Source organism: Mus caroli, unplaced genomic scaffold, assembly GCF_978045245.1.
Source record: "Mus caroli unplaced genomic scaffold, Mus_caroli_1 scaffold_15, whole genome shotgun sequence".
Taxonomy (NCBI): domain Eukaryota; kingdom Metazoa; phylum Chordata; class Mammalia; order Rodentia; family Muridae; genus Mus; species Mus caroli.
The window spans coordinates 47,440,532-47,564,974 of NW_028227270.1; the positions used below are offsets into that span (position 1 = coordinate 47,440,532).

General features: G+C 44.9%; 3 protein-coding genes, 1 long non-coding RNA gene and 1 pseudogene across 8 annotated transcripts; 3 read left to right on the forward strand and 2 right to left on the reverse strand.

Moving 5' to 3' along the window:
* Positions 1-10,400: 10,400 nt before the first annotated feature.
* LOC110308199 (palmitoyltransferase ZDHHC11) lies at positions 10,401-39,386 on the reverse strand. Of its 3 annotated transcripts, none has more exons than XM_021180590.3 (10): positions 39,356-39,386; positions 37,713-37,934; positions 29,615-29,793; positions 28,748-28,849; positions 26,203-26,327; positions 24,198-24,353; positions 20,762-20,874; positions 18,138-18,178; positions 11,217-11,308; positions 10,401-10,709 (listed from the first exon to the last, which is right to left on the reverse strand). In XM_021180590.3, the coding sequence occupies exons 1-10, from the start codon at positions 39,362-39,364 to the stop codon at positions 10,705-10,707; spliced, it is 1,044 nt and encodes a 347-aa protein (XP_021036249.1). In that variant the 5' UTR covers positions 39,365-39,386; the 3' UTR covers positions 10,401-10,704. The 3 variants fall into 3 exon arrangements, with proteins under 3 accessions (XP_021036249.1, XP_021036248.1, XP_021036250.1); XM_021180589.1 differs by lacking the exon at positions 39,356-39,386 and adding an exon at positions 39,276-39,326; XM_021180591.1 differs by lacking the exons at positions 10,401-10,709; positions 39,356-39,386 and adding an exon at positions 39,276-39,326 and having other exon boundaries at positions 11,251-11,308; positions 20,707-20,874.
* On the forward strand, positions 14,120-14,298 carry LOC110308200 (small ribosomal subunit protein uS14 pseudogene; annotated as a pseudogene).
* Positions 39,387-39,523: 137 nt separating the features above from the next.
* LOC110308201 (uncharacterized) lies at positions 39,524-42,815 on the forward strand. Its single transcript, XR_002379534.3, has 3 exons — positions 39,524-39,592; positions 39,787-39,927; positions 42,698-42,815. It is a non-coding gene; the product is annotated as an uncharacterized LOC110308201 (long non-coding RNA).
* Positions 42,482-66,492, reverse strand: Brd9 (bromodomain containing 9). 3 transcript variants are annotated; one of them, XM_021180588.3, is made up of 16 exons: positions 66,351-66,492; positions 65,649-65,863; positions 65,295-65,427; positions 63,810-63,870; positions 63,311-63,455; positions 61,949-62,059; positions 61,197-61,309; positions 59,105-59,237; positions 57,702-57,777; positions 56,113-56,208; positions 53,663-53,795; positions 52,219-52,330; positions 49,249-49,287; positions 48,305-48,407; positions 45,935-46,102; positions 42,482-43,059 (listed from the first exon to the last, which is right to left on the reverse strand). In XM_021180588.3, exons 1-16 carry the CDS (start codon positions 66,400-66,402, stop codon positions 42,959-42,961), a joined length of 1,791 nt encoding a protein of 596 aa, XP_021036247.1. In that variant the 5' UTR covers positions 66,403-66,492; the 3' UTR covers positions 42,482-42,958. The 3 variants fall into 3 exon arrangements, with proteins under 3 accessions (XP_021036247.1, XP_021036246.1, XP_021036245.1); XM_021180587.3 differs by having other exon boundaries at positions 61,197-61,312; positions 66,351-66,483; XM_021180586.3 differs by having other exon boundaries at positions 61,197-61,372; positions 66,351-66,483.
* Positions 66,493-66,577: 85 nt separating this feature from the next.
* Trip13 (thyroid hormone receptor interactor 13) lies at positions 66,578-89,209 on the forward strand. The gene is made up of 13 exons (XM_021180283.2): positions 66,578-66,806; positions 68,140-68,305; positions 71,440-71,569; positions 74,219-74,274; positions 74,689-74,779; positions 76,470-76,542; positions 80,460-80,523; positions 81,473-81,559; positions 81,808-81,914; positions 83,348-83,501; positions 86,147-86,259; positions 87,148-87,217; positions 88,377-89,209. Exons 1-13 carry the CDS (start codon positions 66,715-66,717, stop codon positions 88,470-88,472), a joined length of 1,299 nt encoding a protein of 432 aa, XP_021035942.1. The 5' UTR covers positions 66,578-66,714; the 3' UTR covers positions 88,473-89,209.
* Positions 89,210-124,443: the final 35,234 nt, after the last annotated feature.

Consider the following 124,443-nt stretch of genomic DNA (forward strand, 5'->3'; position numbering starts at 1 on the left):
TCCCAGGCGCAAATAGAAGTATGCTTTTATGCTTTTATGTGTGTGCTAGTAATTTTATAGCACAAGATTTACTATATAACCTGGACACTCCCTTTTACAAATCTTAGCTCTTAAGCCTTTGTCCATGTTCAGGGATGAAGCTGCAGAGTACAGGTGCCACCCTTTCTCCTGTCTTTAGCCACCCAGCCACATGCAGCTCATCTCTTTCTGGAGAACCTTCTATTTGTAAGTCCTGAGATCACCCTTCTGGAAGCCAGAGGCTGGCCTCTTCCTGGAGGTTTGAGTTGAAAGTGAGCCAGCCACCCCTCAGTCCCTGAGCTTCTGTGTGCTCTGAGGGTCACTTGCCATGAGCCAGGGCAGCAGCTGGGCTATAGGCAATAGCCACACATTCATCCCTCTGTTACTCCATGTCGTCCCTCCACCCTTCCTCCTCCCCCAGCTCTCTGGAGGCAGACAGGTGGATCTCTGTGAGATCTGGCTCCCTTAGACTAGCTTTTGTCTCCTCCCTCTATCCTTTGTGCCATACATTTGTATGGATGATCTTTAAATGCGCTTTAAGCCTGTGGATGAGTCTCTTTGCCTGGAGCCCCTTCTCCAGAGTTAGGAAATACTGAGGAATTACTGAAAGATTGAGAGCATATTCAGATGTTCCCAGTGACTCATTAAGAGGCATCATCATACTGTCAGTCATTTAAAAACTGACTGGCAGCTGTTTTGAAAACAAATGTTTAAGAGCACTCTAACTTTAGCAGGCTAATGAAGAGGCCAGACATTTTTTTTAAAGCAGGGCTGTGTTATTGGACATGAGGGTTACAACCTGTGCCCCAAGTCATATCTAGCTACCAGTCCTCAACAAACCAATAAAAAGGAGCCAAATTAAAAATAGAAGGCAGAAAATGATTTATTCAATGCGGCCTCATTGGGAAGAGAGACAAAAAGATCTAGCAAATCCCTCAAGTATATCTTCCAGGTCCTGAGGTAAGATCAAGGTTTAAACAGAGAGCTATTTGAAATGAAATCTCTTTCCAGGAAGCAAATTTTCTCCCTGGCTGGTACCCTTTCCTTCTAGAATGAGATTACTGAGGCAATTCCTATTTGGGAAGAGTCTGATGTTTAATAGTCTGATAGTCAGGTCAAGAGAGGCAAATGTCTCTTTAGAGTCTCTTCTTTTCTGCCAGGCTGGTTATAGCTTTAGCATTGAAAATTACATGGTGCCTTATTAACATGACTATTTCCTGGCTCTGCCCTCTGTGTCCTTTATGAAGCCAACATATACACACAACACACACACATATGTGAAGTGTATATGTGTGCATATGTAGACACACACAGATATGCACATGTGCTACTTACACACACACACACACACACACACATATACACACACACACAAAGTCCAAGTTTCTTTGCTGGCCACACAAGAGGATGACAAAAGTGTCCTAGCTTCTTTGGTAGCCAGCATCAGATATTATAAACAAAGGTCAGCCCACAGTGCAGAGCCACCTCTCAGAAGTACAGAGTCAGCAATACAGAGAAGATGCAGCAGCTTGCAGTTGTCTCATAAACATTCCATGCAGGGTTGGAGAGATGACTCAGCACTTAAGAGCACTGATCGCTCTTCCAAAAGTCCTGAGTTCAATTCCCAGTAACCACATGGTAGTTTACAACCATCTGTAATGGGATCCAATGCCCTCTTCTGGTGTGTCTGAAGACAGCTACAGTGTACTCATATACATTAAATAAATAATAAATAATTTAAAAAAAAACATTCCATGTGAGTTCAAGCTATTTCTTCCCAAGTTATCCTCTGCCCCACTGAGACAATTTTTTTTCAGTGTTATTTCTGTCCTCTGAAGGCGTCAGTTTTGCTATTGTGAGCTCAGTGTCTTCCAGTCTTTTCATATTTCCCCACTTTGACTTCTGCTTATTAGCTTCTCAGCTTCTCTCCTCTCAGCTTCTCTTTTCTGAATGTGTTCATTTCCGCCGCCTGGAGACCTTATGCTGCGTATCTCACACACTGCTCAAAGGTCTGAGGAGGGATGGTTGGTTACAGGTCTTTTCTTTCTCTAGGCTTGGATGATAAATAGATTACCCCAATTCAAACTTCCCCAGAGCATGTGCAAAACCCAACACTGTGGTCTCTCTCTCTGAAATACGCCTCGGGTTGGCTCACATGTTCAGGTTACGTAGTTGGAAAGAGATGCCCATCTGCCAAAGGAGTCTGTAGCACCCAAGTCCAAAGTGAAAAAGGTTGTGATGCCTTTCCTGCCCGTCAGCTGGTTTCTGAAATGTCGTAAGAGGGTTCTGAGATGGAGTGGCAGGGTCAGGAACTACTAGCTCTGCCACAGTAACAGAATAGGAGAGGGCTGAAACCTCACTTCGTAGTCCAATCATACCTCACAGTTCTTAACTGGAAACAAATGGCAAGGAGATTAAGATTGTGTTCTTATTTTAGGTGGCCAGATTGTGCTGGCTAGTTGTATGTCAACATAAGCTAGAGTCACTGGAGATGAGGAAGCCTCACTAAAGAAAATGCATCTATATGATCCAGTGTGTAGGCAAGCCTGTTAGGGTATTTTCTTTAATAGTGACTGATGGGGGAAGCCCCTGGGCTAGTGGTAATCCTGGGTTCTATAGGAAAGCAGACTGAACAAGTCATCAGGAACAAGAGAGTAAGCACTACTCCACCATGGCCTCTACATAACCTGCTGTCTCCAAATTCCTACCCTGTTTTGAGTTCCTGTCCTGACTTGTTCCTAACGACTTGTAAAACGGCTAAAGATTTTCTACATCTGACAAATTCATCCTTCAAGAATGAAGGAGAAACTAAAACATTTTCTCATAAACAAAAATTGAATAAATTTCTCACCAGAAAAATCTAGCCTGAAAAAAAAAAGTGCTAAGGGAATTATTATACAAATTATACAACTGCTAAGGGAATGCTATACAATTATTCAGACATGCTATACAAAGCTGAGGGATAAAGAAAACAGATTAAATAAATGTACAATAGTCCAAATATTATGCTTACATTTTAATTCCTCTCTCTTCTATATAATTTAAAGGATAAATACTAAAATAATAATAAATAGTTGTTATTGGGCCCATAATGAATAAATATAATCCATGACAATCACAAAATTGTAAAAACCGTGAAGTCTTTTCTTAACAGTAACTTTATGGATGCATATGACATCCTATTGGTCTTTTGATGAATTCTACTCCCTTTGTTCATCCTCAAACAACCAAAACCAAATAAAACACAGTGTCCAAAGAAATACATTATATATTCTTGATAAAAGGCCCAATTTGTATACCTATAGACATTGTTCTAAAATATGTGGAGCAAAAACAGAACTGAAGAGAGAAATAGAAATAGAGAATTCTGCAATACTTATGGAAGACTTCAAAATACCATTTTCAGTAATCAATGGAGCAATCAGACATATATCAAGATGAAAAAGAAAAACTTAAATAACACGACAAACTAGTTACACCCAACATGCCTATACCAAACAGTGATACACAGACCATAGCAAAATCACACCATCACACACACACAAAAAAAAACAACCTCTTAGTACATTTAAAACATTTTACATCACACTACTTATACTTTTTAGTTATAGTGGAGTGAAACTAGAAATCATTAGTAAAGATACATATCGCACATAAAGCATTCCTGACGGCCAAAGGCATTGGATACCCTTGAGCCAGATTTTATAGTTATGAGCAGCATATGCTTTTAACCACTGAGCTATCTCTCCAGACTCCAAACAGAAAATTTTAAATGTAGAGATGATGCCACTTCAATATGAATTTGAATTCAAAGGGAGAAACAGACAGTTCTACCATATGAGACGTTGAATGTGCATTTCTAACACACTTGCTCACAGTCCTTTGCAGAAATGTCCAGAAACAGTAGCAAATACTACATCATGCTGATGACACAGGGTCCAGGAGGTAAAAAGGAACAGATGAACATACCAAACACGTTTTTAAAGAGGAAACACAAGAGGAGAAGCTGAACAGGAGGACACTGCCATAGGATTACAAGTAGAGGTGGATCCTTAGCCAGTGTCGATCATCTTTGCCACAGAAAGCAAGAGACAGTCCAGACCTAGGGGTATAGTGACAGTAGGGCCAGGGATGAAGGATGATGGATGGCCTAAGATGTGCAGTTGAGCACAGGTTTGGGAGTAGAGGCCCATTGTCTCTGTGCAGAACATTCAGCAGGACCTGTGCATCTAACAGACAGCCTCTTCCAGCCCATAGGAAACAAGGAGACTCCGCTGTTAGGACACAAGAGAAAGGGAACTGCCACAGAGAAAAGAGACTAGAACAGTAATACTGGAGATAAGGGACCCTCCAGGAAGAGACTCTTGCTTATCAAAATTTAGGAGGCTCAGAATATGGGAGGACTAGAGAAGGAAGAGACAAGCAGAGAAGTGGTATTGATCAAGGAGGGTGGAAACAGAACTGCACATGTGCATATGTGCACTCTGATGGACCAGAAGAGGGGAAGACTAACCACTGAAAGGAACAGTACAAGATGGAAATTGGGTACAGAGGGAATCAGATGCCTACTTCACAGACTATACTCAAATGGACCTTAGGGAAAGGACTTATACAAATAGTGTTAAGTATTTGTCTAAAAAAAAAATCACCATTATTCTTTCAGGTATTCGAGTAGAAAGACATATTAGACCAAAAATTTGTTATCTATAAGGTAAGTTTAAGTATTGGCATTTGTGGCTTTGGCTCATTAGATGGTGTTAAATGAAGAGCAGCTAAGTTCCATACCTAGAAACTCCACCTGTAGTTTACCTAACTGACAAAGGGTGTGTCTCAGGTAATCCAGAATCATTAAGGAAATCCAGGGGTGGGGGTGCTCTCCTATAGCCTCCGCATTTGGGTGTGAGTGTGAGGACATCGAGGCAGCATAAGAAACTGTCTCAGAGAGAGGACTAGCCCAAAAGCTGTTGCCTGTACGTGGCTTATGTTCTTCTAGCTAGGCTGCCTTGTCTGGCCTCAGTGGGAGAGGATGCACCTAGTCTCACAGAGACTTGATGTGCCAGGGTGGGGGGATGCCCAAGAGGGCCCCCACTGACTCAGAAGAGACGGGGAGGGGGAAGGATTTTAAGAGAGGGTGACCAGGAGGGAGCAATGAGGAGGTTGCAAAGTGAATAAGTAAAATAACAACAACAACAATACTAAATAAAAAATAAAAGAAACTGTCTCAAACAAATGTGCTCAGCCTCATTAGTGATGAAGGAAATGCTAGAGTTACCTATCCACAATGCTGGTAGGACTGAAGTGTCCTAATCATCAGATCATTCTTCATGTTACCATCAGAGTGTGGCCTGTAGGGAAACTTTAGAAAACAGCCTCATTTGCAGAGCTGAACATTCAGAAGCCCAGCAGTGACTGCCAAGGATGAACCCAGGAGAAGCCTCCATACAACTGGCATGGCAGCATATTTTGATATCAATAATACAGAGGCCATATCAGTGTCCATCAAGAAAAAGGACCACAGGACATCAAGTACAGGAAGATCTGGCAATTTAGTATTAAGTAGAAAGAACAATTTTCAAAAGATTCATAACATTAGGTAACAATGAATTACATTTAAGTCTCTTTTGGGAGAGAATATGTTAAGGTATAAGAAGAAGAGAAAAAGGAACACAAGAGAAAAGAGTGGACAAGTCTCAGAAGGCAAGCCACAGAAGTTGATGCCATGCTGGACCCTGCTCTAGCTCTATGCAGCAGGCAGTACACTTTCTACTCTCAAAGATAAGCAATGTGTTAGTCAAGGTTCTCTAGAGGAACAGGACCTATAGAATGGAGTGTATATGTGGCATTTATTAGAATGGCTTATATACTGTGTGTGTGTGTGTGTGTGTGTGTGTGTGTGTGTGTGTGTATACATACATATACATATACATATACATATACATATACATATACATATACATATACATATACATATATATACATATATATATATATATAAACTTGCCAGTGAGAGTAAGAGCAAGTAGGCAAAAAGGATAAGCTTTCTTCTTCCATGTTGTTGTGTAGGCAGATTAAAGGGGTCTCTTCCCACCTAAATAGATCTGAACTAAAAGTGGGTCTTCCCACTTCAAATGATTTACTTAAGAAAACAATCCCTCACAAGTATATCCAGCCACTTGGGTTTTAGTTAATTTCAGATGTAGTCAAGTTGACCACCAAGAGTAGCCATCACAAGTGGCTAAAACATGAAGGATAGAGGCTGGAGAGATGGCTCAGTGGTTAAGAGTACCCTTTACTCTTCCAGAGGTCCTAAGTTCAATTCCCAGCAACCACATGGTGGCTCACATCATCTATGATTGGTATCTGATGCTCTCTTTTGGCATGGAGGTGTATATTCAGATAGAGCACTCATATACACAAAATAAATAGACCTATTTTTAAAATGTAGGCTACTTAAAAGCAATTTGGTCACAGAGTCTGTCTCTAACCAAGAACTGCAACTCCCATTCTGTGGCCTAAAATCTAAACAAGAGAGGAGCGGCAGTTGCATTCGCAATCCCTTTTGTTCTCTCACACAACCCATTTCTCAAATTGACTGTTACATCCTCTTATTTCCTGATGAAGAAATGGAGCCTAGAGAAGTTTCAGAAACTTGATGTTGTAGACAATAACTTCCCCAGTCATCCCTGGAGTGAGGTCTTTGTGACATCCAAGTCCATGAGTATTTCCTGTGCTCTCCAGCACAGGAGCTCCAGAACGGGGCCATCTGAAGAGGTGAACAGAGGTAGCTGGGGACCTTAAGCAACAGGACTAGATACAAACCTGGAGCCCTGACCAACCTCTCGGTGACTATGGCCTCCAGGTTTGGGAACACAGCTAGACTTGCTGGTATCATGATGGGTTTTTCTAGGTAGGTGTTTCTGTAAATCTGTCCTGTAGTTTCCCCAGAGGATGCCTCTCAGCTACCCAACTGTGAGCATCGTGTTCCCACAATCTCTGTTCTTTCCCCACAGTATGGTCCTACCCGTCATCCCTGTCCTTGGATGATGCCTCACATGCTGATGACATCCATAGGCTCATAAAAAATTGTGTCCTTAATACCTGCTCATGAATGAATTCCAACACAGTAGCGCTAGTAAGCTGCAAATACCCTCTATGTACCTTCCCGAAGAGCACTGTGGAACCATCTTAACAGATGAGGGTGAATACAATCCATGGCACAGCTTTTCTTCTGTATATACCCACTACAATACAAATTGAAGACATGTAAATTAAAAAGTAAAATTATCCTCTACCCCAGTCAACATGATTCAGAATTATATAAAAACATGAATAAAAATAGTAAAGTGCTGGACAATGGTGGTTTACACCCGTTAACCCCAGCACAAGGGAAGCAGATAATAATGCAAGGTTATAGATCAACTAGTATACAGAACACTATTTATATTTGGATATATGAAGTCAAAAAAAACTAAAATTATTCAACTCATAATACCATTTAAAACAATGAATCTAAGAAAACTGGCACAAAATTTGTACAGAATCTAAAAATCATTGTTTAAAAAATGACACATCAATCTATAGTTCATGGATTAGTACACAAAATACTGCTAAAATGGTAGACCTCCCACAATCCCTATTGAATGTCCTTTAGGCTTTTTAAAGGTAAAACTGAGACAGTGACCCTAAAGTGCATTATGGGAATTTATAGTAACCAAAATGACTCTGAGTGCAAATTAAGAGCACAAGAATTCTAGCTTCTCAATTGCTACCAATATATGATATTTTTCAGGGCTTTATTATTTTTTTTAAAATATGTAATCATCCTAATGTATGTGATAAGGTATCTCATTATAGTTTTTAAATAACTGTTATTTTGTTCTTTGGCTATGTCGTAGCTGTACACTCTGATGGTTGTCACTCCTGCTGATCTAATCTCCCTGCTCTCTAGATAATAGCCCAGGCTAACCTTGAAATCAAGGATCCCCAGGCCTCATAACTGTTTTTTAGAACCTTAAGACAATTCTGTATTTCTGCAATAAATTTTAATCTATCGTGGCATGTAATGCTATATTTATGGTCCCAGGCTCATGATAGTACTAAGTTATCCATTTTTCATCAGCATTGATGTTTCTGTTCATATAAAGCACAAACACGTTAGAGGTGGAAAAAGCATCGATGCTTCCATTTGTGTGAAACACAAATGAGTTAAAAAGTTAAGTTCCTTCTGTATTAAGTCATAGTGACCTTCCTCTACTAATAACTCCCAGGGCCATCCTGAGACACCGGCACTTCAGTACCACTGAATATGAAAAACTGGGGTGGGATGAAGTAAGAAATGTTTGTGGAGGGTGACCTGGAAGTGATGGGGTCACTGTGTCTATAACACCCTGACAAAGCTCAGGCATGTGATACTGGCCACAACACAGGGAGGATGTGCAGTGCAGGGAAGGGGGTACAGTAAGACATACATGACCCTCTCCATTCATGGCATGCCTCACCTGTTCACTCAGGTGAGGGTCTCCATGCTCACCACACACATAGGTTCTTCCTGGGTGGGTCCAGTGAAATCTGCTGTGGTGGGTTTTCCTCATTCACCACATTCTCCATGGTTTGTCTTCATGGCATTCACCAAACCCAGCTTTCCATTGGTATTTTCATGAAAACTACTGACCTCGGGGGCTTTTTGTGACATTACAGAGTCTTTGTGTCAGATGAAAATAGAATGAGCTGGAGTATTTTCATTTCTTTTCCACTTCCTGAAAAGGTTGTATAAAATATTACTTAAATTTTTGTTTTTGACTCAGGAGTCAAATCATTAAGCCAGAATTTTCACTGGGTGAAAAATTCAAATCAACAACTTGGTTTCCTATTATAGACAAGATTGTCTATGTTTTATTGTACCTGCTAGGATAATTTGTGTTCATTGCCTTGTAAAGCACCTTTTGTCACAAAGATATGGTTAACTTGGAAGGGTTTAGAACTAGATAGAGATTTATGAGGCTGGATCCATTAATATCACTGTGCCCACTTTAGTATATTGCTGTCTGTATTTGACACTCGTGTTTCTAAATGCAGGAAAATTTGTCCCACAGCAGGTGAAATAAAAGGTGTGAGCTCTTGGACCTTTTTCCAAGTGTATAGGGTGTGGTTAGTTTGAATAGGACTGGCCCCCATAAACTCATGTGTTTGAATGCTTGGCCCATAGGGAGTGGCACTATTAGAAGGTGTAGTCTTGCTGGAATAGGTATGGCCTTATTGAAGGAAGTATGTCACTGTGGGGGTAGGTTTTGAGGTCACATATATTCTTAAGCTATACCCAGAATGGCTCACAGTCTCCTTCTACTGCCTGCAGATCAAGATGTAGAACTCTCAGCTCTTTCTCCAGCACTATGTCTGCCAGCATGCTGCCACATTTCCCACCATGACAATAATTGACTAAACCTCTGAACTGTAAGCCAGATGCTTTTAATGGCTGATCTAGGGTAGGTCAGCCAGGCCACAACATACATCAACAAAGGTCCAGAAAAGAGTCACAAGACTTTGCTCCAGCCTCAGGGTCACTCCAAGAAGCTGTGGAGCCCTCTGGAAATTAAGAGGCATTCTCTCTGAAGCCATTACAGACTGAAGCAAAGTGAATTCTTTCCCACAAAATGAAGCCTCAGTAACCTTCAAAAATTTCAAAGTTCATACCTCTGCAGCCACCACCACTAGGAACCCACTAGCAGCTGCCCCCAGAGGTGGAACACAAGCAAAAATGGATCTGACCCAGTCAACTCTCTTGGCCTGTTCCACAAGGAATGAACTGAGATTCTGCCACACACACACACACACACACACACACACTCACACATGCATACACGAACACACACACACATACACGCACACACACCATCACCACCACTACTGCATAACTATGTACATCAAATACCACATATATCACACACCACAAAGACACATCAAGCAACACACAGATACATTTACCATGTACATCACACACCACACAGATGCATCATATAACACATAGACACACAGCACATAGCACACATCACATATAACACTCTACACAGATACATCACAGACATATCACATACAACAAAGATGCACCACATACCACACAGACATACACAGCACATACATCACACAGCAGGCATCTACTTAGCATACTCCAGACACACCACACAGATATATCACAGACATCTCACACACCACACAGACACACAACATTCCACATCCTACACAGATACAGCAGATACTATAGGTACCACAGACAACATATCAACACAAAATTATTATGCATACATTACACACTATATACCACATTACACACAACATAATACATGAACTTTTGCCATGTTTATTTTTACCAAGTCATACATCAACATTTTATTATGAAAATTTTCAAACATCTAGAAAAGTTGAAAGTGAAAATGCATATTTACTTAACACCTATACTCTATCACTGCTAACATTCTTCTATATAGATGATTCTTCAATGACAACGGCTTTGCATTCTGAGGAGCTCATCATAAATTGAAAATATCTTAAGTCCAAAATACACATAATACACATATTCTACTGAAGATCATGGCTCAGCAGCATCATGCACCACAGAGTAGAAGGGTCTCCTCATGATCTTGGGCTGATACCTTGGTGCTTCCATCATGAAAGAAGGGCTCATCCTTGCCACTAGCCTAGGAAGAGATCAAAATTCCAAATTAGAAGTACAGTTTCTAGTATTAATTTTGTACCACAGCAAAACCAATGTCTTCTAAGTTGTGCCATTATGTCAGGGAACATGACTGGCCACTTAGCCATCTGTTTTCAACACTCAACTGTAAATCTTAGTTCTGGATATCTGTTACAATCGTAAGCTTCAGTGTGCGACACTAACGTGTCTAAATGCTGCTTCCATTTTAGTAGTTTCATTTCTGTACTTTGTTTTCCACTCCCCACTTCTTCTTGTCCCCCAGACACCTCATAGTTAAGAATTTCTGTCCCTCTGTTTCTCACTTTTGTAGGGACAAAGGTTTAAATTTTTAAAATTGCAAATTTTATCTGAGTACTATTCCATAACTGTAAAACAGTATCAGACAGGCAGGAGTTCAATGCATCACTCTTTCCTCAGGATGGGGGAACTGTGGATCTACAGGTGACTTAAGGCCTATGTCCTAGAGGACCCGTCAGCACTCTCTATTCACCTTCACTGTGGCAGGTCTTTGGAGGTGAAGCCACAAAACACACACTTGACTTCGGCGAAAGAGTAGACATCAGGAACTTCTGGGACCCCACCCTAAAGAGGAAAGACAGACACGTCAGCTTAAGAAAGACCCCATCATTGAAGTCAAAGAATCTCAGATCCCAGCATCTTGGAGCAATAGCCATGTGTACTACACAATGGGGAACCATGATTGGATTCTAGTGTGATGGACCTTGACTTCTAGCCAGTGGTAAACACAGAAAGGTGCATCCTCACACTGCTTGGGCTCTGTGTCAGACCCTATTTTGCCAAGTCTAATCCCCTGTGTTTGCAAATGGATAAAAGGTCACACCACATGTACCCAGCATTTCTGACTTATGGGAGTTTCTTGTGGCAGATCCAGGAGGCTAATGTAGGAGGCTGGCCAGGAGTATGCAGGGAGTGCTAATGTTAATCACATTGAGCTAGAAGGCAGAAGAACTCAGAGACTCAACACCTGAGAACAACAGTGCTAGCTATGCTGCCTACAGCATGGAGGGTGGAATCAGAAATCTCAGGAAAAGTGATTGCTTCCTGAAAGCACTTGGCCAGATTCTTCCTCACCCCCTCTGGGTAACATTGACCGATAAGAGGCAATGCAGCCTGTGGGACACTGGAGAGCCTAGCTATGTGTGGAGACAATGAGTTTGTGCTAATGTCTTCTGCAGCACCAGAAAACCAATTCAAGCCACCTGGCAGGCAACAGCTGACCGGAACCCCCTCAAATCAGACAAGAACATTCCTCCTATGTGAAATCCCAGCCTTTGTTCCTGTTTGCTTCCTATTTCTATCCATCTATTTCATGGAATCTTTTACAACAGATACAGGCGTCACAGGAAATAGTCCCACTACGTGGTCTAACAACCACTAGAAAAAGAGCTCTGTGAGGTTGGGGCCTAGAATTCTCTGCTAAGCAATAACTGTGATTGACACTATAGACCATGTGCTCTTGCTTGTACTTGTGACTGGTCCAGTATCACATAGGACTAAGACAATAACCATGTTCTCTGAAACTTGGGCTGTGATATGCCAAAACAGACCAGTGTCTGTTGTTTATTATCTACATCCACACTGTTAGGTTGTCATAGAAACAGTTTCTGTATCTGAAAGTACAGACACTCAAGAAACCCCAGAGTGTGTCAAGTCCTTGGGTGAATGTATGTGTTGACAGGAGCCAGTCGTGATAAGGACCCCAAAGCCTCAGACCTAGCAAAGCCTTCTCACTAGGATGGGGTTCAGAGGGATGTCAGAGTGGTCCTCAGGGGACCTAGTACAAATGCTGAGAGTGTATGCAGAATATGTCCACTATAGCTCTCTCCCTCCTGGATAATTATGGCATGAAGAATGCCACCCCACACACCTCATGGAGGCTTCTCTCACTGATATTAACTAAATCCGTACCCTCGATCCAGATGTATATCATAAACCCTGCCTCTTTACTATCTGTAAGCAGTAACCCTGTCTCCTTAACTAGCTGTATGCAATAACGCCGCCTTTTTGCTCAATTCTATGTAATAAACATGCTGAGCCTCTAGGGTGCAGTTTCTCCAGAAGAGCTCCCAGACCACCTGATGCCAGCTCTCTGTGTACCTGCCTGTTTGTCTGTTATTCATTACTTCACCACGCCCACCAGATCCAAGTCCCTGGAGCCCTGCTGGGTGTGGTATGAAAAAGCAGGTTATACTGAACGTTGCATTTTGAGAATTGTGACTATGCCCTGTGATCTGTCAAACGCACACATGCTGAACTTTCCAATGCAAGGCTAACTCATCATCAGACTGGGAAAGAATATATACTATAAAGTAAAAATAATATTTCAGAAATGAGGCATGTGTATACTCCAAAGATGAGGTCATATACCAACAGAACATGGTTCTTTTTCTTCTAACCATGTTGACAAAAATGTGGCGTTTAAGAAGTAGGCCCCAAGAGTGACAGGTATGATTTAAACAGAGAGTTAAATATCTGATGAGAGAGAACTAAAAAGAAAGACTGTTTAAACTTTTTTCTATAATGTGCATCCACTTGGTAGTCAGAAACAAAGGAAAAAAAAAAACACTTTGGAAGTCTGCTTAAAGGATTAGGTAATATTTCAAACCAACATTCATAATGATTTGAATACACAATAGTAGTGCCAATCAAGTTTCTAAGAAACCAATTTAGAACAAAAAAATTAGTTATTTAAAAGAAAATGATTCTTTCCTGGAATAAGCTATCCTCATTGACCAATGAATGGAAAAACCTAAAGCAACTGTCAGTATATGTATGAATGAAGTGTGAACCTTCAACTATGATTTTAGTCCCAGGAGTACCACTGACCCGTCACTGCGGGGAGAAATGGGCTGATGGGAGAAATTTTCTGCAAGGTATAAACTTCCTGGGCGCAAAGGATGGGAAGGGGCCACAGGGCCAGCCTATTCTTCACCTGTAGAGACAGGCTACCAGGGCCTTCACTATTCCAAACACTAGCTTCTATCAAGAAAAGAGTGTATTTAATGCAACTCCAGACCAAAATTTGTGTTTTTCAGCAAAGCAAAGTGATTTTTAAAGCGTATATGGGAGAAATAAATGGTGAAAGAATTGCCAAAAGTACAGCGAAGTCTTAGGAGGGAAGTGTGCTGCTGGAGATTAAAACAGGGAGATGAGGTCTTATACTACACAGGCACAGAGGTGCTGAAGAACTCGTGAATAGCAGAAGCACATAAGCTGAGATGCCGGCCAGTGTGTGAGGGAACTAGAGAACTGGAAAATGTGTATTTGTAATGAGGTGGCAACTAATAGTTACATTGTTGGGAGGGGATAATCTTATCTTGTATATATCATCAAATTAAAAAACTAAAGTCCTTTCTCCTCGTCGGGCGTCTGAAGGCAAGATGGGTCACCAGCAGCTCTACTGGAGTCACCCACAGAAGTTTGGCCAGGGTTCCCGCTCTTGCCACATCTGCTCTAACCACCACAGTCTGATCCGCAAATACGGGCTGAACATGTGCCGCCAGTGCTTCCGACAGTACGCGAAGGACACAGGCTTCATTAAGTTGGACTAAGCGATCTTGAATGGATTTGACTGACTACCAAGTGGAACCGATCATGCTAGTCTTTGTGCACAAAGAATAAAACTGTGAAGAACTTTAAAAAAAAAAAAACTAAAATAACTTAAAAACAAAAATGTAAAACAACAAATAAAACTAGCAAAGTGTTTTGTGATATCAGCAAAAAAACATTAGCAAAGTGTCCTGAAAGGTGCTTATACAACCTTAGGTGAGGATAACTTTTATTTTTAAAGTGAAGCAGAAAGAATTTTGTAACTTCCAAACTTTATGGACTCCACAGTATGAGAAGACACCATAAACACATTTTGAAAATGATCTACTGCTTCCTTTGTAGGAAAAGAACCATTCATATTGGAAAGCTACTTTTAACAACAACAACAACAACAACAAAACATCCAACTGGCCAAAACACTTTAAAATGTTTGTTCTTGAGAAAATGTTTGTTCTTGAGTCAGGCTCCGTGACATGGGTTTGTACCCCCACTTTTAGTTGACAAAAGCAGGGATCCCTTGAATTTAGAAGCTTGAGGCCTGCCTGAGAGATACAGTGAGAGATTGGCTTTCACACATGAAAGTTTCTCACTATTCTCATTGCTACTAAAATCAAATGGGCCAAAATACTATACATTTCATCTGAATAAAACTAAAAGTAATACCGTTAGTACTTATTAAGTTTAACATAAATTTGTTTGTATTCAAAATTAATAATGTTTGGCCCTAAACCATGTCTAGTGTAGGAACAAGTGTAGCCAAAGGGCGCACTCAACTGACACTCAGCCAGACAGGTGACAAGAGCTGCCCACGTGACTAGATGGCAGCAATGAAGCTTTTCTGAGTTAGTCCTATCTAGGTAGGGGCGTTCTGGGCAATTTAGTTAGTCCCGGCTATGGTCTGATTCTGGAAGTACTATCAAGGCTGATAAAGACCTGCAAAGATGGACTGGCTCTTCGTCTTTGGACAAAAAGAGTGGAGTTGAAAAGAATGTGAATTGTTAAGGCTTTGTGGGAAGATTGGAGAGATGCAGAATGGACATCTTCCAAGCTACCATTACCTCTGCCTAACAGGCAGTGCTTCATGAAAGTGTTAGCAAAGTTGCTCCCAGACACAGCCTGAACACACACTGGGAGCAATGTCTCACACAACCCGGTGCCATGGTCCCAGTTTAGGAGGATATGGAGCTTTGCCCGGAACGACTGTATCCTTATGTAGTATACTGAGGGGGCATCTGTGATATGTTCTGAAAACAGTAAGGAGGATGCTTCAGACTTGTGGGGGAGTGAACTTTTTATATGGTTTTTAAAAAAGATTTGTTTTAAGTGTATGAATGTTCTACTTACGTGTATGTATGTGTACCATGTCTGTGTCTGATGCCTATGGAGGTCAGAAGGCAGTATCAGATCTCCTGGAACTAGAGTTACAGATGGCTGTGAACTACCATGTAGATGTTGAGAGCCCAGGTCCTCTTCAAGGGCTCTTAAGCATTAGGTCATCTCTCCAGCCTTGTATATTATGGGATGGATTTATGTTGTTATTTTGTTTTTTTGAGACAGGGCCTCATTCTGTAATCCAGGCAAGTCTTGAACTCACCATGTAGCTAAGGATGACCTTGGATACATAGTGGCTTTAAAGCCAGCCAGGGCTAGATGCTGTGCTCAAATGTTACCTTGGCATGTTATTAAGAGGGGACATGAATATTTTTATTTAATGGGGGGCTCTTGTGAAAAGTTGAAGCAATGAGGAGATACCAGAGTTTTAATGTTTAAGAATCAGGTAAGCATTAAATCTTCCTATCCACCATAGGTGAGTATTGTCTAATAATCCATGACAATTATATTGGCAAGAGGCAGCCTAGTGATGCTCTCTGGCTCATGACATAGAGACTGGGACATTGGCAAGATCCATCACCAGTCTGTGCCTTGTGGGGCTCCCGAGAGACTTAATTCTCAGAGAATCATGGAGAATAGATCTTTCCTCCACCAGACAGGAGTGAAGAGTCTTTCTTCTATTTCCTGTCTTGTCCTTAACTCTGGGCTATCACCTCATGGAGAGGCCATAACTTTCCCCTCAGAAGAATAGCCTCCTGAGCTTATGACAGAGCTCCACCTCCACCCCAAGGCTTGGCCATCAGAGAGGCAACTAGAGAAGTCTCAGCCCGGTGTGGTGGCGCACGCCTTTAATACCAGCACTCGGGAGGCAGAGGCAGGCAGATTTCTGAGTTCAAGGTCAGCCTGGTCTACAAAGTTAGTTCCAGGACAGCCAGGAGGGCTATACAGAGAAACCCTGTCTCAAATGAATAAATAAATAAATAAATAAATAAATAAATAAATAAATAAATAAATATCTCAATGCTGATCTAGGACAGCCCTGTATAGGGCACTGACTTGAGGACAGACCTCGCTGACCTAGAACAGAGTAACTATTTCTAGCCTTCTCAGCAGACCCCTGTATCACCTGCTCTCTTGACTGGGGGACGACGACTGAGGGCTGGATAGGGGAATGCATATGTGTGTCTGTCTAAGGAGGCTCAAGTGAATGTCTAATTTTTTTTCTTTAATTTGTATTAACTGGCCCTAGAGGAGACAGAACTGAGAGGGTCAAATGTACAAATCTGAAAAAGACTTTGTGTGTTAACTGCTTAAAATACACATCTCTGCATGTGATGCCAAGAGAAAGCACAGCAGAAAGCCAAGGTGGGATGTTCCATTACTCTGTGTAACCATGTCTCTGCTACGGATTTTCTTGGCTATATAAAAAATGAGGATAGAGTACACTATAAAACAGGAGTCTACCCTCTGTGTTGAGGCCAGCTTCTGTCTTACAGTTCTGGTGGCGTGTACCTTGCTCTTAGGCAGAGATGTCTCTTGTGAGCATTCTTACTCAATACCTCCTTGACTCAAGAATGAATTCGGTGACAAAATCTGGCTCTTAGGATCTTATAATCTAAGCCAGGCACTGTTAGAGGGTGATAGATAGGTACATGGCTTCCCACATGCTATACATGGATGCAGAAAAATAAGCAGACAGAACTAGGGAAACAGATTAGTGGGTAAAGCGCTTGCCCTGCAAACATGAGAGTATGAATGTCATCCCTAACACACATGTGAAAAGCCAGATGTAGTAACACATGCCTGTAATTCCAGGACTGGGAAAGTAGAGATGGAAGGATCCCTGGAGTTCCCTGGTCTGCAAATCTAGCCAGGTCAACAAGCACCTGGGGGGTGGGGGCTGTGAGGAGAGAGAGAGAGAGAGAGAGAGAGAGAGAGAGAGAGAGAGAGAGAGAGAGAAGGAAAGAAAGAAATAGAGATAATGGATCTCAAAAAGTAAAATGTATCTAATGAAAGAAAGAGAGAAGGAAAGCAAGAGAGAGAGACAGAGAGAGAGAGAGAAAGAGAGAAAGGAAGGAAGGAAGAAAGAAAGAAAGAAAGAAAGAAAGAAAGAAAGAAAGAAAGAAAGAAAGAAAGAAAGAAAGAAAGAAAGAAAGAAAGGCTACTACGAAAAAAAAAAAGTAAAATGGAAAGCAATCAAGGAAGACATCAATCAATCTCCGGCCTCCGTACACATGTGCATACAAATATGCATGAACACACATGCACACAAAGCAGTCTTATTTTATGCTTACCAATGATAGTACAGCTGTGAAGGAAACTTTTCAGTTTGTACAGCCACATAACCTGCTATAAATGTCAGTAAGCTGAGGGAAACAGCTGTGTTTTATGCTATGCCATTCTGTCATTCGAAACATCACACCACAAATGAACTATTTTCTAAAGCCCTTTGGGCTAAGAGCCAATAACCATTTTTCAGATAAAATACCACCAGGAGGCTGCCACTCACCTGGGTGGGGACTTAGGCCAGGCCCAGTTGTGACTCTTTTCCTGTGGAGCAAAAGAAAGTGCACAGCTGAGAGAGGAAAGTACTTATGGCTATGGTGGACTTCCTGCCTGCCCTTCACAACTAGAGCCCACCTTCAGTTTTGAGAGACAGCTCCTGGGAAGGACATTATTCGGGGCACAGTGTCCTTCCTTAGAGAGCACGCTTCCTCAGAAACATCTTTATGTACACATGTGTTTTCCTTTCTCCATGGCTGGGTGGGAGAGGGCCTGACAGCTGGCTGGGTAATACTTTTTATACAGATTTCTAAGGTCTGCCTACTGCTCTCACACTGGTGAATTTATATTTCCATTTCACCTTCTGCTCCTTGGGGGAAGCCTTCTGGTCCCTCTGCTTTGTCACTAACATGGTTCTGTCAGACATTTTGATGGAGGTTAGCTGGTGAGTGTGTGGGTATCTTATCATGGTCTTATCAAATGTCTACCATCCTCCACAGGCTTCCTTGACATCCATATTCTCCTTAGTGAAGGATCTGATCAGATTCAGGTCCATTTCATTAGAAAGCCATTAGTATTTTTGGTACAAGTGTGTGGTTTAGAAACACCTTGACAATGGCTTGTATTTCATTTTCTTAATGAGAGCTTTTGGAAATAAAACTTTATGTTTCATAAATTCCATTGTCTCATCCAGACATTTATCTCACTGTTATATTGGTGGAAATTACTGATTTTTTAGTCACAAGATTTTTTTTCTCTCTAAAAATGTTATAATTTAGCTCTCAAACTTAGACCTGTGGTTGACTTTAGATGTTTTGCCAGCGTGAAGAACTCAAAATGATTTTCAGCCTTGGCTATATTCATCTCAGGGCCAGCCAGGGAAGCCATCTTCCCAGTTTACACTGACATCTTTGTTTAACACAAGCTGAACAGAAATGAAAGGTGTAATTCTGGGCCTTTATTCCATTTATCTGGTATAAGGCTTTTGCAAAGATGTTAAGCTACCAGTTTACACAATTTTTAAGAATTATGTTGCCTATAAACAAACGGTTTCCTGTTGTTCACTGTATGCCTTAAGCTATCATTGCACTGGCTTTAGTATGATGTCAAAGGTGGTGAGAGTGGGTGTCCTCATCTGTTCCCAGCTCAGAGTGGAAGGTCACTCTTTTGTCATGAAAGTGTCAGAACAAAGAAATCTTCAGTTTCCATCTTATTCTTGGGTTGTGGTTATTTTCTTTTTAATCAGAAGTGGGGTTTGAATATAGTCCACATTCAATTTTTGTATGGGTTGGCATGATCCAAAGGTTCTTGGCCTTTATTCTGTTAGTATTTTATTACACAATTGACTTACAGTGTTAAATAACTGCGTTTCTAGAACAAACATCACTTATTCACGGTGTACAACCCTATGTGTGCTTTACTAGTATGTGTTGGTTAGATGGTGTTTCATGTGTTTTGCTTGTTTCCTGGATATCTTTAGCTCAGTATAGTCTTCTCTTGTGCTGACACTGTCTGGCTTTAGTGTCAAGTTAATCCTGGTGTTACTCAGTGGCTTCCTCCATCCTCTGAAACCTGAGTTTGTGTGAGACGGCTTTCTTCCTTCTCCTCCCCTTTTTCTTGTTTTCTTTATTTGAGAATTCCATACAATATACTTTAATTATAATCTTTTCTCTCCCTTTCAGACTCCACATAATGTTCTTTATGTCCCTTAGAAACAAAATAAAAACAAAATCAGAAGGACACACACACATGCACATACACATGCACAAAAAAACAAGCAAACAAAACATGAAGTATAATTTGTATTAGTTAACTACTCCTAAGGATGAGGCCTGCCCAGGAGTGTGGGTGGCACAGAGATACTGTGCCACACACCACACAGACATACCACATAAAGACATAATACACTTCACACACTATATTGTCACACCACACACACCAAATATTATACACCAAACACTACACACCACATAGAAACATCACACAAACACACCAACGCCTCATCTGCCATACACATGTACACACACACACACACACACACACACATACATCACAGACCACACAGACACACCACACATGCACAGACCTAGCACACAAACTCACCATACACCCACTTCCTACACAGGCATACCCCATACCATATACATCACACACCACACAAACACCACTCATAGATACATACCACACAGATGCATCACATACCATATACAACCTATAGACAAAACACATACCACATAATGCACCATATGCCACATAAACACTACACATCACACAGAAACATCACACATCACAAAGATATATAACATATCATATATCACATATTATACATATAACATATATGCATTATTGCCATACATAGACACACATATTATATACATTGACACAGCTATACTACACTTACATCATGCATCATCTACATTACATACCACATAGAAACACCATACATGAAAACACTGCACATATGCATGTATACATTATATACTATGTATACAGACCACACTACACCACACACTCCCAATGAGTCTCAGGACAGAATCAACAGTGATATCAGTGCAAATCTGGAAGGTCTAGGGTACCTCCGCACATTGGCCTCAGCCCCTCCATGAGCATGGCACGAAGGGACAAGCACACCTGGGGAAGGTCCCCCTTCTTCTGTAGAGGTAGCTCTTTCTTCTCTGCTGGATGTGGATTCTTCTGGAATCGAGTCTTCATCAGGTAGTCAAATGTGCTCATATTCTTACTAACTTAAAAGGAGAGGGCAGGAAAGGACAGGGTCACTCAGCAGCCACGCAAAATATCACACAGAATCTCATGTACAGTATGCAGTCCACCTTGCCAGGGAATGACTGACTTGCTTTGCATGTCCCAAGAACAGGAAGAAGACCATGTATGTCAGGCCAGACAAGCAATGTTCTGCATATTTTATGTGAGACAGAACCTGACTGTTCCCTTTTGCCCAAGACAAAGCATCTAATTTAGCATAGAGATGTGGTGTCCCAGAGAAGTTGGACTGTGGGACCTCTCATGAGTCCCCTGCTTTCTGCATCATGACTACTCCAGAACCTCCTGGGATGGCTCTAAGGGGGCAGGCTCAGGAAAGACTACTTTGTCCAAGGATTATGGAAGCCTATCATCTACTTAGGGGCAACAGAAGTCCTGCTGGTAGAAATAATGGACCCCTGAGCTGACCCTGAAGTCTACTCATCCTATACCTGCTTCCCCTGACCTGTGTAGTCACTTCACCCGAGGTGCTCTTACTCAGCTCAGGGATACCAACAAATATGAAGCATAGCGAGCAACCTTGGCACAGGCTGGGACCTTGGCAACCACACCCATCAGAAGCAATTTGGGTTACTTCAAGAAGATTGGGGTTCTTGGGGGGGGTTGTTTTGTTTTGTTTTTTGTTTTTAAGAAGATAGTTGTAAGTGCCTATCTCAGCTCCACATTTCCAGGGAGGGGGTCTAATTTTTCAAAACCAACTTATACGGGGACAGATGGTTTGCAAGTATCCTGAGGCACTACAGGGTCACCCAATTGCCCTATCTGTAGCTCAAGTAGCAGATGGGGTGAGCCACCTCATCCCCCAAAGGTCCTACAGAATTTGGCTTTATGCTATTAAGAGTGATGAATCTCCCTAGACCCACCCAGCTGTGATTCAGTCTTGTTAGCTCCCAGCACCTATGTCAGAGTAAGCCTGCAGGCCCCCCTTCCTTCATTCTTATTAAAAGATTACTTCTTCCCAGGGAAGGAAGCCAGCTGATGTCCAAGGATGAGTAATGTCCCCGTATGTCCTTTAGGTACCAACAGCTAGCTCTGGCGATGTATAGATTCTGCTCTTTCGCCACTGGATTCAACACATTGTTCCTCACCCAGCATGACCACACTCTCTCTCATCCCTCCACTGAAGGTCCTTCAGCTTCCCACACTTACAGGGCATTGGGCCCTCAAATCTCCAGTCCATTTGGTGCCTGATAGAGGGCCATCCACATGGGTGCTTGTACCTTGAGAGATCCAGTCCTTGAGTGTAGGCTAGATCTACAGACTAAAGCTTTCAGTGAGCCTTATCCATGGCCAGGGTATTCTGCTGTCCTGCTCCTTCCATGAGGCCAGTCACTGTTGTGAGAAACTTTGCAGTCCATCAGGAAGGATCAGAGCAAAGTGGCAGATCAGTGACTCATCTGCCATTCATCTTTCAGAGAGTTTAGAAGAAGAATCTTATAGTGGTGAGTGCCCTGAAGAGGACTCGGCTGAGCTGTGTTTACCTTGGCCCCACAGTGATGAGTGAGAGCTATAGTTTGGGGCAGGATTACTAATATATAACAATAACCAGCGTGTCCTGGAAATACTTGGTGTCTAAACTCAACATGTTCAGCCTGACTCCGGTTCTTCCCTCTCAGAGGAACACTTTCTACTCTCCTCATACTGAACAACCCTATCCTTAGTATCACACCAGTTCCAGCTGTCACTGGTCATAATTTGTCCTGTTCTCACTTGTCCCTATGAACCTATCACGAGTGGTGGCAGCAGCTGACTTCTTCTCCAGGGTATGGAGATGTGGTATCACCCGCAGTACACTTGAACATGTCTCAGTAAACTGCTGTCTACACAATGTGCCTCAATGCCATTGACCCCTCTCTACCAGAATGGGGATGACTCCAAACTTCTTCCACAGATGCACAATTGCCCCTCCCTTACCTTGGGCTGACCTATGGTAGGCACAAAGTCCTTGCTATAAAGTGGAAAGGGAAAGTGGCTAACACTGAATTTGTGTTCCTGGGTCAGTGTGGACCTATAATCCTCAAGACCTATGGGTGCAGGTTCTGTAGGGAGAATTGACATGACACCAGGTACTGGACCTAACTCTGAAAGAGAGGGAGGGACATCTAGATAAAGAAGAAAATGTGTTCTACATAAGGTCAGGTGCTAGGAAAGATGGCATTTCTAATAAATCTGAAAGCATTTAGACATGAGAAATAATGGGCTTTAAAAAATTCCTATCTATAAAAGTAGTGGAGAACTTTAAAAGAAACCCAGATACATCATTCTGAGTGTTTAAGTCACAGGGAATATGAGATATTCTCCTAGCCTTGTTATTTAAAAAAAAAATAGCATATGGTGTTCTGTTGAAGCATATAGGCTCAGCTAAAGTAAGTTTGAAGCTTGGTTCTCTCCCACTCTACAAGTACATCCAAACATATATACACAAACACATTCCTATATACAACCTAAAAATATAACTTCAAATTAAAGCAACAAGATTTAATCCACGGGTCTTCACTATACTTGGAAAAGGAGGGAGAGAGAGAAGGAGGAGAGAGAAGAAGAAAGGAGGAGAGGGACTGGGAGGAAGATGAGGAATATAAGTCTCAAGTCATCAACAATGCTGAAGTCAAAAGTGTGTGTTAAGCTCTTTAGGTTTATCGTCATGCTTCTGGCAAGGACCATTGGTCATAAATGGGATCTTTCCATGGGAGAAGGCTAACACTCTGCTAGGCACTGTTATCATAGCCTCGGGCAAGGTCTGTACCACCATTAAGGTTTGGATAAGTGAAGCTGGAGGAAACCTGAACTGCAGGAGTAGCCAGGCCTACCATTGCAAGAGACCAAAGAAGTTTCCCTGCAGCAAAAACCTTATGTACAGAAGAGGTGGCTCTAACTCAACACTTTCTTAGGGAGATGGTCATAATACCATAAAAGTTGTCTGACACATATTTGTGGGTATAGAGTCTCCTCTTTGGCTCTATTTGGATGAGGGAAACCAGTCCTTTGAGCTTAAGTTTCATTGTTATAATTTCTGCTTGTTGCTTTCCTAAATCTTCCTGCTCCTAGTGTCCTATTCTTACATAATAGTCATATTTCCTTACCTCTGTGTATTTTAGTGTCTCCTGTGCTTTCTGTGGACCTCTGAACATGAGTTCAGTTCCTTGCTGGACTTGCTGGACTTCTTTTGGTATCTCTTTCCTATAGTCTGTCCTTTTTCTATGAACTCATCTCTGACAAGGCTTCCCAAGGCACTGTCTCTCTCAAGACAGGTGAACTAAAGTGGCAAGACTAGAGTAGTACATACTCAGGTATAAGTGGAAGATGAGCAGGTGTCCAAGCATCACAAAGCTGGCAATAGCTAGCAGCAGTGCCATCACCGCGATGGAAAGGACTATGGGGGTCTTCACAGGCACAGGCCACAGTGAGAGGAACAGCAGCCATGTGTTCTCAGAGGTGATCTCTACGAAGACAGAGAGACATGTCCATCCATCATCTATCCAAACTGCAGCACCTGTGGTCAGGTAAGCAGAGGGATAGCACTTGCTAGGGTGAGTGAGGACAGCCAGCCAAGGGATGGGTTTTGCCCTGCTCTATGGGCCCACTGGCTGTGGCTAGCACTATGATTCCCACTTTATTAATTCAGGACGATATAAAGATGTTCCTGAATACTGGGATGCAGAGCCAGCCCCTCTCCTCATCCACCCCATTCACCTCACAGACATCGATGAAGACCAAGCCCTCTCTGTGCATTTCTTGAACACTGTTCACTATGGCCCTCAAGATCAAGACTGTGGATAAGGGATTTCCAAGGCTGTATGACAGAACAGTGGAGGACCTGACCCAAGCCCAAGCATGTTGACCCATATCACATTCTAGAATGGTGCTAAGCTCTTTCTAGATTGAACTCGTATGTGTGCAATCTGAAAACAGAATACTATATGCTGCCTTGTGGGCTGGGCCACCAGATACCAACTCACAGATGTCCCTTACTCAGTGATGGCAAGGTGAACTCAAGCCCACAAGATCCTGAGCTCAGGCCATAGACTCTGTAGGGTCCTGGAATGACAAGCCAGGAAGTGATCTCCACTCATACTCAAAGAATCAAAAGTCTACTCCTAGAAGTGATGTGCTCTATCTCTGCACTACATCTGATGTCATGGTCAGTGGCCATGGTTCTCTATTCCCTTCTTTTTTCTTTCCTTTCCCTTTCTCTAATTGTGCAACATGGCAATTGTTTAGGGAAATGTAATAACATTATTAACGAAGGGGCCATTTTTGTGTTTTCCAGAACATGCTAAGGAGTACCAAGAAATTCTAAGTAGTTACAGGGGATACCGAAGCTGAGGTCCTTCCACATGGATCTCACAAATCTCTTTCTTAAAAGAACTTTCTGTCATGTTGGCTCTAGGGATGCCCCCAAGACAAGTGGCACACAGGTCCTAACCTCTCCTGTAGCAGGACTTGGGTAGATGCCAATGGTGCTTGGAGCAGAGGTGGGCTGGCACCCCCTGTCCCATAGGATAACCAGCAAAGGAACATCCCACTTGTGTCACCTGTGTCAGTATCTTAGGGATATTGTAACAAGTGATCATAAGCTGGTAGCACTTAGGCTATACAGTAACCCTCTCATTTCTGTAAGCCACAAGCCTGAAATCAGAGGACGGCCCTTCTATCCTCTTCCTGCCCTGAGGACTCCTGGGCTTGTGGCCATATTGCCCAGCCTATGAGTCCTACCTCCATAGGTCCTTTGCAAGTCTGTATTTTCTCTTGTTTCTCCTGAAGACATTGGCATTGGATTTGGGAACATGAGGGGCCTAGGATGAGCTTCTTAGCTCAAAATTTCTAGCCATATCCACAGAGACACTTTTTTCAAATAGTGTGCCATCTCATGTCTAGGTCAGGACTTGGAAACATTTTGGAGGCCATGTTCAACCCAATCCCTTTCTTTTCTTGCTTGTTTCAGAAATTTATGTCATGGGCTTGGACTTCTGGACCTATGTAATCATAGAATCACTGAGCTTCCCCCCTCAGAATCTGTGGCTAGACATATACACTCTCTTCTGTTCCTGTCTACAAGTAGTTGTCTCCTACAAGATAGGCACCTGCTTTCTCCACCCAGCACTGCTAAATAGTCCACTGTCTAGGTGTTCAAGACTGACTGAAGGGTCAGGGTATACCTCACTCTAATCCCTGCTTTCAGGTCAACTGGAGAGTGAGGGAATATAGATGGGTTGAGGTGAGGCCTGGAAGCCTACATCCTCGGCACATGGGAACCAGGCAGTAGCAGTCCCTGAGCATCAGAAGGGTACCTTTATAGAGAGGATCCGTGCGAAGCTCATCTGGGTTGACAAAGTACTGGATGCAGATATAACACAAGATAATCATCACACCAAGAATTCCAACTGCAGCTGAGGCCACAGAGCAGAAAAAGAACCTGCATGAGAGTATGCTGCTCAGAGATGAGCAAGTGGGAGGTTAGGACAGACTAAGACCTAGCTGAGTACATGAGATCAACACACAGGCCTGGTGTGGTAATATGGAAGCACAGAACCCAAAGTCTTTTGGTGTCTTCTCCACTCTCACTCCTTGTGTTCTTTCTACCACGTCTTTCACATACTCTAGGTAGATTCTGGCTCATGATTGTATTGCTCCATGTTTCCCATAGCCTTATACCTGAGTCCGCATGTCCTTCCATCCTGTAGTCTAGACAAGAATGCCATTTCCATCCAATAGGAAAAGTTAAGCCCCAAGATGGCAGACTAACATCTAGGTAGACAGAACAGCTTCCAGCAAGCGTGCTCTAATCATGGACACATGGAAATCACAGCCTTTCTTGTTTTCTTGTCTTTGATTTTGTTCTTGTTCTTGTTGACTCTGTTCTTCCTCTCCTCTTCCTTTTCTTCTTCTACTTCTTTTTCTTCTTTTTCTTCTGTTTCTTCTTGTTATACTTCTTATTCTCCTTGTTCTTCCTCTTCTTGTTCTCTTTCTCTACCTCCTCATTGCTATTCTTCCTCTTCTCTCTCTTTTTGTTCTCTCTTCTTGTTCTCCTTTTTCCTTGTTCTTCTTCCTCCTCTTCTTTCCTCCTCTTCCCTCCTCTCCTCTACCTTCTTCATTCACTGCCTTCCCATGCACTGTGTGAGCTTCTCCAGACTTTCTTGTACACATTCTGCAATATCCATATGGCTTCCTGTTTATTAGGACTGTGAGATGGACTTCTATTTAATTCTTGGACCAAATTATATCAAAATGCCATTGAAGGGTAAGAGAGGTGGCCCAGTGGTTAAGAGCACTGACTGCTCTTCCAGAGGACCAGAGTTCAATTCCCAGTATATACATGGTGGTTCACAACTATCTGTAACTCCATTTCCAGGGAGATACAATGCCTTCTTCTGACCTCTGAGAGTAAGAGGTGCCCAGACATACATGCAGACAAAACATCCTCATACATGAACCAAAAATAAAAATATTTAAAGCCAGGCAGTAGTGGTGCATGCCTTTAATATCAGCCCTAGGGAGGCAGAGACAGGCGGATTTCTGAGTTCGAGTCCAGCCTAGTCTACAGAGTGAGTTCCAGGACAGCCAGGGCTACACAGAGAAACCCTGTCTCAAAAAAAAAAAAAAAACCATAAATAAATAAGTAAATAAATAAATAAATAAATAAATGTTTTTTTTAAATGCCATTGACTCCACTCAAGCTTTCTTGGGCTTTGGAGAATGAGGGGACAGAAAGTGACGATAGTAAGAATCAGTGCTAACTAGTGAGAATGGGTGGCATCTATATCACCCTCTGCTCTTCCCTTGACCCCAATTTTGGCACACAAAGGCCATGTCTCAATGCCACAGCAAGTGTGCTTTCTTCTGCCTTCTCCCTACTCATGGGCAGACCACACCTCACGCAGAAACTGCTTTGGTTAGCAAAAAAAAAAAAAAAAAAAAAAAAAATCTCATGGTTCTCTGTGACCAGGCAGTAGGAGGCTCTCAAAGGAACAGTGGGAAAGAATCTCCTGGCTCATCCAGTCACTGTCAGAACCATGGTGATCATTTGGAGGCCACACTGAGATGCTTAGTAACAGTAGTTGTTTCCTGGATGGACATCAGAGTCCAGTGTGTTGTCAGGGCAGGGGAAAGAATGGCTTGGTGTAAGGGGCTACAATATCCTGTTCATCTTCAGGACTCACAGCGCTGATGGACAGCCTAGGCCAGTGGGTTCTCAACTTGTGAGTCAAAACTCCTTTGGCAAACCTCTATCTCCAAAAATATTTACATTAATATTCATAACAGTAGCAAAATTACAGTTATGAAGTAACAACTAAAATAATTTTATGTTGGGGGTTAACCACAGCATGAAGAACTGTATTAAAGGGTCACAGCATTAGGAAGGTTGAGTACCACTCCTCTATGCCCAGTAGCTCTCTGGATTCTGCATTCATGAGCAGGGTGATGCCTTAAGATGGACTAGCACAGGACTTTCCTCCTGTGCTCAAGGGTCTAGCCACTGTTCCTCCATTGGTGGCCATGACACTGAGAAGGTAGATAGTTTTGAAGTAAGCTTAGGAGGCTAGGCCAGGCTTTGCCCTACTGTTCATGATGAGCCCTCTATTTATGGACTTTGTGAGTGTGAACTTGACCCACATGTTTAGGAACAGCCCCACCAAACACATATCAAACCCAGCAGCATAAGCAGTATGCTCTGCCATCGCTGTAAACAGAGACATGGCCCAAAGGTCATCCTTTCCCTGTGCTGTTCCCCAGAGTCTATGGCCCGCTCCACTCCATCACATGTCACCTATTCCTATGAATCCCAGGCCACAGATCCCTCCCTAGGTCACAGCCTTGACCCTGAGAGTGCCTCACCAGTAGTTTCTCCTGCCCACGCAGTTGTTCAGCCATTTGCAGTGGTGGTCAAAGCCAGAGACACATTTGTTGCAGGCACTGCAATGTTTGGCTTTTTTGCTCCTGGAAGAGAAATTGGGAGAAACAGCTTGTTAGCCCCAAATGCACCATGAGAACCATGTGTCTACCATGAAATGGTGGGAGGGACCTCCATCTGAAGACAGTGGGGAACTGGAAGTCTGTAGAAAAGACAAGGCCATCTTGGGCAGAGAGATGAGCCTGTGCCCATGGGCATTATTCCAGGACTTCCCTGTAAGTAGGCTTGTTTGCTAGATGGGATCCTGAAAGTTCTATCTAGGAGTTGAAGGCTGGTAGTTCACCCAGTGCCTACAGTGCCTTCCTGTAGGCAAGTCAGTGTGCTATCCTGCTCAGGTTCTGGGGACTTTGGACCTCATCAGGCATCAGTTGAAATTGCCTTCCATCCTCCCCAACTGGAAACGTGAGATTTATCAGAAAAACCACAAGGAAGTAGCATGCTTGCACCCCCACCCACCCACCTACCACCACTACCACCACCACCACCACCACCACCACCACCACCATCACCACAAAGGGCCTGTGTGTAAAAGATGACCTGAGAAAGACAACACTGGGCCTCAGACTGCAGCTCTTCACACCAAGGGAGAGAGGTATTGAGAACTGGGAGGCAGGACTGTCAGCCTATAGGGTAGGGCAGTATAGTGCAGCCTGCTAGGAGGCTGTGAGCACATGACTGAGCCCTCCATGGAGTGCCACAGAAAGCTAGTGCCCAGCAACACCAGGCCCATCTGGGTAACTGTGGGGCCACGGGTCAGCAGGACTCTATACCCAAACTCCGACTCCACTCACGCGGTAACCTCACACAGGTGGCAATACTGGTTCTGAATCACATGTGTGTGTTTGGACCTGTCGAAGGCCGGCACAGGCTCCGAGTAGTCCTTTTTGAGTCGGACATTGGTGTCAGCTGGATCGATGGTAATTGCGATCAAGTGCACGATGAGGTGGAACATGAACACCCCACCCATCACCTGGGCTGTCAAGGAACACACAGCCCTGAACCTGGCTGACATGATGAAAAGTGTCTCCCAGTAGAACAGACAGTGTCAGAGACTAAGGAAAGACCCTGGGACTCCTAGTCATTGATGTCTGCAGCATCCGAGAGCATATCCCATAGAGACACTTACTTTGGAGACCCAGACAAGCCAGCTAACTACTGGCCACACTGTGCATAAGCCCTGAAAATGTCTTATGTGGCCAAGGACAAAGAAAAGCCTTCAAGAAAGAGTAGTTTATACCTTGGAATGATAGCTTCAGAGGCTCAAAGTGGTTCACCTGGTGGTGGGTGTTTTCCATATGGGAAAGGCCTAGGATATAAGTAGGACTAGGCCAGACCAGGCCAGACCATGCAATATATGTGGGTTCCATTGGCAGTAGAGTTACTGTTGGCCACAACACAGGATATGTTCACCTGAAACATGGTTAGGCAGCAGTTGGCGGGTACTCTCCAACCTCAGTTTGAGTTAGAGCTTCAGGGACCATGTGATTCTCAGGAACCTTTGGGTTTTGCCCATCTAAGCCTATGTGACCAGAAGAAGAAGGTCTTTGTCCCCTCCATTCCTCCTCCTGTCCCTGGGATAATATACAAAAGGAGGTACTAAGTACAGAGGCTCCCCATCTCTTCCCCTGATTTCTGGGCCAGGTGGACCAGCATTTACAACATCTCTAAAGGAAGCCAACAAAGTCCCATGCCCAACAGCCTAAGCTTGTGCCAGCAGGCAGGCTACCTTGTGTCCAGGCAAGAGAAATGCCATAGGCATATACAAGAGCCTCTGCAGGGATTTTAACAGGACATGGATAGTTAACTCAACAAGAAGTCCCTTTTCCCAGCCCTTCTAAGAGCTCAAGGTTGCTGGCCTGGCTTGTAGTGCTGATTTCCAAAGCCATCCTGCATACTAGGGTTGGATTTTGTGGATGACATGTGTTGGGGGGAAGCCTAATGAAGGTCCCAAAAGAATCAGTGATGTAGGATAAGCCTGCAAGAGGCCCGTATGCTGACCCAAACCCTGGTGCGGGACCTGTCTTGCTCTCTTCATCTTCCAGCATGAACTGGGCAGTATGCAGGATTCTGGACATGGACACAGGACCGAGAAGCAGGTTCAGAGCACAGAGAAATGACTGTGAGGAAGACAAAAAGCTGTATTCTAGGAGGACCAGAATAGGAGCTGGTGCAGGACTGGATATGTGTGTGGCTGCGGAGGCTTTTAGTGCCTGATCTATTGTAGACCAGATTGCAACTATGGTATAGGTCAGTGGGGCTGGGCATAGGGTAACTCACAGCTGTTGATGCTACCATGACAAGAGTATGGTCCAGCATCTGTTCCCACTCCTTGAAGCTAATTTGAGGGCTAATATGCTTCCCTCGTGGCGATGGGTAATAAGGAGCATGTTCAGAACCTGGGACATTGGTGGGTGAGGGTCCAGGACATAGGAAGTCTTATAGTGCCTGGGCTCTGTCTCTTTCCCTGTGACACTAGAACAGACCAGTTCTAATAGAAACCAGTAGGCAGATAGAAAGCCCAAGAGGCAGGGCAAGTGAGGAGCAAGTGACGTAAGGCTGATGTGCACAGGCCCTCTGTGACTACCCTCATATCTTCTCCAAACCACCAGCATCCATTCTCATATTGTTGGGAATTCCTGGAACACAGGCCAATTATAGGGAGGTTATGGCTGTAAAGTAGTTCTCAGGGTACAATTAAGCCAGGTTCCCTTGTACCTGAACCTACCAAACAGACAGACCCTAAAGGACAACCAGTCCCCAGCCGTCACATGGAGTACCAGGAGGCCACCCTAAAAGCATTTTTCTGTCACACACACACACACAAAAAAAACCCTCTGGTCACAGAGGGGACTCAGATCTCAGCCACAACCTTCAATCTGTCCCTCTACAGCATGGAGCTTGCCTACAAGAAACAAAGTTACAGCACATCTTTTATCACATTCTCCTGTGCAAAGCTTGTGCAGGAACTCTTTGCCAGCAAACTTTTTACCACTCAGTGATATTCCTGTCACCCATAGGAATCATGCTGGTGACCTTATTATACTATATTTTGTCTCAGATGACCTGGCTGGCCACTCCCTACCACACACCAAGGTGACATTCCCAAGGGGGAACCCAGAAGAGAAACTTCTTCAGGATCTACCCCTGTCTTCTCTAGAGCCTTGTCTCGGTGGATGGCTAAATGTGAAAGAAGCAGGGTGAGGCGTCCTCCATGGAGGCCTCCCTCCAACTCCCTCTGGAAGTTTCCATGTGGGAGCCTATGAGAACCACAGCTGGCTGGAACATTCCCTAGCAACAATCTGTGTTTAGTAAACAAACAAAGGAAGGGCGCCAGCTCAGGACACCACCCTTCTCAGCCTCCTCGAACTAGTGACCTCTCCCTTGTCCTGTTTCCGCAGGAAGAGGGGAGGCCCAGGAGGAGTCGACATTCTGGTACTGTCTTGATTCGTGATTCCTCCAGGGCAAATTCTGTGGCTGAGCTATAACAGCAGCCTAAGACACGCTGTTTGATGCCTCCTCCACCCCCCACCCTTAGTTCACATTGCCTTGGCACAGCCCAGGACTCAAAAAAAAAGATTTCTAGGCTAAAGGTTTGATATTGCACTGTGGGTCCTGTTGACTAAACTGTGTTTATTATCTAGCCCTTTGTCTACAGGGAAGGAGTCCCACTGGTGACAGGACCCTCACAAGCCACCAGCCTGGTGTGCCCTTTCTTATCTGAACCACAAGAAGGATCTCCAGGCTTTTCTCTGGCCTCAGTGTTTCCTAGGACTCTCTCTCTTCTAACCCAGCCCCTCACTTCCCAGCCCCTCATGGTGCCTAGCAGGTGCCAAATGATGCTAGTGCCCTCTAGTGGCTACAAACTAGTACTAGTTTGAGCATAATGCCAATGCAACCAGGCTCCTGTCAGGATAGTAAAAGAATTTCAGAGCTGAAAAGCCAAGAAAGCTGTAGGAGCTCCAGTGTCTCTGGACAAAAGCTTAGACTGAGCTCCCAAGTTGGTATAACAGGGCTCGGGGAAGAACTGGAGCTGAGGCATTTAGCTGTATGGCAGGAATGGCCCACTGCAGCAAACACAAAACCACCTGAAAGGATCCAGGGCCAAACAGGGCCAAGTTAGGAATAAAAAGAAGAAAGCAGTGATTATCAGGCAGTATGTGTCTCCTTAACATATCCACATCCTGACACCATCGTTGGCAGACCTCATTTGCAACAGAGTCATCACAAACCAGGTAAATGAGGCCACTGGGAACAATCCCATCTAGACCTTTAAAAAAAAAAAAGGGCAACTGTAGACCAACAGCTCAAAGAGCTTTCTGTGGAAGTCTGACAGCCTGGATCCTGGATCTCTAGAGAAAGAGAACCGAATCCTGAAAGTTGTTTTCTACAGGGATAGGGTAGAGGGCTGTGTTGCCTGATTGTGTTGCCTGCCTGTGGATCCTGTTCTGGGCTGCCTTGCCTGGCTTCAGAGGGATAGGATGTACTGGGTCCTGCAGTGACTTGATGTGCCAGAATGGGTTGGTACCTGGGGTGGGAGTTTCTCCTTCTTGGAGGAGAAGGGGAGGGTTGTGGGAAGGGGCTGTGTGAGGGGGGGCTGGGAGGAGAGGGGCAGCTGCAATTGGGATGTAAAGTGAGTAAATAAATTAATGGGAAAAAGATAAGAAAGTTGACACACACACACAATATTTTTATGGGAAACATAGCAGACTGAATTCCCACGGCAGAAGATGGGCCAACACCAGAAGACTGCATTCCCAGGCCACGGTAGTACTGGATAACAGAGTGCTACCCAGTGTCGTTCAAGAGAATGTGGAAAGATGAAAGGCAGGGAGGAAAGCTCCTCTTTACAGGGCATAGATGGACAAATTCAGGAAGGATGGCCGATCTAGAGATTTAGCTCTGACTGTAACTAGGCTCCCACAGGTACTACACCCTAATGGCAGCGGGTTGCGTTAACAGCTGTATCATACTCTTGCTGAAACCTGGTCAACCTGACGGGCCACGGGCTACCTAACATCTCAGAAATGCTACAGCCAAGCTCAGACTGGCAATCGCCATGCTCCAGTAAGGAGACAGAGTTTCTATCCCTACATTCAAGACTCGGAGCTGACTAGATTCTGGGTTTTTAAAACTTGTATAAGAGGTGTTTGGGAGACATTAGAAATTGCTGAACTATTGCCTGCTTTTTACCCATGCTATGGCATTTAGTGAGGGTGCCATGCCTGGTGTCACATAGAAAGAAGCAGGGCATTGAGCTATGGGCTGATGACTTCAGTATAATCTCTTATCCCTCAACATGGTTGTAGGCCCAGGAGGCCAATAGCCTACATTAAAGAGCACACAGGAACTTATGGCATTGCTTTTCAACTCTGTAGACCTAGGGGCCTTGAGGGCTCTTCATTAGAGGAGACTATCCCAGACAGATGTTATTGGAGGACAGAGGGCCTGGGCGTCAGGACACAATGGAGGCTCAGTAGGCCAACAAAAAGGTCTGGAAATTCTGGAGGACAAAGGAGGGTACAGCAGAGTTTGTGGGCTCCATACTGGGTATAGTGAGATGGGCCACCACTCAGAGTTGGAACTTGTCACCCTGATGAGAAGAGAAGGTTGGTGGAGTGCTGTGTATTTTCAATAACATGACTCAGGTAGCTACACCTTTCTGTATCCCTCCATTGTGGACATTGGAACTTCCACATGCTTTATTCTCTCATGGTTTGAATGCCCACTCTGTTTTGGTGACTGTATAGAACCTGGGCTTTGTCAAAGACTCCTTTTGGAAGAGGATACTGCTGGCTATTTGGATCCTGGCCATGGGGGAGCCAGGGGTCTGAAGCTATTCACTGAACCTGTAGTTGATGCCTGCAGGACATCCTCAGCCTGTCTCCCCCGGACAAGACCTGATATTGCAAGATCAATTGAGTAAAAGTGTGTCCAGGGTTCACATGTCTGGAACATATGTGCCCGGGATGTGTGCATATTCAGAGTGCATGTGCCAGGGTTATGGGGGCAGGGGTTCTTGGTCACAAATGTGCTTGAAATGTACATATGCCCAGAGCCTGTGTATCTGGGATATGTGTATATATGCCTGGAATGTGTATGTGCCCAGGATGCATGTACAGGGTGGAGGAAGTCTTCCCCGGATGTGTGTGTGCCTGTGATGCGCATACTGAGATGTACATGTGCTCAGGGTGAATGTACCTGGGATGTAAGTATCACAGATACATGCATGCCCACAATGTGTGTCCCAGGATATGTATTTCCAGGGTTGCACGTTGCCAGGTTGTCTGTGGGCTCACAGTGTACCTTCCAGAGGCATCTTTGGTTTATCTCTAAAAATAAGTCTTCTATGTAGCAAGACTGCATGAGCAACTGGTGTTAACCTGCTCTGGGATACAGGCAATGAGGGGCCTTCTTAGTTATGATTTCTATTGCTGTGATGAAAACATCACGACCAAAGCCACTTGGGGCAGAAAGGGTTTATTTCATTGTACATTTCCAGGCAACAGTCCATCACTGAGGGAAGTCAGGGCGGGAACTCCAGCAGGACAGGAACCTGGAGGCAGGAACTGAAGCAGAAGCCATGGAGGAACATTGCTTGCTGTCTTACTTATTATGGCTTGTTCAGTTTGCTATCTTATGCCATCCAGGACAACATGGCCCAGGGAAGGCACAGTCCACAGTGGGCTGGTCTCTCCCGCATCAATTATCAATAAAGAAAATTACCTACAGACTTGCCTATGGGCCATTTTCTCAATTAATCTTCCCTCTTCCAAAATGACTCTAGCTTGTGTCAAGTTTACAAAACTACCCAGCACAGTCCCCAAACTTTCAGGAAAAATATAGTAGCATAACCCTGAGTATATGTTGAGGAAGCCAATGACCTGCATTTCCACTTAAAGGTGAGAATCCCAAAGTTAGTTGAAAGAAGGAATAATAAAGATAAAAGCTGGAAAATTAAAGATAAAAAGAGGCCAACAGTCGAGAAAAGTAGTAAACTGTAAAGGTGTGTCTCTATAAGAAAGCCAAGGTGGTGATGCACACATGCAATTCCAGCATTGTAGAGGCTGAGGCAGGAGGACTGGAGGTTCACAGTAAGTTTCAGGTAAAAAGAAAGAGGGTGGGTGAGGAAGGAAGGAAGGGAGGAAGGAAGGGAGGGAGGGAGGGAAGGGAAGGGAGGGAGGGAGGGAGGGAGGGAGGGAGGGAGGGAGGGAGGGAGGGAGGGAGGGAGGGAGGGAGGGAGGGAGGGAGGCAGCCAATGAAGACATGTTACTATATGTCCTGAGTGTAATACACACCTAATTCTAACACTTGAGAGGCTGAGCCTGGAGGACCACAAGTTGATAGCCATATTGGGCTATACAGAAAATCCTGTCCAAAAAAATTTTATCCTTCAGAGAGAAAATGAAAAGCATAGGACATATTGTGACTAATTTTATTCTAAGAAATTTGACATTTTCTTAGACATTCTAAGAAATTTCATGAGAAACATACCTTACTAAAATGAACATAAGATGAAGCAGAAACCTGAATAACTTTTTGCTACATTGAATTCATTCTCAAAAGTCTCCCCACAAAGAAGACTCTGGCACTATGTAGAAAAGAACCAGACACAGCCGAACTGGGAGACATTCTGCTCCAGGTTCTTCAACCAAAGACCTAGAGGTGCCACACTGTGGGAAGCTTCAGGTACCAAGCACAGGTTATGCTACGATAAGTGCCCTGGGTTCAATCCCCAGTACCCCCTGTAAAATAATAAAGAGAACTGTGGTACTGGCAATAGGGATACTAGGAAATGAGTAATGGAGTTTGCTGTGTGCATTTCCAGGAAGATAATAGTATAGTGGTTATGAGTGTATGAGCCAGGTCCCAATATAAACCACAGCACTTATGTGTGATAGTTTCTGACATCTGATGTTTTGTTTTGTTTAAAGATGCTACCCTGAACATACATGTAATAAATGAAAGACTTGCCATTTCTAACTGCTGTCATGGGTGACTGTGAGATACTACTGTATCCAGTCTCAGCAAAGCTGACCCCCAAGATGGGACAGTATCTGTCCTGGCTCTTGTAACAGTCACTCGGTCCTGTGTCCTGAAAGGTCTCCTTCCACTACTCACATATGCCTAGTTCTGCTAACTCCTAGGACTTGCGGAATGCCATCTAAAGCAATGTCCTCTATAGAGAGCCTATACCCAGAGTATGTAATGCCACTCAGGCCTCAACTATGGCTTGTGGATGCAATTTCCTGAGCATAGGTCCACTTTGCACCAGTGTGACACTGGTTCTAAGTGGATTGATCCCTAAGGGTCTGGTCTCCCTGATCAAATGCCCACCCTGATATACACCATGCCATAAAGTAGTGAGTATGGATATAGATCTTCCCACTGCCCTGGGGAACCATCTCTAAAGGCCTGTCCAGGAGCAGGGCTCCTGTATATTTCCATGCTTTAGGAATGGGCTCTATAGGGCCAACCAAGCACACTGGCAGGCTGTGAGTCAGTGACAGCCATAATATGCCTCTGAAGTTCTTTCTTATTGATTTGGCTACTGTGTGAGTCAACAGAGAAGGGCCTTTCTGTACACTGTAAGAAAGATGTGACTGCAGTCTATACCTGCTTCCCTTTCCTTGGGTCACCACTTCCAGGGACCCTACTTGTCACTTTATATCTAGCAGACTCTAACATTCAATAGCAAGAACACCTTCTATCAGGAAATATGGGGTCATAGGGCTGACTTCAGGGCCACAGGAACTAGTAGTCTAGGCAGAGACAGAGCCCACTGCATAGGCATGATAGGACTCAGGGCAATTCTCTTGAAGACTTTCAGAAACCCTCCCCCTTCCAAAAGACATGTAGCCCAGGGGCCCACCCTTCTAGTACAAAGGATACAATATTGGCAGCATATTTCCAGCTATATGGCAGAAAGGGGATGAAGATCCCAAAGGTGACAATGGACATGGTCAGGTAGGTGATCCAGGATATTGCCTGAAAGGAGTGGAGGGGTGGTGACCAGCCATTCACCCTAGACAGAGGGCGTGGTAGGAACTTCTTCACATTGTTTTCCTGGGCTTCTGGGAGGACCCAGTTCTTGTTGATGCCACAGATGTTCATCTGAGAGACATAAAGGGCACAAAGCTGTCTATTCCTGGGCATAGAAAGAGTGTCTTGCAATACCACTTGTCATTGTCAGGGGGTTTCCAGAACCTGGACCAGAGCTGATATCTATATGACTAGGGTTTGCAGGAGATCCCTAGCATGACAGGTAGGTTTGTAGCTCCCAAAATAGTGGGCACAAGGCTGAGTATGTCTAACCCACACCGCTGTGAGCCCATATTTTCATGAATAGACCCATCGGTTAGGCCAGATATGTAAGAGTACCACTTCTCTCCTTGACCCAATTCTGTCCCAAATGTTCAAGTGACAAATATTAGAAAAGACATAAAGAGAACAACACTGAGGTCTTCTTATATAAGAACCCAAATGCACCCACTTTCATAGAACCCTACTTCCCAGTACACTTCCTTCTAGAAAGGCACTGCTGTCGAGGGAGAGCACTAGAGAGGGGGCTCAGGACAAGGAGAGCAACAGTACACTGATTTCACAGGGAAAGGGACCTGGCAGTGAGCCAATAAGATGAGCCCCCATCTTCCTACCAGTCCCAAAGTTTAGCTTTGATAGTTGCTGTGTGGGAATATACATATCACACAAAGCTACACACCACACATAGAACACACAGCTCCACAACACACAGAGAGCACCACTCCCTACACCATACGTGCACACCACACAAGTCTTAGGTCCCCGGCAATCCTCCTTTTTGCTACCTGGCATGCTCAAACTATCTCCTCTTCCTGGCTCTGTCCATATTCTGCCTGTGATACCTGTCAACACCCCCTGGCTTGCCTCCCTCAAAGTTACACCCCACTGTCTGAACTGGAGTTTCTTCATTCATTCATCTCGTAATATGATAATTGACCCTCTCAAAACTTGAGGACTAAGGATGTGTGGGAATCTGGTAAGCTATGAGCTGTGATCTTAGATTCGAGTCAATGGTGCTGGGAGCGTCTAGCATCTGTGACTATTTGACTCAGGTCTCTTGCTTCTATCCTCTTCACTGTAGACTTCAGTGTGGAACCCTGCCGTGACTACTAACACAGCTACATAGCTAACACTCCCAGAACTTCTTATATGTTACCCGCAGCCATGGATTCTGTCTTTATATGTGGCCTTAGGTACCTCCCGTAATTCTCTTTGAACTGTCCAACCCAGCTGTTATCTATTCATCATGTTCATGATTTCCCATCAGTGCCCTTATTTCTCAGGAGCTTTCTCAGTCTTGAATCTCTCATTGTATGTCCCCATGGAGAGATTCATCAGACAGAAATCTTGCCAGCTCTAAGAAACCAAACAGGTTACATGATAGCAGGGGTCTCCAATGGGCTGAATTCCCACCTGTGAGGCTCTCATTCAGGGAGTGATGAGTTGAAACATGACCGCCTTTGGCTAATGTCTACGCTGCTCTGCATTCTTACCTCTTTCATCAGGTTGAACAGCACTCCTTGCTCAGTGCTGACATGTTAAACAGTGGTAGGGCGTTCCCATGAACAAAGCAGATATGGAACACCATGAAAAGGAAAGTTCCACAGCTCATAAAGCCACAAGCCCTGCAACCAAGGAGACGACCTACTGCAGGCTGTGGGACATAATAGAGGTGTACGGCTAGTGGTTAGCATAGATTGGCTGGAAATGGAGCTAGCTGGTTCCCACAGGTGGGGACTCTGAAAGGCAGAGCCCAGCTTCACTACCCACTGAAGAGACTGAATTGGCTTTACATGAGTTTTAAGTAGAAAACTATTGCAATCTATTAAATGAAGCACATAGGCTTGTGTGTGGACCTCTCTGATGTGCACTACCAACTTCAACTTCTTTATACTTGATCTCCAAGATTTCTTTTTTCCTGTAGAAGCGGAGATGCACATGCTTCATAGAGAAACACCAAACCCCAAGCCTGACAAGCTACCCTGAAGACTGCTCCTCTCTGGTGGCCACGGTCTGGATGGCCCAATAACACTTCCTGAACTATCTGGACTATAGATGCTGAGTGGTAAGTTGATGAAGCCTCATTCTCCCCTGAAAATTTCCAAATACAATACTACTGAAGTTTTTTCCCTCAATGTCTCAAATATTAGCTTAAGTTTAGTTCCTATTTGTGGGCTTCCAAGATGTGAATGCTCCCAGAGTGGGCTAGCTGCTGATGCACCCCTGGGACTGAGATAGGGCAGACAGAATATATCTCTTTCCATTCACAGTCCCTAGGGTGGCTGCATCACCACTAGAAAGCCACCTGCAAGGCAGGATGTTGTGATAGCTGCTCTGTTGCCAGGTGCTCACAAAGTCCAGGGTCTACAGTCTAGCCTGAATCTGCTGTCCAGAGTGTACAGGGAGCATGTGATTGAGAGAGTGAAACATACTGAAGACACTGGGTAGAGGAGTAAGAGCAGCGTAGAGTATGACTGGAGGGAAGGGCAGCCTAAATCTTGGGATTCAGAATCTCTGCTCCAGTCAGTCTCAGGCGAGGGATGTGGGTGGGAAGTGAGTCCTGTTCTCCTAGGTCCTACATGTGTTGGTGGACTCTTGATGGGTGACAGCAAGCCTCCTAGGATGCATCTCCCCTTGCGTCATTACTGTGTGGTTCTCAGTATTCCCTCCAGGTATTCGTGACATCGCTGTAGGGCTGGACATGAGTAGTCTTGGTAAAACTTCCTCATTCTTAATGAAAACTGCTGGCTCCTGCTGAACCCCGAAGTCTTGTCAGTATTCACTAAGGTCTGCAGGGGATGGATCATGTTAGATCAAACCGTAGTGCCAGTGTTGCTTGACTCTTCTTTCCTTCCGAAGATCTGGAAACAGTCACCCTGCCTGACTGCACATCTTCACCTGTACATCCCATCTAAATAGCCCACGTGCACACCTCATCTGCATACCTCTCACCTGCACATACTTCACATTCACACACCCTCTTCTGCACATGCACAGCGGTACCTGCCTTCACCTGTGTGATCCTCACCTGCACACACACACACACACACACACACACACACACATGCCTATACAAACCTTCACCTGTACAGATACCTCTCATTTGACCTGTGAGATATATATATATATATATATATATATATATATATATATATATATTCCAGTCTGAAAGAGATGCAAAGTGGGTTCAGACCATGTTACATCTTGACCTCACCTCTTCCTTTCCTGAGATGTTGGTAGTTTCCCTAGAGTGGGAAGTGGGTACTGGACAAGCCCATGGGTGACATCCAGACAGTGAGGTTGAAGATTCAAGACTGTACCTTACCCAATCAGCTGTTGTGTTTCTGGTTTGGCCAGGAAATGTCTGGCCTCCAGGGCCTTCCCAGTACCCAGTATTGAACAGTGGCCAAGGCTGCAGTGTCTGGTGAGGGGAAGTCACCTAAGTGAGGCTGGCCTCCAAGATATAACAGTGAAAGGCAAATATGAAATCCTACTAAGGTGAATACCCAGAATTGGCAAATCCAGAGGATTAACTGGTGACCTCCGTGAGCATGGAGTTTCTTTACAGGGTGATGTTCTGAAATGTAATGGGTGTAGTGGCTGCAGAATAACAGAAATGTTATCAAATGAATTATATAACTTAAATGGCAAATGGTTTAGGTTTATGCAGTTAATTTCACCAAATTAAAGATCCAAGGTTTTTCAACAGTGAAGGCACTGGATAAAGCTTTTCTTCCTTTTCTCTGAAATGGTAGCTGGATGACCAACTGTCAAAACCAGCCTGTGTGCCTCAGGCTGAAGGCCAAGAAGCAACAGCACCTCCCAAGGCTCATGTATAGTCCTCTTACTATGGGGATCACACGACATGGACCCCCAGAGCACGGCCCAAATGCCCTTTGCTGGCCCAGGCTCCCATTCTTGCTCATCACACCAAGGCCACCTCGGCTATGTGTAGAAGACCTAGGGCAGTGTACCAATGAGTAACAGGCTTAGGCCCTGAAGAAAAGCTGCGTTCCTAGGAGACTGCCACTCAGGCATGCCATATAATTTGCCTAGGCTCGAGAGCCTCCTGGAGGCTGGTGCAGCACAGTGCATCTCCATGATGCTGCAGACCCAGAATCAGCCTTTCCAGTCTCCCTTCCAGTTAGGGCACTGGCTCAGAGCTAAATTAGCCTGAGATGGGAGGTGCTGGTTTCAAGGTCAACACACAGTAGTCCCACAAAACAGGGAGTCTTTCCTGAGTGCTGCTCCTGGCTCAGACCAGACTTAGCTGCAATCGCTTACTAATGCTTTATCCAGTTGTGAGGTGTTCTACCCTTTGCCAACAGACCAGTTGCTTCCTGCCCTGCTTGCCTATGCTAAGCATGCCACCTACTATACCCCTCTAGCCACAGCCCTTCTCCCCTCAAAGCTGAGCTTCCACCTGCAGCCGACCTGTGAAGGTGGGGCCTTCTTTGCTTTTTTATTCCTGATAAGGAGCAAGATGCCCAGCTGGCCTATAGGATACAACAGGTATTCCCACCATCAGGCAGACGGGGTGATCAGAGTTACCACCTCAGGCACCTCTTTATTAGGACCTGTGTTCATGTATTTTGTAAATACAAACAGGTACTCAGCAAAACATTGAAACATTTTATGACGTCATTTATACTTCATTCTAAAAGGTGGGGTGGTTCATTATTTGTCAGGGAGACAACTCCATCCTCTGGCTCAGTGACCAAATAGAAAACAGAAGGTACCCTCTGAAGGCCTATTGTGCAGGCTCCCCTTTGAGAACTGCAGGAAGGCTGTGCAAAGCTCCTGTAGAATGACTGTGTGCACATCATCATCAACAGGCTTGGCTGCTGGTGCTCAGGAGACACAGAGTTGAGCCATCTGATTGCAATCCGTTGACATTCTATTGCCACTACTCAGCTTATTGGACACCATTCGGTGCTACTGGGCCTCTGCTGCAGACATGACGGTACAGACAAGCCAGCATCTTCCTCAGGCTGCTACTTGCCAGAGAGGATGAGACAAAAGTTTCTGTCTTGTGACAAAAACTGTATCAAATAAAATGTAGAAAAATAAAATAAAACATCTGGGAACACCACAAGTTAGTTCTTGGCAGGAGCTGCAGGTTCTGGAGACTGAAGGAATTCATAAGGGTCGTGGGTGACATCCGGCTGCTCCCCAACACTAAGGCGAGAAGGACTTCCTGTAAGTTTGAAAGAAGATGGCATTTAAGCATACCAAACATAACTGCAAAGCTCATGAAACCAACATCTGTACTGCTATCTAATAAGACCAATGTCCTCCCCGGCACCAGACAGAGGTACATTCACACCCCAATCTGAATCAGGGATGTCTACAATCTCCTTGGGCTCTACTTTGCATGATACACAAGGTGATCATAAAAACTCTAGTTTTTCTTCTGGCAGCTGCAACCAGGCTAGGGGAAGTAGTTCCTGAGGGCAGTGGAGGAGAGGGCCAGCAGCTCCTAAAGGCCTGGCTCATTCTAGGTAGTAGGCAGACTTGGTTATCTTGAGCTAAGGTTCCCTCAAATATCAGGGACTGGAAGACCACAGAGAAAAGACAGACATTACTGAAGAAGCTAGGATGAAAGAGGCAGTGTTTGACTCAGTCAACAGACTAAGTAAATAGTAAGGTGCTCACAGGAATGTCAAGAGGTTGGTTGAGCAGAGATCTTAAGACTGATGAGGGGCTGTAATGGATTTGCCGAGTCCCATGATGAGACAGGACCCATATGGGAAGAGGAGGCTCTGCTAGATGTAAATGACTTATGTCAGCATGTAAATTTTAAAGTGCAAAAGCAATCAAGAGGTGATAGAAAAGGAAAAGCAAACAGAAGAGTCTGTCCAGGTCACTCAAAGACAAATAGGGTAAGATTTGTGATTTGTGACAAGCCAGAGTTCACAAGGAAAAAAAACTAACAAAGTCAAATGCTATGTTAGTGAGCTGCTGGAAAGCTTTAAAGCTAAGCAACAGTTTACAGAAGATGTAAGTGATGTCACTTCAAAGGAAAAAGTTAAGCTTGTTGTAGAGATGAGTAATTATCTACAGATATCTTCTCACCACCACCACCACCACCACCTCCACCTCCACCTCCACCACCACCACCACCACCACCACCACCACCTCCACCACCACCACCTCCACCACCACCACCACCACCACCACCACCTCCACCACCACCTCCACCACCTCCACCACCACCACCTCCACCACCACCTCCACCACCTCCACCACCACCACCACCTCCACCACCACCTCCACCACCACTACCACCACCTCCACCACCACCTCCACCACCACCACCACCACCTCCACCACCACCTCCACCACCACCACCACCACCTCCACCACCACCACCTCCACCACCACCTCCACCACCACCACCACCACCACCACCTCCACCACCACCTCCACCACCACCACCACCACCACCACCTCCACCACCACCTCCACCACCTCCACCACCACCACCTCCACCACCACCTCCACCACCACCACCACCACCACCACCACCACCTCCACCACCACCACCACCACCACCTCCACCACCACCTCCACCACCACCACCACCACCTCCACCACCACCACTACCTCCACCACCACCTCCACCACCACCACACAGTTTGCTGTATACACTTTGCCATCCACAGTTCTGCTTGGCTGCTTGATTATGGACCCTGTCAGTACCATGCACAGTAAGAGTGTATGTAGTGTAAATGAGAATGGTACCTATAGGCTCATATATCGGATATTTGCTCCTCAGTCAGCGGAACTTTTTGCAAAGGACTAGGAAGTGTGGCCCTGTTGGAGGAGGTATGTCACTAGGGGTTGAGGTTTTAAAAGCCCACGCCAGGCCCAGTTTCTGTCTTCCAGCCTGCTGCCTGTGGGTGACGTTCTTAGCTACTGATCCAGTGTCATGACTGTCTACACCACCAGACTCCCCACAATGATGAGTGTAAACTAACCCTCTGAAACTGCAAGACCCCAATTAAATGCTTTTTTGAGACAGGGTCTCTGATGTAGTTCTGGCTATCCTGGAATTCACTATGTAGACCATGATAGCCTTGAACACACAGAGATCCACTTGCCTCTGCATCCTGAGTGCTGGATTTAAAAGGGTATACTACCACGCCTGGTACTTTAAATGCTTCATTTTATAAGTTGCCTTGGTCGTGGTATCTCCTCACATCAATACAACAGTAACTAAGACCCCATGCAAGGTGGCCCCAGTGATAGAATAGTGGGCTTTCATGTCCAACAACCCACTTTCCCATTGAATTAACACAGGAAGAAATTTACATACAGTACTGTAATCCAGGGTGAAAGCAGGGGCTTGGGAGGCCACAGGCCTCAGTAGGGAAGGAACTACTACTGTTCTGCTAAAGGCATATGAGATGCCTATCAATCTGCCTTTGAGATATTTGTGTTTATGCCCACAGAGCACCACTGCCAGCCTCAGTTCTTAAGCATAAAGGACTGTTGATGTGTCACGGTGGTCCCATGCTCAGTCATAGATAGAGGAAAATAATCATATCACTTACTCCAAGGCTTAAGGAACATCATGGAAAGAGACAGAGGAACGACTTAACTATGCTCCTATAAATGACTCCCATAAACTCACTGAGTCACTAAGCTATACTCGGGTAGAACTGCTGTCAGTGCTGTGTCTGATCCATTCAGCAAACTCAAGTGTTTTTTTAAGGAGCTACAGAGCCAGCATCTGAGACCCTACACGTGGCTGGGATGTCAGTCAGAGTGTCAGTGGTGTGGCTCATCTCTTCTTAAACATGGAAACCCCTTGCCAGGGATTGTTAATGTTCTCATGATAGAAAGTGAACACTTCATTGGTTGATATAGCCAAGTAATAAAATATGGAATAGCAAAAAGCATGTGTCAACAAATCTATAGCCCAAACAAATGTTCTGGCCCCCAGGGATGCACAAGGGTATAGAAACCTCCCAGAATAAACCTCTGTGCCAAGGCCACCACCTTGGCCCTGTGGGCCTGATCCTCCACCCAGTGCAGATCCCCACTACTAACCTGTATGAGGCCCTTACCTGGAGGATGCTGCTCCCTCTCAGAGGCAGTGGACAGAGAGCTAAGGTTGGAGGATGGCCGAGAGCCTCCTCGCTCTGCTTGTGCTTCGTGTAAGTCCTGCAGGAGCCTGGCTGTCTCATCCAAGTTCAAGTGGCTGTCTTCATGGTCCAGCTCCTTCTTCACTTTCCCTATGTGACAAAAAGGATGGAACGCAGGCAAACGTAGTCAGCACTGACTAGACACACAGCACAACTGAAAGGTCCCTGCTGGTGGAGTTCACAGCATAGGGAACATAATTCAATGACAAGTCAGGGCTGACAGTAGGGAAGGAACCAGACCCAGTGTCTTTCATTCAAGCAGAATGCTACACTGAGTCTCATCACCCAATGCAACCAACACTACGGACAACTTTGTCAACAAAGTATGTGTCTGATGCTGGCCTACTGCAGAGAACACAGACAGAATATGCAAATAAGTTCACTGAGCTGGGTCTCCATGCAGCTCCCAACCTAGGAGCTAGGCCCCAGTGTTGACTTGTCTCAGCAAAGCACTACCCTGAACTGTGAAAAGGACACAGCTTAGCCAGAGGAGCCAAGAGCTCACCTCTGCCCTGTATTAACAGTGGCTTCAGGAACATTAGGGAAGAGGAGGTGGAAAGAGTGTAAGAGCCAGAGGATCACAGAGTTTGCTGGGAGATTGTGTCTCCTAATAATTCTAAACTTCTAAAAAGTTGTAAAAAGAAAAATTTTACAAGTGCAAAGACAAAGGTAGTCTGCCTGCAGGAAAATGCACTGAGCAGCCTGGGCCACTGTTACTAGGAAGGCTAGTATTCAGGTTTGCATTGCAGGAAGGCAGGGAACCCCACCACTAACTGATACTGTGTATATGCTGCAGAGTATGAACAGTATCTACTCCTGTGAGGCCTGGAACCAACATAGGCCAAACCTGGAAGGGTATACATAGTGGCCCCTAAACAGCCCCAACCCAATCAAAACCCAGATGCTAAGGACCCATCAAGTATGTTGTCACAACTCATTAAAAGACTGAAGCATGTCCCTTGTAACTCATGGGGCTTGTATCTGGTTCCCTCTGGACTTTCCCATTGTGCCTTCTCTCTCCAGAGACTGTTCTGGTTTTTGTCATAAAAGACCCTATCCAGGTCATGGCATCTGAGGTGTCTTGAGGACTAAAACAGAGCTAATGAAAGACAATGAATAAGAGGACAGATCTGAACCCAATCCCTTTAATTATATTAAACACAAAGGACCTAAAAAATACTCCAACCAATGGCAGTGTGAGGCCAGACAGACTTTGCTGTTACCTTTATAATGTTTGCAAAAAAAAAAAAAAAAAAAAAAAAAAAATGCCTACTTTCTCAGCCTGACACTGCTGACTCTATAAGGTGTGCCTCCTCTCCATGCAATAACTTCAAATGTCCATGGGCACTGCTCCAGGGGAGGACCATAAGGCAAATAAGATATATATATATACATATATATATATATATATATATACACACACACACACACACACAAAAGAAGAAAGGAAGGGATACAACACAAGACATTGTCAAGGCTCCTAGCTGTCATCAATTTTATGTGACAGAAGACACTGTACACCTCATGGAAGGAAGACAGCATTTCCTCCCAGAGACAGGGCTCAGCTTCAGGACACGGGCATGCTGACACATGGCTGACACACCATGTATAAGATCAGCACCCAAGCATCTCAACTACCAAACAGGAAAGGCACAGGGGCCCACAGTCAGGGCTATTCGGAGCTGCTGTTCAGAGTGACATGCACCAAGACCTGTCTGAGATCAGTGAGTGACAGAAGTCACTTCATCCAAGTGTGATAGTCTGACCAAGGGAATCTTTGAAGAAAACACACATACATTTTTATTTCCTGGTCTCTTACAAACCAGTGCTTTTGTTGGTTTTGTTTAGTTTGGGGTTTTAATTGGTTTTGGTATTTTTAAATATAAAATAAAAAGGGACGGAACCTAGGGCACTGTTTATACTAAGCAAGCCCTTCAGCACTAAGTTGCGTAACACTTCTGACAGGCTCAATTGGGTTTTTAACTCACAGGGCAACCAGCAGATATCAACTGGGAGTCCTCTTTCTCTAGTTCTGACATTGTCCCCTGGAGACAGCACCTGATCCCATATGTTGACAGTACAGTTAGGCCCTAACCACAGCCCCAGGGTGTTTCCTGTTCTGACTAGTGGTAAGTTTTGAGACCCAACAGGTTCTCCTTGGTTGTGTTGTTTGCCAGGGTAGCCCACGAAACACACAGAAACCAAATGATGCTTTCTTACGACATCACACATCACAGGGAGAGATAGAGGCCATGTGAGAAGCCACATACAACCGTGCCCTGGATGCCTCACCGAGAGAGCTGAGCATGGACACATCCAGGGCGACATCAGGATACTGTTTCATTGACATGAAGTCCAGAACAGGGCCACCACTCTCTCCCAGTGGATCCCCAACCTGCAGAAGATGAGAAAAACATCAACTAACAGACAGCACAAATGTCAGCTAATGCCAGCTATGTAAGTCAATAGGATATGCTAAAGTTGAGGCCATCTCTCAGTAAGTGACATGGATGAACACTGTTCTAGTGGCTGCACCCCAAGGAACACGGGATCTACGCTTATTAATAGAAGTACAAATCCATGTCCAGAAACCTACTCAGATCAATATACCTCTGACAGCTTTCTTCTCAACTAGGAACAATTTTTGCTAAATTCTTAGGGATATAAATAGCACTGTGAGAATATGAGAGGTAGGCCTCAAGGAGGCCAAGTAGTCACATGGAACTCAAGGGCCCACCACCACATCTGTAGGGACAACACAGCAGATTTCAAAACCAAAGCTCTCTCTCTCAGGAAATGTGATACTACAGTTCCCCAGGCCTCTGGAGTTCTTGTTGCCCGCTTCTGCTCATGTTCCCATACTGAGGCCTTACAATATTCCCTGTAATCTGAGACTCAACAGCATGATTGGTCACCTCAGGTATACAGGTCACTGCTGTCCAGTGGGAAAACATTACAGCACAAGCCCATAGTGCTGCCAACCATGTCAAGTCACACAGGGAAAGGGGTCCCCACCCTCCTTGAGGACAGTGCCTAGCTTTGAAGACTCCAGCCCTCTGTTCAAGTCACCAACATAAACATAAGCGAGGGAAGAGCAGTGCCTCTGAAGTCCCTCAATAGAAATAAGCAGCTAGAACAGAGACAGGAGGCTGCCCAGCCACTCACTGCAATGGCTAATGGCTACCACCACACAAACCTCAAAGCTGGGCTTCTATCCCCATGCTTGGGAAACCCACCTTCATCTCATCTGCAGGTCTCATGGGGATGCTCCTCCTCTGAAAAGTAACAAAACAGGAAACAAGTTTTTCCAATGTAATTTTATACTACAGAGTAATTCATCCACATTACACTAATAGTGGCTTTTTCACTGTCTAGGATTCTGCTCACTAAAGCCTCACTAAATCCATGGCTGAAGCACGGGTTTTTACAAGATTCTTTGCAGGTAGCAGTCAAGATAGACCATGACTGGTCAACTTATTCTGTATCAGCCAAGTGCTCAGATATCATGCTGGGTTGGGTGAAAGAGGACATGGGTAAGAAGATCCCCAAATTTACATCAAAGTGAATGCTTAAAACAAACCAAAATGGGCAGCCTGAGAAAAACAGGCCTGGTTGTTTAGCCTGGAGCATGACCAAGTACCTGAGACAGGATGTGGTAGGACAGAGGCAGGAGTGACAGCTACTCTACTGCTGAAGTGGGATCAACTACATGTACCTTCATCCTGTGCACTCGCAAGAGCATGACCTTAAAAACAGCCTTCTTTTGTGCACATTCCTCAAAAAGGGTCATTCAGTATGTACTTCTACACCCATGAATTTGGTCCCAGTGTTTCTGAGATTCAGTTATGCAATTATTTTCACCAACTTTTAATTAGAAACATGGCCTTTATTTTACCATCTGTTCCTTGCAGATGGTTCCTCTAGCATTATATCTTGAGTACTCAGTGCCATTTTTAACTGCTGCTGAGTACATAAAAGTATTCAACCCTAATACAGAATTCACCCAGAATTCACAATGAATTCAGAATTCACCAACAGCACAACCTCACTTCAGGGCCACAGGGAGTAGTTTCTTGCCCATACCAGACAAAGTATGAGTAAAATTGGCATATGCTAGGCCAGCAAGATACCTCATCAGATAAAAGCTCTTGCTGCTCAAGCCTAACAACTTGAGCTCGGCCCAGGAACCCACAGTGGGAGAACGGATTCTCAAAACTTTTCCTCTTCTCTTTTTATGTGCACCAGGCATTGCACATCTACAAAGTAGTAAGGAAAAGGCTTTAAATAAATGGCCTGAAAAGAAACACAACAAAAAGATGGCAACCAGAACAGGAGCCAAGCACATGGCTGGTAGGGCTGAATTCTCCGTGAGGCACAAGAATTTTATGTCCATCTCATCAGACAAAGAGGAGGCTACCAGGCCAGACCAAGAGACATGGAAGCCATGGGCCAAAATAGTCTCAGAGCTAGTGTGGACAGATTTTTTTTTTTTAAACTCTACCTAGCCAGAACAGAGACCATCTAGAAAACTTTGGCCATGAGAAGAGACCCAGCAATACTAGTCTTTTGCATTATGGTCACACAGCCTTGGGATGATGGCCGTACTAGATCACAAGTAACAACTTCATTCCAAAATGAAGATCAATGCTCTTCAAATGAAGAAAATAAAATCTCTAGAACTTGGGAAATAGCTCATTTGGTAAAGTACCTGCCTCACAGGTATGAGGACCTGACCTGGATCCCTACAACACCTACATGAATGCTGGATATGATGTACAATTGTAGTTCTAGCACTGGGAAGATGGAGTCAGTCAGCCTAGCCCACCCAGCTAGCTCCAGATCAGTGAGACCCTTATCTGAGGAACAATTATTTGCAACTGACCTCTGGTGTCCATATGCACTACACACACGCACACGCACGCGAGCACACACACACACAAATAAAATTTACTCATCCTTGGACTGGGGTGTGTCTCCATGGTAGAACACTGATCTAGAATGTAAAAAGTCCTGTATTCAATCCCTAGTACTGGAAAAATAATCCTACCAGCCTGTCTAATTTGAACATAAACACATCTCTGGCTTGTGAATATACATACTGTAGGTCTGAACTGGCCCCAGGCTACAGTGTGTAGTCACATCTAGTGTCAACTCTGACAGACATCACAAACAGAAAGTAAAGACACAAAGGGCTACAGATGTTTCTTTAGAAACAACTAATGAGGGCTGGAGAGATGGCTCAGCAGTTAAGAGCACTGACTGCTCTTCCAGAGGTCCTAAGTTCAATTCCCAGCAACCACTTGGTGGCTCACAATCATGGGATTCTGCAATGGGGTCCGATGCCCTCTTTTGATGTATCTGAAGACAGCTACAGTGTACTCATACATAAAATAAACAAATCTTTAAAGAAAAAAACAACTAATGTTAGTCTTTGTTAGAGTGGAAAGAAAAGTCAATCTAGACTGTGTCAAGAGAAAACAAGTTTCAAAGGTAAAGGCAAAGACGTACAAGAGCTGAGAAGAGCTCGGCCTTCAACACATTCTCCAGGAGGAATGGTGATGTCAGTGAGAGGAAGGAACATGGGCACTGGTTACAGAAGACATGACAAGCAACTGCCAAACGTATTTAAAGACAGCTCTTAAAAACAGAACTTTTAAAGCTCAATGAGCCAAGAACAGCCAGCAATGACCTCAAGAGCCTGTCTCCTTGGACTCTAGTGGGTTGAATGGACTCTCTATACAGGAGCAGCCCCAAGCATAGAACCAGAGCTGTACTGGCTAGTTTTGTGTCAACTTGACACAGGCTGTAGTTATCACAGAGAAAGGAGCTTCAGTTGGGGAAATGCCTCCATGAGATCCAGCTATAGGGCATTTTCTCAATTAGTGATCAAGGGGGAAAGGCCCCTTGTGGGTGGTGCCATCTCTGGGCTGGTAGTCTTGGTTCTATAAGAGAGCAGACTGAGCAAGCCAGGGGAAGCAAGCCAGTAAAGAACATCCCTCCATGGCCTCTGCATCAGCTCCTGCTCCCTGACCTGCTTGAGTTCCAGTCCTGACTTCTTTCAGTGATGAACAGCAATGTGGAAAGTGTAAGCTGAATAAACCCTTTCCTCCCCAACTGCTTCTTGGTCATGATGTTTGTGCAGGAATAGAAACCCTGACTAAGACAAGAGCCTATGCCTAAAAGGGCTCATCAACTGCAAATCCCACCTGCTTTAGCTGGAAGATCATCCTTGAGTGATCACCACCTGTGATTTGGTCTAGGAGGTCATCTACCATCTTCTTGCTGTAGCTTCCAGCATCCTTCACGAATTCCTGCAGGCTAGAAGGGAACTGTGTGATGGAAGGCACTGAAAAAGCATCATGCTCCAATTTCAAGACTGACTCCAACAGTGACGATGACTCTGACTCCAGACAGTCTCTGGGAGCTTCCCATATATGTATGGGGCACTAGACTAATGGCTCGCTAATAATTTTTAAAGTAGTTCATGGCATAAAAATAATAAAAATAATTAAATTATAATTTAATTAAAATATAATTATAATAATAAAAATAATTAAATCTCCAGGAAAATCAAGGAAAAACAAAAGGCAGGTACACAAATCCATATAAAGTCATAAGACACACTCGTTAATCTCTTAAGGAAGGCCATCTACATCTGCCAGTCTGACATTTAGAAGTATAGCAGCAGGAAATGTAGATGTGGTAAGTGGGCACATATGGAGTGGTAGGGTAAGACTCAGGGCACACCTTTCAGTATACTTTGATTTCTGAACCATATGAATATATTAGGTTAAAAATAAATAAAATTTAAAATGTAGTCAGAGAACAAAAACCCCATAGAATAAACCATCAAGGATAGCCTAAGGCTCCAAGACCCTGAAGATCCTTCAGAGAGACAAGCAAGGCTGCTGGCCCAGAGCTAATCCTAGATAAACCGAGTCGCTGACAAAATACAGGCCATCATCTGGGATACCTGACCACGTGTACAGACGGCAGATCTCGGTGGCCACCTCTCTAGCTTCCCAATTGTAGTAGTAATGCTACAGTCCAAGCTGTCATGGAGTTTGCCTGCGCCATCCTACCTCACTCCACCCGAGGGCATCGGCCTCAGTCCTCATCTCAGCACCTGAGAATGTGACTGTACTGGAAGACTTGTGAGAAGGGACTAAGGTGAAAAGAGGTCAGTAGGAGAGTTGCTCATCCAATCTGACTAGTGTTATAAGAGGAGGAGATCAGGATAGAGGAAAGGCTGTGCGAAGACAGGAGAGAAGGTAGTGTCTGCATTAAACCAACATTGCCAAAACCGGGCCTCAGACTGCCAGTTTTCAGCACAGTGAGGCCTTGGCGTTGGAAACTGATTACTGTGGCTCCAGCTGAGTAACAGTCACTAGGAAATGTATCTCAAAACAACTGTGAAAAAGAACTCCTTGTAAGTATACCCCATTTGCTAAACACACATATATTTATGCTACAGTCTGGATTACTGCCTTCTTCAAATTGTGCTGAACTGCAAGGCAGGTCTATGGCAGAGATGTGGACAATGGCAAATAGTACCGGAGCTTGTGCTGACACCACCTTACCGACAGAGCTGTACTTCCCAGAGCTCTCAGCAGGGCCAAGCTGTTCACATAGGTGTGTGAGCCGGCTTACCTCAGTGCACACTGCACACCAGTCTCATCTCCATAGGCGGAATACAGAAGCTCCATCTCATCTGACTTCAGGTCCCCAAACACAGAGTTGTTCTGCATTGAAAGTGCAGTGCTGGCACTGGAGAGGAATGTGACTAAAGAGAAGGAAGCAGAGGCCAGGTCAGAGTCATGCTCGGGGCACACCCATGGCCACAGCCATTTTTCCCTCCAGGTGACCACAATCTGAGTCCATGCCTGGCTCTTCCTTATTCCTTTCTGTTTGAGCACACACACAGCAGCAGAAACTATCTATGGGTAATTGCAGTACCTACTCAGCACCCCGTTTCACACCTGTGGGACAAGGGCTACAAAGCGAAGACTGCGTAGAGATAAACTTGGACAAGCAGAAGTGGTTCTTGGGACCAGCCAGTTCATGAACTCCCTCAGTAAAACCAGGAACTGGGCCCACACTGGATACACTCTTGCCCAGGGTTATAACAATAAACCAGGTTATGTCTACATGACTCAATGCTTCCTAACCTCTACGGACATCCACTATGGTGGCAGGCATGCCATGTCTTATGCTGCAATCACTCCTCTTCAATGCTTCTTGGGGACAAAACTGCTGAGCTGAGAACCAAACACAAGCAACATCTCAAAAGTGAAGTGTGAACACTATCTAGGGAGGGGTTGAGGTGAGGGAAGGTGTGGGTAGATCTCACATCACAGATGGTCTGAATGCAAGCTGGTCTCTGCCTTAGTTTGGGTTTCTAATGCTGTGATGAAATACCATGACCAAAAAGCAAGTTGGAGAGAAAAGAGGTTTTTTGTTTGTTTGTTTGTTTGTTTGTAGCTTATTATTAGATCACAGGCCATTATGGAGGAAGTCAGAACAAGACCTCAAGCAGGGCAGGAACCTGGAGGCAGAAACGGATGCAGAGACCATGGAAGAGTGCTGCTCACTGGCGTGCTTCACCAGGGCTTGCTCAGCTTGCTTTTTACAAAACCCAGGAACACCAGTTCAGTGATGGCACCACCCAAAATGGACTGGTCTCTACCCAATGATCACTGAGAAAATGCCTTACAGCTGGATCTCATGGAGACATTTCTTCAGTTGAGGCTCCTTCCTTTCTGATGACTCTAACTTGTGTCAAGGTGACACACAAAACCAACCAGGACAGTCTCTAATACTCAGAGATGTAGAAAATATCATTCCAGAAAGAAAATGCCCTCTAGTGAGGCTGTACCAAGCCTCCCTGTAACAAGAGGAAATATCAAAAAAGCAGATGTTGTGCATGACTGAAGGGTAAGGAAACATGGTCAAAGCTTATGGTACAGAGGTGACCTTGAGCTGGTTCTCCAGAGCCACAGTAAAGGTGAGGAACACAGGATGCAACAAAGAAGAAAAGAAGCAATGGCACAGAAAAGGACAAGCCCACGTCCACCCCGCCCATTCCCACCACTCAAGACAGAATAGCTGCAGACAGGCAGTGAAACACCAATTCTAAGCATGTTACTCTTGGAATGGGCATTTCATTTTATTGCCTATAGTTGATTAAAGGCAGAAGAAATGTCATCAAAGCACATCTAGGTTCAGACCAGGATGGCTACTGTGTCTCCAAGAGGGAGGAAGTGTTATTTCTTTCAGCTCCACAAAGAAGCATCGGCTTTTGAGTGTTCTCCCATCTCCAATGCATACCTGTGCACATATAAATACGCACACACCAAAGCAAGCCTTCGGACACACATATGTACTGAAGCACATGAACAAGTCAAAGCAGGCCCTATAAGCACACAAGCACACATATCACCACATATGTACAACCACACATTCCAAACACACTACAAGACCCATTATAAATGTAGACCCCCACAAATACAAATGTACCTGCCTCTCTCATGCCATGCTGCCACCCACAACCACCCTGTCTAGGTCTCTCAGCTGCTAGGCAGCAGCATCACCCTGTAAATGGTTAAGATTAAGTCTGGCCTAAGAAATAAAGCCCTCTATAAGAACCAGCAGGATCCTGAACTGAGACTCCTGTGGAGGGAGGGAATGGAAGCCTATGACAAGAAGCTTGTGAGTGCAGTCTGAACTCACCTTCAGCGGGGAGAAGAATGCAAAGCAGGGACTCTCCTCCAAGTACGACTTTAATCCGCCTACTTTAATGGATCTAAACTTCATTTGTCTTAAAAATCTGAATCCTGCAGACTTGATGTACCCAGATGGGAGGACACCTGGAGAGGGGGTACCCTCTCAGAGGCAAAGGGGAGGGAGGGAGGGGGAGGGACCCTGTGAGGGTCGGGCAGGAGGGGGTAGCATTTGGAATGTTAATTAATTGATTGATTAACTAAACTGATTCTGGACCCAGTAACAAAACCATGAAGAAAATCACGGAAGAGGACAGTGTCACATCCCCACTGAGCCCAGCCACCCTCGGCTGGAGAGCTCCCACCAGTCACTGTGCTTACCTTTATTTCTTCTTTCATCTTTGAAACCCAATGTTGTAAAACCTGGGAGCAACTTGCTGGACAGTGAACTCAGGTCCACAGGGTGTGTCTCCTCCTCTGCAGAAGACACAGGAGGGAAACATCAGGAGGGCTTGGCCACAGCTCAGTTGCTCAGTGATGAGCAACTTCTCTACAGTTCTTTAGACATGGAGAGGTGGAGCATGGTTATGCTACAATATTCATTTAAAACTGATTTGGCAAAAGCAAGATATAATTCTTAAAACTAACACCATTTCAATCTGATTCAGTAATTGCCTTGACATCAATACCATGAAAAAAAAAAAAAAAACCATGTCTGGAGCTAGACAGACAGATGATTCAATTGGCAAAGTGTTTGCCTTGAAAGCATGAGCTGCTGAGGTCAGTCCCCCAAATTTCTATTTAAAAATAAATAACAATCAGACACAATGGCGCATGCTTCTAATCCCAATGTTGGGGAAACAGAAATAAGAAGGTTGCCGAGCCTCACCATCTGCCTGCCTACCCTACTGGGTGAGTTCCAGACCATGAGAGACCTTTTCTCAAAAAAATAACAAGGAGATGATGCTTAACAAATGTTGTCCCTCTGGCTCTAAATGGGTGTGTGTGGGTACACGCACATGCACGCACGTGCACACACACACACACAGAATATCATGTCTGGGGCTATCTTGCCTTCACCTTTGCAAAGTGCTCACTCAGCACTGCATGCGAAGGCTCACACTTGCTGGCCATCCTCATCCTCCACACGCTCCTCAGGCTCCACAACTGCTGAGTGGTTTTTACTTGCACATCATTTCTCCACCCCTGACAGGAAGTTCACTTTCCACACTGAATTTCTAGTCTAAGTATGGGCAAGTCCGTGTAGTTTCTCCTAAAGACCACAGAAACTTGTTTCCATTAACAGTTAAAATCTGAGTGTCTACCCTGGACATACTAGAAAAGCTGAAACAACCCTGATGACAGAGCGCTCTGTACAAGACGATTTAGAAGCTGAAGAGCTGAGGGAGATGTCTGCCTGTGCAGGAGAGACTCAGGCAAAGCAGGAAAAGAGGCATCCACCATGTCCCACCCTCTCCAAGTGTGTCTGTAGGCATGCTGCAATCCCAGAGTCCTTCATAGACACAACTGCTACCTTCTCAAGATATTTCAATGCATGAAATACCCTTCCAGGCTGGTGCACTGATGGCATTTATGTTTCCAACTAAGACATGCCCTGACATCATCATCCAACCTTCCTTTCAGAATATTTCTGAACTTCACAAGCATGTATGTCAGCATATGGCCCGTGAGGAAGGAGTGCTGGAAGAACTCAAGACACGGAACCTTCCTACATCATCAGTGACATCCAGCTCTTAAGAATGTATCACCATGCTGAGAAACCCAATAAAGGCCTGATAGCTCCTTGCATAACACAGGCTCCACTGTGCACCTGGAAGCCAGGCAACGGTTCTGCAGTCATGTTACCAGTAGTGGTGATGTGAATGTATGATACATACTCTGCATCTCAGAGCATGTACAGAGTTCAGAGGACAACGTGCAAGCATTGAGGCCCTGCACAGAGCACCCACCATCAGCATCAGGCTCAGGTGCGTTCACCACGCTGTAGAGCAGACTTCCATCTCCAAGCTTCTTCAGGTACCCCATCTGCAAGGAAGTAGCACCCAAGTGTTATCCCCCAGTAGTTACATCTACTAGAGACACGTGACATACTAGTCACATCTCCACCAGTTTCTCCATGAGAAAGGACTAGAGACTCCCTCTTGCACGCCCAAGGATTAAAGATGCTTGTGACTGAGGCCAATTGTTCGTGATTAAATATATCTGATTATGACCAAGGACACACACACATATATGGTCAAAGCACTACTGAGGCACATGACCAAAGAGTTTCTGAAATAAAAGCCTTGACCCAGAAGCAAATATTTAAAACCATTCATAAGCCAGAACAAAATGAGATAAAGAATGCCAGTTGGGTAAAAGCACCATACCACTCTACAGTGCTCTATGCCTCCATCTCTAAGGCAAACAGAAACATGACTCCACTAAAGATCTACCACAAAAGGCCTGACTATTTGCAGTCTTATGCAAGGACAGTATGTCAGGGAGTGGAAGGTATACATGTGCAGATGAGATGTTCAGAAAACTGGCCATATGCAGGAAGAGTAAGGTCTTGTGATTGTGGAGGCCCCTGGGAGAATGTCAGAGAGCAAGTTAAGTAGGGTAGAGGCCAGAAAGGTGGCAGATCCTGCAATTGAAGGGTCCAAAATGTTGCCATTTCAATATTCAGTATTTAAAACGTAATGCACATTTTGAAGACTTGGCGTGAGAAGAAAAGTAAAGTCTTGGTTACTGTTAAGATGGGCCTTACATTGAGATAGTAAGATTTACATCATGTCAGGCCCAGTGGAGGCTCGTTTTAACCACACCAACTTGTACTAGAAAAGGTGCCCGGAGAGTGGTGACACCTTGCTCTACAGAGAAGCAGGCTATAGAGGGGTGGATCCCTCTGCCATAGCTGAGACTGTAGACAGCTGCATTAAGACATGCAGCAATAATCCATGAATGGCTCACAAAAAGGAGAGCCCCAGGTGACAAAGAGGTGGAATGCTAACATCACCCCTGTGAATACTTATCATGAAGTAGGCTTTACTTTTAGGGAATCCTGGCTATCAGGGCCTTCTAAAGCAACAGGGTCAGTCAGAAGTGGCCCTAACCCAAGCTGGATATAGTGGGGACATGCCATATTCCAAGTTCATGGTGGTCCTGCCAGCATAGTGATCTCAGACCCTTCTGAGGAAATAAGACCAAGACAACCAAAGAGTTGATCTGACTCTGGCCTGAACCCCTGGGATGCAGGAGGTACTCTGGCCAGACCCTAATACTCCCAATTTTGATGGAGGTACCTGTTTGCAAAGACTTCAGTGTTTGAGGCCAAGTGGCATGGCCTTCAGGGGAGGGCCGAAGATACTACCTTGCCACCCGGGAGAAACCGGTTAATCCTGTCCCGAGCCTCATCAGCTGCGTGCTCTACCAGGGCTAGCACATGCTCCTCTGCCGTGCTGTCTGTCAGGCTGCAGGCATTCCCTTCAGGCTCAAACATGCAGCTGTAAGGCATGAGAAACAACTGTCACCCCAGGCCCAGCCCATTGATTCCCAACAGCAGTAGCTTTTATCAACAGTTCCTTTGCAGAGGCAGCACTGGGTGACGTTTAATCCCTCCACTTCCCATAGCATTCCTACATGCTCTGATCATGATCTCTACCTGAAGTAAAAAAGTATAAGCCAAATAGAACCCTTTCTCAGAGAAACACTTAAGTCTTCTTACAAACAGAAAAGTAAAAAGTGACAGAAATTGCATAGGTATGAAAGGAAACATCACTCAGTCCCCTCTGTGCAGAGTGTCACATTTGCAGTAAGGGTGAGCTGCAGGAAGCCCTGGGCTCCTCAGGAAGGAATAGTTCTGACTCAAAGTGAGAAGTTCAGGCACTGTGGGGGTAGCCTTTCCCCTGCAGACAGTAGAAAGAGGCATACATGCTCCTCCCTGCCCTGGCGTAAGAGATGTTGCAACAAGAGGATGACCCTATAACAGCCACAGCTGTTCCCTGAAAGTCCAGCACAGGATAAAGGTGTCCCTCACCAGAGTTCCACAGCAACAGCACTGACAGGTGCACATGATCTGTAGCATTTCATGGACTCTGAAGTCTGAGAATTCAGAAAAAAAAACTGCACAACTATCCACTCTATCTAAAAGCCATGGAACCCACAGATGGGGGCAGAATTTTAGTGGCAAGGCCACTAGCTAGAAACTCAGGAAATCCAAGACAACTTGTAGGGCCTGAAAGAACTAAGGGAACAAACGGCAGCAGGTGTCCCTAGAGATGACAATGGGCAGTGCATTAGAAAGCTGTCTGCTGAGAGGGAGCCTGCCTTGGGAAAATGTGGCTTTCTCTCAGCCTCATAGGATGCCAGGCCACAGGTTGGTTACGGACCCAAAGAGAGGCATATGGCACAAATACAGCTGAGCCCTCCCATCCTTCACTTGTATGGTACTCATCATTTCATTCTGAGCTACTCAGGTGAGTCACCCGACAGAGTTCAAACCACAGTCAGGGCAGCCACATGCTGGAGAGTGACAGGAAAGAAACCACGCAGGACTCCAACTTCCTACGACTGCTTAAATGCTCCTTGGGGTCTGCTACTGAAGGGGTAACATCAATTCGGTCTCAGTGCTCAGCATCCATGAGACAAAGGGGCACTCTGTAACCCCTCTGGTGTAGGATATAGATACGGCCTCTGAAGGTGCCTTAATTAGCTGTGGCCTGATGGACAGGAACAAAGCTTCAGGGAGCTATGTCTGAAGCACCCTAACCTTCCTGATGAAAAACACCAGGCTACCTGTCTCCCTATAGCACTACAGAAGTCAGCTTACAGACAGCATCTCACGATGAGTGCTGGTGACTCCAGTGGACTTACTGCAATTGTGCTCTGCACAGGTAAGAACACAGGTCATTACTGGGTGGTATGCATAGAGGGCATATACTAAAGGGATGACTACTTCATTCAGTAATGACAAGCTAGCAAAATGCACTGCAGGGATAACTTCATGGGCCTGTGGATCCCAGGGCATGTGGCTGGCACACGGGAGGGTGGTCTCAGTCCCCTTGCATCTCACATTTATCAACAGCGTGAGTTGTTGTGATAGTAGCATGAGAGCATGTGATGGGTGGCTATCTTACCACGCAGAACTGCCCTGCAGGATCCAGAGTCCGCAAACATACCCAGGTGATAGGCTATATCACCTGTGTGATACAATCACTTCATTCTTAAGGCAAGCAGAACAGGGTGGCCACTTCCCTCTTGAGTTCCAGTGCCAGGACGGCATCCAGTTCAAGGCCCCTGGGCTACACCAAGGGGCTGCTGGAACCTAAGAATCCTTAGAGATCCTGCTCCTCCATCCAGGCTGAGATGCTCCACAGGCTCCCTTTGCCCTTGCTTGGGCAAAGCATTGCAGTCCCGCTTGTAGCCAGCAGCTCCACAAGCAAACACCTACTACAGAGCCTTACCTGATAACTTCTCTACTCGGCTTTTTGGATTTCTTGGTAGTTTCTACTTGCACTGGGACAACCTCGGGAACAGGTTCCTCAACTGCTGGGTCTTCACTGCCCAAGAGAGCTGCCTGCTGAGAGAAATCCATGTCCTGCATAAACGACATGCTGCGCTTCAAAGCTAACAGCCGCTCCTAGAATCAGAAAGGACAGAGCAGCAGGACTTTACCTCTCCCTCAGCCACGGAGCCGTGACGATGGGATGGCATGGGATGGCCACGGCCTCACCTGGCCTAATCGCCACCTTCCCAGACGCTGCAGCGGGAATGGTTGCGAGGGCTCAGCATTCAAGGTTTGGCCCAGAGATGGTGGTGAGGGAATGGTGGAGCCCAGCAAGTATCCCTTGCCAATATGTGGCTCATACAGCCTGGCTTACAGTATAGATCTAAGAAGCCACTTGGAATGGCCAAAGGATAAGCTTGTAGTGCTGAGGGTCAGTGAGGCTGCCCCACAAAGCAAAAACCACAAGGCTAGCTGTGATCCAGCAAGACTGACCCTAGATCCACAACTTTTCATCAGCCCCATATAACGGCACCTCTAAGCTGTGTAAAGGTGCAGACAGAGGCAGTGCCTGGAGGACAGGGCAGTCTAGAGCAGGGGTCGGCACCTGGGTGTGGCGGATGGATGAAGCGTGTCATTCATTGTGAGCCTGTTAGGCACAGAGAGTTAGAAGACTTCAGCTCAGTGCCATTGCTCTAGTGGGTTTCTTACTTTGCTCATCATCTTAAAGCCCGCGTGCAGGATCTTCTTGGCTAATTTGTAGTACACGGTGTCTGGTCTATTGTACGTCATCGCATTATCACACATTAATTTGAAATCTGCCTAAGAAAAAGAAACAAGTAATTTGCCACATAATTAATAGCAAAGTTCTCCATCCTTGTCAAATGAGGCCAAAGAGAAGGAATGAAATTCAGCAAAAAACATACTTGGGAAGACTCAATAACTCAAGAGAGATTTTCATAATGCTCCATGAGTGTTTATGTGCATGGGGAATTTCCCAGGGAAAAGCTGGTCAAAGTCTTCCATTTCCTTTCGTATATTAATATGTAGATTTTACAAGAGAGATTGTACAGATATTTTAAGATCCCTTCTTTCCTTCCTATCTTGTAGGAACATGGTCACAACCATTTTGCATGAAAAACAGAAAATTAAACTTTTCCAACACTAAGGAAAAACTGTGATGTTCCTTCCAAAACACTACCCTATCATCATGCACTCATTGTTCCTGCCTGCCCAGCTCCTAAGTCATTTGTAACTCACAGAGCCAAAATCAAGAAGCAAAGGCCTAAAAGCAAAGCGCCCAAGAGATGCAAAAATTCTAAAAGTAACAAAAAGTGAAAGTACACAATTAGTACAAGAAAAACTAAGAATTAGGAAATAAAAAAAACAAAAACATGCTTCTAAAAACAGCCACTTTCAAACTAAGTCAAATTGGACACACTGTTGCCCACAGAAACGTCCTGTCTATGCCAGGACAGAAGCTTCAAGAGAAGAAAGGAATACACTCACAGCAGCCCACAGCATCCGATCCCAGCTTCCAGTCCTCTGCTGACAAGCCCGTTTCCCTCAACACTAGCAAACAGTCACCTACCCAAAATAGTCCTCTGCAAACACCTGCAACTAAAAACTACCCGAGGGAGGCAGAGACGTAGCTCAGCAGTTAAGAACTCTTGTTGCTCTTGCAGAGGACTCAGGTTTGGTTCCACAGCACTGACATAGTGGCTCACAGTTATATGTAACTACAGTTCTAGGGATTCAGTGTCTTCTCACCTCCAAAGGCGCCAAGCCTACATGTAGTACGCACACACACATGCAGGCAAAACAAAATAAGTACAACTGTAAGAACTATAAAAATGACTTGAGGGACACAGCGCTCGCTATGTGAGAGGGCACGAGCACACCCACAGGCACGACCATGCATGCACACCCACAGGCACGACCATGCATGCACACCCACAGGCACGACCATGCATGCACACCCACAGGCACAACCATGCATGCACACCCACAGGCACGACCATGCATGCACACACAGTTTTACAAACATTGTTTCGGAAAGTAACACTCATTTACCTTAAATTCTGTGACTGATTTATATTCATTAGCTACAATCTTGTCTTTCATCGTGCCAAAGTCCATAGGATGTTTTATTATCATTGAATACCCGGGAGCAATTGCATCCGTAACAGGAAAAGCAAAAAATCCATGAGGATCTTTTCTGAAAGCAAAAATAGCTTTGAAGTGGAAAAATTCTAAAGTCTAAATTTCTAAGTGACATAAAAATTTTTACAACCCAAAGATTTATATAGCTAGCAAACTTGCTTCTTGAAAGTTCAGTGGATTAACATGTAGGCCTTTTTAAGGTTTTAACACATATTTTACATTCAATAAAAATGACTCTATCCCAGCTCTACCCATGACAGGCAATGCTCTGGAGGCAGCACAGCACTAACTTCAGATGGGAAAGGAGGAGAAGGAGGAATGCAGCATACGAGCTCCCTGGCCCTTAAAGTTGTGACCTGCACCCAGGCTGCCCACACCCTGCTAGACGACAGGTGGGACACGGGGTTACCTCTGTAGCTGGCGGAGGAAGTGTTCGAGAAGCCTCTGGATAGGTGTGCTCTCATTCTCAGCTGGGTTTATAAGGAGAAAGCAAGGGAATCAAATCAAACAGGAAGACTTCATTTCCTGCATTAGAGAGCTCTATATTCATCAGCGTGTGCAACTTCACAGCATTTGAAGCCTAAACAAAAATTGAGAACTTGGGCACAGCTCCCAACACAGGCAGGTTGGCAAAGGGAGACACAGCATATCTCAAAACCTATCAGGCTTTTCCAGTTCAGGGGTGGTCGAATCCACAGCCAAAGGATGACATTCAAAAGAGAAAAATCACTACCCAGACAATCACATGGTAACTGATTCTAGTATTAGCTTTCCTGATAATCTATGTTCCAACACTCAGCCTCCTCACGAGGGAAGAGACCCTCTTGCCTAAACATTCTTTCTATACTAGAAGGCTGGGGGCCAGGGAATCCAAGAGCCAAGACTGAGATTCCAGGTGAAATGTCATCCCTGACAGGGGCTGCCCAGGTCAGAAACTTACCAAAGACCTCAAGCTTCCAACATGCAATCTTGAGGTCACTTTAAGAAACTCAGACCTACCATGAGAGCCTGTATTGGGGTCTCTTCTTCCCACGGGAGATTACCCATATTTCCATGATATATGTGTTTCTTATATGAGTGATATAGCAACATTAACCTGATGGTGCTGTTTGGAATAGTAAAACAGATAATGCTAAACTTCTACACTAAAAAACGATAAACTTTAACCAGATTAAAATACTGTAGATAAACTGGGCAGTGGTCGTGCACGATTTTAATCCCACACTCAGGAACCAGAGGCAGCCAGATCTCTGAGTTCAAGGACAGCTCATCTACAGAGTATGATCCAGGACAGACAGGGCTACATAAAAAAGCCCTATTTCGCTGGGCGTGGTGGCGCACGCCTTTAATCAAAGAATTTGGCAGGCAGAGGCAGATGGATTTCTAAGTTCAAGGCCAGCCTGGTCTACAAAGTGAGTTCCAGGACAGCCAGGGCTATACAGAGAAACCCTGTCTCGAAAAACAAAAACAAAACAAAACAAAAGCCCTGTTTCAACAAAACAAAACAAAAAAACCAACCTTGCAGGGCAGTGGTGGCACACACTTTTAATCCCAGCACTTGGGAGGCAGAGGCAGGCGGATTTCTGAGTTCAAGGCCAGCCTGGTCTACAGAGTGAGTTCCAGGACAGTCAGGGCTATACAGAGAAACCCTGTCTCGAAAAACCAGAACAAAAAAAACCAGAAAAACAAACAAAACAAAACAAAACAACTAACCAACCAAATAAAAATATAGTAGGTTTTGCAGGACACATATGGTTGGTCTCTGGCATCCATGTGTCTGTTTTACCAGTCTTCAAGAGAATTTACTCATTTTTAGCTTGTGAAATGTCCCCAACAACTAGATAACCATGCTATAGACAAGGTAGGAAACTCATGTTTGGGGACAGGGTCTTGCCTGGCTGTGTTCGGCAGGCTCTCACTGGTCGGTCTGGGGGTGGCTCCACCTCCACCTTCTTTCCAGGGTCGAAAGCATCAGCCTCCCCCTCTGAGTCGCAGTGTTCCTTCTCCCGTTTCCGTTTCTTCTCTTCCTGTAAGTATGGAAGAACCGAGGGCACAGAACAGCCAGAACCCTTTTAGATTGGTAATGCAGGTTCCGCACACTTCTGCGCATTCCCCAGACTGGGAAGAAGATCCACTCCTGACACCTGACAGGCATCACCTGAAGATGCCCTGGAAGCCCAGAACTGCAGCAACGGCCGGGTATAGCCAGGCATGATTAGGGACCCATCTTAGGCCATTGAACCTTTACCTTCCGCTTCCTCCTCTCCTCCTCATCGAGGTGCTTCTCCTTCTCTGACTTTTTCTTCTTCTTTTTCTTCTTTTCTCTGTGTCTCTCCCGTTCATGGTCTGAGCGATCGTCGTAGTAGCTGGAGTCGTGGCCAGATCCTGAGAGCTCTGTCACTTCACTCCCTCCCACCTTGAGCACCAGCTTGAGAGGCTTCTCCAGTGGCGTGTCTGTATAATCTGCACACAGATCGTACGTAGGTCAAGCTTGCAAAATACTGAGTAGAAATACTGCACCCCTGTGAGTGTGAATCTAGACAGCAAGGAGTTGTCAAAACCACAGAATATGTAATCTCAAACTGACAGAATGGTGTTCAATCCTCTGTTTCAAACCACAAAATCACCACTAAGGATATTCCGAGGGTACAACAACCCAACCTGAGACCCAGGACCCCAATTCCTTCACGGAAGCCCTCTTTTTGCTGCGGGTCTTCCTGGTGTCAGAGAGGAGGTACATAGTGGCTACAGGACCCAAAAAGAAGCCTATAGCCTCTTCGCTGCCTATTCCCTTTTTCAGCCCCAACCCCGCCCCTCCTACGATTGTCCACTACCTGGCTCTAAGCCCCTCCTTCTCACGGGACCCCGCCCAGCACAGACCACGCCCTTCCCCTGGAACGCCTTCCCCGGCCCGTATCGGCAACCTAGACCCCGCCCGTGGGCTCCGCACCTTCGTAGGACGAGCGCCATTCCGCCTTGTGCTTCTTGTGCTTTTTGCCCATGGCTGAGATAGCACGGGATCCGGTGAGAAGCGGCTGCCGGTAGCCCGACCTGCGCCAGTCGGAAGTAGCGCCTTCGCCACCGCCGAGTGCTTCCGGGTCAGGGTGGGGCGGTGCGCAGCGCGCGGCAGATTCGAAGCTCGGCGGGGCGGGGCGGGTTGCAAAGCGCCGAGCGGCTCGGGCGGCGGAAGTGGATTTGGCCGGCTCTTAGCCAAGGTGGATTCTCCTACATCAGAGAAAGCTGTCGCACAGGGCGCAGGGAGGCGACCGCGGCCTCACTCCGGCGGCATTCCCTCGGCTCCGGGCGGCGGCGCCATGGACGAGGCGGTGGGCGACCTGAAGCAAGCGCTTCCCTGTGTTGCGGAATCGCCCGCGGTCCATGTGGAGGTTCTGCAGCGCAGCGGAAGGTGAGCGTATATACGGAGTCCGACCACGCGGGGCGCGACCTGATCCGACCCCACCACGCGTGACTCCGAATGGCACGACCTTACCTCAACTCTTAGGATTCCACCCCATAGCGTCCCACCCCTCAGTACGGCCCCACTTCGCACGACCTGAACAGCCTGACATGAACCCACCTAGTATGACCCAACACGCCTCCACCCCACTTCAGTTGACCCTAACAGCATGATCCGACTTTGCCGGCCATCCCACCACACATTACTCTTGAGTTTCACCTCTCACATTGCCGCATATCCCATCCAGACCCTACCACCATCCAGACTATCTGGCAGGACCCCACAGCTCTCAACTGACTGGCCTCTGGAGCACAGCCTAACAATGAGCTCCTTGTAATAGGACCTGCTAAGCGACAGAGGTGATCTCCAGTCAATTATGGGTGCAAGAAAGTGCAGTGTCAGTAGAGCAATGAGGTGGCAAATTTCCTGTTACAAAGATTATGTACGTACAGCTATGCATTTTCAGGTTTTCCTTAAAAGGGCTGCTAACATGGATTGAATGCTCATTATGTTTCAGGCTTGTCTCAAACACTGAATTTTTATTAATTTTCATAGTAGTGTGTAAAGAACTAGTGGCACCTCCTTTTTCTAATTAGCCTGAGGGTGGCTGATGGTATGACTGCAGGCCCGGGACCCTACAGTTGATCCTAAGACAGTACACTGCCAAGCCCCATCTTGACTAATGACTTGTATATGTCTAAGGTCTGAGGGAGGGTGTGTGTGTGTGTGTGTGTGTGTGTGTGTTTGAAACAAGTTCTTCTGACTCAGCTTGCATGCTGAAATTACAGCCAGACCTGGCTATACTTTAGTGGGTTTTTTTGTTGTTGTTGTTGTTGCTTTTTGTTTGTTTGTTTTTGTCTTTTTTTTTTTTTTTTTTTTTTTTTTTTTGGTTTTTCAAGACAGGGTTTCTCTGTATCACTCTGGCTGTCCTGGAACTCACTTTGTAGACCAGGCTGACCTCGAACTCAGAAATCCACCTGCCTCTGCCTCCAAAGTGCTGGGATTAAAGGCGTGTGCTACCACACCCAGCTTTTAGTGTTTTTCTTTTTTTTTTTTTTTTTTTTTTTTTTTGGTTTTTTTTTTTTGGTTTTTCAAGACAGGGTTTCTCTGTGTAGCCTTGGCTGTCCTGGAACTCACTCTGTAGACCAGGCTGGCCTCGAACTCAGAAATCCGCCTGCCTCTGCCTCCCGAGTGCTGGGATTAAAGGTGCGCCACCACGCCCGGCTCTTTTTAGTGTTTTTCTTAACTAAGATTTTTATATACGTTTTATTTATCTTTCTAGCACTGCAAAAAAAGAAGATATAAAGTCAAGTGTTTACAGACTGCTCAACCGGCATAATATTGTGTTTGGAGATTATGTATGGACTGAGTTTGATGATCCTTTTCTAACCAGAAATATTCAGTCGGTGTCTATTGTTGACACAGAATTAAAGGCTAAAGACCCTCAGGTAAATTCCTACTTCATAGTGCTGGTAACTGAGCCCTTAGAGATTAGGAGGTAATTGTCATAAGTAACTAACATTGACGTTGATAGCGGGTTACTTCCCTATCTGTTGGTTTTGGTGGCTATTACAATCTAAGCAACAGATTCCATAAAGTCACTTTAGGCAACAGATCTCACATGGGAGGTTTATTAGGGAAGGAGACTCCATAGGCTGCTTCTGGTGAAGGTGGAGGGAGAAGAAAGAGTGCAGAGAGGAGGGATTGTCCTTTTATAAGGGGAGATCGCACATGTACGTAGGAAGGTTATGTGACTAGTGGCGAGGGTAGGAGTGTGTGGCATCTTGGCAGCTTGTGATGACTGATCCTGCTGTTGTTGTGTCCCTGATGCCTGATTGCTAACAGTAGCTAGATAAGCTTTAGCTATGTGTCCTGGAGCTAGGTGCTAGAGTAGGGATGTTGTGAGTCGGGATGCTCTTGACAGAGCCTGGAACAAATTGGAAGTAGAATTTGACAGTTGGAAAACAGACCTACTAGTAATTATGTTGCATTAGAATACATCACAGACCGTAATTCTCTTTCTATGTACTTCTAGCATACTAAAGTTCTCTGAATTGCCACTTCGGTCACTTTGATGGAAACCAAATATTCTATAAAATCTCTTCATCAAACACCTGAAGCTTAGAAATTCTCTGGTTTTGTCTTTTCCTCAGTTTCACAGGAGTCATGACCATAGTATGATTCATTATAAAGGTCTCAGAGAAGACCCACAGCACAGTTACTGCCATCTCTATATAGAGTCAGAAGGAAAACACAGCATGATCATTTAAATTAAAAAATTGCCTTGGCCTTTATCCCCCCAAAAAAAGGGACACAGTTGGCATAGCCTCCAAATATGCCTCCAAATGAAATGTTAAGATCAAGCCTCCACTGGGCCACTGTAAGTAGAGGGCCATTCCAGACACTTTGCTGCTGTTTGATGAAGTGGAAGTTCAAGTCTCTATGGACCTGCTGGATCCTTCTCATAATGGCCATCTTGTTGACAGAATGATGGGGTGGAGCTCAGCTCCCTACTGATGTGTGTGCCCTGGATTTAACCTAGTAATGAGTACTTGGGTTTCTTGCTACATAGTTAAATCCAGAGACAGCAGGCAAATTACAAAACTTGAGTTTTCTTGTAGTGACAGAACATTAAGCAAAAAGATAAGGATGTGTCACAAGAAAACGAGCCAATCTAATTTTTCTCCCAGTATCCAAATCTAGAACAATGACTGTTACAGTAACTACTGTAGTTTTAAGTCATGACTCAAAACACTATAAAGTCCCCAGTGATACAGGTAAATGATGAATAAGCAACTGAGGGAAAGGTGCAAATATTCTTCGTAAAGTTTGTAGCTTCCCTTCAAGGGGTAGCATCTAAATCCATTGACCTAGCTCATCTTCTTTGAACCTTATATTTTTGGTTGTGAGCCTAGCCTTTAAGGGCTGAGCCATCTCTCCAGCCTTGAACCTTCTTTAGTACCCCTCTTCAAACTAGGTAACACTGAACTGGTAAACTAGAAAAGGGAAGATACTAATTTTTCAGTGGACATACCTGACAGCATTCCCTTGGTCAAGGCTAAAGTCATTCTCTTCTCTGCCTTGATGTGTCCTCATGGTGAAATTGCACTTTATTTCTCATTTTGAAACTTGGTATCCTATTCTGATTTGGGAGGGAAACAAGATATTTGGCCATTCTAAATGAAGGAAAGACATAAAGATGGCCTGCTGGGAAAATAAACAGGAAACCGTATGGATGTATGGAAAACCATTTCTGCTCCTGGCTCAAATGACTGTACTACCTCTGAGTTTGGTTGTAGAGAATTTTCTTCTTTATATAAATGTTGGCATCTTTTTTGAGTGTTAACTTCACGATGGCAAAAAAAGAAAAGAAAATCACTTAAAAATGAGTTGTGTTAGGAATGGTAGAGCACACCTCTTTAATCCCAGTGCTTATGAGCAGAAGCCGTTCCATCTCTGAGTTTGAGGCCACTTGGTCTACAGAAGGCATTCCAGGTAGCCAGTTCTATATGCCAAGACCCTGTTTTCAGGGCTGACGGGGTGTCAAGAGCCTGAAGGAGAGAAACTATCTGTTTCTCCTTAAGAGCTAATCATAGATCAGAAAGGAAATGCTAGACTTTTCATCTAATCTGAGAGCTAGGTTTTTTAAAATATATTTTTATTAGATATTTTCTTCATTTACATTTCAAATGCTATCCCCTTTCCTAGTTTCCTTTCTGAAAATACCCTATTCTCTTCCCCTCCTCCCCCTGTTCCCCAACCCACCCACTCCTGCTTCCTGGCCCTGGCATTCCCCTATACTGGAGCATAGAATCTCCAAGATTTCGCAAGACCAAGGGCCTCTCCTCCCATTGATGGCTGACTAGGCCATCCTCTGCTACATATGCAGCTAGAGACAGGAGTCCCACCATCTGATTTCTTTGATTGGTGGTTTAGTTCCAGGGAGCTCTGGGAGTACTGGTTAGTTCATATTGTTTCTCCTATAGGGCTGCAGACCCCTTCAGCTTTTTGGGTACTTTCTCTAGCTTCTTCATTGGGGACCCTGTGCTCCATCCAATAGATGACTGTGAGCATCTACTTTGTTGTTGTTGTTGTTTTTGGGTTTTTTTTTTTTTTTTTTTTTTTTTGAGACAGGGTTTCTCTGTATAGCCCTGGCTGTCCTGGAACTCACTCTGTAGACCAGGCTGGCCTTGAACTCAGAAATCCACCTGCCCCTGCCTCCCATGTGCTGGGATTAAAGGCATGTGCCACCACCGCCCGGCGAGCATCCACTTCTGTATTTGCCAGGCACAGCCTCACAGGAGATAGCTTTATCAGGGTCCTATCAGCAAAATGTTGTTGGCATCTGCAATAGTGTCTGGGTTTGGTGGTTGTTTATGGGATGAATCCCTGGGTGGGGCAGTCTCTAGATGGTCCTTCCTTCAGTTTCAGCTCTGAACTTTGTCTCTGTAACTCCTTCCCAGAACTAGTTTTTAATAACAATATTCCTTGATCTTTATTTTGGACTTTAGAGTATATACTACAAGTAAAGAAGGCGTGTCCTGAGTTGCATAGCTGTGTTTTCTTCTTTCCTCATCAACAGCCCATTGATCTGAGTGCATGTACCATTGCGCTTCACATCTTCCAGCTGAATGAGGAAGGCCCCAGCAGTGAAAATTTGGATGAAGAAACAGAAAATATAATTGCAGCAAGTCACTGGGTTCTGCCTGCAGGTACCGGGTCCTGACAGTAGGGTGGTAGTGGAGGGAGGCAGCTAAGGAAGGCATAAATCAGAAGCTTAAGGCACATCTGGGGTATTCCATGTCACTTAATGAGAAGATTTGGTTCTTTGGTTTTGTAAGAATTTAGGATGATTTATCCCTTTGGAAATAAAAGGATCTCACTGTGTTAGCTTTCTATGACGATAATAAATGCTTGAGACAATTAGCTTATTAGGAGAAGATTATTTTGGCTTACAGTTTTAGTTTATGAAATAGTGGCTCCATTGCTTTGTGCCGTTAGCAAGGCAGAGTGCCATATCGTGGGAGGGAGGAGTGGCAGAGGAAGCCTGTTCTCTTCATGGCCAGATGCAGGGGGAGAGCAAGAGATCTGTGCCCTGACTATCTTCTTCAAGGACGTGATTGAAAACCTTCTCCCGGGCCCTATCTTTTCAGTTCCACTCCCTCCCGGGAGCGCCATGCTGATGGTCAGGCTTTTAGTACGTGAGCCTTTGGGGAAGAGTACAGATTTGATTGATGGTGATTTCCAAGGAAGGAACACAGTTCTGAACTGAGACCTGTTGTTCCTTTAGACGCACACCTCACAGTGAATAACCGGGATGTCAAGTGCCTGTTGGAACTGCTTAAAGCTTGTCTTATTATAAAGGTTGTGTGTGTCTTTTATCTGAAAACTAAATGGTCAAAGGTGGGTTAAAAACCTTGAGTCGGAATTAAAAATTTTTACAATACCTGCTCATTTTTCTCTTCTACCAGGCAGTCCTTGCCTGCTGTGACAATGCTTCTCTGAGGTCTTTGCTACTGGGTTCCAACAGGTAGTAGCCAGGAATTATTAATTCAGTCATCAAGTTTTATGTTTATACAGTATGTTTTTGATTGTTTATAACACACTTTAAATCATAACTTAAGGCAAGTCTAAGACAAAATAGAAATTGCAGCGTTCAATGAAAGCAAAAATACAGTGTGCCACTACTTATGGAAATACATTAGCCCCAAAAGGAAACTTACAGGCTTGCATTGAAATAAATACCTGGATTCTTTTTCCTCTAAAAACACGGAGCTGGTGATAAAAAATAAACCCGGAGAAAGCAAGAGATGTAATGGAAATGGCAAGACTGAAAATATTAAACAATGGCGTTTTTTTCTGGAAAACATTTTAGTGCTTAGATATTTCATACCCGCCTATAATGGTCTTGGATCAGATCAGCTCCATTCCTCTCCCTCTAATTCCTCCCGGTCCTCACCACCATTTTTGCCTCCTAACAGCATGTGCTGGGTTTTTTTTGTTGTCATTTTGTTTTTCTTAAACCCACTGGATCCACTTGGTGCTGCATCTGCTGGAGCACGTTTAGCCTTCTAGGGCCTGCAACACAACTGATTCTTCTTCCCCTAGCAGCCATCCGTCTCCAATAGTTCCTGAGATAGGGGTGGAATTTCACAAGCCACAGCCAACTAATACTGTTATGCTGCAGCATCCTCTAATTCCAGCCCTTAAAATTGTTTTCACTTCCCAATGATCCCTGAGCCTAAGGGCACTATAGATGTCACATTTAGAGCTAAGAACTCCACAGTCTCTTACTCTCCATCTAGACCTCTTTTCTGCCTCTGTGTGGCAATTATATCTTTTTTTTTTTTTTTTTTTTTTTTGGAGACAGGGTTTCTCTGTATAGCCCTGGCTGTCCTGGAACTCACTTTGTAGACCAGGCTGGCCTCAAATTCAGAAATCCGCCTGCCTCTCCCTCCCGAGTGCTGGGATTAAAGGCATGCGCCACCACGCCCGGCTATATCTATTATAAAAAGAGACTTTTCTGATGAGGGTCAAAAGTCCACTTATTTCTGGATGTAAAAAAAAACTCAGGGCAAGGGTCGGGGGAGTTTATTGCTATGTCTATTTAACAAATAGTGTTAGGTTCTCCCCTGGGCCTATGACCAAGTCAGCCATGGAGTTTAGTCCAGTTAATGAAACCAGGGTTGAGTTCAGTCTTGTGGTTTGAGCTTTAAACACAATCAGAAAGTGGTTAGTAACTCCTATAACACTTAGTCCACCAGTGCACCAATGGAAATGACTGGGAAGGCCAGTCAGAACTTATTGTAACTTCCAGGGCTCACAGCTGTGTAAAACTGTAGGTGACTTTCTCTTTTAGTAGCATGCATAGAACCTCTAGCACTGTGACAGCTTGCCTGGTGGATGGGGAGAATTCATCTGTAAAGCACCAGTCCACAACCATGAAGAGTAATTCATTTTCTCTCTCTTACATTGGGGATTGAACTCCAGGCCTCACATAAACTCAATGAGCAGTCAGTCTACCTCTGAGCTGCATGCCAGGGCTTTGTATGTAAGTGTGTGTGTTTGAGATAGGGTTTCTCCCAGGCTGCCCTTGAACTCACTCTTAACCCTGAGGGGTCTTGAACTTTTGATCCTCCTCCTTCCCCTTGAGCTATCAGATTTGATAAGAATAATCCTTTTATTTCACTTATTGGTCAAAATTACATGACTGGCATTTATTTTAGATCTTTACTTTTAGGAAAAGTTGAACTTTGGGGAAAAGATAAACCACTTTCTGTATCAGTCTCGATCTGCAGTTGGGAAGCGTTGGTCTCAAATTCTTCCTAAAATTGGACTTTCTGTCTTATTTTCCTTGACAGCTGAATTTCACGGACTTTGGGATAGCCTCGTGTATGATGTGGAGGTCAAATCACATGTAAGTTGTACTTTTTTCAGAATATACTTATTTTCTTGCTCTCTAGCCTCATTGTGTCTTGTGATTCAAGAGGGTTTTTGGAAATCCTGTCTACCAGTGGCCCACATCTGAATGCCAATCCATCAGAGGTTCCCCAGCATAGAACTGATCCTTTACGTAGAAAATGGTCAGAGACTAGCCTGACAAGTACTTTCTTAGAGTGTGTTGTCATTCTAAGTAAAAGCAATGATGGTTTTTCCTCTTTGGATGGTACCAACCAGGATTCTACCTCCTTACCTTTTAAAGATGCCTTCTAGAACAGGAGCAGCTGATAGGAGATGGCCTCTCAGTGTCAGGAGGTGCGGGCCTTCCTAGCATGCTTTTGGAAACCTGCCTTACGGGTACCTGATCTGCTTTTCTGCTTTTCCTCTTTAGCTCCTTGATTATGTGATGACCACTGTACTCTTCTCAGACAAGAACGTGGACAGCAACCTCATCACCTGGAACCGGGTGGTGCTGCTGCACGGTGAGGTGGGCGGGTTTGCATGTGACCAAAATGAATGGCCTGGAATTGACTTGTAATAATTTATACCTATTCCTTCTACAATGTTAGAGCTCTTTCATTTCTGAAGGAGTGAGGATCGTTCTGGAATATTCCATATATGTGAAGCTAATTCAGTTCACTGAAGTCTCTGGCAAATTTGTTAGTTGACTTTCTCTTGTGGGCAACTTGTTTGCTTCCTTCTGACCTTTTTTATATTAAATGGTTGCCTATTTTTCCAACTGAACATAATTGCTTAGAATAAACAAGTCTACTTTCTTTTCTTTGTAATAGCAACTGCTTCACTTCATGAGAGTGAACTATAGGAGCCATGTTTTTAAAGATAATGTGTCAGCTCCTTTTTAGAAGGAAATTGTTGATTTGCTCCCACCCGCGTTGCTGCATAGAGATGGAACAAAGTAAAGACAACAGCCACAGCCAGGCTTTGGCGGCACACACCTTTAATCCCAGCACTTGAGATGCAGGCAGATCTCTTTGTCTACGGAAAAAGACAACATCCACATTGTAGCCAAGGAGAAGCCTGGGTCTATTACCCTGGTGATGCCAATTATGATTGTCAGATTTCCCAACATCTTTTAAGAAGTATCTTTTAAGGAGCTAGAGAGATGGCTAAGAAGTTTAAGAGAACTCTTACTTTTGCAGAAGAATTGGGATTCAAGTCCCAGCACCCACATGGTAATTCACAGCCATCTGTAACTCTAGTTCTTGGGGATCTGATATAACCTCTTCTGTACTCTCAGGGTCCTGCATGCACGTGTTACACTTCCATGCAGGTAAAAACAAAATACTCATACACATAAAATGTAAATAAATCTTAAAAAAGAACAAAACAAAACTGGCTATGGTAGAGTAGATCTTTAATCTCAGTCCTATTAGGGGCAGAAGAAGTGGGCAGATGTCTTAAGTTTGAGGCCAGCCATGGCTGCATATTGAGACCTTGTCTCAAAGAAGAAAACAAATGTATGTGGATGTGGTTCACATTTTAGAGGGTCAGTCCATCACCAATTGTCTGTGCTGTTTGGGGCCTGTGGTGAAGCACGTGGGAGAACAGTTATCACCTCATAGCCAAGAGTGAAAAGAGAGGAAGAGGCCAAGGTCTCTCAGGCCCCTTCAAGTACATACCCCAGTGACCTAAAACCACACTGCACCTTTCATTTTCTGCAACCACTCATGGCACCACTCTGAGGACCAAACATTTAACAAATGATCCAAGTAACATTCCAGATATAAACTGCCGTTCTTGTCTAAGGGGGGGTACAGGTCACCTTTGCATTATCTACAGTGAGAGACACCACTGCAGGAGTGGTCTTGTACCTGTATTTACCAAGAAAGCTGTATTTGGCCTTTGAAACGTCCCTTGATGAGTGTGGACTTCATAAAGGAAGTGTGGAGACAAGGGCTGGTGTCACCAAGATGTAGACCAGGCATGTGGTGTTTATTCAATATGCCTAGAGTTGCTAAAAGCCAAGAAGCTTTGTATGTCAGCTGGGAGAAATAGGCGAGTCCATATCAGTGAAGTCGACTACATGGTGAGACTCGAGAGCTTTTAAGCTTTAACTTAAAATAAATTAATACTTACAGTAATAACAGTAATAATACTTAACTGTGCTTAAAAGGCAATGGCTTGAATATATTTCCTTGGCTATTATTACAGGTCCTCCGGGTACTGGAAAAACATCCCTTTGTAAGGCATTAGCCCAAAAACTGACCATCAGACTGTCAAGCAGGTAACTTTGGTGACAGCAGAGAGGAAAGAAGCAGGCACAGGAGTTGGGACATTTCAAATGTTTGTTTTCAGTCATGATTCATGAGTTCCTCTCCTTGGGTGTAGGTCAGTTCATTCCTCTATACCCAGCATGGTCTCGGGTTTGATTCAGTCTTGTAAAGTACCCTGGGGATAATGGTGGCAGCGGAGCACTGTCCTACAGCATGTGTACCAAAGAAAGGTTTCTCTGCCCCTGGTGTCATGCTCATGGGTGACACAGTAGGAAAAGGACAGTGATGTCCCTGTGGTCTTATCTTGCCAAGGGCTAGCCTTGGCTTGGAGAGGGGTTCCTGAGAAACTGGGTGTTTAGGAGCGGTGAAAACAAACAACTCAAAGTCAAATCACCAGTCCAAGCCTATGTCCTGCTGAGATGGCTTTCCAGACTCTAGTTGAGACAGCTCTCTCTGCTAGTAAAAATTCTAAAAGCTCTCTGATCAAAGTCAGAAGAACTGCCATAAAAATTCATTGGATCTTCTAATGAAGTCAGAAATAACTGTTTAAAAATTTTCTAAAAGTAATTCTTGGATTTTCCAATCAAAATCAGAAAGCCCCCCAAAAAAAAAATTCTAAAAGATCTGTGTTCTCTCTTCAGACAGCCTTCTCTGGATAGCCGCTAGAAAGCATTCTAAAAGAGCTGTGTATGTTCTTCATAGATTTTCCGACTAAAATCAGAAATTCTGTTAGAAAAAATTCTTGAAGCGTTCTCATTAGAGAAAAAAATTTCTAAAACAGAACTGATGTCTTTGGTAGCTCATCTCATGCCAACCAAAAGGGCAGTTTTTTAAATTTACATATCAATTTAGTTATTTATTCTAGGTTCCCTCTAGATCATCTCATAATGACTCTTAGGAAAAGGACAAAAACATTTTTTTTCTTTAACCTTGCAAAAGAATTCAGAGATCTGCCTGCCTTTGTAAATTTAACTGGGTGGGACCTTGTCCTGAGATTACCATTCCAACCTCACCTAGACCAGGATGACCTGAACTCAGGAATCTGCATTTATAAGCATAAACAAACAAACAAAAAACTTAGCTGGGTGGTGCCCACTCCCTAAATCTTTGTCACCTTCCTTAGTGTCTTTCTGATAGGCTAGCTCATAGTACAGGTTGCCTTTCTTACTTTATATCTGTGAAGCCCCTTGTATTTTTGCACAGTTGAGAAATTATGCAGTTTCGAACTCTTTTTTTTTTTTTTTTTTTTCAAGACAGGGTTTCTCTGTGTAGCTCTGGCTGTCCTGGAACTCACTTTGTAGACCAGGCTGGCCTTGAAATCAGAAATCCACCTGCCTCTGCCTCCCAAGTGCTGGGATTAAAGGCGTGAGCTCATTTTTAAAAATCCTTTTCCACAGCCTTAAGGACTGTTCCGAAGGTCCCATTATTTGTCATTTTGCTGAGACATTAGCCACACCCTTGCCTCCCATCCTCTTGCTTTCTCTGATTATTATCACGGAGTCATTAACTTTAATAGGGAGGACATTCCTTGGAGGAATGTAAAAATAATGTATATTATTATACAAGCAAATCTTATGACCACAGCAGCCGTCTATACTCCTGGAGGACAATGCCCGCTGACCCTGTCCCAGGGGTAGAAACCATGTCATTCCACTGCACTGGATCCTTCATTTCCTGTCCTTCCTTGAGTTCTGTCTATTTGGGGTCTCAGTTCTCTTCACATTTGACAACCATGTGATGATTACATGGGAATCTCTTCTTCAGCCTGTGAGACTGCTTGCTAGGTGTTGTACACAGACCACCCATGTACTTTGCCCTTTTATTTCAGCTCTTTATTTTTAAAAGTGTTTTACTTTATTTTAATGTGTATAGGTGTTTTGCCTGTGTGTATATCTGTGTAACGCATGTGTGCCTGGTGCCCAGAGAAGCCAAAAGAGCCTATCAGATCCCGAGGAACTAGAGTTTCAGTTGGTTGTGAGCAGCCATGAGGTTGCTGGGAATCAGACCCAGGTCTCTGGAAGAGCAGTCAGTCAGTGCTCTTAACCTCGGATCTCCAGCTCCCCTTTTTTCAGCTTTAAAAAAATATCTGTACTTAATTTTAAAGTTTCTCTTGCTGTATCCTTAAGTTTGTGTATTTTTTGTAGTATCTAGATTATTCCCAATCATTTAGTTCCTTTTTTAACTCACACTGTTTTCTTTCTCTGAAGATTTCTCTTGGTTCTTTTTTGTGTTCTTCCTTCTTTCATATGTTCTTGTTAAAGTCTGAATCAGTTTATGGCTTTTTAAAAAGATGTTCTTGCCTATCACTTGTGTTATTATCTCCTCACACGTTTCTTCTTCCTGGCATATGTGTTGTCTTCATTGTCAATCTGAATGGATTTGAAATCACCTAGATAAAAGTCAGTCTGCCTTTGAGGGAGACTGACAAAGAAAGGAAAGCATGCCCTAAATATAGGTGACACCATTTGGCTAGTGTCTCAATATGAATTGAAAGAGAAGAGGAAGCCAGCTGACTGGTAGCCCTGTTTCCTCTGCTTGTGGTTGATGCTGTGGGCAAAGCCACTCCTGCCATCCTGTCTTCTCTACCATGATGGACTGTGTTCCTCAGAACTGTGAGCAAAAATAATGCCCCTCTCCCTTAACTTGCTTGTTGAGTATAGGGTCACAATGAAGAAAAAATAATTCAGCATATCAAGTGTATTTTACACAAATGCTTAACACTCTGACTAAAGGACCTAGATTTTCACATCTTACTTTTAAATCTGCTGGCTAGGTTCTGGTAGCCTTTTCAACTACTTGTAACCTAGGTTTCTGAGGTTTGTTTTCAGAGTCCTGGGGAAGTGGATCAGGTTTAGTTTTATCTTTGCTCTGGTGTGTGCTTTGCCTACAGTCGCCACCTACAAGTTCCTCGTAGGTTAAGATAGAACTCTCTCCGCTTGGGCCATAGTAGCCTGGGTTTTTCTAGCCTGTGTGAGCTACAAAGGCCTTCAAGCTTTGTGGACTCTCCCTGTTCACATGCCTTGGTGTTCAGCAAACACACAGGGTTCCCATGCTGGTTTCAGGGATTTATTTCATTTCCCCTTCCTCTGTGGAAGTCTGCCCCACAGCCTATAGATACCTCTCTTCCTCAAACTCTAAGCCTTGATTTGCTCGGCTCCACAATGTCTAGGATCTCTTGGTTTATAGTTGAAAGAGGCCCGATGGACAGCCAGGGACACTCTTAGAGCATTTCCCTTGGGAACCACCTCCCTCCCCTGTGTATTCAACAAAATCCTTACCAAAGGATTCTTCTTCTTAAAAGCAAGGAATTCTGTGGAGCCATGACCTGAGAACTATAAAGAGTCTGGGAAGCCTGATCGACATAGAGAGTTCTAAGACAGCCAGAGCTGTGTACACTGTTTCAAAAGGGAGATGGGTGAGGGGAGGGAATATGTTCTAGGAGCCTGCTTTTCTCCCCTTGGATAATGAGGCTCAGTGTGTGCTATTTCTGGGTGAAGGGCAGTACCATTTCAGACTTTCTCTGATTAACAGCATTCATGAGTTTTGACTCTTTAAGTACTCCAAGACTTGAGTATGTGGGCAAAGGAATTGTCACACCACTTTGGGGTTTATAGAAAAGAAAAATGTGTAGATGCTGTCAAAATTTCTTAATGGTTTTTATTTTGTTTTATTTACTATATTGGAAATAAAAGTTATGCACAGACCAAAATGAAAGTTTTTGCTATTTGGTTCAGATGAGGATGTGGGGAAACTTGATTTACTTTTATCTGGAAATGTTAATTGCATCCTATTAGGTTTTCTACAATTATTAGTTAGATGGAGCTGCGTATCATTAGGATGGGGGTCAGCCTCAGAATGTGGACAGTGGAGGAATGCAGTGTCAAAGGCATTCGTTGTATTTTCCTTATGTCTCCTTTTATCATCTTAGGTATCGGTATGGCCAATTGATTGAAATAAACAGCCACAGCCTATTTTCTAAGTGGTTTTCAGAAGTAAGTATTAAATGGGTTTTTTGTTTGTTTGTTTGTTTGTTTGTTTTGTTTGGTTTGGTTTGGTTTTTCGAGACAGGGTTTCTCTGTATAGCCCTGGCTGTCCTGGAACTCACTTTGTAGACCAGGCTGGCCTCGAACTCAGAAATCTGCCTGCCTGTGCCTCCCGAGTGCTGGGATTGTATTAAATGTTTTAATTGTTGATATTGTCAGACATAGTTAGAAAATTGTCTTCTGTCTAGACAAAACATATCAAACACAGAAACTTCTGGAAAGAGGTAGGTGAAATGAGAAAGTAACAAAATGCCTGAATATGGTCAGAGATGGACTTCAGAGCTAGAGGACGTGGAGGCAGGCTAAATTGAAGAAACAAACCCTCCAAGGTCATATCCCAGACCTCTAATTGGGTAGAGCAAGACACCCACTAGGCATTCAACAAGTACCAAATCCTGTGGTCTCATTTAGACTGCCCTTTTTTTTTTTGCCAAGGAGCCTTCATACTCATGTACTCTGGATCTGAATTGAGGTGTACCCCAGTACAATGTTGTGTGTGCAACTGAGTCCTGAAAGCCTGTGTGCCCAAGGCATGTCATCTCAGTATGCTCTTGGGTGGTGTTAAGGCGGGATACATAGGCAACTGGGAACAGAGTACCTGTAATTTTCCCTTATCAGTTTCTGTATTGCTATCAGTGCTTTGCCTTGTTCCCAGGGGAGTAAGTTTGATCATCAATGAGGTCACTTGCACTGTGTTTCCCTGAGCAATGTCTCAGGTATCCACGTCCTAGAATGCGGTAGTATTTATGCTAATCTCTAGAGCCATCTCTAGATCTTGTCTCATGCTTGGAGTTTTCTGAAGGTCCATCAGAGAGGTGGCCACAGTTGTGATGCTTTTTGTGCTCCTGTATCAATTGACTACAAATTGGCACTACTGATATTAGTACTTTGGTTCCAGAGTGGCAAATTGGTAACTAAGATGTTCCAGAAGATTCAGGACTTGATTGATGATAAAGAAGCTTTGGTGTTTGTTCTGATTGATGAGGTATGCACTCAAAGGTAGTCATTCTTTGCCTGGATTGCCTCTTGCTCTTTCTGCCTGAGCCCTCTCACTTGGTGTAGCAAGCTCTTTTCTATGGATCTTTTCTTAGCACCCCATGCATTGAGCTTCTAGGAGCAGCAACACACATAGTAGGCACCTTCATTCTTTTTATTCAGACGACTGACACAATCCTTAGCTGCCTGTGAAGTGCTAGTGACTCTTCCTTTTGACCTGTTATTCTGTCCCCACAGGTGGAGAGTCTTACAGCTGCTCGAAATGCTTGCAGGGCAGGTGCAGAGCCATCAGATGCTATCCGAGTAGTCAATGCTGTGTTGACTCAGATTGATCAGATTAAAAGGTAATACTGGGATAGATAGCTCATCAGTGGTGAGGGCGAATTGTGATGAGCAAATAACATTAAAATTGCTCTTAAGCGGCTTGATGGCTTTAAACATTTCCCTCACGCTGGCTTTTGCTGCCATTGTCTCCCTGCAGTCTCCAAGGAAGGTGCGGTGCCTTCCACAGTCTGTCTGAAACCCTCACCACTCTCTTTTCCAGCATCACTCCTAGTTCTGTGTGCCAAATTCCAATAATAGACAAGAGAAACACTAAGCCTCAGACCATTCTTACCTAGGTCCTGTGTTCAGCTGGTCAGCTTTCTTCCACACTACCCTGTCCTACTGACAGACTATGCACTCCCGAGCGAGGTTCCCTGTTGGACTGATAGGCTTCCACTGGCCTCTATAGGATCTGCTATAATGCTTGTGATCTCCTCCCCCACCCCCCACTGCCTGGAATATTCCATTATCTTAGTTGTCTGCCCTCCCCACTCCACCCTCACTCCTGTCCCCACCACCAGAAGAGGCAGTTATCGTCTTCCCATTAGTTAAAAGGTGATATGGGTCAGAAAGACACCACCCCATGGTGTCCCTTCTGCCTTTATTATGCTTAAGGCTGATAGCCTCCATTGCCTCAGTCTTCACTAAGGTTGTACATAGGGTGGTCAGGGATGTTGCACAAAGTAAGATCTTCCCCAAAGCTCAAGTAGGTGAGACAACAAGTCCCCAATAGAGTATACTACAGCTTTCCAGATGCAAAAGCCTTGGGAGTACCTGTTGAACATAGACCTGCTGCAAGCCAGGAGAGCCTGACTATAAAGAGATCAGGGCTGTCAGGATATAAAGGCTGTGTTGGAAGGTTACTCTGGGATAAAGCACAGCCACCAAATAAAGCTAGCTAGGTTGTTCCACTCATGGACTTACTGTCTTCCTACTATGTACCTGTCAAATAGGGCAGAACAGAACTGAGTCTTTAAAGCACATTGTATGTTGGGAGTCATTTACCACTTCTGAAGTAGAGAAAAAAGAGAAAAAGTCTTCCTGCCAGGCAGAGTCAAGGCAGGTCAGGGCCTGTTGTCTATTTCCCAGCCTGCTGAGGCGTGGAAGGATAAGAGGAGGTGCACATGAGGCTCAAGGCTAGGAGCTGAAAATTCTATTGACCTCGGTGGAAAGAACAGAGGTTTTGGGGGGATAGGAACAAATGTTTTGTGTATATTTTAAGAAATTGTTTCTGTTAGCTTATGGCTTTGCTTCCCACAATACTGAAGCATAAGAAGGCTATGGGAAATACACTCGGTGTGGTAATGACCTGCAGCTCTCCCATTATCTGCTTCTTCTATCTTCTCTCTGTCTCTCCTATAATCATCCTCACTCCCCCCTCAGAAGACTGTTTGACTTTGCACTGGCAGGACTGGTGTAATTGTGCCTAGTTCTTTCTTATTCATGACAACAGGCATTCCAATGTGGTGATTCTGACCACTTCCAACATCACTGAGAAGATTGATGTGGCTTTTGTGGATAGAGCTGACATCAAGCAATACATCGGCCCCCCCTCTGCAGCAGCCATCTTCAAAATCTACCTGTCTTGTTTAGAAGAACTGATGAAGGTACCTTTGTCTATTTCACTCCTGACCATTACTAGATTTCTACATGTTGGTAGTTAATTGGCATAGCTTAATGTACACTGGTTCTCATAGGCATTTTATTATAGGCTTCTTACATTGAAAATTATCTAGATTATGCCTGCTGGCTCAGTATTTTTGACTTTTACTTCCATTAAGAGTTAAAAATATTTGAATAAGACTATAAAATAATGGTTTTGTATAGCACTTTTATATATATATGTCATTGAACCATACTTTGAACAATCTTTCTGTTCTTCTGGTACTATGTGATTAACACTTTTCAGTATTTGAGTGAGGTACCAGTATATAGAAGGTTAGTGAGAGGGCTGTAGGCAGACTATTAAACACATCCTGGTTCTGAGCCAGCCATAGAATGTAAAAGTGACCAGTCTCTTAGTTTATACAAAGAACAATGAAAGTCTTGCTTCACAGGTTACACTGACTGAATACCATCTGACTGAAAGTTACAGTAACTGAAGTTCACAGACAGACCTATGACTGAGTGAAAGCTGTGGTTCTTAGACCAGCATCTGATAGCTCGTGCTGCAAGAACGTTTTTTTTTTTTTTTTTTTAGTATAGAGTGTAAGGAACTTGGGCAGGAACCAAGCAAGCCAACAAGTAGAGATTTATAATGATTGCTGTAGTGAAATTTTCCCTAGCCAGAAGAGTGGAATTGTCCTCAATGGATCCTGTAGCCATTGCCTGACACTTCATAAGATAGTGGGCCTTGCTGTTCTTACCAAAAATGCTTGGTCACTTTTGGGCAGGAATAGGAAGCCAGCTCATCAGTAGGTAGTCAAGTTAACATGGTTCTGGCATTGGCAACTTGACCTGGCTTCAGTGAGTATGGGGCATCTATGTGGAGCTTCTTTACTACCAAAGAACTTTCTCATGAGGCAAGGTCCGGTGAGGAAGCTGGATGTGTCAGAGGCCAAAGACACCTTTGATGCGTCTTCCGCCCTCATAAAGGTACATTTGTCACTTGTACCATGAATCTAGAATGTTCTGAGGTTTAGCTTAGAGGTACAGATTTGGGGTGGGGGTGGGGCTGAATCCAGTTTCTTTTTGTTTGTTTGTTTGTTTGTTTTGTTTTGTTTTTTCGAGACAGTGTTTCTCTGTGTAGCCCTGGCTGTCCTGGAACTCACTTTGTAGACCAGGCTGGCTTTGAACTCAGAAATCCGCCTGCCTCTGCCTCCCGAGTGTGAATCCAGTTTCTTACTTTGGTCATTTTGTGAAAAATTTAGAGTTTGGGAGATGATTTATTGGATAAAGTGCCAGCCAAGCATGAGGACTAAAGCTCAGGTTCCCACAAAATGTAGCAAACCTGCCTATGATCCCAGGAGTTAGAGATGGAGATGGGATCCTTGGAGGGAGCCAGCTAGCTAATTAGTCAAATTTGCAAGCTCTGGGTTCAAGAGAGAGATCTTGCCTTCTTTCTTTAAGATAGAAAAACATCAGCATACTGATCATGCAAATGCAGACATACACAACGCATGCACATGCAAAAGAAAAGAACAAGCTATGCAGACACTGAAGGCAGAGACTGTGTAATTGGGTCTCACTATCAGGAGCTTACACTCTGGGCTCTTGGGATGTGTGCCTGCCTGTATAAATTCACTGACTGTGGGGACCTGAAACAATCACTTATGCAGAAAGGTAAGAATACCAAACAGAAACCTGTTTCTCTCTTTACCCACAAACCTCCAAAGTATACATAGAAAGGTTCTGTGGAAGCAGTCAGGGCCACCCTGAAGGCTTAATGCAGCAACTTGACAAAGCCTCTAATGCTTCTTATGAGGGAATGCTTCAGGGACCTACTGCCATGTCTGTCTTTCTAATAAACTAGTCATTCCTCAAGAGCAGACTAAGTCTTCCTTTGAGGACAGCTGTGGTCCTGGCTCTGCAATCCAGTTCTGCTCCTCTAGGTTCAACACATATTTCTAGAACTAAGGCAGCTGCTTAATACCACCCCTCACAGCTCCCTACCCACTCCCCCAGCCCTGACATGAAGCAAGAAATACCTTGGCCAGAAGCTCAGCATCTAGCTGGCTGCTGACTGAGCCATGCCTTATTACCTGCATACTGGTCTTTGAAGAAACACAGGTATGTTGGTGTCTTAGTCAGGGTTTCTATTCCTAGACAAAACATCATGACCAAGAAGCAAGTTGTGGGGGTAAAGAGTTTATTCAGCTTACACTTCCACGTTGCTGTTCATCACTGAAGAAGTTAGGACTGGAACTCAAGCAGGTCAGGGAGCAGGAGCTGATGCTGAGGCCATGGAGGAATGTTCTTTACTGGCTTGCTTCCCCTGGCTTGCTCAGCCTGCTCTCTTATAGAACCAATACCACCAGCCCAGAGATGGCACCCACAAGGGGACCTTTCCCCAACTGAAGCTCCTTTCTCTGTGATAACTCCATCCTGTGTCAAGTTGACACAAAACTAGCCAGTACAATTGGGGGAAGAAGTATGCCGAGCTGTTTTCTAGAGCTTGTATTTGAGTGATTTTTTTGAATTTATATAAGTCATGACAGTTTGTGATAGCCCTGGAAGTACTGGTCCTTTTGCTCATAGTTCCTCTACCAAGTGTTACATGGATTCTGTGTAACTATGCTGCTTTGTTCCCCAGTGCCAGATCATATATCCTCGTCAGCAGTTGTTGACCCTTCGGGAGCTGGAAATGATTGGCTTCATTGAAAATAATGTGTCAAAGTTGAGCCTCCTTTTGAGTGAAATTTCAAGGTATAAACTGATGTCTTTTTCTGGTTTTTGTTTTGTTTTGTTTTTTCAAGAAGGTTTCTCTGTGTATCAAGCCCTGGCTGTCCTGGACTTGTTTTGTAGACCAGGCTGGACTCCTAGAGCACTGGGATTAAAAGCACGTGCCACAACACCCTGCCTGTTAATCATTTTTTACCCCAAGAAAAATCACTTGCTAAGTGAGGTAACTAGGTATTGTGATTTTCTTTGTAGGCCAGAGAAAGCTCTGGAGGTGAGCTATCCGGGTACTGCAAAAGTAGGCATGAGTAGCTGGCAAAGGCAGCAGCGGCCTGCAGCTGGTAGAAGAAAAGTGAGAAGGGAAGTAACTTAGAGTTGCAGATTTTAATAAGGCTTACAAGATTAGGGTTTAGTTGTACCCAGAGATTGAGTTACTATTGTTACTGAACTAAGTTTGTGCTGTGTTTTCCTTCATGTGGCGGCTCGTCTTAGTTCAAGGGAGGAAGGTACAGCGGCAAAGCATGGGTTTGCCAGATGTGCATCACAAAGGCCAAGGGGGATTTGAAGCATGGGGTTGGTGTGGTAGCAACCTGCCAATGGGAACCTGAGCTGGGTGGAGAGATTGTGGAGTTAAGAGTCAGAGTCTCCGTGAGATAAAAACAGGTTGGCCATTGCCCATCAGTGCATGCCCGGCCAGACCACCAGGGACTGAGAGTTGCCAGCACGAGGGTGGGAACATGCCCATTCATCAGTTTTTGATATTTCCTGCCACACAGGGTCATACAGAGCCTTATGCTTTTGGGTTGCCTTGGCCAGCCTTTGAGTTTTGGTTCGCCATAAAGAGGGAAATCATCCCTGAATTGGGTACATTTTTATATGAAGTTGATATCTATGAATATGATTATTTTCATACAGGAAGAGTGAGGGCCTCAGTGGCCGGGTCTTGAGGAAACTCCCTTTCCTGGCTCATGCTCTCTACATCCAGGTAAGCTTCCCTTTGCCCTGTGTTAGATACCCAGGTCTCTCACCCACGCTGCTCACAGGATTCTGGGGTAGTATCTTAGTTTCTTTTCCAGTTGCTGTGATAAAATATTCTTTAAAAATCAATTTCATGGAGAAAAAGTTTATTCTAGCTACAGACCATCAGGGAGTAGAAGTCAAAGCAGCAGGAACTTGAAGTCACTGGTCCACAATCAAGAAGCAGAGAATGAATAATGAATAGATGGGGCTTCACAGTTCCCTTTTCCATTTATACAGTTCAGGACCCCAACCAAGAAGTGATGCTACCACAATGGACAGGTCTTGTCACCACAATTGATGTAATTGGGATAATTCTCTAAAGACATGCCCAGAGACCTGTCTCCCAGGTGACTTTAGACTCAGTCAAGTTGATAATACTGTCCATCATAGACGAAGCAGGTGCTTGGGAAGAAGTGGCTCTTCTAGGTGTCTACTCATACGTGCAAACCTATACATATGCAATGCTCACAGGTACACATGTACATAGTGCATTGGGAAACTTGTGTCTAAAGCCCTCCTCCTCCTCAGTATCTGTGCCCCATGAGCCTGGTTCTGCTCACACTCAATGGTGACCTGGAATCACTCCCTTAGCTGTTCAGAGCCAGGCCCCAGCCCAAGCCCATCAGCCACAAGGTTCTCTTAAGTCCTGGTTTTCTGCCTGGCCAAAAGTATGTACACCTGCTGTGTAGGTGTGGCTTTCAGTAGGCCTGAGTATGAGTGCTTTGACTCAAAAGGGAGAGCTTTGTGTTGAGCTCTATAGTGATTCCTACATATTTATAGTGATAAAGCATCAGTGTTGGGCCTCACAGTTCCAGGACATTGGATAAACTCTTTGCAAATGGTTCCAAAACGGCAGGCCTTGAGACCCCATGTTCTGTTCCAAACAGATTCTTTTCCTTCTTCGCAGGTGTATGAGTGCTGGTCCCCCCTACCTGGGAAACAGTAAATTATATCATCTTTTACAAACCACATCTGGGTTCCCTGTTGTGGGCCTGAGAGGTCCTGGGCTTGTCTGTCCTGCATAGAGCTGAGCCTCTTCCTAATTCCACAAATGTATAGATGGTAGCTGTCGGTTAGCCCCACTAAAAGCACAACTCCATTCAGTAATGGTCATCTCTTTTCAGGCCCCCAGCGTCACCATCGAGGGTTTCCTCCAGGCCCTATCTCTGGCAGTGGACAAACAGTTTGAGGAGAAAAAGAAACTTTCAGCTTATGTTTGATCCCAGACATCCATATCTATGGTTTTCAATGGACAAGTAGGAGGTGATACTGTCTACCTCACAGTGTGCATCAGAAATGACTCTAAACCATGTAGATCTGCAGGCCAGACAGATGGGTGTACAAACTTTGTCAAAAGGACTATGTTTGTGTTATTTTACAGTGCACATCTAAAGGCAAACTGCTTGTCTTTTTCACTGTTTTTAAAAGATAATTCCAGTCTGTTTGCATCTATGTAAAGCCCCATCCTGACTCAAGCCTGTCAGACACAAGATGTTAGAATTTGTTTAAAATAAAGGGAAATCAAAACAGCTGTCATAGAACAAGAGGGATGCTAACTAATGCAGTTACAGCATTGAAAGATGGATTCTTTGCTCAGGCTACAAGGGAGCAGTTGCTTTCTGGCTTGAGTCGGCTTTGGTCGGCACAGGATGCTATGTAGTGGCTGAGGAAGACGTGTTCTTGTGATACAGAAGCTGAGAAGGGTGCAGGTCAGAAGATGAAGACTTCCTTGGTAGTGCACAGGAGCAGTGTGTACTTTCTATGGTCGAGTCAATCAGGCAATGTGTGTTTTGTTTCTCCAGTCATTTTACTTGGATTTCAAGTGAAAATTCTTGTTACCAAATATAAAACAAGTCAATATGTGTTGCACCTCACAGAATATCATGTTTTATGTCATCTTCTGCCAAAAGTAGTTTGGCACTAATACTTTATACATGAATACACTTTTAAATGGAATGCTGCATTTGTCATAGAACATTTTGTAATATTAAACTTGTTTTCAGAATTCTCTTATTTTTATTCTAACGTCTGCTTCAAGTGCTGTGAGTTTTACTAATAATGACTGGCATACTCACACAGCATTAAGTCTGCTGTGTTCCCAGGATCTCATGGTACAGTTGCATCATTGGCAGGAACTCATCCACTCTGCCAATCAGATTTGAGGGTAGTACTTCTGAGACACTACAGGCCCTGGCTCCTGCCTAACTACTAAACTCTACCACCTGTTACTAGCAGGGCACTGAAAGCAGAACCCTGCTCTCTGACTCCTTGGCCCCCAAGGGTACTTGGCTTTACTTTCCCCACGGGAAGCTAGGGATGGAGCTAGGGATGGAGTAATGGGCCACTCTGCTCCTCTTTATGCATCCTTCCTGTTGATTTGTGCTTTCAGTTTTCAGCTGACTAGGTTTCATGATTCCCAGTATTCTTTTAGGAATAAATGTCCTTTGTTGTTCTGACTGTTATTTATGTAGATGCAGAAGTGTCTAAAACCATTCCCTTACTTTATAAGTTACCTCTAACAAACTGAAAAGGGAAAAAAAAGTTAACAAGAATGCTATATAAATCTTGAAAAGAACAACAACAAAAAAAAAATAGCATAGTCTTGATACAAAAAGACAGAGAGACATTAGAAAATGTCAGCCATGCTCATAAATATATATTTAAAACTTTTTACAAAATATTAGGAAATCAAAAGGAGGGAACAACAAAAACCAAGGGTAAACCAAAACAGGGTTACCCTGGACTTTTATTTCTAGGTTTTTGGGTTTTGAGACAGTCTCACTACGTAGATTTGGTTGGCTTGGAACTCAGAATGTAGACCAGGCTGGCCTCTTAACAGAGATCTACTTCATGAGTGCTAGGATCACAGGCATGAGCTATCATGTCTAGCTTCCCTAGATTTTTTTAATGGTTCATTTATTTGCATGTATGTTTATATGATATGCATACATGTGAGTATATGTGCCTGTACATAGACATGGCCACCAGAAGGGAACATGAGTTTCCTCCTCTATCACGCTTCATCTATTCCTTAAGGAAACATTTCTCTTTAAACCTGAGGCTTGGTGTTTTTTTAGGTTGAAATCCTCCTATCTCTTTCCTGTCTCAGATCTGACGTTACAGGCATGGATGGACAGGTTTGTTATGTGGGTGCTAGGATCTGAACTCTAATTTTCTCTGGTTTTTTTTTTTACTAATAAGTGCTTTTAAAAACAAAAAACGTCTTACTGATTCTTTGTAAGTTTCACATCATGCACCCCAGTATCCCTCATCTTCCCATCCTTTGCTATCTGCCCTTGCAACCCCCCAAAAGTAAAGAAAAGCCTAGGAAACCTCTCTTCATGGAAGCTATAGTGTGTCATTAGATCATCCTTGTATCCACACATATAGACTGGCAAATGTTCACTGCAGTGAGCCATTGGTCTGGTTCAAGGCCTCTGGTTTCTTCTACATTATTAATATTAGATCCTCACCGGGACTCCTCTTGGTTATCCTGTTGTTGCCCTGTGTCATATAGATCCTGCAGCTTTGGGTCAGCAGAACTGGCCCTTTCATGTGTTTCATACATAGGGGTAGGCCAATCAAAGCCCTGGATCTGGGCTTGGGAGGTAGCTAAGTTAGCCTGCTTGCTCTCTCACTGTGTTGCCCAGACGAGGTACGGGGCCCACTCTCATGACCTCGGGGCCAGCTCTCCTGACTACTGCAGGTGACAAGGAGGGGATGGCATCACTCCCATGCCCATGCTGCCTCACGTCAGAGGAGTAGCAGAGCCCCCAAGACCCCCAACCGCCAGACCTAGCTCTCCCGACTACTGCACCTGGTGAGAGGCAGAGGCAGCTCTCCTGTGCTGCCCAGGTAAGGTGCAGGAAGGACCTGCTCTCCAGAGCACTACTGCCAGTGAGGGCAGGGCCAGTTCTGTACAGCCCCTGTACATCTATTTGATCCTGGGGTGGCTGCCCAGACCAGGCATGTCCTAGTCTCTAGTGGTAATATGAGCCAGCCCCTGCTGCTGCATGATCAGGGACCCAGACATGGCCCTCAATGGCAGCATGGGCTGGCTTCACCATGACCTCAGATGGCAAGGCTGGGTGCAACAGGCTGTTCTTCTCCACCTTCCCTTCTCTAGTTCCATCTTTCTTCATAATGCTCAAACTGTTCCTCTCTTTCTCCCCCATCTGTCCATTACATGCTTGCATATTGTAGTGGCTCTTTGGGCGAGCCAGGTGGCTGCTCTAGGTGTCTTAAGCCCACCCATGTAGCATGGTAGCAGGCAGGTTTCTGGGTGTCCACTGCCTGTAACAGGGCTCTTAAGTGATAAGCTATCTCTTGAGATCCTAGATTTTAAAGTTATTTTTATGTTGGTTTTGTTTTGAATTTACAGTTTTTCTTTTTAAAATAATTCATTGACAGTTCTGTATACATATATAGTACATTTTGGTCCTCCTCTACCCTCACATCTTCCTACTCACACAGCCCACCTATTCCCACCAACTACTCACTCCATGTTTAAGTCCATTTCTCTAGTTTTCACTTTAGGAACCACCGAGCATAACTAGGGCCACCTTTATGGGCATAAGTGTAAAGCTTGAGTAACTCATAAATGTCTATACCACTGAAAGACTTCTTCCTCCACAGCCATTGGTTGTCATTAGGTCGCCTGAGCTCTGAGCTCCTTCTCCATCCATAACTGAATATTCAGGGCCCAGTCTTATATAGACCCTCTGTAAGGCAATCTCAGCTACTGTGAATTTGTGAGTGCCACAACTATGCCACCATGCCTGTAAGACATTTTACAGATCTTTGAGTTCTTTTAGTATTAAAAAACTTTGCTACATTGATGAAGGGGGGGGGGGGGAGAAATGAGAGAGAGAGAAGGGGGGGGGGGGTCATTTAAGTGTTCCAAAACCCTATTTGAGAAACATGAACCAACGACCTGCTGAAGAAGAGTATGATTATAGAATCAGGTGCCTCCTTGCTGTATCTGGTTTGCAGACAGCTTAGTCCAAGTCCAGAAGAGTATTCAGTTTCTACAGTAGCCTCTCTTCTCCAGAATAGATAGTTAATTTTGCATCTAGCTGCTTTGCTGAAGTTCTTTATCAATTGTAGGAGTTGTCTGGTAGAATTTTAGGGGTCACCTATGGATACTGTCATATCTGCGAATAGTGATAACTTGATTTCTTCCTTTTCAATTTGTATCCCCTTGGTCTCCTTTTGTTGTCTCATTGCTTTAGCTAAAACTTCAAGTACTATATTGAATAGATAGGAAGAGAGTGGACAGCCTTGTCTTGTCTGTGATCTTAGTGGGATTGGTTCAAGTTTCTCTCCATTTAATTTGACGTTGGCTATCGACTTGCTGCATATTGCTTTTATTGAGTATAGATATGTGCCTTGTATCCATGATCTCTCTAAGACGTTTCCTCCTCACTTTTTATAATTATTTATTTATTTACATCCCAAACGCTGCCCCCACTCCTAGTCCTCCTCTTAGACCCTTCCCCACTTCCCCTCCCCTTCTCTAAGGAAGAGGGTTGCCTCCATTTGTATTTCCTTTATTGCTTCTATTTCCAGCTTTAGATCTTGAACAGTTTTATTTATTTCCTTCACCTGGTTGGTTGTGTTTTCCTGTATTTCTTTAAGGAACATTTTATTTATTTCCTTGTTAAAGACCTCTATCATCTTCATAAGATGAGATTTAAGGTCATAATGTTGCTCTTCGGGTGTGTTAGGATAGCCAGGGCTTGGTGTAGCAGGAGAGTTGGATTCTGATGGTGCTCTGTTGCACTGGCTATTGTTGAGTGTGTTCTTGCACTTGCCTTTGGCCATCTGGTTGTCTCTGATGTTGGTTGGCCTGGTAGTTCCTGGGAGTAGCAAGCCTCTGGGACCAATTGTCCCGAGTGGCAGTAGGCCTTCCAAAAGGCAGGAGGAGCTGTGGGCTGAGGTTTGGAGTGCAGATCTTCGACTGCACCTAGACGTGTGGACTGGAAGATGGAGCTGGTTGTCCTGGGTGGGAGCAGGCTTCCCAGGAAACGGGCAGAACTGTGGGCTGATGAATGGGGTGCAGATCCAAGATTGCAAGTAGAGGTGTGGACCAGAAGGAAGTTGGAGCTCTGACAGGCGCGGGCAGGCCTCACAGCTGCTAGGCTTGCTGGGGTCCCAGCAGGCAGGATTTTGGGGCATGGATTTCTCACCTGTTGTTCCAGGTGGGAGCAGGCCTTCCAAGAGGTGGACAGAGTTGTGGGCTGGGGAGTAGGGTGCCAACCTGCAGTTGGTTCCTCTTTTTCCTTAGTATTATTGTTGAGTCTGTTAAGTATCTGGGGAGGTAACTTGGGCCAGGCCCACATCCCATTATGCTTCCTGTAACTTAACCTCTCAGTATAGCCTATAGATCCTGGTGCCTTTTAAATTAAGTTCCTCTCAAGGCTCTCCTTTGCTTCTGCGCTTTCACTGATGTCCATCCCTCCTAACCCTGGTGGCCATTCTAAGGTTAATACCTCAGACAGGACAGCAGCCCAGCAGAGGTAGGGAACTCCTGAGCTGTTCTTCCTTGCCCTCTGGATAGGTCCATAAGAACTACTCTAACATAGGCCCAACAGTGTTGAGGGTGATTGCTTCTTCCTGGCAAGACAAGGAAATTTCGTGAAAATGAGTCAGAGGCATACCTGTGCTGATGCGCAGATACCTAATGACTGTAGGTTAACAGTTGTGACCTGTACAGATACTGGAGCTATCCTGTGCAAATGAAAATAATGCATGGAGGGACATATCATTTCTTATGTGTGTGGCTGGGACCTCATCCCTATGTTGGCTTGCTACTGGCCCCTCTATTTCCCACTCTTAACCAGCCCTGATGTACCCTAGCCCTGTGGGCTACCTGAGATAATGAATAGGGTCTAAAGGCACAAAGGTCAGGAAAGAGTGAGGTAGGGTTGCTCCATACTCCACGATTTGGAGCTGGAGTGGGCAAGGACCATCCTACCACTAAGATATCCAGCATCTAAGTGGTCAGGTAAAAAGAGATTGGGAACTAAGGAGAAAGAGAGAGGTTAGGATGTGAGAGTATGGAATGGAAGGTACCCAGACAGAAGAGGCAAAGACAAGAGATAGAAAGACACAGCTAGGGAAGAGCCCCTCTGGGAAACTAGGGACTGACAATCTTGATGTGACAGTTCCCTCTCAGACCAGCAGAGGGTGATAGCATCCTGCAGATAAGGACAGGATCAGGGAGGAAGTGGTGAGCATTGTCGGTGGCGTTTTCCTCAGCCCTCTGTCAGCTGCAGCCCTTTCCTCCTGGTCCTGTGTGTTTGGTGCAAGGGTGTGTGTATGGTCATCTATGTGTTATGAAACTTTTCCTGGGGGATACGAAGACGTGGCTTTTTATCTCAGGGTACTGATGACAAACCAAAGAAATTATTTCATCTAAATACAACTTTGGAAGTCAGTGTTTTGGGGAATAACTTGCAGAAAAATAAAGCCCCACTCCATTATGGCTGGAAATTTATGAAAACTGTTATCACCAGAGTTTCTTGAGCAATTTGCAGGAAGCTCCACTAAAGAGTCTTCCCACTAGCAATTACTTGTTGTTTCTATAAACTCAGTAATGAATTTGGGACTCTTATAAGTTGCCTGAGCACTGATAAGTGGATATTAGCCCAGAAACTTAGGATACCCAAGATATAAGATACAATTTGCTAAACGCATGAAACTCAAAAAGAACGAAGACCAAAGTGTGGATACTTTGCCCCTTCCTAGAAATGGGAACAAAACACCCATGGAAGGAGTTACAGAGACAAAATTTGGAGCTGTGACGAAAGGATGGACCATCTAGTGATTGCCATATCCAGGGATCCATCCCATAATCAGCTTCCAAACGCTGACACCATTGCATACACTAGCAAGATTTTGCTGAAAGGACCCAGATATAGCTGTCTCTTGTGAGACGATGCCGGGGCCTAGCAAACACAGGAGTGGATGCTCACAGTCAGCTATTGGATGTATCACAGGGCTCCCAATGGAGAAGCTAGAGAAAGTACCCAAGGAGCTAAAGGGAACTACAACCCTATAGGTAGAACAACATTATGAACTAACCAGTACCCCGGAGCTCTTGTCTCTAGCTGCATATGTATCAAAAGATGGCCTAGTTTGCCATCATTGGAAAGAGAGGCCCTTTGGACTTGCAAACCTTATATGCCCCAGTACAGGGGAACGCCAGGGCCAAAAAGGGGGAGTGGGTGGGTAGGGGATTGGTGGGGGGGGGGGGGTATGGGGGACTTTTGGGATAGCATTGGAAATGTAAACTAGGAAAATACCTAATTAAAAAAAGAAAAAAAATAAGTTGCCTGAGCATCCTTGTGAATTTTCTTCTTCCCCCAAGTAGAAAATATTTCGATTTGGAAGAAATAGCTATAGAAGAACAGGGAATCCTGCCAAGGAAACAAAGAAGGTAGGCTGACCGGAGACTTGGATCCCACACAGGATCCACCCTTAGCTCTTTGCAAGCTGTTGTGGGCATTCTCTGGCCCTGCTTGACAGGCATAATCTTTCAAGTGTGGAGTAGCTGTGGTCCTGACAGCCAAAAGCCTGACCCAACCAAGGGCCTCTGGAAGGTTACTGCCCACGATATTCTTCACACACTCATAATGTTCCACAGGCAGTGAATACCCTCTATCACTTTGTAGCCTCTACACAGAATCTAGTTTCCCACCAAAATGGAAAAGGGGTCTGTCTGCCTTTGAGGAGCCTGTAATGGTCAGTAGAGAAGGATAGGTAGATCTGAAACACCTGTGGAGCCCCCTGCCTTCTTTTCCTGTCCTAATGGGATGGGTAGTAAAGTGGCCTCAGGAGTCTACTGACTCAGGAAACAGTGTGGGTTCTCCTTGAAAGCCAGAACTGATCATGGTTACCATTCAGCCAGGTAAGATTTGACCTGTAGATCAGGGTCATAGTAGTGTAGGACTAGGACCCCAAATCCCTCTGGAGTTGTGGTGAGATGAACCCCGTTTCTTGTGTTGGGGGTGGGACACTTTAACAGCCTCAGAGTATCTAGGCAAACATGAGAGTTCTTGGGTTCCATAAGGTCTTGAGTGTACTGTCTCTTAGAGGAAAGCTCAGCCATCTTGATCTGTTGATAGTTGGCTGTGGGTCCACAGACTCGTCTGGTCCTTTTCCTTCATGGTCCCTTGTGAACTTCCCTCAACATTTCTTCCAACTCAGTTACAACAACCAGTCCGTTCATCTAAATAAGCACATGCATGGCCAATACATCTCACCCACTGTATCAAGAGAAGTTTTAATACTCGCCTGGTCTCTTCTTGGACCAGAGTACCACCTCTCAGCGGGGACAATGGTGAGTTAGTCTCCTTTGGCCCAATAGAGTACTTATTAGTGGAGTTTTGGGCCTCTGATCCCTGCTGGAGGCTATGGAGTTTGTGAAGTTTCTGATTTTAGACTAGTTGCTAGCAGAGAACACAAGACTCTCAAATCAGATGAAGATCCTCATTGTTCATGGTACAACAAACCCACTGTGGTGGTTTGAAATAAGAATCGTCCCCATCAGAACTATGAAAGGATTGTAAAGATTATGAAGTGTGGACTTGTTGGAGGAAGTATGTCATTGGGGGTGAGTTTTGAGGTTTCAGATGTCCATACCACCAGGCCTAGGCACATGTGTTCTCTCTCTCTCTCTCTCTCTCTCTCTCTCTTCCTATGGATCAGGATATAGCTCTAAGCTACTATTTCAGTACCTGCCTGCATGGGACTAAGCTTCTGAAGATATAAGCAAGTCTCCAGTTAAGTGTTTTGGTTTTTTTTATGAGTTGCCTTGGTCATGGTGTCTCTACAGCAATACAACAATAAAGTGACTAATAAGTTGTCTGGATGATAAGAATATGAAAATTCAACCAGGCAGTGGTGGCGCAAGCCTTTAATCCCAGCACTTGGGAGGCAGAGGCAGTTGGATTTCTGAGTTTGAGGCCAGCGGATTTCTGAGTTCGAGGCCAGCCTGGTCTACAGAGTGAGTTCTAGGACAGCCAGGGCTACACAGACCCTGTCTCAAAAAAAAAAAAAAAAGGAATATGAAAATTCTTCAGTCATGAAGATGGCTGAAGAGGACAGTTTTAGTTGAAAAACAAATTCAGATGAGGGGAGAAAGAGTTCAGTCATAAGCAATGATTTGGGTGTCTAAGAAAGGCTTTTAGTTATCAATGGTGATGATATGATGTTTTCTGTTCATTGGTTATGACTCAAGTGAAGAAGAATGGTTACTCATTAAAAAATGATAACTCCCCCAATTAAAAGGAGACAACCAAGAACTTTGATTAGAAAGAAAGAAAGGTTTCATCATGAAGGCAACCCATATGATATAGCAGGTTTTGTCTAAGTGTGAATGCTAAGTTATAATTCAGGCAATGGAATTATCTAGTCATAAAGGATAACTGGGGTGATAAGACAAAAATGGTTTATGGTTATATGTCCCCCCTAGGTGCATATATTTGAATGCTTAGTCACTAGAGAGGGAAACTGTTTAAAAGGATTATAAAAAATAGGAGGGGTTTTGTACAGTAGGTGGGGCCTTGTTGGAGGAAACGTATGGGGGGCTTTGAGGTTTCAAGATCCATCCTTTTCTCTCAAGGCATCACTCACTTGTTGCTATTTTTCTGCTGTAAAGTTTACCAAGCTTGTCTTCCATGTGGCTAATGTAAAGCTGTATAGTGAGCTTTTATTATTGCTAATATTATATATATATAAAACTTTAGCAATATTAAATTTAAAATAACTATGAATATATTAGTTCTAATGTTCTATTTTGTTCTTTCTTAGTAAGGTTTGACTTCCATTATCTCCCTGTCTTCTCCAACTCCTTAACTGTAATCACAATAGCTTTTCTAGACAATCCCATGCTGTCCCCAGAGTGACGACTCAGCAGTCCCAGCACTAGTGCACAAGAGCATCTTATCTGCACGGGTTTCCCTCTAGACAAAGTACCATCCTGGTGGATTAAATTTGCCTCTGTCAGTTTGGTGCAGATGAGCATAGGGCAAGCCTTGTGTCTTATGTATACACACACAGGCACACAAAAAACGAGCGCACAAACACTCCAGCAAAAACTAAGCGTCAAAGTCAAGTCATCCAATCAAAAGACAAATGGAATAGACAGTTCTCGAGAGAAGAAATCTAAATGGCCAATAAAAACTTGAAAAGTGTTCAACACTTCAGTGTTTTGTGTGGGTACCTTACATTCCCAAAGCTTGTTAACATTCACTCAGGATTTGTCTGTTTGTTTGTTTGTTTGTTTGTTTGTTGTTTTTCCTCCTAAACTCAACAATATTTCCTCGTGATGGAAAGCACTAAATAGAATTATTAAGAAATAAAGTTTTGTACGCCAATATTCTGACCTTTCCCTGTCTGTTACTTACACCCCACTCAGGAATCCAAAATTCACACCAGCTGGTCAGGGACATCACTAGCTCTTAAGGGACTTGTCTAATCCACACAGCTGGGCCATTAGGAGACCAGAAATGCCCATGGTTGAGCTTCCACCCTGAATTGTGAAAGAGCCTACCTAAGCCTGAGGAAGGTCCTCCATCTACCATATTTCTCAGACATTTAGGAACTGTTGCAAGGTCAAAGGGTGTTTGTTTCTGTCTTTTTCTTAGCTTCAGGGGAATCACAGTGCTCCTAGCTTCTTGAAGGCACAGCACAATTCATTCATTCCTCTTATTTTTGCCTTGTTTGTTTTGAGACAGGAGATTCTTATGTACCTGTGACTGCCTTGGAACTTAGTATGCAGCCCAGACTGGCCTTAAACTCAGTGTTTGCTTCTACTTCCTGAGTGCTGGGATTACAGGCCTGAGCCACCACGCCTTGCTTCTTGCTCCCATTTCTGGTAGCCAGGTGTTCCCCAGTGACACCTTGCCTTCCTCACTCCGGTTTTCCTTCCTCTAGCAGCTGCATAGCTGGGCACTGATGTCCCCCACATTCTCTTCATTCATCACCAAGAACAGTTTGGCATGCAGATTACACTGATATTTCCTTTAGCCTAACCTGAGATGTGATTACAGAACCTGGTTTTCAGGGTGTTCCATAGCCCTGATGTTCACATCCCTAGGATCTGATACAAACCTCTTATAGTTCTCTGCTGACTCTGACTAGAAAACAGGCCTCTGAAGGAGTTCCCATTGGCCACCCAGAGGAGATGGCAGAATCAGGACTGTACATCCCATGGTGAGTATAGCAGGTGCCACTATTGACTTTGAGCTTTTCCAGTCATCCCATGTATGGGATGTATCCCATACCTTGGCCAGGCTGTATTCCACTCTGCATGTTGGCAACAGATCTAGCTTCTGCTCCAAAGTTCTCTTCCCTCCCCTTCCTTCTGGCTGCTGCGCGTACCCTTCCAATCTGCAAAGACAGGTACTCATCTACTAGGGAGCCGGAGTGGCAGCTGGCTTTTTGTAGGACAGAAACCGCCTAAAGTTGATTCGGCTGCTAGTGAGACCTAATGTAATGTTATTTTACATTGATTTGTTCATTTTTTAAATGTGTTTAAACAATCAACCTCTTCTGGGATATTTTACATTTTTATTCTGCTAATAGCTACCTATGAACTGCAGAATTCATATCCCTAGGCTTAGAGCAGTAGTTCAAACCTGGGGTGTCACAACCCTTTTGGATGTTAAAGGACCATTTCACAGGTGTCACATATTCAGGTACCAGGTGTCACATATTCAGGTACCTCGCATATCAGATATTTGCATTGCTATTCATAACAGTAGCAAAATTATGGCTATGAAGTAGTAACAAAAATAATTTTGTGAGTAGGGGTCACCACCACATGAAGAACTGTTAAAGGGTCGTAGCATCAGGAAGGTTGAGAACTCCTAGCCGAGAAGAACCTTTGTCTGGGGCTGGAGAGTGTGCTGGCTAATGTCGGTGGTGTCTAGAAATGGATGCTCACTTTAAGACTATGAGTGGAAGTAGATCTCATGAGTGTGAACATCTCATGTCTTCTGTGTCTGGGAGGGAATACCACTAACACGTTCAACTACACATGCACTTACCTACACACAGCCTCGGGTGACAACAGGAAAATGACTAGGTCAAACACACAAGCTTTTTCATTCAAGTCTCCCGAAGCACGGGAAACTTCAGAAGGAGCTGGAGCCCTGATGGCACCCATGTGCCAAATCAGGCCAGTAAGGGGGTTTGAGAGAGGCTAAAAGAAGGTCAGTGATCTTTTTTTTTTTTTTTTTTTTTTTTTTGGTTTTTCGAGACAGGGTTTCTCTGTATAGCCCTGGCTGTCCTGGAACTCACTTTGTAGATCAGGCTGGCCTCGAACTCAGAAATCCACCTGCCTCTGCCTCCCAAGTGTTGGGATTAAAGGCGTGGGCCACCACACCCAGTGAAGGCCAGTAATCTTAACAGAGTGAGTTAGTCCTTGTTGATTTAAAAAAAAAAAAATCTTGCCTCTGGTTTTGGCATTCCCTCCCACAGAATTTCACCTCCTACTCCTTAGAATGGGACCATCCAGAAGAGAAGTGAGGCAATTGCACCTGCCGCTTCTGAATGCTGTGAGCTCACCAAAGTCCACATCAAGAGCAGTACCTTTGGGGTGCATGGTCTTAACTCCTTCACATGGTATCATGAAAGGAGATAGAAGGCTGCCTGATCCCCTTCAAGAGAGGCTGCTCCTCAGAATTAAAATGGCAAGTCCAGTTTTACACCAACTGGACTTGGGTCTTGAGGACAGGGTGTGAGCTTTAGAAACTGAACATCAGCAAAGCACGTGGCTCAACTCTGTTCTCTTTTAAAGCAGATCACCAGTATGTGATGTCAACTTTTACCTGAAAGGGAATAAGAGTTCATTCTTGAGCCAAACAGGAATAATCATAACCCAAGAACATGAATTGAGATTGCTTACCCCCAAATAAACCCATGTACCACCAGTTTCACCAACTTTTTATGCTTACAGAATTATGTTTCTGGAAACATCAGGTTGGACAGGTTAGCAAAGGAAGTCTGCTAGAGGTCTCACATGTTATCCGATGACATTCTGAGCTCTAAGCAATGATGACATTGGTAGAAGCTAGTGAACTGTTAAAATACTACATTTCAAAAGATTTTATGAGCTGGGCGTGGTGGCGCATGCCTTTAATCCCAGCAGAGGCAGGCAGATTCCTGAGTTCGAGGACAGCCTGGTCTACAAAGTGAGTTCCAGGACAGCCAGGGCTACACAGAGAAACCCTGTGTCGAAATTTCCCCCCCAAAAAGATTTTACTTGATAATCACAGGATATGATATCAGACACAGCAGTGAACAATGAGGGACTATAATGGAGACTGAGAGAGCAGCTAAGTACAGTGATGAACAATGACCTGGATTTGTCTTCTTTTCTGATGGACTCAGCATAAATCAGTCTCCTGGACCTCCTCATGCGTCTGTATCTAGGTCTGTAGTGAGGTGTTAGATGTGAGATAGTACTATCACCATACTCACGTTGGCCCTGCATCTTGAGTCTGGAGTATTTCAGCCACATTCCCCCTCCTCAGAAGTATAAGGATAGCCTGTCAGGATGTGACATGCATGTGCCTTCATGGCTAAGCACCTCTAGCGTTTGCGCATGGTGCCTGCATATGTATGGGATCCTCCAGGCTCTGGGGCTGAGACCTTGTCTGCACCTGCTCAGCTTGTTATCTCCATCCCAGGCAGATCTAAGCATCAACAGTGATGATCAGACAATGGCAGGACAATGGTTACCATTTATCCATCCTCCCCAGTCCCTCAGGCTGGCTGAGAGAACCCTGCCTCCAACGCTGGCTACAGTGTGTTGCCAGTGGAGTGACTCTTGACTTTGGTTGACCAGAACTCAGGTCTTCTGTGCCCAGGAAAGTCCGAGCCATATGAGTGCCAACAGAAAGTCAATTCCTGGACCCAATGCTGACTTGGAGCAGGTCTCTACTCTTTGCTGTTTTTTTTTTTTTTTTTTTTTTTTGTATTTTACTTTAGGAGAAAATCTGCCAAGTATTCTGGCTAGTTTTCGTTTGGGTCAAATTTTAGGGTAAAACTTGGCTGAGCAGAGAAGTTGAATGTGCCACATCCTGCAATGGGAGGCAGGACTTCTGACAAGAAACTAGCAACCAATGACAAGTCTCCATTCCTTGTGGAACCATACTCATGCTATGCCTTTGTATTTTCACTTCTCCCTCCTTCAGAGGGGAAGAACTCATTGTATACATGAAACATTTAATTATTGGGATCTGAACTTCCAGCCAACAAATGGCAACCTGTCAATTTTAAATGATCAAAAGCTTTGATCTTACACAGTAGATAACTATCAATAAGACTGTTCATCTCCTCTTTGTGGAAAATAGAATTGCTGCCTGCTGACAGAACTCAGTGCTTCTGTCATCGGGGTCCTCAAGAAGCTAGGTGTTGCCAAGACATTCTGCTACAAAAATGGGGTACTGGAACCACGTATAGTTCCAATGAGCCCTGCATCTGACCCTCCAAAGCCTTCCTGACTCCTTTCCCTTCATCTGAGGTATCCAAATAATGGAATCATGGCTGATCTCTGACCTTATTGACGACCTGAGGGAAATACTTCAGAAAACATGCAGAGCAGCATGTCAGACCACCTGGATGAGTGTGGTCCCCTTGATCCATACATAAACCCTGTTCATAGACTTCCCTGTTACTGTGACTCCACTCTACTAGTGACAGTTAAAGAGCACTATGACATCACACTGAAAGGGACAATAGGTACAGAGAAAGCCATTCCAAGGCTAGCATAGGGCTTGAGGGAGAGTCATCCACACCAACATCCTCCAGGTCTTAGTACTTCAAGCACAAAGCTGCAAAAGGCAATAACCCCATTCAATACCAACGCCACCAATGCCTCTATTTGCTGGAAATTTTGAGCACTTGGGAAACTATCTTGTCTCCTTAGGATGGAAGTCTCCAGAATCTCTTCTGGAAGCCTTATGCTTGCCACAGATCTCAGGGATGGCCTTCAGCTGAATCAGATTCTTCTGATAGAGCCAAGTGATGGGGCTTACAAGTAATGCCTTGTAGGAAGACCTGAAGTTCTGCCTTTCTAATGGCATTTTCTGCCTTCATGTTGGACCTCACTTTCTCCAGGATGTGTGAAAAGATACACTCAGCCTTGTTCTTCTGTTGCTCTAGCTTTGGTTCACACTTGACACTGTTTCCTATCAGTTTCTCCGTCTCTACATGGCTAGCGTTCTTCACATGGGATTTCTTCATGTCCATGAGGCTCACATCCCAGGGTGCCTTTGGCACCCCTGTATCTGAGCTGTGGAGTAGCTTGTGTAAAGTTCATGGTGAGGATGGCTCTGCTCATCTGGCTCTGATGATACCCACCTACATTCCTTTGGTATTGTGATTTCTTTTCCCTGTCAGTGATCTCTGAAGCTCTCTTACTGTGGCTGTGCGGAGGACCTTTACCAGTCTCCTTGGTGATCCACATCTCTCGTCAATCTAGTCTTTATCCCCAAAACTTGCTGGTTATTAGTTTTTAATGTATCCTGCTTTTTTGCTTATTTTTCTCTGCCTCTGGGTCCTATGTGGATGTGACCATTGCTTTGGACTGTAGCTCCGAGGTTCCAGTCAGCCCCCTTTCGTGACACTAAACCCCTCATGATACAATCTCCTTCAGGGATTTTCACATGGTGCACTTAACTAACTCGGAAGTTACATAGACTGACTTCTCTGTAAGAGCTCCTCTAAGGTAAAATAAACACTCTAAAGTCTAAATGTCCTGTCTGTCAGTCCCCTGCAGTGCGGCCTGATGACCCCACCAGACATTACACTTGCACTAGTACCATTTGTTAGCTTGGCTCATACCTTCTCTAATTTCCTCCCTTCTCTCCCAGGGTGCCTCATCTAGGTTATCAACAGCACCCTAAAGTACTTCCCACATGGTGGCTCTTGTGTTAGCCCCACCGCTTGGCTGTATCAGAATATCTTTATGTTGTCCACCTTAGAGTGTGTTTTTGCTGCCCGATGCATGCTTAAGTCAGCAGCCCCACAGCCAAGCCATGTCTCCATCTGGCTGGGTATTCTAGGACAGAATCCTTCTCATAGGCCCTGGGAGGATTCTTCTGTTGGGAGCTGTAGATTCACTCAGTCTACTCGGGGAGCCTTGGGCTGTCAGTTTTCCTCTTCTGAGGTCTCTGGTCCTGAACAGCACTGTCACTCGGCTTTTCCTCTGGGCTTCATTCCAGATGGTTCCTCCATGACTTCCTGTGGATCTCATGTTCTTGTCTTGTGTCTAATATAATACTGAACCTCTCACTGACTTACGTTTCAATTATTGCTTAATTTCCTGGTTTTGCTTTTCAGGTTCAGCTGGCTTTAAGCTCCTTTTGAGTCTCTTTTACATGTCTGAAAGGACATGGTGCCCATTTAGTTTTTACCTCCAACACTGATGGACCCTGCTTCCTTTATCAACAGATAGTACCCTGTCTGCTATTTTGAAGGACTCTCATTGCAAACTACTAAGTTTTCTTGAATCTCCTTTTCTGGAAGGCCTTGAGAAGAGGCATGCTTGAGAGTATGGTACCCTACATAGTACCCTACATAGGAGACTGATATCGTACTTCTTTTGGGAATCTGGAAACAATGCTATTCTTGAACCACATTAAAATGAACACTTAGACCTTGGGCATCAGACTCCCAGGAAGGTGACTACAAGGACAGAAGCTCTCTTGGCCCATAAACTTGTTATGAGTTACAGGGAAGATTCTCTTCTCAAGCTTATTCTCTTTAGACCTTGGGTTTGGTGCCACTTTCTGACTGACCCTGACTCCTTCCACTGTGACCACCTTTTCTTTGGATGCTTTTCCTATTGTCTGTCTTCAGAATTCACCCCCAGGCTCTAGAAAATAAACATTGCTGTTTGCATCATTGAGGTGGCAGACTTTCCTGGGGTAAGACAGGCTCTGGTCTGGCTTTAGTTTCTTCAGGACGGGGATGCAGAAGACACCCCTTCTCACTGGTTGGCAATGCCTCTGGGAATGAGCTATCATAGCTGCCCAGCATCCTGTGGCCTTAGGCAAGACCCAGACACAGTTTTCTCTGCTCCCTCTGCCTGTGGATGTTTGCTAAGTCTTCCATCCACATTCTGAGAGTCTTCTGTGGCTGCTTCTCCAGGCTGACTGATGGGCTTAAGTTTAAAAAAAGTAATTGAGGCAAGGTCCCTCTACATATCCCTGGACATCCTGGAACTCACTATGTAGACTAAGCTGGCCTTAAACTCACAAAAATCTGTCTGCCTCTGCCTCTTCCCCAAGAATGCTGAGATCAAAGGTGTGTGTCATTAGGCTGAGCTCTCTCTAGGAATTTTATCATGAGTGGAAGTTGGATTTTGTTAAAGGTGTTTTCTGCTTCTAATGAGATGTTCATTTGGGTTTTTGTTTATTTGTTTGGTCTTTCAGCCTATTTATGTGGTACATTGCACTTATTTATTTATTCATTTATTCATGCTGAATCACCCCTGTATTGCTGGGATGAAGCCAATTTGATCCCAGTGGATAAACTTTTTGCTGTGTTTTAAAATTTTGATTTGCAAGTATTTTATTAAGAATGTTTGCATCTATATTCATAAGGGATATAGGTCTATAATTCTCTTTTTTGTTGGGTTTTTGTATGGTTTGGGTATCAGGATAATAGTAACTTCATAAAAAGTATTAGGAAATATCCCTTCAGTTTCTATATTGGGGAATAATAATTTGAAGAAAATTGGTATTATTTCTTCTTGGAGGACTGCTCTGAATTCATTTGGTCCTATGGATTTATTTGTTTGGTGTGTGTGTGTTGTTGTTGTTGTTGTTGTTGTTCATTTGTTTGGTTTTATTTGTTTGGTTGGTTGGGAAGTTTTTAATTACTGCTTCTATTGGGTCCTCAGGATGAGTAGCTGGGGCTCCTAGCCACTGAACAGTCTCTCCAACCTCCTCTAGCCTTCTTTAATTTTTGACATAGTTACTTTTCTGTTGCTGTAAAGGGCTTATAGAAGAAAGAGTTTATTGGGGTTTACAGTTTCAGAGGGTGAGCCCATGACCATCATGCCAGAGAGCATGGCAGCAGGCAGGCAGAGATGGTACTGAAGCAGTAGCTGAGAGTTTACATCTATCTATCTATCTGATCCATAAGCAGAAGTGGGTGGTGGTGGATGGAGGTAGGCTGAGCCTGGCATGGGCTTTTGAAACCTTCTCCCAGTAACATCTACTCCAACAAGGCTGTTAGCATGTTAGTATTCCTTCTAGTCTCCATCCAGCAGTTACCTAGCAACAGCTAAGTAGGCCTGACTTGCTATAAAAATGGCTGTTTGGCCTCTCTTCAGGTTCTTTGCCTCTTTTCTCTCTCTCTCTCTCTCTCTCTCTCTCTCTCTCTCTCTCTCTCTCTCTCTCTCTCTCTCTCTCTCTCTCTCTCTCTCCCCTTTCTCCTTTTTTCTCCTTCCTCTTTCCCCCCACTCCCATCTCAGTTAGGGTTTTACTGCTGTGAACAGATACCATGACCAAAGCAAGTCTTATAAAAGACAGCCTTTCATTGGGGCTGGCTTACAGGTTCAGAGGTTCAGTCTATTATCATCAAGGGGGGAACATGGCAGCATCCAGGCAGGCATGGTGCAGGAGGAGTTGAGAGTTCTACTTCTTCATCTGAAGACTGCTAGCAGAATACTGACTTCTAGGCAGTTAGGATGCTGGTCTTAAGGCCCACACCCACAGTGACACACCTACTCCAACAAGGCCACACCTTCTAATAGTGCCACTCCCTCGACTGAGCATAGACAAACCATCACACCCCACCATGTGTTCTCAGCTGGTGGCTCTCACTCTCTCTCTCTCTCTCTCTCCTCTCTCTCTCTCTCTCTCTCTCTCTCTCTCCCCTCCCCCCCCTCTCTCTCTCTCTCACACACACACACACACTCGCTCTCCCCTCTCTTTCTCTGCCTCTCAACCCCCCTTCCCATACTCGGAGTGCTGGGGATTAAACTCAGGTCCTCATATTCGCTTGAGCTATCTCCTCAGAACCTGTGATGTCTTTGGATGTGAAGACTGCCTTAATTTTAATGAGATTGCATGTATCAGTCCTTCCTTGATGGTTTACACATTTTTGAGTTAAGAAATTCTTCTGAGAGATGTAATATTACACTCCATGCCATCTCTAATTTATTTAATTTCTTACATGTCCTTTGGGTATTTATTACACCCATGGTAAGAAGTAGAAGTACAACTTATTTTTTTTTTTCATTAACAGATGACTTTCTCACAGTTGTCATTGCAAAATCTGTTCCTAGCATGGCCCATTATCTGCCACTGCCTGGGGGACATGTCTCTACCTCGCCTTCACTTCAGTCCTTTTGCCCATTTGTCTGTGTGAGTCTCTTTGTGCTATCCTTTTGAGATATCCCTGTCTCCAGTCAGTCACCATTGCTTTCCTCCTGGGGTTTACCCTCACCTTAGCTTATCCACATGAGCACTACAGTCATTTGTCAAGTTTTATAACAGTGTTTATGGGGTGAGAGTTGTGTGACTGTCTTTATAACATTGAGATTTGTGTGCCTTTTGTGTTTTTTAGTTCTTTTTTTTTCCATTATTTTACTTATTTATTCACTTTACATCCCGATCACTGCCCCTACTCTCCTCTCACTCCCCCCACACAGGGCCCTTCCCCCTCCTTCACCTCTGGGAAAGGGGAGGTCCCTCCCAGGGAACCAACCCACTCTGGCACCTCAAGTCACTGCAGGGTTAGGTACATCCTCTCCCACTGAAACCAGACAAGACAGCCCAATTAGGGGAACAGGATCCACAGGCAGGCAACAGAGTCAGGATAAGCCCTGACTCCAGTTGTTGGGGGACACAAAAAGACAGTTATGTACATCTGCTATATATGTGTGAGGGGCCTAGGTACAGCCTTTGTATGTTCTTTGTTTGGTGGTTCAGTCTCTGGGAGCCTCTAAGAATTCAGGTTTGTTGATCAAAGGACAGCTTTATGGAGTTGGTTCTCTACTTACACCTTTGTGTGGCCCTGGAGAACAAACTCCAGCCTTTTGTAGCAAATTTCTTTACCTGCTGAGCCATCTCCCAGCTCATTTACTGCTCCCTGTTACCTCTGAAAATGTCTTGTGTTACCTCAGTAGGGTCCTTGAGTCCCCCATGCTTCCTGGCCTCAGTGCTGGGGGTGGGGGGTTCTGCCCCACAGGTCACTGGCATAAAGAATCCATCATGTGTGTGCAGTGGAATCCAGCAGTCTTCAAGGGAGCAGTACTGGATCCATGTACAACTACTGGATTATGAATTCATTTAGATTTTCCAATCATGTAGTCTATTTTCTCATATTTACTATTTCCTCCTGCTGTCTTTATTTTCTTAACGTGCATACTAACACCACTTTCCAAAAAATATTTTTCTCTTTATCTTTTCCAGTATGCGACATCCAGGTCCCCCTATGCATTTCCCCACCACCTCTCTGACTTAGATGACAGTCACAGGAGCCGATCATGCCCTGGTCACATGGGAATGTTTGCTGCTCCTCCACTTAATACTGTGCTTGCTGAAGGTCTTTTGAAGAGACTCATATTCAGCTAAGGAAATTCCTTTCTATTCTTAGTCTGCTGAGGGTTGTTTTTTTTTTCATGAATGAAAGCTGAGTGTTCCCAGATGTGGGCTTGTATCTATTAGGGTGGTCATGTGCTTTCCTTCTTCCCTTTGTGAATATGGGGCCCAGGAGGTAGGTCTTTATGACCCCCACTGCAGCCCTCAGCCTTTGTAACCCACTCAGATGGACACAGTTACAAAGTGCCTTTTGCCCTCTGTTCTTCTTTGCATCTTCACTTTCCCATCTGGACAATGGGTCTCTCTCAGTGAGCATGGATGGAAACCTGAGTCCTACGGTTGCTCTTGTTAGGCCAAGATGAGATGATGTCAGGGCTTGGGAGGGGGAGGAGATAAACCAGCTGAGGAGATTCTCACGTAACCTCACACCAGCAGCTGCAGCTGCCTCACAAACCTGAAAAGCTGCCTCTGAAGGGGCATCCAGGAGCTCTGACAGGAGAGACCCACACACTCTTTGGATTTGCCTGTAAAGATCAAGATCCTTTGGAACAAGCTCTGCCTACCCCAACTGAAACTCAGCAGTGCTGAGGTCTGCCGGTCTTGGCTTAGGACTATAGGTAATGAGGTGTGGTGAGGTGCCCAGAGGGCACGGGTGTGGGGCATCGTGGAGGGAGAGCCATCATCAGCCTGCTCTTAGCAAGCACCAAGTACATGGATCCAGCTCTGCATATCTTGCAGATGCTGATGCCTGTGACCAGTGAGGCAGATATCCACAGCACTATGTCCGGGGAACATGAGGGACTTTACTGTACCCTGCCACCCCTTCAAGCAGCACTCCCACAGCCAGTGCAACGGCATTTCGTAATTACACATTCCTTAAACCTTTGCAAAACCAAGAGAAAACACAACTACGATGCTGAGATTCTTGGAATCTTTTCCATTTATTTGGGGCTGCACAACCCCTCTCTTCTGTGTCATCTTAGAATGAAATGATAGAACTGCGGTGCCTGTCTGATCCTCCTGAATGAGACAAGTCTCCTGGTCCTATGATACCCTCTCTTGGGGCAGCCCCAGGGGGCCCCAGGGCTGATCTCACCTCAGGGCCAAGAGATCCCCTAGAGTACTATCAAGTTTTCCCTGGGATCTCTTGTTCAGTATCTTACCCCTCAGAGGATGGCTTTAAGATTTTCTTAGTCAGGGTTTCTATTCCTGCACAAACATCATGACCAAGAAGCAGTTGGGGAGGAAAGGGTTTATTTGGCTTATACTCCCATACTGCTGTTCATCACCAAGGAAGTCAGGACTGGAACTCAAGCAGGTCAGGGAGCAGGAGCTGATGCTGAGACCATGGAGGGATGTTCTTTACTGGCTTGCTTCCCCTGGCTTGCTCAGTCTGCTCTCTTATAGAACCAAGACTACCAGCCCAGAGATGGCACCACCCACAAGGGGACCTCCCCGCTTGATCACTAATTGAGAAAATGCCTTATAGCTGGATCTCGTGAAGGCATTTCCCCAACTGAAACTCCTTTCTCTGTGATAACTCCAGCTGTGTCAAGTTGACACAAAACTAGCCAGTACAAAGATGTTGACTATCATCTCCACTTACTCTTGAATTATCGGTAATCTCTGATGAGGCTCTGTGTAGTTTGGAGCAGGGTCACCGATTTGTCTTTCTCTGAGCCTTTCTTTGGCAGACACCCTGTGTTAACCTGGCTTGGCAACTTTGCTGGTCTGATTTCTCATTACAAACTTTAGGATCAAGTAATTGTTTGGATTCTGCTCGTTTCTCAATGGGGCTGTGGCATGGGTCCTGGGTGACCTCAGGTTATCCTAGATGTTCTCCTTTTACTGTAGCTTCCTGTGGTTGCTGCTGAACTACCCTGCCCTCTCCACCCACTGTCTACCCCAGGCCAGACCCGCCATGGCTAGCAGACTTCTGTGCTGCCTACACCATCCAAGTTCAGCCACATTCATGCTAGACATTTCCAAGATGCTTCACCAAGCCTATTTATCTCATCCCTTTCTGTCAGCTTCTGCCTCATCTTTGAAAGGCAACGAAGCAGAGACCAGCTCACAAAATGTATACCTCAGCTCTGTATGGTTGCTTTAGCCCTAACCAGAACTGAGGGTGTTGGTCAACGAAGGGAACTCCCTTTTGGACTAGAAATTCAGGGGACTGGTCATACAAGCTGCATGATGATGTATTCCTAGGGACTCTGACACTCTTCTTGCAGTGAGCTTCTTTAGATAAGGACTGTGGTGAAAGCCATTGTATCCAGGCTCAGGGCTATGAAGAAACAAATAGCATGGAAGTGGCTGGCTCAGCTTACCTGGACAACGAATGAGCAAACCCCCGTTGAAGCTTCCCACAGTTTGGAGCAGAATCACCTGTGTGGCTTTCTCTGAGCCTTCCTTTGACCGGCACCCTGGCTTAACTTGGGCGGCACCATGGTGCTATCCCTTGGAGACCACAAAAGTTCATCACATCCCAGCCAGCCAAGGGCTCAACATGTTCCTGTGGGCTACACAGTTTCTTTTTGAGGAGCAGGGCATTGTACAATAGAAAAACAACTACTCTGTGTTTTCTGGAACCTTCTTTTTTTTAAAGATTTATTTATTTATTATATGTAAGTACACTGTAGCTGCCTTCAGATTCTCCAGAAGAGGGTGTTACGGGTGGTTGTGAGCCACCATGTGGTTGCTGGGATTTGAACTCAGGACCTTCGGAAGAGCAGTCAGTGCTCTTAACCACTGAGCCATCTCTCCAGCCCCTTCTGGAATCTTCTTGATAAAGCATTTTCCACTTGCTGTTCTCAGCAACTGGCTTGACTAGGCATGGAGTCCCCGGCTGCTGCTCTCCATCAGACACACATGATCCTTTGCAGACAAGGACCACAGAGCCAAGGATGGTGTCACATGCTCGCTAATCCAAAGCCAAAATCATGATGAAATAAACCAAGTAGATGCAGGTACATACTTAACTCAGTAGCTGAAGTCTGGGCAGCTCCAGGTATGTCCTAGAGTGTGCTGGCCTTGGCAACATGGCTCCAGAAAGAAAGTCTTTCTTGGGGTCAGTGGTCAGAAAAATGACCAGTGTAACCTCAGCTTCCCTGGTGCCCTTTTAGCATTTCTATCTGAAGGGTACCATATTCAGGATACAGGGTACATGCCATACCTGCATTTCTACCTATTGTACTGTGCCCAAAGGCCAACTATGGTCTATTTCCTACCCTTCTCCATGGACAGGTGACTCAACTTGGAGAAATGACATAGATAGACTTAATTTATTTAAATAAGTGTAATTACTGGACAAAAAGCTTCAGTATTAGGGAGGGAATAGTATTCTGGAGTACTGAGCCATGCATTTTACCAAGGGCAGCACTTAGCTGTCTGACCAGTCCTATACCCTAGGTAACCATGTTATGGTCACCCATCATCCACCCAGAGATGAAAGCAGTAAAAGTCTTTCCTGATGTGAGGTTAGGACATCAGGGAGCCTCTCTGGTGGCCTTCCCTGGCTTCAGGGCTTCTGCCTATAAAGCAGCTTTCTCTGACCTTAGTTTCTTCTACCAGACAAATGGGTCCATTTAGGGACATTATGAGTATCATTTAACTAAATAAGATTGGATGTGACCACCAGGACAGTGGTCAGAAGAATCACTGAGCAACCAGGCCACAGGTGCCAGAAGCAATATAACAGGAAGAGTCAGGAGTTCCCCTGTGGCTCCAAGTCAGCCTGGCATAGGGTATATGGGTCTCTGATCACTCTGGTCTTTATCCTAGGCTCTACCGCCATGAAGAATAGAACTACTGCATGGGTCCATCCCTTGAGTCAAACCCTTCTGCTTCATACCATCCACCACCAACTTCCTGATGAAGTCCCCAGGATGTGGCTGTCGGCCCTGTATAGGTCACACCTGGGTATAAGGATAGGCTGCTGGCTGTCATACTCCTTAGGCCTCCTTGATACCCACATTTCACATACCATCTTGGTCAGCCAACCTGTATGTCCAGGATTTTGCCTAAGTCTGTGATGCCCATCCCCTTCTTCACAGGCCTGGACATAGATTTAAACTGGGGTGTCCTAGTACTCTCTATGTTGGGGTCCTCCTTCCTGCCTTCCTCAAGCAAGGATTTCTGGTCTCATCTAAGCTCACATGAATCCAGACCGCCATGACAAGCTGGGCTCCTTTCATATCCCTCCAGCAGATGAAGGGTAAACTTCCAAGGCCCCTTTGCCCTTATCAGGGAGCATGGCCGCTAAAGGGTCAGCTATGTACCCCTACCCTTCAATGGCAGCTCCTGATTCCAGAACAGCTACATCTGTTTGGATCTGCAGCTGCCCTCAGTTCTGATCTGACCCCCAAATCAGAGAACTGAGTACTTTGGGTCCTGACTGCACTCTGCCTCTGAGCATTGTCTCCTGTGATTTTTTAAAATAACTAAACAGTGTGGCTGCTGTTGTTTCATTTCATGGAGCCCAGCAGACACACCTCTGACTCAAGAATGTGCCATAAGCCCACCTACAGTCACCTCAGTGTCACTCCCTCCCCTGGCTCCTGATCCTCATCTTCATCTGAGATATTGGGATCCAGACCATAATACCATGCTCCTATACCAGCACTGTTCTGTGTGAGGGTTAAGTCTCCAGGCAGCCCTTTAACACAGCTTCCAGAGCAGTGGTTCTCAACTGTCCCAATGCTGTGACCCTTTAATACAGGTCCTCGTGTTGTGGTGACCCCAAACCTTAAAGTTATTTTTGTTGCTACTTCATAACTGTAATCTTGCTGCTATGAATCATAATGTAAATATCTGTGTTTTCTGGTGGCCTTAGGTGACCCCTGTGAAAGGGTCATTCGAGCTCCAGGGAGAACCATTTTTCTAACCACATTTGACATTCGTACTTATTATCCCTTATTTTCTAGTAGAGTCAGGTGAGGAAACCTTGAGAGTGTGTCTACCCACCTGATTAAACCAGCAGAAACCCAGACGACCTCCCCTGACAAACACACCTCATGGAGAGACAGGTTGCCTTACCTGTCAAGGGGTGACTCACATCCTCTTTCCTGTCTGAGCCATAGTGGCTAGTTGCTTTTGGGCACAGTTCCTCTCCAGAGCTGCCCCTGACTCTACACAGTCCACTGGTCACTCCACCCAGACAGCATCCTGCTCTCTTGCCACATATGGCACACCCAGCAACATGGGCCAGCATCTTGACATCCCCTGTCTGAATAGAGGGCGGCTGTTCTCTGAGCTTCCCACTTCTAAACTCCCACAGGGAAAAGAGCTGTCATGGTGCGGGGAAGAAGTCCAGATGCCTGAAACTCTGGCCTGGCCCCAAGTAAGGCCCTTCTGGAGATGGCTACTCCCTGACCAGCATGTCCAGACGAAAGCAGCCCAGCCAGCCAGACATAAGGTTCTCATTACACACCGCGGCAAGAACAAAGCGGATGGAAATGTTTCCCTTTTGGAAAAAGCTAAAAGTAGAGCCCAGGCTCTGTTCCATACTCCTAATAAAACCAGAGAGACCACCTGAGTTCATCTCCTTCAAAGCAGCCTGTGCTGTGGAGGGGCCTTTCTAGGAAGTTCCCATTCATGCATAGCAAGGAACAAGAACAAGAGCAGAACCCCGATTGTGGCAGCCCCAGGACCCTTGGGCTGTGCCCTACACTACACTAGCATCTACTCAGTGATGCTTGCGTGTCCTCAGAGCTGCATCAGACAGCTTTGCAGGTGACTCTACCCATCTTTATGCAGGTGTTTGATGAAAGCTAGAGACATCAGTCTGCTTCATGGTATGAGTGGGACAGTCCTAATCTCCTAGGGTGTCCTCCCAGCACTTTCTGACAGGACAACCAACTTTACCTTCTTGGACTTGCAGGTGCCAGCTACTCTACAGATCTGACCCTGTTGTTGCACCAGTCAAGGTCATGACAGATTGTAGGACAGAATATGGCCCCAAACAATGGCCACAGACCAGCTCAGAACATTTGCAACACAGTCCAAGGGGGTATGCCTGGCCTTCGGGGGCTCAAGTGGTTACAAGCATTTGATAGCAGCCAACCAACCTAGCCTCTCTTTGCCCATGGAATGACAGTGGGTGGCACTGTGTAGCCAGGAGGTTCTGGAGGGACCAGGAGCCTCTGCTTTTGGCGTATTACATTACAAATCCTGCTCCCCTCCAGTTCTGTGAGCACATTATACTGCTAGATCAACCAAACTGCAAACTTGACTGGTGTGTCCACGTGACTCTATGGAAAATGTATTTGCAACTCCCAACTCACACCCCGAGAGCCTCAAGTCACTGCAATTCAGTCAGGTCTCGGGCTCGATGCAAGAAGCAAATAAAACAGTTGGGACAAATAATAACACAAGTAATCGTGAAAAGAAATACATAAGAGGAAATAAAGATTCACTGTGCTGATTATTGTATTTGAAAGCTGAAGAGAATATCCACATGAGCAATACAGCAACCTGAGAAGCAAGCAGCAGACTAATACATTACAGATGTGAAAATCCTGCCCCTTCCAGACGATGGTTTGGGCAACTTCTCCCTCTCCTCACCTGTCAGCCTCCTCTGGCCAGAGACTTTGGAGTAGATGGTGCAGGCAGGCCCTCTAGACTTGCAAAGTACCTGTGAATGACTAACGACACACTTGTAAGGGCCTTATGGTGGCTCAGGCTCAGGACAGTGAGTTGCAACACTCCCTGGCAGGACTCCCAACCCAACCACGTGACTATGCACATATTTCCAAGTCTTTTGTCTCCAACCTATGAACTAAGGGCAGGGTGAATTGCTGTGACAAAACTATTGGATTGGGTCATGCAGGTGGGACTTGGATCAGTTCTGAGAGATGAGTTCAGTTCTTATTTAGCAAATAAGAATTTTATTATTTCATAAATAGGAACGTGCATGGGTATTTTCTTCAGTTGCCAAGTGCCACTTGCTAGCTCCGGCCTCAAGATCAACTCAGCTGAGGGATTCAGACCCAGACCCAGAGTCCTTCACAGTCATTGCTGGCTGCCTGCTCTTTTCCACTTGGACCAGGGAATCACCACCCCCCACCCCCAGCTCCCTCTAGAATATTGCTGGCACGAGCTGCTGGTAGTGACCAGGGTGTCTTGAGATACAGAAGTAGCTCCTCCTGGCAAGCTGCCTGGCCTAGAGGATGCCCAGTCACAGGAAGGGAGAGAGGGAGGGAGCCATGGCGGAAGAAAGGGGAGAGGAAAGCAGGAAGGGGTAAAGGGGAACAGGGAGATGTTAACACCTGCTAGTTAACGCCTTCTAGTTTCAAATTCTACTGATCCACATAAGGCAGCTGTTGCATAGTGTGCTGAGGTCTGTAACAAGGACTGGGCTAAGGACCTTGCCAACTGTATCCATGTCCTCTGTGCAGGAGTCTGGCTGGTTGTTTGTTTGTAGCCCTGCCTATCCTGGAACTCATAGGGATCCACCTGTTTCTGCCTCCCAAATGCTGAGATTAAAAGTGTGCACCATGCCCAGCTGGGGCTAGACTGTTAAGCAGAACTGGTCTATAACCAGGGGATATGGATAAAATATCCATATATCCACCCCTTCTTTCCCCAGTGATTATTCTTCACAATTATATGGCCGGAAGTATGTTTTGCAGGGCCAGAGAGCCCTCTTAAATCTTTCCAACCAGAAGACCCTGCTATCCTCTGACTCCAAGGACAGTGCCATGCAGAAGCCAGTGATTCATGGCTTTAGCTGGCTTCTCTACTCCCGTCTTCTCTTCTCCAGGATGGATGTGCCTGCCAGGTTGGAAAGCCCGTCGCTGAAAGAAACTCACCTCTGACCTTCTGACTAGAATTTAAAGCTCACAGGGGCCTGAAGGCCTCGGGTCTGAGCAGATGATTTGGAATTCATGGTGCTGGAGCTAAAGGTCATTTTTTACTATACAGGAAGAGAAAAATGGTACCTATGAGCCTAGACAGTCACTAGGAGACTAGGCCTTGAGCCTTGGGCAGAATATACCCTTCAAGGGAGTTGGGCAGTCAGCAACGCGGCTTCACCCTTCCCTACTGCCACCCTCAAGTTCCGCACAAAGTTATCCTGTGGTTTTGGAGACTGTCTAAAATGATTATTTAATAAAAATCCCACATTCTTTTGCAAGAGTCCAGTTTCCCAGATCCTAAACAGAAGTGTAGCCATTGATGTTCCTGACATCAGCATGCTTCGATTCTGGGAGTTTCCTGTTACTTTAGGATACTCTTAGTCTTTCCTCCCTGCCTGCCGGGAGCCACTGTGACTCAGGAGTCTAACATCAGAACTCTGGGGTGCAGGCTCCTGAGAAGTCCTAAGGAGCTTTGTGAATGAATGTGGGCCATCTACAGAGGCCCATGTAATCATCCCTCATGAAATATCTACTCCCTCTATTTATACAGAACACGTGCCTCCATCTGCAGGAGTATCTTACCAGCAAAACAGCAAAGTCTCTTCTCCCGCCTCAGCATTTGTGGCCTCTGGAGTACTGAGCCCTCTGTTCTGCTCCCAAGCCTGCGTCTCCTTCAAGATCACCCTAAGCATGAATGAGTCTCTTGGCTGAGATCTTCATTCAGGAAGTGCATTATGGGACATCTTGCGTTGTCTGCTGCTGCTCTATTGCTCTGAAAATGGCTATTGTGTCCTTTTTACCTGAATGGTGTATATACCCTTGACTTACCTGTGACTGCCACGACACTGGGCCTGAAGAGCCCAGTTGAAGTTCCTATGGTTCTCTTAGATGAAAGGGGAACCCCTGCCTGCCAAGAGTAGACGGAGGACATGGAAGAGAGTGATTTTCCCTCTGACCCAGGTGTCCCCATAGAGAGATCAAGCGGGGAGAGGAAGGGCTATAACTGAGATGGGAGACAGTCCAGCATAAGGACCTGAGAACCCAGATTCTGCTCCAGCTCTGCTGTACACTCCTCATGTTCTCTAAATACCAGTAGCTCCTCTGTGCTTTCAGAATACTGATAATCTTCCATGGTCCCAGTGAAATGAAGGCAAAGGGGCCCATAGTGATGGGCAGCATCAATGGAAACCCAGTGCACCAAAGGTCTCAAAAGAAGTCCCTAGAGTCAGATGGGTACAGAGGCTAAGGAGTCTTGAAGTCTCCATAAATCTAGGTGAATAATAGGGTCTGTGACCTCAGTCTTGGGCCACCAAGGAACTGTGTCAAGCAATTAATTTTAATAGGGCTCAAGAAGCCCAAAGTTCAGAACATCCCACCCTTATGACCACTGCTCTGAAAAGAAAGGATGAAGTCTGGATGTATGCCTGGGCATGTGTGTATATAGGTGTGAGTGTAAGTGTGTGTGTGTGTGTGTGTGTGTGTGTGTGTGTGTGTGTACATGCTCACACCAGAAGTCAGCCTCGGGTGTCATTTCTCAGGAGCCATCCACCTTGTGTTTTGAAACACAGTCTCTCACTTGGCTGGATGAGCTGGCCAATGAGCCTCAAGGATCCATCAGTTTGAACCTCCCCAGCACTGAGATTACAAATATGTGCCACAGTGCCTGTTTTTTTTTTTTTTTTTTTTACATGAGTGATGGGTGTCACACACAGGTTCTCATGCTTTTAAGGCAAGAACTTTATCAAGTAGGCCTCAGAGGAAAGTCTCATGGACTATAAAATTGTGCACATATGCAAGCACAAACTTACACAAATAAAAACATAAAACTCGTGCGCTCACCCTCCCACCACACATACAGACATGCATATTCCATCTGCACACAAGTACACCCCTAAGCACATACCAAGTCATATGCACACTTAGTCATGTGCAAGCATGAGTACACATGGGTATGTCTATACACACACAAACATGTTCACATTAGGCATGACTGTGCAGACCTCGACTGCCTACTTGTGTCAACTTTTTAAGTTTCTTCAATTTGACTGGCAGAGAATCATTCAGGTCTCCTTGGCATTGAAAAAAAAGAGTGTCTATAAAAGGATCAAGTTTTGGTTAGCCTGTCTGCTCAGCAGGTTGTCTGGAAAAGAGGTGGTAAGGGACAGCAGTCATACTGGGATGCAGGTAGTGACAGCATTTCTGCTAGTTTCCCAATACCAGAAGACAGAGGAAGGGCATCATTGGATGCATAAAGGCTTGGAGGGACCCTGACATCCTCTGTCACTTTCACCTTTCCTCAGTTTCTGGGTCTCTTAAAGCAGAAACAGGCAAAGTGAAGTATGAACAGGCATACTGCTGGGACTCATTAAGTGCTGGTGGGATGGATGGATCAATAGATTCAAGGTTAGAGATGGATAGAGGAATGGCAAGGGAAAGAGGCAGAGAAAAGGAGATTTATGGCACTGTTGGAACCCCTCAGTCATGGTGAACTAGAACTGGGTCTTCCAACTCAGTGTACTCCCATCCCCTTCACAAGACCACACCACACCTCTGCCTGGCAAGGGTGATGTAAAAGTATGGGCTTGCAGGGTTCAGGCACAGATACTGAGATCTGCTTAGATGTCTGCTTTCTTGAGTGACTTGGAGAAGCACAGCCTTCCTGGAGTCTCGGGGTGCCAAGGCCCTCTGGTTCATGGCACCCTGAGCTGCAGTGAAGAGAGAGAAGCAAAACTGTTCTACACTCTGTCAAGGGAACGCCTCTCAGACATAACTGAGCTAAAGTGATGTCACATCCCACCGGGGCAGGCTCTCCAGTTATTCAGCCCTTCACAGACACACAATGGGGCAATGATTCAATTTTTGCCTCAGTTGACTTCATGTGTTGGTGTCATGGAGACACACAGAGAGAATGGCCTCCAGTCAGGCACTCACACACACAAGAATTTCCAAGAAAGGCTCCATTATTCTCCTCTCTGGAGACTCCATGGAGGATATTTGGTCAGCTTTGTGCAGTCATATTTGTGGCCGGAAAAAGAAGTCGGGAAGACAGACATCCTGAGGGCCTGAAAGTTGGATGGTTTTGGTGCCAGATGTCACCAAAAGAAATAGGACAATGCTCTTATTTATACTCATAAAATTATCTCTAGAATAGTGGGAAGCTGCAAGACAGGATAAGGAGGTTGCCATCTCTATGAAGCTCAAGCCAATAAACACCTGACACTAATCTTTGTGTGTTTTAACAAACTCCTCAGGTTGAAGAATCTTTTGTTTTCAGTTTCCAAAGGCAGCCAAAGGAGGCCTGGTTGTCAATCAAGAGGCTCTGAGCTAAAGTTCTAAAAAGTTAGAGCTAGAGAGTTCTAAAAGCATAGAAAAGTAGCAACAAAACAAAAGTTTAAACGGCAACTTTGCTAAATGTTGGGAGGTCTCAGGGTGAACTTATAGAAGAATATGCCTTCCTCCTTTAGAAAATTAGAGCTGTGGACACTTCATGTTACAAGGTATCTGTCTGCAATGACAATGTTTTATTGTCCAGAGGAAAAAATGACATTGAACAAGACCCACACGCCCTCATTCCACAATCTTTCGCAATCCCTTCCCTCGAGACAAAATCACCAGGCATTTGCCGGCTCCAGATCGGAGCTTGGTTGTTTTTTCTTCTTTGATGAAGTACTGGGTTTTTTTTTTTTTCTTCTTCAAGACTTTGAAGTTTATTTATTGTTACTAAATTGCATTAATTATTTTTGAAGCTTATACTTTTGTTCACAACTTAAGGGTTTCTGAAGAGCATACCATCAGCATAAATTCAAATAATTTGAAGAAATGTATCCAACAGTTACTTTTAATTGGCAGCAGAGCATGGCCCCCGATTTATTACAAACTTACACGCTATGGCTTAGAACTAATTTTAGGTTCCCCTTGAAGCTGGAATTCAAAACCTCACCATGGCTCCACATGGTATTATCTGAGGAGAATGTTTGTTTCATAATTTGAAATAAGAACCTGGGTCTTTTATGAGGCCAGTATCATTTCCATATGAGGGCACAGAAATGAAGGAGCTGCTGGGGTTGAGTTGACATGCCGTCTCCCAGCTGTGGGCCCTTCTGTGGAACCCTAGGTACAAGTTTCCACAACTCTGTGTCCTTGGTCAGCTAAAAGCCAGTCGTGGTCCTGGGGTTTCTGGAATCATTAGGGCCAGGACAGTAACTGAAAACTCTTCCTTCAAACATGTCCAGTAACCACGGCAACAGCAGCCCCAGCTACCCCAGTAGCAGCAGCAGACAGGACCATATAGCCTCAGGCTCCACCGCAGCCTGCTTTCTGCCTGACCCTTCACCAAATCAGAGAGCCCATTGCCCATCTCTCAATCCTCCTTCATCCCTCCTTCCTTCTTGCTTTCATCCCTTTCATCACCCTCCAGAGTGCTTTGTATGCAGTCTTTCCTCTAGCCTCTGGAAGTGAGTATACACAGTCCTAACCCTGTTTCTATGGGGAAAGGGAGATAGGCTAGCTGACCTATAGGTGCAGGTCTGAGAGACAGGGACTATCTTAACTGATCATAGAGCACAGACCTAGATACAGAATGGATCTGGGAAGGTCCCAGGAACAGAGGGAGAGGCCAAGGGAGTCAGGGAGAGGTCTTTGCAGGACAATTTTCCACTTCAACTTGGCTCATTGCTGGGCACTGAGCGCGCTTCCGTGGCACTAGATACTGCTGCGCAGTGAGACGTGAGAACTGTGAATAGTTCATGAGTGCTGATGGGACCAGGAGCCTGCCAAGGTCTAGGTCTAAACTCAGGAAAAGTCCTCTGAGGAGTGAAACGCTGGCAAAGGCGCAGAGTCAGGACTGAACACGCAATATGCACGGATTGGCCTTATGATGACTGGAGCCTAGAGAACTGAGGTAGAAAAAGGGACCCGATAAGGCTAAGAGGACTCTTTCCTGGGAAAGACTGGAGATACTAAGGCGTTGGCAAGGAGCCGTCTGGCCTCCTGTTTAAGAAGACATACTTGTTCAGGAGTCTGCTATACAAATACTTCCTGGCTCAGAAGTAAAGGATACCCTCTGTGGTGCAGCCGCACTGACCACTAGGGGCGCTGGTGGGTCCAATGGATTTGGAGAGAGCTGATGGCTCTGTAGTGTGTAGTGTAGAACACTTTTTTTCCCCCCCAATGGGTAAAAAGTGGGCTGTTCTGGATCCCCTCCTGGAGGCAGCTGATAGATGGTTCCTGAGAAGGACAGAGCCTTGGAGGTATTTTCTGTGACACCATATAAGCATACCACAGGAAAGTTGGGCATTTAAAAATCTGGGTTCCCAGGGAGATAGCCAGGGTTCCAGGCTTCCTCAGCAAGCAGGACAGAGTGCCTTCCCTCTGAGCCACACCCACACTGCAGGGCAAGTTCCACAATGGTAGAGAGGAAAGTTGGGCAGACGGGAGACAGAATGAAGGGTGTCTTGCAAACCCCACAAAGGCCATGTCTTACACTGATGCCCTCCTTCCCTGTGGGAACTCCAGAGTCTTGTTATATCCAGAGGCAACATCAGTCCTAAGCTGAATGCCTGTGGGCTTTCTCTGCACCTTGTTAGTTCTGGTTTGCTCTGCTTTTCTGCTTCCCCGTTCTTGTGTTCCTTCTCTGGCTGACATTGTGAGGCACCCCTGTCCAGACCCGCTTTTGGCCACTCTCTCCTATCCACTCCCTGCCTCCCTCTTGTCAGTCTGGCTGGGACTCTTGTTTGCGTGTGTGTGGTTTTGGCTTTTTCAAAGCCAACAACAGACTTCATGTTGTTTTAATCTTTCTTCCTCTCTCCTCACGTCTTGCAGCTTTTCCTGCATCCATTTTTCTTTTTATTTGGGAGTTTCATTGTGGGTTGTGCTGGCAGATCTTCTGAGGCCCTGTGGGAATATTTTTATTGTGTCTTAAGATAGTTCTTTCTTCTCGCTCAGATTTCTACTCCTTTATTTCCACGTTGTCCTCTTTTCAGAGGTTTTTGTTGTTGTTGTTTTATGTTGTTGATTCTTGCCTTGACTTGGCGAATGGGATATACTTCCTCTGGACCATGTGTCCCTCTGACACAGGACATGTGACATATGAAAAGCTACTTCACCTACAGCTGGCTTCTCGTTTGTGCCCATTTCATGTATGATGTTTGAGTTTCTTGATGTAGTTTCCTTGACTAAGTTTGTCTTTCCCTATAAGTGTATTTGGTCATCTTTGGAGAGAGATACATCATCTAAAGCCACTGTTTCTTTACAGAGAGTCCACAGACCAAGTGGCCAAACACAGGAAGGAAATAATCCTCTGGGTAAAGACAGGGTTTGAAAAGTCCAAGTGTGGTTTTAAATTGTTGCAATTCATTTATACGTTACATATAATAAAACAATATTTTCACAGGAACATTGAAATAACTTTTTAATCAAATCAAAGTGCTAGATCTCAAAACATCAGCTGAAATTAACTACCCAAAAATCAGATACAGTGACATTTATCTCTAATCTGAGCACTAGGGAAGCAAAGAAAGAAGGGTCTCTGGGTCTCACTGGCCACACACACACACACACACACACACACACACACGGCTCAGGGCTAGCTTAGCCTGTGACCCAAGATGATCAACAAATACCAGACCCTAAGCCATTTTTCTGAGTGCATGGAGATATGAGGTGATTTTATTTTATTTTTGGTGGCATCTGCCATCCCTCCACACACACACTTTTTTTTTTATTTTTATAAAATTTAGAATACACCCCATATTTCATTCCCCGCCCCTCCCCATCTACCCTCCGAATGCTCCACGTCTCACACCTCCTCCCCACCTGACCCTGTCTCCACATGGATGCCCCCACCACCCACCCCACCTGACCTCTAAACTCCCTGGGGCCTCCAGTCTCTTGAGGGTTAGGTGCATCATCTCTGAATGAACATAGACCTGGAAGTCCTCTACTGTATATGTGTTGGGGGCCTCATATCAGCTGGTGTATGCTATCTGTTTGGTGGTCCAGTGTTTGAGAGATCTTGGGGGTCCAGATTAATTGAGACTGCTAGTTCTCCTTCAGGATCGCCCTTCTCCTCAGCTTCTTTCAGCCTTCCCTAATCCAACAACAGGGGTCAGCTGCTTCTGTCCATTGGTTGGGTGCAAATATCTGGAAAGTGGATGTGGGGGGAGGGGGGAGTAGGGAGAGAGGGGAACCTGATCTGGTATTGGGTAAGGGAAAAGGACTGAAGGCCTGAGGGCCAGCAGAAAGAATGGAAACAGGCAACCTCAGGAAATAGGAGGTTGGGGGGACCCTCCAGAATGGACCAAAGACCTGGGAACTAAGAGACTCTCAGGAATCAAAGGGAGGGACCTTACATGAAATGCCTGACAGTAGGGAGAGGGAACTTATAAAGCCCACCTCCAGCAGGAAGACAGAGCATCAAGTCACATCTCTGACCCATAATTCTTCCTGTCTGAAAGAATTACAGGGATGGAAATGGAGAGGAGCCTGAGGAAAAGAAGGTCCAGCGACAGGCCCAAAGTGAGATCCAGCTCAAGGGGAGGTCCCAAGGCCTGACACTATACTGAGGCTATGGAGCTCTCACAAAAAGAGACCTATCATGACTGCCCTCCAAAAGACCCAAGAAGCAGCCAAAAGAGTCAGATATTTGCACACTTTTTTTTTTAAACAGTGAACATATAGTGCTTTGATTTTGTAGGAGCTGATCAAGAACAAATCTTAATGAAACAGAGTAAAACTGTCAGGACTCACTGACTCCACTGTGATTGCAA

Bases quoted from the DNA above. Each gene is read 5' to 3' on its own strand.
- LOC110308199 (XM_021180589.1), bottom strand. The intron at 20,875-24,197 runs GTATGTACTACT...TCTCCTTTTAAG, and splicing joins CATCTTCCACTTATACCTGA to TTAGTAAGAATATGAGCACA. The intron at 18,179-20,761 runs GTGTGCTTGTCC...TTTGCTCCACAG, and splicing joins AGAAGGGGGACCTTCCCCAG to GAAAAGAGTCACAACTGGGC.
- Brd9 (XM_021180586.3), bottom strand. From the start codon at position 66,402: ATGGGCAAAAAGCACAAGAAGCACAAGGCGGAATGGCGCTCGTCCTAC. The intron at 63,456-63,809 runs GTAACCCCGTGT...TTTTGCTTTCAG, and splicing joins TTCCTCCGCCAGCTACAGAG to AAAAGATCCTCATGGATTTT. The intron at 48,408-49,248 runs GTGGGTTTCCCA...CATCTTCTGCAG, and splicing joins GACCTGCAGATGAGATGAAG to GTTGGGGATCCACTGGGAGA.
- Trip13 (XM_021180283.2), top strand. From the start codon at position 66,715: ATGGACGAGGCGGTGGGCGACCTGAAGCAAGCGCTTCCCTGTGTTGCG. The intron at 68,306-71,439 runs GTAAATTCCTAC...CCTCATCAACAG, and splicing joins TAAAGGCTAAAGACCCTCAG to CCCATTGATCTGAGTGCATG. The intron at 74,275-74,688 runs GTAAGTTGTACT...TTTCCTCTTTAG, and splicing joins ATGTGGAGGTCAAATCACAT to CTCCTTGATTATGTGATGAC.